The sequence below is a fragment of the Oncorhynchus tshawytscha genome, linkage group LG18, assembly GCF_018296145.1.
Source record: "Oncorhynchus tshawytscha isolate Ot180627B linkage group LG18, Otsh_v2.0, whole genome shotgun sequence".
Classification (NCBI taxonomy): domain Eukaryota; kingdom Metazoa; phylum Chordata; class Actinopteri; order Salmoniformes; family Salmonidae; genus Oncorhynchus; species Oncorhynchus tshawytscha.
The window spans coordinates 18,132,933-18,277,111 of NC_056446.1; the positions used below are offsets into that span (position 1 = coordinate 18,132,933).

General features: G+C 42.7%; 4 protein-coding genes and 3 long non-coding RNA genes across 20 annotated transcripts in view; 5 read left to right on the plus strand and 2 right to left on the minus strand.

The window, feature by feature from the left end:
* Positions 1–19,655: 19,655 nt before the first annotated feature.
* LOC112217628 (androgen-induced gene 1 protein-like) lies at positions 19,656–70,880 on the plus strand. 14 transcript variants are annotated; one of them, XM_042300752.1, is made up of 10 exons: positions 39,568–41,038; positions 41,477–42,241; positions 42,352–42,447; positions 44,356–44,456; positions 46,113–46,238; positions 47,948–48,041; positions 48,658–48,759; positions 65,861–65,976; positions 68,922–69,085; positions 70,108–70,880. In XM_042300752.1, the coding sequence occupies exons 6-10, from the start codon at positions 48,012–48,014 to the stop codon at positions 70,140–70,142; spliced, it is 447 nt and encodes a 148-aa protein (XP_042156686.1). In that variant the 5' UTR covers positions 39,568–41,038; positions 41,477–42,241; positions 42,352–42,447; positions 44,356–44,456; positions 46,113–46,238; positions 47,948–48,011; the 3' UTR covers positions 70,143–70,880. The 14 variants fall into 14 exon arrangements, with proteins under 14 accessions (XP_042156691.1, XP_042156693.1, XP_042156692.1 ...); XM_042300750.1 differs by having other exon boundaries at positions 41,477–42,447; XM_042300751.1 differs by having other exon boundaries at positions 41,477–42,447; positions 46,113–46,177.
* Positions 70,881–80,136: 9,256 nt separating this feature from the next.
* On the minus strand, positions 80,137–81,758 carry LOC112217634. The gene is made up of 4 exons (XR_002948491.2): positions 81,315–81,758; positions 81,118–81,214; positions 80,675–80,731; positions 80,137–80,580 (listed from the first exon to the last, which is right to left on the minus strand). It is a non-coding gene; the product is annotated as an uncharacterized LOC112217634 (long non-coding RNA).
* An 837-nt stretch (positions 81,759–82,595) lies between these two features.
* LOC112217633 lies at positions 82,596–89,191 on the plus strand. Its single transcript, XR_002948490.2, has 4 exons — positions 82,596–82,728; positions 82,831–82,887; positions 86,573–86,704; positions 87,016–89,191. It is a non-coding gene; the product is annotated as an uncharacterized LOC112217633 (long non-coding RNA).
* Positions 89,192–106,281: 17,090 nt separating this feature from the next.
* Positions 106,282–110,198, plus strand: LOC112217632 (cyclic AMP-dependent transcription factor ATF-3). Its single transcript, XM_024378056.2, has 4 exons — positions 106,282–106,429; positions 107,113–107,367; positions 107,645–107,752; positions 108,097–110,198. The coding sequence occupies exons 2-4, from the start codon at positions 107,122–107,124 to the stop codon at positions 108,343–108,345; spliced, it is 603 nt and encodes a 200-aa protein (XP_024233824.1). The 5' UTR covers positions 106,282–106,429; positions 107,113–107,121; the 3' UTR covers positions 108,346–110,198.
* Positions 110,199–116,042: 5,844 nt separating this feature from the next.
* Positions 116,043–117,283, minus strand: LOC112217630 (basic leucine zipper transcriptional factor ATF-like 3). The gene is made up of 3 exons (XM_024378055.2): positions 117,008–117,283; positions 116,679–116,789; positions 116,043–116,486 (listed from the first exon to the last, which is right to left on the minus strand). Exons 1-3 carry the CDS (start codon positions 117,080–117,082, stop codon positions 116,301–116,303), a joined length of 372 nt encoding a protein of 123 aa, XP_024233823.1. The 5' UTR covers positions 117,083–117,283; the 3' UTR covers positions 116,043–116,300.
* Positions 117,284–128,986: 11,703 nt separating this feature from the next.
* LOC112218085 lies at positions 128,987–131,017 on the plus strand. The gene is made up of 2 exons (XR_002948562.1): positions 128,987–130,287; positions 130,601–131,017. It is a non-coding gene; the product is annotated as an uncharacterized LOC112218085 (long non-coding RNA).
* A 7,792-nt stretch (positions 131,018–138,809) lies between these two features.
* Positions 138,810–144,179, plus strand: part of LOC112217635 (feline leukemia virus subgroup C receptor-related protein 1) — an 8,215-nt gene continuing 2,845 nt past the window's right edge. The window contains exons 1-6 of the mRNA XM_024378057.2: positions 138,810–139,701; positions 139,880–140,024; positions 140,415–140,555; positions 141,119–141,186; positions 143,129–143,232; positions 143,978–144,088. Coding sequence (XP_024233825.1) covers positions 139,039–139,701; positions 139,880–140,024; positions 140,415–140,555; positions 141,119–141,186; positions 143,129–143,232; positions 143,978–144,088 — 1,232 coding nt within the window. The 5' untranslated portion in view covers positions 138,810–139,038. The remainder of the gene's footprint in view (positions 139,702–139,879; positions 140,025–140,414; positions 140,556–141,118; positions 141,187–143,128; positions 143,233–143,977; positions 144,089–144,179) is intronic.

Sequence of the window (144,179 nt, forward strand, 5' to 3'; positions counted from 1 at the left end):
TGTAAACGTTCTCTTTATTCTCATGGTTCAATGTGCTATAGACGAAATTGCCAAGGGAATGGCTTACATGTCCACCCCCAATATTAAGAACAAATCGACCCCCCAATAATTCTTTTTTTTTTTAATGGAGATTAGGGCCCCCCTGGAGTTTGGGTGCCCCCCAAATAGCATATGAACACTTCGTAAGCAATGTTAAAATGTGTAGAATTTCAGGAAATTAGCTTTAACAGTCGACTTTGGGCACAAAAAACTGTCCAACTCCTCCTCTTTGTCTTTTCTAACAGAAATGGGGTTTGCCTTTGGTGGGTCATCGATGTGTCACCGACGTAGTTAGTTCGTTAGCTAAGCTACCCACTTGTAGCTAGCCAGTAACTCCTCCAGTATGTGTTGGCGTGTGTGTGCATGCGTCTTGTATGTATATACATGGAGCGTACAAAACATTAAGAACACTCTTTTGCTCTTTCCATGACATAGACTGACCAGGTGAATCCAGGTGAAAGACATGATCCCTTATTGATGTCACTTGTTAAATCCACATCAAATCAGTGTAGATGAAGGGGAGGAGACAGGTTAAAGAAGGATTTTTAGACACCTTGAAACAATTGAGACATGGATTGTGTATGTGTGCCATTGTCATGACTTCCACCGAAGTCGGCTCCTCTCAAATCAAATCAAATCAAATTTTATTTGTCACATACACATGGTTAGCAGATGTTAATGCGAGTGTAGCGAAATGCTTCTGCTTCTAGTTCCGACAATGCAGTAATAACGAGCAAGTAATCTAACTAACAATTCCAAAAAAAACTACTGTCATACACAGTGTAAGGGGATAAAGAATATGTACATAAGGATATATGAATGAGTGATGGTACAGAGCAGCATAGGCAAGATACAGTAGATGATATCGAGTACAGTATATACATATGAGATAAGTATGTAAACCAAGTGGCATAGTTAAAGTGGCTAGTGATACATGTATTACATAAGGATGTAGTCGATGATATAGAGTACAGTATCAACGTATGCATATGAGATGAACAATGTAGGGTAAGTAACATTATATAAGGTAGCATTGTTTAAAGTGGCTAGTGATAAATTTACATCATTTCCCATCAATTCCCATGATTAAAGTGGCTGGAGTAGAGTCAGTGTCATTGACAGTGTGTTGGCAGTAGCCACTCAATGTTAGTGGTGGCTGTTTAACAGTCTGATGGCCTTGAGATAGAAGCTGTTTTTCAGTCTCTCGGTCCCAGCTTTGATGCACCTGTACTGACCTCGCCTTCTGGATGACAGCGGGGTGAACAGGCAGTGGCTCGGGTGGTTGATGTCCTTGATGATCTTTATGGCCTTCCTGTAGCATCGGGTGGTGTAGGTGTCCTGGAGGGCAGGTAGTTTGCCCCGGTGATGCGTTGTGCAGACCTCACTACCCTCTGGAGAGCCTTACGGTTGAGGGCGGTGCAGTTGCCATACCAGGCGGTGATACAGCCCGCCAGGATGCTCTCGATTGTGCATCTGTAGAAGTTTGTGAGTGCTTTTGGTGACAAGCCGAATTTCTTCAGCCTCCTGAGGTTGAAGAGGCGCTGCTGCGCCTTCCTCACGATGCTGTCTGTGTGAGTGGACCAATTCAGTTTGTCTGTGATGTGTATGCCGAGGAACTTAAAACTTGCTACCCTCTGCACTACTGTTCCATCGATGTGGATGGGGGGGTGTTCCCTCTGCTGTTTCCTGAAGTCCACAATCATCTCCTTAGTTTTGTTGACGTTGAGTGTGAGGTTATTTTCCTGACACCACACTCCGAGGGCCCTCACCTCCTCCCTGTAGGCCGTCTCGTCGTTGTTGGTAATCAAGCCTACCACTGTTGTGTCGTCCGCAAACTTGATGATTGAGTTGGGCGTGCATGGCCACGCAGTCGTGGGTGAACAGGGAGTACAGGAGAGGGCTCAGAACGCACCCTTGTGGGGCCCCAGTGTTGAGGATCAGCGGGGAGGAGATGTTGTTGCCTACCCTCACCACCTGGGGGCGGCCCGTCAGGAAGTCCAGTACCCAGTTGCACAGGGCGGGGTCGAGACCCAGGGTCTCGAGCTTGATGACGAGCTTGGAGGGTACTATGGTGTTGAATGCCGAGCTGTAGTCGATGAACAGCATTCTCACATAGGTATTCCTCTTGTCCAGATGGGTTAGGGCAGTGTGCAGTGTGGTTGAGATTGCATCGTCTGTGGACCTATTTGGGCGGTAAGCAAATTGGAGTGGGTCAAGGGTGTCAGGTAGGGTGGAGGTGATATGGTCCTTGACTAGTCTCTCAAAGCACTTCATGATGACGGATGTGAGTGCTACGGGGCGGTAGTCGTTTAGCTCAGTTACCTTAGCTTTCTTGGGAACAGGAACAATGGTGGCCCTCTTGAAGCATGTGGGAACAGCAGACTGGTATAGGGATTGATTGAATATGTCCGTAAACACACCGGCCAGCTGGTCTGCGCATGCTCTGAGGGCGCGGCTGGGGATGCCGTCTGGGCCTGCAGCCTTGCGAGGGTTAACACGTTTAAATGTCTTACTCACTTCGGCTGCAGTGAAGGAGAGACCGCATGTTTCCGTTGCAGGCCGTGTCAGTGGCACTGTATTGTCCTCAAAGCAGGCAAAAAAGTTATTTAGTCTGCCTGGGAGCAAGACATCCTGGTCCGTGACTGGGCTGGGTTTCTTCCTGTAGTCCGTGATTGACTGTAGACCCTGCCACATACCTCTTGTGTCTGAGCCGTTGAATTGAGATTCTACTTTGTCTCTGTACTGGCGCTTAGCTTGTTTGATAGCCTTGCGGAGGGAATAGCTGCACTGTTTGTATTCAGTCATGTTACCAGACACCTTGCCCTGATTAAAAGCAGTGGTTCGTGCCTTCAGTTTCACACGAATGCTGCCATCAATCCACGGTTTCTGGTTAGGGAATGTTTTAATCGTTGCTATGGGAACGACATCTTCAACGCACGTTCTAATGAACTCGCACACCGTATCAGCGTATTCGTCAATGTTGTTGTCTGACGCAATACGAAACATCTCCCAGTCCACGTGATGGAAGCAGTCTTGGAGTGTGGAGTCAGCTTGGTCGGACCAGCGTTGGACAGACCTCAGCGTGGGAGCTTCTTGTTTTAGTTTCTGTCTGTAGACAGGGATCCTTGTTTGGGCGGCGTATGGCGGTTGACGTCACCGGCTTTCTAGCCATCGCCACTCCATTTTTCATGTATCCATTTGTTTTGTCTTGTTCCCTGCACACCTGGTTTTCATTCCCCAATCAATCCATATGTATGTATTCCTCTGTTCCCCATCACGTCTTTGTGTAAGATTGTTTGTGTTATGTGTATTTTGGAATTGTGGATATTGTTACGCGCATTACTTTTTGTCTATGTTCCGTGTTTGGGCACATTTTATGTTACTTTGTGCAGTCATTTTGGACTGGAATAAATAGTGCGCCTGTTCACTACACTCTGCTCTCCTGCACCTGACTTCACCTCCAATACACACTCCTAACAGCCATTCAGAGGGTGAATGGGCAATACAAATGATTTAAGTGCCTTTGATACACACAGGAAACTGTTTAGCATGAAAAACACTGCAGCATTGCGGATCTTGACACACTCAAACTGGTGCGCCTGTTTTGTGTACTCAGTGTAGTAGGTGCCAGGCACACCGGTTTGAGTGTGTCAAGAACTGCAAAGCTGCAGTGTTTTTCAAGCTCAACAGTTTCCTGTGTGTATGAAGAATGGTCCTCCACCCAAAGGACATCCAGTCAACTTGACAACTGTGGGAAGCATTTAGGTCAACATGAGCCAGCATCCCTGTGGAACGCTTTTGACACCTTGTAGAGTCCATACCCTGACGAATTGAGACTGTTCTGAGGGCAAAAGGTGGTGCAACTCAATATTAGGAAGGTGTTTTGTACACTCAGTGTAGAGTTAAGTGGATTAGCAGCTAAAACATGAGTGGCTTACTGTCTCTGGTAGCTGATGGTCACATCAGATCAGCTATGACCTGGGAGTCCCCATGGAAACACCATGGATACATCCTCTCTCTAATCTCTAAGAAAGCCATTCACAAGGGAGATCAGCTCCCATGGCCCTAAACTAACTGATGTCTTTAAATCATGGCTGGACTTCTTGGGAGTTATATTGTCATACTTCCGCAAGGGCTCCCTGGTAAGAGATACCTATACTTGAATGGGACACATGCATAAATAAAGGATACATAAAAAAAGCTAAACGTTATCCAACATAACATTTTAAAGATATCCAACATTGCTACTAAACCACCTTAACCTACACAACCTGACCAAAAGTATGTGGACACCTGCTCATCAAACATCTCATTCCAAAATCATGGGCATTGCTGCTATAACAGCCTCCACTCTTCTGGGAAGTCTTTCCACTAGATCTTGGAAGATTGCGACAGGAACTTGCTTCCATTCAGCCACAAGAGTAATAGTGAAGTCGGGCACTGATGTTGGACGATTAGTCCTGGCTCGCAGTTGGCATTCCAATTCATCCCAAAGATGTTCGATGGGGTTGAGGTCAGGGCTCTGTGCAGACCAGTTAAGTTCTTCACACCGATCCCAACAAACCATTTCTGTTTGGACCTCGCTTTGTGCACAGGGTATTGTCATGCTGAAACAGGAAAGTGCCTTCCCCAAACTGTTGCCACAAAGTTGGAAGCATGAAATCGTCTAGAATGTCAACATATGCTGTAATGTTCGTGCCTAGCCTGAACCATGAAAAACAGCCCAAGACCATTATTCCTCCTCCACCAAACTTTACAGTTGGCACTATGCATTGGGGCACGTAGCGTTCTCCTGGCATCTGCCAAATCCAGATTTGTCTGTCGGACTGCCAGATGGTGAATTGTGATTCATCAATCCAGAGAACATGTTTCCACTGCTCCAGAGTCCAATGGCAGCAAGCTTTTGAGTTCCAAAATGGTGTAGCAGTCGGATCGTCTATTTTGTCTTGTCCCGTCCTATGTATATATATTTTTCTTCGTATATATTTCCTATCTCAATTTCCATCTACGGACTGAACATACTCTCCTGTAACCCGCCTCACCCAATGTGGTACGGATCTGCTAATTTTTTTAATACTTTAGAACCGGAACCCCCATCAGCAGCTAGCCAGCTAACTAGTGACTAGCTAGTAGTCTGTTAGCCACTGTTATCCACTGCTAGCGGTCGTCACCATTAACTCGGACATCAGCCAGCCTCCTCCGCCCGGTCAATTCCTGCCAGTCTGCACAGCGTGATATCAACCCAGAGCATATCGGACTGCTATTTCTCTATCACATATCCGGATTCCTACCGCAAGCTCTAAACCTTAACACCGGATTATCGCAGCTAGCTAGCGGCTATCCCAGTGGCCACGCCTGGCTAATGTCTCTGTCCTGAAGCAAGCACCAGTTAGCCTGGAGATAGCCCCGAGCTAGTCCCATCTCCCGGCTACCCTGAAGAGATCCATCAGCCAATTCCTGGGATACAATACCTCTTTTGCCAATTAGCCTGGACCCTTTACTGCCGACACAGAGCCCCGCTGATCCATCATGACTGGTCTGCCGATGTAACCATCCGAGTGGGTTTCAACAGGCTCTTCCGTTGCAAGCCTGCTTGCCCCGGCACACTTGCCTGATAGCTGTCTGAATCGCTGTGTCTCCAGCTCACCTAGCTACTCACTGGACCCTATGATCACTTGGCTACACATGCCTCTCCCTAATGTTAATATACCTTGTCTATTGCTGTTTTGGTTAGTGATTGTCTTATTTCACTGTAGAGCCCCCAGCCTTGCTCAATATGCCTTAGCTAGCCCTTTTGTTCCACCCCCCCACACCTCACCTGGCTTAAATAGTGCCTCTAGAGACAAAACCTCTCTCATCGTCACTCAATGCCTAGGTTTACCTCCACTGTACTCACATCCTACCATACCCTTGTCTGTACATTATGCCTTGAATCTATTCTTCCGCGCCCAGAAATCTGCTCCTTTTACTCTGTTCCGAACGCACTAGACGACCAGTTCTTATAACCTTTAGTCGTACTCTTATACTACTCCTCCTCTGTTCCTCTGGTGATGTAGAAGTTAATCCAGGCCCTGCAGACCCTAGCTCCACTCCCATTCCCCAGACACTCTCATTTGTTGACTTCTGCAACGGTAAAAGCCTTGGTTTCATGCATGTTAACATTAGAAGCCTCCTCCCTAAGTTTGTTTTATTCACTGCTTTAGCACACTCCGCCAACCCGGATGTCCTAGCCATGTCTGAATCCTGGCTTAGGAAGGCCACCAAAAATCCTGAATTTTCCATCCCTAACTATAACATTTTCCAACAAGATAGAACTGCCAAAGGGGACGGAGTGGCAATCTACTGCAGATAGCCTGCAGAGTTCTGTCATACTATCCAGGTCTGTGTACAAACAATTTGAGCTTCTACTTTTAAAAATCCACCTTTCCAGAAACAAGTCTCTCACCGTTGCCGCTTGATATAGACCCCCAGCTGTGCCCTGGACACCATATGTGAATTGATCGTCCCCCATCTATCTTCAGAATTCGTACTGTTAGGTGACCTAAACTGGGACATGCTTAACACCCCGGCTGTCCTACAATCTAAGCTAGATGCGCTAAATCTCACACAAATTATTACGGAACCTACCAGGTACAACCCTAAATCGTAACCATGGGCACACTATTAGATATCATCCTGACCAACCTGCCCTCTAAATACACCTCTGCTGTCTTCAACCAGGATCTCAGCGATCACTGCCTCATTGCCTGCATACATAATGGGTCAACAACCACTCCTCATCACTGTCAAACTCTCCCTAAAACACTTCAGCGAGAAGGCCTTTCTAATCGACCTAGCCCGGTTATCCTGGAAGGATATTAACCTCATCCCATCAGTAGAGGAAGAGCCTGGTAGCTTTTGAAGAGCCTGGTTGCTCTTCAAAAGTGCTTTCCTCACCATCTTAAATAAGCATGTCCCATTAAAAAAATGTAGAACTAAGAACAGATATAGCCCTTGGTTCACCCCAGACTTGACTGCCCTTGACCAGCACAAAAACATCCTGTGGCGTTCTGCATGAGCATCGAATAGCCCTCGCGATATGCAACTTTTCAGGGAAGTCAGGAAGCAATATACTCAGTCAGTTAGGAAGCTAAGGCTAGCTTTTTCAAACAGAAATTTGCATCCTGTAGCACTAATTCCAAAAGGTTCTGGGACAGTCCATGGAGAATAAGAGCACCTACTCCCAGCTGCTCACTGCACTGACGCTAGGAAACACTATCACAACCGATAAATCTACGATAATCGATAATTTCAAGAAAAAAAAATTATACGGCTGGCCATGCTTTCCACCTGGCTACCCCTACCCAGGGCAACATTTCAGCACCCCCTGCAGCAACTTGCCCAAGTCCCCCCCCCCCCACTTCTCCTTCACCCAAATCCAGACAACTGATGTTCTAAAAGAGCTACAAAATCTGGATCCCTACAAATCAGCTGAGCTAGACAATCTGGAGCCTCTTTTTCTAAAATTATCTGCCGAACTTGTTGCAGCCCCCATTACTAGCCTATTCAACCTCTTTCATATCATCTGAGATCCCCAAAGATTGGAAAGCTGCCGCAGTCATCCCCCTCTTCAAAGGGGGAGCCACTCTAGACCCAAACTGTTGTAGACCTATATCCATCCTGCCCTGCCTTGCTAAAATATTTAAATGCCAAGATAACAAACAGATCACCGACCATATCGAATCCGACCGTACCTTCTCCACTCTGCAATCTGGTTTCCAAGCTGGTCATGGATGCACCTCAGCCATGCTGAAGGTCCTAAACAATATCATAACCGCCATCAATAAAAGACAGTACTGTGCAGCCATCTTCAGCGACCTGGTCAAGGATTTTGACTCTGTCAATCACCGCATACGTATCGGCAGACACAATAGCCATGGCTTCTCAAATGACTGCCTTGCCTGGTTCATCAACTATGTCTCAGATAGAGTTCAGTTCAAATCGGAGCATCTGTTGTCCGGACCTCTTGCAGTCTCTATGGGGGGGCCACAGGGATCAATTCTCAGGGCGACTCTTTTCTCTGTATATATCAATGATGTTGCTCTTGCTGCTGGTGATTCTCTGATCCACCTCTACGCAGACAACACCCTTCTGTATACATCTGGCCCTTCTTTAGACACTGTGCTAACAAACCTACAAAAGAGCTTCAACGTCATACAACACTCCTTCCGTGGCCTCCAACTGCTCTTAAATGCTAGTAAAACTAAGTGCATGCTCTTCAACCATTTGCTGCCCGTACCCTCCCGCCTGACTAGCATCACTACTCTGGAAGGTTCTGACTTAGAATATGTGGACAACTACAAATACCTAGGTGTTTGTTTAGACTGTAAACTCTCCTTCCAGACTCACATTAAGCATCTCCAATCCAAAATTAAATCTAGAATCGGCTTCCTATTTCGCAACAAAGCCTCCTTCACTCATGCTGCCAAACATACCCTCGTAAAACTGACTATCCTACCGATCCTGGACTTCGGCAATGTCATTTACAAAATAGCCTCCAACACTCTACTCAGCAAACTGGATGTAGTATATCATATTGCCATCCGATTTGTCATCAAAGCCCCATATACAACCCACCTCTGCGACCTGTATGCTCTCGTTGGCTGACCCTCACTACATATTTGTCGCCAAACCCACTGGCTCCAAGTCTTTGCTAAGTAAAGCCCCGCCTTATCTCAGCTCACTGGTCACCATAGCAACACCCACCAGTAGCACGCGCTCCAGCAGGTATATTTCGCTGGTCATCCCCAAAGCCAACACTTCCTTTGGCTTCCTTTCCTTCCAGTTCTCTGCTGCCAATGACTGGAACAAAAAGCAAAAATCACTGAAGCTGGAGACTTATTTCTCCCACTAACTTTAAGCATCAGCTGTCAGAGCAGCTTACTGTACCTGTACACAGCCAATCTGTAAATAGCACACCCAACTATCTCATCCCCATATTATTACTTACCCTCTTGCTCTTTTGCACCCCAGTATCTCTACTTGCACATTATCATCTGCACATCTATCACTCCAGTGTTAATGCTAAATTGTCATTATAATTATTTTTGCCTCTATGGCCTATTTATTGCCTTACCTTCCCACTCTTCTACATTTGCACACACTGTACATATATTTTTATATTGTGTTATTGACTACGTTTGTTTATGTGTAACTCTGTGTTGTTGTTGTCGCACTGCTTTGCTTTATCTTGGCCAGGTCGCAGTTGTAAATGAGAACTTGTTCTTAACTGGCCTACCTGGTTAAAAAATTCATAAATACACCACTCCTGCCGATGCTTGGCATTGCGCATGGGGATCTTAGGCTTGTGTGCGGTTGCTCGGCCATGGAAGCCCATTTCATGAAGCTCCCAATGAACAGTTATTGTGCTGACGTTGCTTCAAGAGGCCGTTTGGAACTTGGTAGTGAGTGTTGCAACCGAGGACAGACAATTTTTAAGTGCCAAGCGCTTCAGCACTCGGTGGTCCTGTTCTGTGAGCTTGTGTGGCCTACCACTTTGCGGCTGAGCCATTGTTGCTCCTAGATGTTTCCATTTCACAACAACAGCACTTACATTTGACCGGGGCAGCTCTAGCAGGGCGGAAATTTGACGAACTGACTTGTTGGAAAGATGGCAGCCTATATGACGGTTTCACGTTGAAAGTCACTGAGCTCTTCAGTAAAGCCATTCTACTGCCAATGTTTGTCTATGGAGATTGCATGGCTGTGTGCTCGATATTATACAACTGTCAGTAACGGGTTTGGCTGAAATAGCCGAATCCACTCATTTGAAGGGGTTTCCACATTGTTACGAATCCCTTTTGGCCCGACAGTCTAGGGGGGATGGTAATGAGACCCGTAACATAACTCATGCAAATTATAATTGTGACAAAGTAAAAGTGTGAACGAAATAACCACGACAACTGAAATTATACCGTCAAACTCAGGGTTTATTGTAAAACACACGGTAATGGGGGGAGCAGGAAAAGGGGCTGAGCTGGACCCAAGGAAAGAAACAATAAGCATCCAAAACACCCCTAAGCTAGACTAGCCTACTTTAACAACAGCTAACTAACCAAAAATACAGTGGGTGGTCCGCCCAGTTCTAACTAGTGTTTTTAACAAAGTCTACCTATGTGTAGTGTATGCCCATGGGCGACTTGTCTTGGTTTCCCCTTTTCCCACCAGCAATCAAACACAACCACCATAACCAAAAACAATATTCACAGGAGATGACAAAGTGATTTGGAGGTGCTCAAACAAAAGAGAGGTTAAGACACAAAGAGAGAGTGAAACACAGAGATCTACATACATGGCATTTACAGAGAGATTGAGCTCTAGAGCAAAACAACTGATGGGGTTTTTAAACCAAGGGAAAGGAACTGTGATAGGGTAGGAAACAGGAGGAGGTGTGTCTTCTGATTGATGATTGATTGTTGACTGATTGGGGAGTGATGATGTTCACCTGTGAGGGGAGAAGGAGAGAAAAGAAACACACACAGGATACACACACAGGATACTTGTATCTGTAACACCTTACACCTGTAGACCTTACAGTGAAATGCTTACTTACAAGCCCTTAACACTTGTTTTTTTAAAAACTGCATCGTTGCTGCATCGTTGGTAGCAAATAATTAAAGAGCAGCAGTAAAATAACAATAGCGAGGCCATATACAGGGGGTACCGGTTAGTCAAGGTAATATGTACATGTAGCTATAGTTAAAGTGACTACACATAGAAAATAAACAGAGAGCTGCCTTTCCTAGAATGGGGGGGAGGAGGCAAATAGTCTGGGTAACCATTTGATTAGCTGTTCAGGGGTATTTTGGCTTGGGGGTAGAAGCTGTTAAGAAGCCTTTTGGACCTAGACTTGGTGCTCCAGTACTGCTTGCCGTGCGGTAGCAGAGAGAACAGGCTATGATTAGGGTGACTGGTGTCTTTGACACTTTTAGGGCCTTCCTCTGATACCGCCTGGTATAGAGGTCCTGGATGGCAGGAAGCTTGGCCCCGATGATGTACTAGACTGTACGCACTACCCTCTGTAGTGCCTTGCGGTCGGAGGCCGAGCAGTTGCCATACCAGGCGGTGATACAACCAGTCAGGATGCTCGCGATGGTGCAGCTGTAGAACTTTTTGAGGATCTGAGGACCCATGCCAAATCTTTTCAGTCTCTCCTAGCATGCATGACTGTGTTTGTAATCATGTTTATAACACAATCATATGCAGTTATTCAAAAAAAGATCATGGTTGGCTACTGCATCCACTTACAGAAGCTATTTTTCCTCTTGAGAAACAAGAGAGAGAACCTGTGCTCTTGACCTCAAACGGCATGTTAGAACAGCATCTCTCTGCTGGGTTATCTTGCATCATTGGCACAGTGTTCCTGGATGGTGAAATCAGGGCTGCTGGTACGAGTATCTGCATGAGTCTAACATTTTGACTTATTAATCCAAGGACACCTGAGGGTATTCCCACAGATCAAGTTTTTTGTACTCTGACTTAGTCACTGAAACATAATGGGCCATGAGCCAAGCAGGTGCTACTAGTTGTTTCACATTGTAAATCAAACTATGTTGCTGCAACAGGGTGACTGATCCTATTATGAATGTTTAATATTATGTTCAGTTGTAAATACATGTTTATGATCCATTACCACATCAAATGATGATACTATTTTACTATAACATGCAGCAGGGGTTCTCAAAGTGGGGTCAGGGGAGGGATATTTTGATTTATTTTTACATGTAATTTTTATAATGAATATTACTAACCCGATTAAACAACTTTTGTCCAATTGATCTCTGGAATAAGTTTAAAGTGTGTAATACAATGTCATATTTATCCATCTACAGGCTCACAGGGATATTGGTATCACACAGTACTCCACCACCAATTATACATTTTATTATTCCCCTATTTCTATTTTTCTATTTACATTTTAGTCATTTAGCAACAGGAGTAATTAGGGTTAGGTTCCTTGCTCAAGGGCACATCGGATGATTTTTCACAGAGTTGTCTTGGGGATTCGAACCAGCAACGTTTCAGTTATTGGCCCAATGCTCTTAACTGCTAGGCTAACAGCCACTTCTTATTTAACATAAATGCAATGTCATTTTAGCTTTAAAACGACTAAGTTTGTCTCTTTGCCACAAGGCAAAATGTGTAGAATTGCAGGAAATTGGCTTCAAAACTGCAAAATGTTCTCTCAGATGGTGGGCCTTTGAACTGTTCTTTCCCCGGGTCCGAGACTCCAGCCATGTACTGTAGACGTCATAGTGAAAATCCCTGTAGGCTATTTTCATCGCACATGACTTGTGTTCTAATTATGAGGGGGTCCCGGATGAAGGGGTCCCCGGACTTAAAAGGTTTGAGAATCCCTGACATGCAGTACTTTGAGCTCCTACACATAATGCTTATTGTCAACTGATCCCTTCTCAGATAGACCCTGAGACAAGCCCCTTGAAAGGCTTTGTCATTGTCTAATGGCCGAGACAGAACACAGCCAAGTCACAGCTTGTCCATTGAAGGCCTGTCCAAACACAGCATTTTGTACACAGTCATCAGACAGTCCACTTCCTGAAGCACACAGTCTCTGGAGCACATATCCTGCCTGTTGTCCTTCCCCACCATCATCGAAAGCATGATAGAGTTCCTGAGTAATACACACACACACGTGCACGCACACACACACTCTCTCTCCCCCTCAGGCACGTCCCATGGCTGTAACCAGTGCCTCTGGGAGACAATGAGGCCTTGACAGCTGATGGATTGCCGGTGCTTACCCACTTGGCATAGCCGCTCCCCTGTCAGGCTCCACACCTATTTGTACCCAGCACTAATCTTCTGCTATTGTGCAGCCTTCAGCTCCTCTGATTAACCCTAACACTCAGCACTGCGCCACTCACTGGAAACCCAGCGTCAGCGCCTCTCTCTCTTGCTGCCAGGAAATTACATAAGGAAATGTATGTGTTACACATGACAAAGGTCCGTTTGTGTGAGTGATGAGGCAGGGAGCTAACGCAGCATGACAGGCATCCACCGGTGAATCCTCAACGAAGAGCTGCTTTCATCTCCCACGTCAAGGCTGTAAAACAGCCAGTAAAAACTGCGCCAAGCGGACGGGTGACTATGATCAAACAACCCAGGCTTCATCAGACATACCTGAGAGAGGCACGTAGGCACATAATTTCTCACTGATAGGACAGAAACATACAGATATGAGAAATAATTCATTCCCATCACACTCAGTTTCCCTTACCACAGTTGTTGTATTCGAATGGGGTAATACTGTACCTATGTTACCAAGAGTCTGACACATTTGTTTATTCAACCCTATTGGTTGTATGGCAGGTGCCTCATTGTGTTAAGTCATGTAATGACACTTAAGAGAGTGCTCTACATTTCTATGTAGTTTGATATAAGGCCTGTTGAAAGCTTCTCAGCTGAGGAGCTGTATTCTCTTCCCTATGGTACCAGACGGAGCTAAACAAAGACCCCTGGTGGTCAACTAGAATACTGACTCTGACAGAGTTCCAGTAGACTTCAGTTCAAAAGAGGTACAGAGTATGTGTTACTAGAGCAATCCCAAACAGTGTAAGTATGCCTGACCTGATTTCTACTGACGCGACTTAAAACGCCGGAAATAAAACAATAAATTGACCTCAGAATTTGCTGGAGGTTGATAGCTGTACACTTCTGGTCCGAAAGTTCTAGCGCTCCAAGAATCAACGGACCTATTAATCAAACTCTATGCTTTTGGCGATACTGGTTGTTTGTTTGAGTGGGGGAAGATTTGACGTACCCATCAAGGTTCTGAGGTCAGAGGCACCCGCTTCTGTTCTGGGAGCCAGTGTACCCCCTATTCCTCGGAAATTAGGTACATCTCGCTTTTCACGACCTCAGGACACTGGGGCTCTTGTGCCGACGCAAAGTTTTCCACAGTAGAACATTTGCGGGAGATAAAAAGCTGGGCTATTGCAAGCACCTCTTAAACCCCTGGGACTATGTTTGTGTGTTTGAAGTTGGAAACTGACAGAAAGTGGTAAGAAATTGCAGCCTGGCAGAGGGATGCTTTCCACCCAGGACTTGGCACACAGTTGACAGCTTGTTCTGCTTTCCTGGGCTCAGCGGGGTCAAAATATCCTCCCAATTACAGGCCTCTGTACACAGCCACTGATCCTGCTATTATTTCCCTTTCCTGTCAAATAGTTCCTGGTCAGAGTTTCCCCCCTTCTATTTAGGATTGTTTAACCTTAATTTGCAACACACTGAGTTTATTATAATATATAGTCTGTCACTACATGGTGTTAAACACCCTTCAGCTCTATAGGAACAGTGTGAATATTAGATATTCTCATATCTGGTCTTAACCAGCTGTTTTTTTCACATATGGTTTATGAGCTTCAGTCAATCAGAGTGGCTGCTATGAAACCAGAACAGTCTAGGCAATAGGACCCACTTAGGTCATTTCTGTGATTTATACAAAACAAAATAATTGAACATGGCACCCGCCGTTGCGATCCTCTCAGTGAGCATGTAAAGCATGATACCGCAAGGTTTTGATCTCTGCGTAGTAAAGTTGTGTGCACTGCCGTCGACCCTTCCGGGGGGCAGCGATGACTTAACCAGTAACAGTGACCAGCGTACATTTAGCTCCACGAGATCTCTTCCTTTATTATCCAGGTGGATTTTGTAAACGTGCTATCATGTCATATCGTGGTTGTAGAGTGCATTTTGACAGACAAAATGCACCCTGTCGCTGTGAATAATATTTCCCTCAAAGTGATCTCTCTTTCCATTTGAGCAATTCCCCGGTTTTATTAGGAACTTTGCCGTGCTAAAATTAGGATGTTGCGGCTATTAGGCCATACAACCCAGCCGAGTAATTGAACAGATAAAGACCCAGCCCAGTCCAGCACCGCTCGGTAATCAGATACGCTTCTGTCGTCATACAGACACACGCGCTAGAAGGTTTGATGTCACAGGCAGGTTATGAGAATGCTATTTCCATTCAACCCTCACCTGTCAGTGTGTCTTTGTGGCACATTATACGTGCCACCTTTGTTTGCTTGTCTCTGAAGCTTTCACAGCATGGTGTTTGTACAAGCAACACTTTCTTTTTGTGGTGCTCTTGTGTTCTCAGCCATTGTCGTGCGCAAACACACGCGTTTACCTTCCTAACGGCAGCCTATGGCCTCTTCACACATCACCATCAAAAGCCTGGCCTATAGACACGGTCCTCTGTCGTTGCCTCTCTCCATTCTCCACAACAGGTACATGGCTGAGCCCCCTTTCCTCTGGGGTCATTGACAGTCTTCTGTAAAGAAACAAATAAACATGGAAATTGTGGCAAAACTATGGGTCCAGGAATATGATACAGTGAGCTTTCTTTAGAAGCCACATCCTTTAAACACAGTCATCAGAACAATGCTGAAAGTAGACAGAAGTATGTACAACATGCAACACTCCCATCCAGGCTAGTCAGAGGCTTTGGGACAATTAGCGGTTCTGCTCTGCCGGTCGTCTCATGTCATCTTTATCTAATCAAATGATCCATTCTAATCAGAACACGAGGCAGGCAGGGAGACCCTTGGCAGTGCTCTTCAACACTAATCCTACCGCCACAAGGTTAGTGATACTAATATCACTAAAGGTTGCAAAATACAAACAGGCAGAGATGAAAGCCATGATCAAAGTCAATAGATAAAACCATTAAAAAAACATAATCCCTCTCAAAATCAAAAAGCACTTACCAACCTACAGGATTGTAATGCCGTAATAAACCAACAAACAGTGTAGCAAGTCCACATGGAAGACGCTTCCCGTTGGGCTGGACTATAGCCACTCCACTTAGATGACTAGCTTATCACCCATGTTTCCTCAGCTAACTGCCAGATGTGTTATTATGTAAGCCACCAATGTTTAAATCTGGAAGCATTTTCCCCCGGCTAAATAGATAGATAAATAAATATTTGTCATTACTAATCTGGATTAAAGCAGTGGTTTTAGCATGGGGACATCTAATTGCAGAAATGAGGACAATGGTAAGAGAGAGGCGAGAGACAACAGATGCGTGTCCTCATTCTCCTCATTAGATTGATTGGCCAGACTTTGATGTTTGCAAACAGATACAAACACCCAGGCCCATGGATGCCAGCGTTTGTATATGGGCATTATACCGAGGCAAACAAATTTAGGGCCTTAATGAGGCTTGGTGGCCTATTTCTAGGCCCTCGCCATGACGTGCCAGCTAGCCAGCCTGCCAGCTCACAGAGAGAGCTCAGTCACTCGCATGTTATAAGTGTGTGTTGAAATCTGTGTGAAATAGTGGGAGAACAGAGGAGGGTTAATGTGCTGTAGCGTCAGTCAAGATGCAGCCTTACCCTGGCTGCCAGACGATTAACCTGACCTTACATATGCAGCTAAACTAGTGGGGGATAAGTGTCCATCTTCTGAAAGAGGACTCGGGTGAGAGGGACACCCTATCATGTGTTTGAGGAGATTTATCGGTGGCAAGGGGGAGTCATTAAAGACGGATGCTTGGACGAGGACAGACGTTGAGTGGATTAAGGACTGAAACTCCCAGTTAACCCGACGGGAATTTGTGACAGCCACATTTAGGCTGCACAACACCTATGGCGTAATCCCAGTCTGTTTCATGTTGCGTGTGGGTTGGGTATCTACAGTCAACATAGAATGAAAAACATATTCAAGGAGAAATAACTGGATGATAGAAAGGCCACAGTATGTGGATGTGATGGACAGTTTGGAGTCTTGACTGGTCTGTGCTAAACCCACTGGCCTTTATAGGCCCAACATAAAACACTCCTCAGAAGTGTTCCACTTCTTTAAATGCCAATGGTTACACTAGATCCTATCCAAGCCTGAGAGGGAGGGAGCCCATGCTGTGTTCACCCAGCACAGGCTACAGAAGCCTCTCACTAGCCAATACGTCACAGTGAAGAGCAGGCTGATTTTCTACTGTAGCCACTGAGTGTACTGAGAGTGCACAGCAAGCTGGATGAGTGTGAAATAGCTTGCTGTGAATCAGCTCTCCCACTTTAGGCAGACAGTGACACTGGAAACTCTCAAGCAAACACCCAACAGCTAACCACAAACCGTCAAGAGCCTGCACTCCAGCAGACCCCTGCAACTCTGCAGCAGGCCAAGAACACTTGCAGAGCAATTCAGAAAATGTTCTACACTCTACATGAAGTGAATGTACCTGACAGAATGTGTGTGAGTAACTCAGTGTACTGGAACAAAAATGTAGAAATTGTGCATTTATGGTAGTTGGGAGCTTTTGCGTTGCTGAATGAGGCAGGACTCAAATGCATACCCACAAAGCCTCTCACTAGGGTTATACTAGGGTTATACCAGGATAGCCCATCCATACCATCTCTGCCTGCCCAAGTCCTTCCGTCAGCCTTCAAATCTTGTGCTGACTTTGGGAGGGACCGAGGCCAGAACCTGTAATCCCCAGCTTTCTATCCTCTTAATAGCTGGGATTGGAAACCATTTGTCTGCCTCCAGTCAGGGATTTTTACAGAATAAACCTCTTTGGCTGCCTTATCGCAACATAAAACTGATTTTAACAGGGGGGAGAGTTAGTCTGCCGCCGCCTGACATCGCTCAAAAAGCTTAGAGACTGGAGCTGGCAATTATAGATTACAGTAATACTGTATGACGCAATGAACGTGTCAGTGAGAAATAACCTGGGTGTGTTTCTGTTCCAGAATGGTGTCTAATCTGATGCACTTGATTCACTCCTGATAGTTCCCAGGCCTATTCTCTTAGCTTTACAGATCCATGCAGCACTTTGATGTTCCTCCTCAGGTGATTCCATCACTCCCAAAATGGTGTTTTGCTTTGGTTAAAGTACTGTAGTTTTACAGCATCAATTAAAGATAAGAACCCGCTGACGGTATGTATAACACAAATATCAAACTTATAAAGAGCCTTGGGATCCTGAAGACTGCCAGTAAAGTTGTAAACAGATATAATCTGAACATCATTTGTATTTTTTAATTTCACCTTTATTTAACAAGGGAGGCTAGTTGAGAACAAGTTCTCATTTACAACTGCGACCTGGCCAAGATAAAGCAAAGCAGTGCAACACAAACAATAACACAGAGTTACACATGGAATAAACAAACATACAGTCAATAATACAACAGAAAAAGTCTATATACAGTGGGTGCAAATAAGGTAGGATAAGGGGGTGAGGCAATAAATAAGCCATAGTGGCAAAATAATTACAACATAGCAATTAAACACGAGTGATATATGTGCAGAAGATGAGTGTGCAAGTAGAGACACTGGGGTGCAAAGAAGCAAAATAAATAAAATAAATAACAGTATGGGGATGAGGTAGTTGGATGGGCTATTTACAGATGGGCTATGTTCAGGTGCAGTGATCTGTGAGCTGCTCTGACAGCTGGTGCTTAAAGTTAGTGAGGGAGATATGAGTCTCCAGCCTCAGGGATTTTTGCAGTTCGTTCCAATCATTGACAGCAGAGAACTGGAAGGAAAGGCAGCCAAAAGACGAATTGGCTTTGGGGGTGACCAGTGAAATATACCTGCTGGAGCGCGTGCTACGGGTGGGTGCTGCTATGGTGACCAGTGAGCTGAGATAAGGCGGGGCTTTACTTAGCAAAGACTTATAGATGACCTGGAGCCAGTGGGTTTGGCGACGAATATGTAGCGAGGGCCAGCCAATGAGAGCAGTATATGGGGCTTTGGTGACAAAACGGATAGCACTGTGATAGACTGCATCCAATTTGCTGAGTAGAGTGTTGGAGGCTATTTTGTAAATGATTGCCGAAGTCAAGGATCGGTAGGATAGTCAGTTTTACAAGGGTGTGTTTGGCGGCATGAGTGAAGGATGCTTTGTTGCATAATAGGAAGCCGATTCTAGATGTAATTTTGGATTGGAGATGCTTAATGTGTGTCTGGAAGGAGAGTTTACAGTCTAACCAGACACCTAGGTATTTATAGTTGTCCACGTATTCTAAGTCAGAACCGTCCAGAGTAGTGATGCTGGACGGGCGGGCAGGTGCGGGCAGCGATCGGTTGAAGAGCATGCATTTAGTTTTACTTGCATTTAAGAGCAGTTGAAGGCCCTGGAAGGAGAGTTGCGTTGTGTCCTAGAGACCACAGTAAAGTTGTAAAACTCTTCTAGTGATAGTAAACTCTCTGCCAAAGTATAATGTATTAGAATGTCTCCGCTGGAACTACACACATAAACCTGTAACTGTCTCTGTTCTGAAACTAAATTTATGTCAGAAGAAATATATCGTTTCTTATTCAAGAAGTCTGGTGTCAGGTCATAAATGGTGATTTTGTGTTGCCACATTCTGGTAGGCCTTCTATTGCTTAAAACTAACCCCCAAAATAAAAAAGACATTTCTGGTTAAAATATTATTGTACACATCTTAGCTAGCCTACACCATTCACTAGGCTATGAAGACATCATTGAAGGAGCCTCTTTATGCATGCAGAGCATCTCGCGGTGGTCTGGCCTCTCCTCATCTATGAGAGGCTGAGGTCTCTGTTTCTATGGCAACACCCCTCCTCCCCCCTCCCTTCCCTCACGCTCTGCGCGCACAACTCGTACGCACCCTCCTCTCTGTCTGCATCCCTTCTCCGAGGCAACGACCCCCATGCTCTGTGCGAGACCCATAGCAGCGTCGCTCTGGCAGGAGGATAAAGCAGGAGACGAGACAAGGAAACAGGGGAAAAAAACATGGCGCTCATCCCATCTCAGGTGCTAAGGGTAGCCATCCTCCTGTCCTATTTCTCCATCCTCTGCAATTATAAAGCCATTGACATGCCCGCGCATCAAACATACGGCGGTAGCTGGAAGTTTTTAACATTCATAGACCTGGTAAGTGTAATATTGTTCTATAGAACGGCTCCTGGTCAGAAATGGTAGCACGTCATAGTATGGTATGCTACAGACGGTCAGTGACCTACCTCCAGTTGTTGATACCGCCCACCCTCGGTTGCGAAACGGGCCCAATATGTCTTATTATGATGTCCGCTACAATATGTTTTGTTTTTTCCAGCGTTAATACGGATTCCTCACATTTTTGGGCACGTGTTAGACATAAAAATCTCACACCCACTAAAAAGTGCCCCTCTCTTCTCGGCTGCTGCTGATGCGCGCAAGCGGTTTGCCTTCTGTTGCAACATTGTAATCATATCATGAATCACAATTAAGCAGCCAGCCGTGCCCCGTGGGTAACCGAGATGATGTTATTAAGATAACAAGGTCCCGAGCTCAAATTATTCCCCTGTTACATTATCACACAGCCGTCATTTTAACAGAATGTGGTTTGGGTAGTAAAACATGTTGTATGGAAACACCCAGGATGTTTTCTTTATCTCTCTTTCTGTCTTGCTTGTCTTTTTTTCTAGGAGCGGTTGTACTTTTGTTTTCTGAAATTAATTGTAATTTTCAGCTTTACTACTACTGCAGACCCACACACACACACACACACACACACACACACACACACACACACACACACACACACACACACACACACACACACACACACACACACACACACACACACACACACACACACACACACACACACACACACACACACACACACACACACACACACACACACACACACACACACACACACACACACACACACACACACACACACACACACACACACACACACACACACATAAACACAAAGCACACACTTTTATTGGGCCAGTCCATTTTTTTTACCAATGACTCATGTTTTCCACATTAGAAGCCCACTGCTGAACTATTTTACAACTATTTTTATGGCAATAGTGTTACATGCAATAACAGCAATAAAATGTTTTGTTATTGTGCATTACAACAGCTATTGATTTTGCCTGTCATAAATCCTGACACAACAAAGTATGTGCGTGCGTGTGTGAGAGAGTATGTGTTTGTGAGAGAGAGAGTGTGTGTGTGAGAGCAAGAGAGAGCATGTGTGTGTGTGTGTGTGTGAGAGCAAGAGAGAGCATGTGTGTGTGTGTGTGTGTGTGTGTGTGTGTGTGTGTGTGTGTGTGTGTGTGTGTGTGTGAGAGAGAGAGAGAGAGAGAGAGACTGTCGTGCGTTCAATATTCCATCTTTAATCGTGATCCAACAGTAATAAGAAAAATGACAATATGAAGTCAATATGCAAATTCCAGGAATAGTCCTTCAATTGCCTCCTCTATTTTGCTTCCTATTTACTGTAATTAAATTGTACAATGTCTCTTCCCATTATAATGGATCCTCTCATTCTGGCATCAATATGTTTTTTTCTTCTTCTCCGGAATACTTGTTTTAGCTCATACAAAATTGCCATGACGAAAATAATCTAACATGAAGTGACTCAGAGGTGGAACTATATTGACTTTGACATGAAACAGCTACAGTATGTACAGGCCTTTTGAATAACTGGTTTGGTTATTGGTAAGGATTACAATTGCTTTAAGCATTTCTTATTCTAAATGTTCTCAATTCTAAATTGAGTCATCTTACCTGTTAGAGTGGTTGCTATATGGAGAAGTTATTGGAACAGACAACAAAAAACATGTCATCACAGCACAATCTCTATCCACAATAAGACATTCCACTCGCTCGCAGGCTGTTGTGCAACGAACCAGACCTTTCCAAGGGGGAATGGGAAACTCTAGAAACAAGCTGTAGGCCTGTCATCCATGGATCTGTCAACACTAATTCTGTAACACTTCACTTACCTTGCTGTGATTTTAACCTGTAGATAGATTTTCATTGGGACTCAGTCATCCATTATTGAGTGTTTGGGTCAGATTTAGGTTCCCATCAGGGGGATACATTAGGAGGAGAACACAGGGCTGTCACGTGGGGTTATACCACCAGTGACAGCTGGCCTTTGTCCACATCAATCAATAGACAGAATGAAACCTCTAACCCCTGTGTTTGGAGGAATCAAATGATCTGAAAAGTCTCGCTGCGGTTTAACATAGTGCCTCCGTCGGAAAAAAGTGAGGCGCCTAGCAGACAGATTGTGAAACTGAACGTCTGTTTGGGTCATACCTTTGGTTTAAATTGTTCTCTCACTTCCAAGTTGTTCGTTAAACTTATCAGTTTTAAGCCAAGTAAGTAACCGTATAGAGCAAGTGTCATCTACTCTATGTTATGTGTCACATGCACACACATAAGTAGTATCACGCACATAAGTAGCATCCGATAACTGCGGTGACAGTGCAGAACCCCCCCTGCCTTGCCCCACAGAGTCAGAGTGTCAGGTGATGCTTAGAGTGGGGCAGGTGTGGACAGAGAGATATTCTGTCTGGCTCTTTAGTACATATGAAGTGTGTCCCCGTCCCTGGAGCATCCAGTCCAGTTCTCCCTCTCTGCCTCTGGCCAGCACGATACACAGCACGTGTAAAGAGGGATAGGGGGAGTGTAGGACAGTACCTAATGTCTACGTTAACTAAGGAATGATGCACTACTGTACTCTCCTGTCACCCTCTGCTAACTGTGGAGGTAATTAGGTTCCTATATACATTACATTACTTCCCATTGTTCTATAAATGGCTAACTGATGTTTCCTTAATGCTCTTCTCTAATGTAATATAGTTAATACACACTGGATATGTTCAGGCTTGTAATTATTGTATTGTACGTGCGTCATAACTCCTATAGCTGTTGTAAAGATAAACTGGCTCGCTCTTGTTCATGCAGCGTCCATTTTCTCCTTCCCAGATTCCCTCTGGCCCAGCTGTATACATTTGAGTTGTGTGGAGCAACACTTTATGACTTGCGCTCCAGTCCAGGAATTACTGTGGTTGCACCTAAGTGCCTGCGATACAGGGTAGGGAAAAGAGCCCGTAGAGCTAGTAAAGGGTTTTATACTTAGCAATTGGCATTCATTCCCTGTGAGAGCTCTGTTTTTCAAACCTGTTGCATTTGATCTTAGTGAAAGAGACCTGGAAGGCATTCGTTTTTAGCATAGCCTCAGGCTAACATGCTGTTACGGAGGCAAAAAACAAAGTAGAAGATATAAAGACAACTAAGAACTTCTGAGAAATGAAATACCTGTCTTGCGTGTTAGCTAGGTGTCATACTATTGCCGTTGCTGGGCACTACCCTGTCCTCTTTGCGAGGCAATTTTCTGACCAAAAAGATGTGGGTTCCTGGAATCCTAAATTAAACAGTGAATTAATGAGAATTAAAGTCACACTTTCCAGTCTGTTGGATTTTTGCTGTGGAGATAAAGACACCCTGTTATGTTCTCTTGCTCTTAATTTAATGCATTAATAATCTCCACCACTGCCACAGACTGCTCTTAGACTCACACAAAATGACATATGCTAGCTTAAGGGGATAGACATTGACAGGATGGGGTTTATGCAATTGTTCAGTTGTTATATAATGCTTATTTAAATACAAAATACCCTCTATGAATGTATCTATCTCCATTTTTTGTATTTATCTCTATACTTAACATGAATATTCATCGTATTTGAGAGAACACCTCAATTGAACTCCTTTGTGATATACATTCTGTACATTGAGCTCCAAAAGTTTTGGGACAGTGACACATTTGTTGTTGTTTTGGCTCTATACTTCAGCACTTTGGATATGAAATGATACAATGACTATGAGGTTAAAGTGCAGACTGTCAGCTTTCCTTTGAGGGTATTTTCATCCATATCGGGTGAACCGTTAGGAAATTCACCTTTTGTGTATAGGCCTGTCACGGCTGGCTAGGTGTGTAGCGAGGAATCAGGCGCAGAGAGCAGAGAGGTCCAGGGGAAAAGTGCACTTTAATACGGCACCAAAATTAAATGCCCGACACGCAGGGCGCAAATACTGACTAACCCAAAACAAGTCCCAGAGCACTAACAACACCAACACCAACCATATTCATAGCACACAATGACTACAGATGCACAAGTATCATACCCCCTCCCAAAACTGCTAACCTGCCCTGTTATTGTAATGGTGAGGGGTTAGCATGTCTTGGGGTATGATATTTGTGCATCTGTAACTTTCTCGCCCATCATTATTCACAGTTCATTCACGATTATCTATAATCATTGTCGCATCCACATGAATGTAGAAGTGTTTAGAAACATATTCTATTCTTATTTACAATAAAAGTAACCCCAAAATTATACAATACATTATTTACCATTCACAACATAATCTGAAACACAACTAAAACAAACAGCAAATGCATCCAACAAGTTTGTAGAGTCACAAGTTTTATGTAGTCATTGCATGCTATGAATATGTGACCAAATACTTAATTTTCTACTACTTTAATACACATATAAGTTCATTTGTCCCAATACTTTTGTTCCTCTAAAATGTGGGGACTATGTGCAAAATGTGCTGTAATTTATGTACAGTTTTTTTTTAACCTTTATTTTACTAGGCAAGTCAGTTAAGAACAAATTCTTATTGTCAATGACGACCTAGGAACAGTGGGTTAACTGCCTTGTTCAGGGGCAGAACGACAGATTTGTACCTTGTCAGCTTGGGGATTCAAACTTGCAACCTTTCAGTTACTAGTCCAACGCTCTAACCACTAGGCTACCCTGCCACCCCGAGTTCACCCGATATGAGTGAAAATACACTCAAATTAAAGCTGACCGTCTGCACTTTAACCTCATAGTCATTGTATAATTTCAAATTCGAAGTGCTGGAGTACAGAGGCAAAACAAATTATCACTCTCCCAACTCTTTTGGAGCTCACTGTATTAATGTATTGTAGATATCTTTTTAAGGATTACTATGTTTTTCATGAATATAATGTGATGTAAATATTTGAAGCTACTGTGCTCTTGAGAGATGAGGAACTACTGATTTTGTGACCCAAAATTATCAACCATTTCCTGGTTGCTAAAATTCGAATAGTTTGCCTAATTTCAGTTTGTGACAAAACAAGCAATGGATCGTGTAGAGAATCATTGTACCATCTAAACTGCTGTGAAATATATTTTCATTACACCAAAAATATAGTATTTTCTTTCAGCTGTTTGAAGCTGGTGTACAAAACTGAAATTAAAGACTCAAAAACAAAACTTAAGAACGGGAAGCATAGAAATAGAGCACATTGAACAGATCTACCACTTCTTAGACTTGCTTTCAATGAGAATTACAAATCTATAACTCAGATTTCTATGTGAATTTGGTCAGGTCGCCCAAAAAGTTATATATTGCAGCTTTAAAGACATGCTTTGGTACTTTGGCGACTTGTAAGCATTTTTTAAACTTCACGCTTTGGACGGGATGTGTCAATGTGTATTTCATACATGCATAATTTATGAGCAGAATTACCGTTTTACCTCAATTAGTGTCACGGATCCCTCCGGAACTTTAATTGCGCACATCTGACCCCTATTCCCACTGATTGTATTTGTATATATATGCCTTTTGTTCACCATGGTGCTGTCGATTATTGCTATTATGGCCGTTGGTTGTGTGAGTACCTGTGCTGTGTGGTTTGGCTTTCGTGCCATTGTGGATTGCGCAGATGATTACGGGTCTCGTCCCGTGTGTTAATCTTTGTGCGTTTGTGTTATTTATTCGAGGTACTCCACGCTCTTTTGTTTGGGTTTCAACCCTGTGTTTTGTGTACATGTTTGTTTGGTTTTTGTCCCAGTGTCTTTACACGGCTCACCCTAATTTTGGGTGTAATAATAAACCTTATTACGCATTCCTGCTTCTGTCTCCCGATCCTTCATGCCAACGTGACAGAATAATGGACCTTAAAAGGAGACAGCAGGAATGGCCCCTCCGACGACCCTGAGACTGGTCCGTCCGGCACTTATGGGACTTCGGCAGCTGCAACTGGTTCTTCCGATTGCCACAACTGGCCCGTCTGACGCCACCACAACCGGTCCGTCCGATGCCGTCACAACTTTGGCAGCCGCAACTGGCACATCACAATGACGACGCAACTTCGGCAGCTGCATCTGGTCCTGATTGACCCACACTGCATTCCTGTGATCGTCCTCGAGGCCAGTATCGTTGCGCTGCTGGTGCAGATCCCTCTGGAACTTTCATTATGCACACCTGCCCCCTATTCCCAATGATTAGTACCTGTATAAGTGTGGCCTTTGGTTTCCATTGGGCTGTCCATTATTGTTACAATGTCCGTTGGTGCGTGTGAGTACCTATGCTGTGTGTTTTGGCTTTCGTGCCTTTGTTGATTGCGCAGATTACGGGTCTCGTCCCGTGTGTTAATCATTGTGCGCTAGTGTTATTTATTCGAGGTACTCCTCGCTCTTTTGTTTTTGTTTCTACCCTGTGTTTTATGTGTTTGTTTGCTCTTCGTCCCGTGCCTTTGCACGGCACACCGTAATGTGGGCTTAATTTAAAAAAAAAAAATATTACGCATTCCTGTGTCTGTCTCCCGACTCATTCCTACCTACGTGACAATTATCCACAAAATCCTTAGTTTGAAAGCAACTGTTTCCCCCCACGTGGGCCAGCTTTTAGAAATTATTTCTAGCCAATGAGCTTCAGCCCCTTGCCATTTGAGGTACAGCTAGCTAGATGCACACACAGTAGAGCGAGAGGGAGAGCAATGGCGTGGTGCACATATCTATAATTTTCGAGAACTACTTTTGGCCCGTGGGCGCTACTTTCAGAATTACTGGCTAAAAATTATACTAAAGTACCGGTGAATCCCTTCAAAATGTGCAGAAAATGCTTTTCTGTGACAACTCCTGGAGCAGCTATACTTTAAAAAAAGCACTAACTATTATGTACTCTGTGTGTGGCTGATCTGTCTGGAAGTACACATGATGTGATCTACATGTGTCTTCTCCTCCCCTGTTCTAGGTTATCCAGGCAGTGTTCTTTGGCGTGTGTGTGCTGACAGACCTGTCCAGCCTGCTGACCAAGGGAAGTGAGAGCCAGGAGCAGGAGAGGCAGCTTAGGAAGCTCATTGGCCTGAGGGACTGGATGATGGCCGTGCTGGCCTTCCCTGTTGGAGTGGTAAGTAGTAGTCACAACATAACGCGAGGCCTAGGGCATTGGAGTCTGCTCTCAGATCTGTTTGTGGTATATCGCCAACTCAACGACCATTGGTGTATAGCACACACAGATCTGGGACTAGGATATAGCACAAAATCTGAAAGTTAGTTCAAGGAGAAATTAGCAAAAAACACTCTGAATGTTCTACATTGTAAATAACTGTTTCTTACTCTGACTGTCTAGATGCTTGAAACCACAGATCCACAACAAACAGATGCCCCCATTCTCATTGCCTTTTCAAGCATTATTCATGGGTAAAATTAAGATTTTAAAAAATTAAGATATTTGAACAAACAGATGCACCCGAATTAGCTACGTAACGATTCACCCGATACAATTGTTTAAGATGCATGTCACCAATTCAAACCTTACTAATCACCAGTTCAGTTTTTTTTGCTTCATAATACATTCTTTCTAAAAAATACCTAATCTTTTGTGACAATTTTTTTTATTTCACCTTTATTTAACCAGGTAGGCTAGTTGAGAACAAGTTCTCATTTGCAACTGCGACCTGGCCAAGATAAAGCATAGCAGTGTGAACAGACAACAGTTACACATGGAGTAAACAATTAACAAGTCAATAACACAGTAGAAAAAAAAGGGGAGTCTATATACATTGTGTGCAAAAGGCATGAGGAGGTAGGCAAATAATTACAATTTTGCAGATTAACACTGGAGTGATAAATGATCAGATGGTCATGTACAGGTAGAGATATTGGTGTGCAAAAGAGCAGAAAAGTAAATAAATAAAAACAGTATGGGGATGAGGTAGGTAAAAATGGGTGGGCTATTTACCGATAGACTATGTACAGCTGCAGCGATCGGTTAGCTGCTCAGATAGCAGATGTTTGAAGTTGGTGAGGGAGAAGTCTCCAACTTCAGCGATTTTTGCAATTCGTTCCAGTCACAGGCAGCAGAGAACTGGAACGAAAGGCGGCCAAATGAGGTGTTGGCTTTAGGGATGATCAGTGAGATACACCTGCTGGAGCGCGTGCTACGGATGGGTGTTGCCATCGTGACCAGTGAACTGAGATAAGGCGGAGCTTTACCTAGCATGGACTTGTAGATGACCTGGAGCCAGTGGGTCTGGCGACGAATATGTAGCGAGGGCCAGCCGACTAGAGCATACAAGTCGCAGTGGTGGGTGGTATAAGGTGCTTTAGTGACAAAACGGATGGCACTGTGATAAACTGCATCCAGTTTGCTGAGTAGAGTGTTGGAAGCAATTTTGTAGATGACATCGCCGAAGTCGAGGATCGGTAGGATAGTCAGTTTTACTAGGGTAAGTTTGGCGGCGTGAGTGAATGAGGCTTTGTTGCGAAATAGAAAGCCGACTCTTGATTTGATTTTCGTTTGGAGATGTTTGATATGAGTCTGGAAGGAGAGTTTACAGTCTAGCCAGACACCTAGGTACTTATAGATGTCCACATATTCAAGGTCGGAACCATCCAGGGTGGTGATGCTGGTCAGGCGTGCGGGTGCAGGCAGTGAACGGTTGAAAAGCATGCATTTGGTTTTACTAGCGTTTAAGAGCAGTTGGAGGCCACGGAAGGAGTGTTGTATGGCATTGAAGCTCGTTTGGAGGTTAGATAGCACAGTGTCCAAGGACGGGCCGGAAGTATATAGAATGGTGTCGTATGCGTAGAGGTGGATCAGGGAATTGCCCGCAGCAAGAGCAACATCATTGATATATACAGAGAAAAGAGTCAGCCCGAGGATTAAACCCTGTGACACCCCCATAGAGACTGCCAGAGGACCGGACAGAATGCCCTCCGATTTGACACACTGAACTCTGTCTGCAAAGTAATTGGTGAACCAGGCAAGGCAGTCATCCGAAAAACCGAGGCTACTGAGTCTGCCGATGAGAATATGGTGATTGACAGAGTCGAAAGCCTTGGCAAGGTCGATGAAGACGGCTGCACAGTACTGTCTTTTATCGATGGCGGTTATGATATCGTTTAGTACCTTGAGCGTGGCTGAGGTGCACCCGTGACCGGCTCGGAAACCAGATTGCACAGCGGAGAAGGTACGGTGGGATTCGAGATGGTCAGTGACCTGTTTGTTGACTTGGCTTTCGAAGACCTTAGATAGGCAGGGCAGGATGGATATAGGTCTGTAACAGTTTGGGTCCAGGGTGTCTCCCCCTTTGAAGAGGGAGGGGATGACTGCGTGCCGCACAGATGATGCTTCTTCTGTTTCAGTGTCGAAATGCATGTAACTGTGTTGATCTACAAGTAATTTTGCGTGCCTAACAACCAGACAATATCAGGAGCCTAGTCAAATTTCTCACTGTGCCCAGCTTCACGGGCTGACCAATGCGAGGTAGGCGGCCTGTTCCTGATCTTGCCCATCTGTGCGGCACCTTCAGCATTCAAATGCTAATATGGCTTGTGTGGTATTAGGCTTTATTAGTTGTGTAACAACCTAAGTCATTTGCTAGGTCATTGTTATCTATGAGCCATTGAAAATGGTGTTTTACCAGAATTAAAGTAAACTACCAAAGACAACTCTCATCTGGCAATAGCCTACCTGCTGAACAGGGCTTACAATAGCTGTTATTTTGATTGTCCAGGTTCAGCAATAGTTTTGATAGTTTTGCTTTAAACAATTGTTGTACATGTTCATTTTTAGATATATACGGTAAAGTGAATAATTTCATAACAAGCAATCACTTTTGAACTGTATGGCCGAATTGAAAGAGGAGAACATCTCTGTAAATACTTCTAAACGGTCAAAACCATTGAGATGGGGGGGGATCCAAAGTTGTGCCTGACTATGTCATAGCTCATTTGTAAACAATAATTATTGATATATTACCAGTGGTGTAGTGCTATTTTTTTAGGTGAGGAAGAGCATTTTTCCTCAAAGTTTGTACCGACAGATGTAGCCAATTTAATAGCCTATCATTATAGAAAATGCATATGCTCCTTCGATAGCAAGCTCCGCATGTGCCCACACATATTGTCTCAAGAAAATGTTCTATTTTTAATACCCTCAAACACCAAGTTAGGCATAGGCTACCTAATTTCAAAATAGGCCATCATCACTGTCCATCGTAAATTATAATTCTTCACATTTTACAAGTTTTACTTTTTACTTCCAAACTGCATCTCCATGTTAATAATTTGATTGATCTCAATCAGTTTCATGCATTTAGATCTTCTTGAATTACTGTTTCATGAGCGAATTAGAGCAGATGATGTTAACACACTATTAGCCTTGTATTTTGTTTCAATCAAACCATATGTCCTGTCTAGGTGGCACAGTTTTGGCACATTATATTTTTTTGTCTGACTATTAAGCTTCAGCTAACCATCCTGAAATCTCATTAGAAATTAAGAGGTGTTTTTGGTGGAACAGTAAACGTTACAGGCCTATGCTATGGTATTATATCTGGTTCCGGTATGTAAAATGCGAATTCATCATTATGTGATCTTGTGAGACATTGATTCAGCTTTGATCTAACTTTACTAAACGAGCACCATTGTGAGAAGTGATGATCTTCTGTTATAATAATAATAAAATATTACTATTTTTATTATTAAGAGATGAGAAGGACTATTAGGCGTAGGCAACAGATCTTGATGAGTGTTATTTTAAGCGATTGGAGCGCCCTTCGGGGTGCTGAAAGGACAGCGCCAGGATTGCGTAATGATAAAGAAGTTGAACCAACTTGTGGTGCTGAAGGATAGCGCTGCCATTTGGTGTTGGCATTTTCATTGTATTGTGTACTTTACACACGGCATCATAAATAAACTTTGATTTGATTAGCTTAAACCTAGGGTATATTGTAACCATATTACAGAATAAAACAGAGGTGATCTATCACTTCATAGAATTTATTTGCATAGATTAAACATGCTATCAAATAAATTGACCAAGTAGTGAACATGAACCATTACTACGTAGAATTACAGGAAATTCATTATGAAACAGCCATAAAATCAAAATGTTGGTGTGGCGTATTCATGCATCTCAATAAACTAGAAGCTTAATGCATTGTTACCTCCAACTTGGACCAATTTACAATTCACATTCCTGACTGACATACTAAGCTAGAACAGGCCCTGCATCTCAGCCATTAGTCAATATAGGTTAAAGATCCAAAGCAGGGCTATAGCAACTTCCAGAGAGCGTCCGGCTTTACAGTGGCCACTCTGGTTTGGGTGTCCTCGGCAGAATGGTACCACTGTAACCAAGTGGTCGCATATTGTTCTGGGTTCCACTGTGCAAGAGTGGTCTGCTTTTGTGAACATCAAGGCAGACACACAGTGAATTATTTTTTTTTCAACGTTCTGATTGGCCAAAATGGTCAAGCCGACAGGCCTCCGCAGTGCACACACACAGCCTATAGTTTTTCCTCATTCTCACCACCACCAGAGAGAAGACAGGGGAGAAACCACCATTCACCTCTAGGCTGCTATACATATTTATTTGGTTTGTCATTCTATCGTTTTTCATGGAGTTTTAGTGGTAATTAAATATAATTTATAATTCATTTTCCAGAAATAGTTTTATCAGCTCCGTGTATTCTCAAATTGAAAAAAGTGAGGGCAGCACTACTCCCCTGTACATTACTAGCTCAAACACTTAATCTGCAAAAATGAATAGTTAATTAGTGGGTGATGGTAATTTCAAAACCAAAGTGGGGAGACAAAAAACAGGCTACATTGCCCCCTCTAATCTGGTAGTGGGTGGTACAGTAGATGCCTAGTCTCCTGTATGGCTCAGCTCAGGTACCTACATAGTACATGCACCATAGACAACTGGTCAAACATGTAATTTGGAAATTTTGCACAGAAAATCTTTCCAGGTTTTTCTTAAGAGTTATTGCATTTTATTTTGCGAAAGAAGAGTTGACAGAACTTAATTGAAGCATTCATTCTATCTTTATGACATTTATGACATTGTGGTGAGCAAAGGTTTATATCGTTTCTAGGACAACATATGACAGAAGAGAAGCTGCATGTATCTAATTACAGTATAGACAAGTTGACTAACAAATAGCCATACTAAAATGTCAGAAATTATAAGCAGAAACATATGCTATCTACAGTGCATTTGGAAAGTATTCAGATCCCTTCCCTTTTTCCAAATCTTGTTATGTTACAGCCTTGTAAAAAATAGATTACATTATTATTTTCCCTCATCAATCTACACACAATAACCCACAATGACTAAGCAAAAATAGATTTTTTAAATATTTGCAAATGTATTAAAAATAAAAAACAGATATACCGTATTTACATAAGTATTCAGACCCTTTGCTATGAGACTCGAAATTGAGCTCAGGTGCATCCTGTGTCCATTGATCATCCTTGAGATGTTTCTGGAAGTTGATTGGAGTCCACCTGTGGTAATTTCAATTGATTGGACATAATTTGGAAAAGCACACACCTGTATATATAAAGGTCCCACAGTTGACAGTGCATGTCACAGCAAAAACCAAGCCATGAGGTCGAAGGAGTTATCCGTAGAGCTCCGAGACAGGATTGTGTTGAGGCACAGATCTGGGCCAGGGTACCAAAAAATGTCTGCAGCATTGAAGGTCCCCAAGAACACAATGGTCTCCATCCGTCTTAAATGGAAGAAATTTGAAGACTCTTCCTACAGCTGGCCGTCCGGCCAAACTGAGCAATCGAGGAGGTGACCAAGAACCTGATGGTCACTCTGACAGAGCTCCAGAGTTCCTCGTTGGAGGTGGGAGAACCTTAAAGAAGGACAACCATCTCTGCAGCACTCCACCAATCAGGCCTTTATGGTAGAGTGGCCACTCCTCAGTGAAAGGCACATGACAGCCCGCTTTGAGGTTGCCAAAAGGCACCTAAAAGACTCTCAGACCATGAGAAACAAGATTCTCTGGTGTGATGAAACCAAGATTGAACTATTTGTCCTGAATGCCAAGCGTCAGGGACTGGGAGACTAGTCAGGATCGAGGGAAAGATGAACGGAGCAAAGTGCAGCTAGATCTTTGATGAAAACCTGCTCATGGGCTCAAGACCTCAGACTGGGGCAAAGGTTCACCTTCCAACAGCACAACAACCCTAAGCACACAGCCAAGAGGGGTGTCGGAGGGGTTTCAGGACAAGTCTCTGAATGTCCTTGAGTGGCCCAGCCAGAGCCCGAACTTGAACATCTCTGGAGAGACCTGAAAATAGTTGTGCAGTGAAAAAAAGGAGGAAAAAATAATAAGGCTGTAACATGTAGAAAAAATGTAGAAAAATGCACTGTATATCAAAAACATCCTGCACCCCTTGTCAAAAAATCATTCTGCAGTCTGACTGTAGCCTACAGCGGATTTTCTATATTTTCGGATTAGGGTCGGGTGTACATATAGTTGGGCGGTTGCCGATGGGTTATTCCATATCTCGCATTTTCCGTAATTGATACATATGCTTCGCTTTTCAACTAGCTAAAAGCTAGCTAGTTCGAGTCTGACTGTACAGTATTTCTGTTTGTACTACTGCACGGTAAAACAATGCACGAGTTGAAAATATTGAACGCATGCAGTACACAGAACGCACCGCAGCCTAGTGCGACACCCCCATTCTTCCACGAGAAATTCCATCATTTGGAGCACCTCTCCAAAATCTCACATAAGTGTTCAATTGGGTTGAGATCTGGTGACTGAGACGGCCATGGCATATGGTTTACATCGTTTTCATGCTCATCAAACAATTCATTGACCATTCATGCCCTGTGGATGGGGGAATTGTCATCCTATGTGGGAATAGTATGGTAGCCAAAATAATGGCTTGCCCAGCATTTTTATACATGATCCTAAGCATGATGGGATGTTAATTGCTTAATTAACTCAGGAACCACACCTGTGTTGAAGCACCTGATTTCAATATACTTTGTATCCCTCATTTACTCAAATGTTTCCATTATGTTGGCAGTTACCTGTATATGAGAAATAGAACCCGAAACTCAACAGCTCCAGACCTAATAACCTATAAACAAGTGTCTGTTTTCCTCCTACCTCGCTAGACAAATGCTAGTCTTTAGTCTATATGTAGGTCAGACAAATCTAGGGTTGTCTCACACCTCGCAGGTGAAACAGCAAGGCTGGCGGAAAGGAAAAGTCCCCTAGCTAGCCTTCCGTCTGAGTTAGTGGACACTGTCAGCATTCTTTCCCTGCTGCATACTGCTGCCTGTGGCCTATCCTGGATTGCACTGTCCTCTGGGAGGGCCTTTGCATAAGCCTAGTAGGGACACCGACACACATTGTCTTGGATGCAGCACGGCCAATTTGCTTTGCAAATGCCAAGTCATCTATCTGGCTGGATGTCATGCCGTGGCCTTGGAGGCAACGGGCAGCGAGTAGCGGGACCAGAAAGCTGAGCCCTGGGAGAAAAAGGAAACACTGCATGTTTGTCTTACTTTTATATGCCCTTGTGTCCGTGATGGCCATCTGATAATTACTCGGAAAATATTTAAATTGGTTCTTTGCTGCTGCTCTTTTCCTGTTAGTAGGGAGAGGTGATGTTTTATATAGTGAGGTGGTGGTGGTGAGGGGCCAGGATGCCCAGGCAGCAGGTGCTGAGGGGTTCATACAGGGATGTGAATTTATAAAGTACTGGGTAAATATTTGAATTATAGTGGAAAGGTACTGGTTGCTAGTATACAGTTTTTCTTCCAGGCCTCAAGCCAAAAGAGAGGGAAATAAATTAATTTGTACTAACTTTGGCTTAGTAACTGTGTAATAAGGAAGAACATTGCATGTCGTGTCATCATCATGATATCTATTTTTTACCATGACCTACAATGCCTTCGGAAAGTATTCAGACCTCTTGCCTATTTCCACATTTTGTTACGTTACAGCCTTATTCTAAAATGGATTCAATTGTTTCCCCCCCTCATCAATCTACACACACTACCCCATAACGACAAAGCAAAAAACAGGTTTAGACATTTTTGCTGAAATATAAATAAGAAAAAATTTTAATATAAAATGGACATAAGTATTCAGACCCTTTACTCAGTACTTTGTTGAAGCCTTGAGTCTTCTTGGGTATGACGCTACAAGCTTGGCACACCTGTATTTGAGGATTTTCTTCCATTGTTCTCTGCAGATCTTCTCAAGCTCTGTCAGGTTGGATGTGGAGCGTTGCTGCCAAGCTATTTTCAGGTCTCTCCAGAGATGTTCGATAGGGTTCAAATCCGGGCTCTGGCTGGGCCACTCAAGGACATTCAGAGACTTGTCCCGAAGCCACTCCTGCGTTGCCTTGGCTGTGTGCTTAGGGTTGTTGTCCTGTTGGAAGGTGAGCCTTCACCTCAGTCTGAGGACCTGAGTGCTCTGAAGCAGATTTTCATCAAGGATCTCTCTGTACTTTGCTCTGTTCATCTTTGATTTCATCAGATCAGAGAATCTTGTTTCTCATGGTCTGAGAGTCTTTAGGTGCCTTTTGGCAAACTCCAAGCGGGTAGTCATGTGCTTTAAATGAGGAGTGGCTTCTGTCTGGCCACACTACAATAAAGGCCTGATTGGTGGAGTGCTGCAGAGATGGTTGTCCTTCTGGAAGGTTCACCCATCTCCACAGGAGAACTCTAGAGCTCAGATTTACCATTGGGTTCTTGGTCACCTCCCTGATAAAGGCTCTTCTCTCCCGATTGCTCAGTTTGGCCAGGCGGCCAGCTCTAGGGAAAGTCTTGGTGGTTCCAAACTTCTTCTTTAAGAATGAGGAACATTTGTAATTGATTTTAGAATAAGGCTGTAACGTGACAAAATGTGGAGAAAGTCAAGGGGTCTGAATACTTTCCGAAGGCATTGTACTGAAGTAGGGACATGCATGTTATATACATCACAGGCCCTGCTTACCAGAGATCATGTGATGTGTGCTGTGACCTGTGTTCTTCTGCGTAGGTAGGCTGTAAGACATGAGTCATCAGAGCAGCAGAGCGGAGAGAGCGAGACGACGCGCTGCTCCTTAGATATCCTCCTAGAAACTAGGGACCAGTTGCTACACTCTTAGAAAAAACACGTACCTCTGTGTAAAGGGTTATACCTGGAACCAAAAAGGGTCCTTCATAGGGTTCACCTATGGGGACAGCTGAAGAACTCTTTTATTGTCACCGTCACAGAGCAGTGCAGTGTATGATGAGCCACTTGGCACCAGTCCCTGTCTGAGAGTTCGCCACACAGTTCAGTTTACACACCACACAATGGATGTCATGTGCACCGTAGCTAATGCCGGGAAATGAGCGCTCATTAGCGTTGATGCTGGATAATGGTAATATGCGTGTATCTGTAGTCTGCATGCTGCTCTGGTTTGTGTGTGTGTGTGTGTATTCTCCCTGCATTGGTCAGGTGTGAATGTATCCCTGTCAGGGTCGAGCGCACCCCTCCATTTTTCCCACCTCTCCACATGATGATGAAAGAGGAGTGTGTGCCATCAGGGCACAATAGCGGGGACATTTCACATGCATCCATCTGAGGCGCAGATGGCAGACCAGGTAATTCCATCCCCCTCGGCTGGGCTCTGGATGGTTTGGCTCCTGGACAGGCCTAGAGGCCCCTTACGGGGCCAGGTGTGGTTTCCCTACGGACCCGACGACATGGAGCCCATGCAGCTAAAAAGGCTGAGGGTGTGGAAATGTGAAATGTCTAAATAAACTACCTGTGTCAGACGGAATCCATTTACTCACACTCTGCACCTCGGAGAGGAAATAAGAAATTCTGTTTCTCACTTTCGAGGGTCTGTAATAAGCTGCTCCCTCAGAGTCAATGCTCTCCATTCAGCAGGCCTGCCTGCTTGCTGTGGCCTTGTAGTGCAGCCTGTTTATTTGGCCACAGTGGCAAGAGACTTACGGGAAATCATAGATCCAGCTAAATAATGTGAGTACAAAGCAAAACAGAATTCTGTCAAATCCCTAATCGAGGTCGATTAATGCAAATAGGTTGGGTAGTTTGGTAGGGTCGGGAGCAGTTACAACTGTCTGGATCAGAAGGATTACAGGCAGAACTGGAATTCTTTCATCGAGGAAGCTGCTCCACTCCACAGAGCTGGAACTTCAAATACCCCTTTTCAAAGCCTGTACACTCGACAGTAACATGCTTGTTTTTGCTGTGCATTTGATCTCCTCACAAGCTTACCGCTGTCCTTCTTACAGGAGGCATACAGGGCTGGTGGAGAAGCGTCGGGATAAGAGACAAGGAGCGGCGAAGAAGTCACCTCTTAGGGATTAATTATGGTATGCTGATATTAAAACATTAGCCCCAGAACTGTCGCTTCGCTTCGCCTCACCCGGCATGGCAGGCTTTATTGCTAGCTCGCCTCGGTGTTAGTCGGAGAGTGCCAGGCAACCTGGATGAAGGAGATAGCTAGTGCTCAGGTCAGAGGCTGACATCTTTATGCTCCAGCACTGGTCCTTAGAGGGGCAGACTGTGGGGGTAGCAGGGTCAAGCTCAACCCAGGCCAAGCAGGAAACCTCAGGGAGAGACAAGAGAAGAGCCAGGCCACAGAACTAGTGGATTTCCTGGGTATATGATGACCTGAGGTGAATGGTGTGTCCAGAGGCCATACAACAAGGGCGGAAAATGGTCTGGAAAACCCCAATAGACCATTACATTGCCTGTCAAATTATGAACATACTGTATTTGACTGAAAATATAATGTACTTAGATTTGTATTTTTATTACATTCATAGCTATAATGCATATCTCTTTTGTGGATAGCTTGACCTATATTATCTTGGGATAACATGGGCAGCATGTAAACATTCATGGTTATTTGACCCCCTGGGCCAAAAGCTTCTCCGGCTCTCTGTGATATACATCAAAGTGGGCATACGACCTGATAAAGACATATTTTTCTGGTTGAAATCTGGTCGGGACGTCTATAACTCGATCACAACCAGATTAAGACCTCTTTTCCATGATGTCTTTTTGACGTCATGAACAATAAATCTTATTTTGGTTTAAATGTTTTTTTCATTGAAATCTGATTGAACAACTGATCAGTTATCTCAATGCTACTCAATTAATAGACACCAATCTATATAAATATGCACAGTGCATTCGGAAAGTATTCAGACCCCTTGACTTTTTCTGCATTTTGTTACGTTATAGCCTTATTCTAAAATGGATTAAATTGATGTTTTCCCTCACCAATCTACACATAATGGAAAAGCTAAAACTGTTTTTTAGAAATTTTTGCAAAATGTATAACCCCCCCCAGAAATATCAAATTTACATAAGTATTCAGACCCTTTACTCAGTACTTTGTTGAAATACCTTTGGCAGCGATTACAACCTCGAGTCTTCTTGGGTATGATGCTTGGCACACCTGTATTTGGGGAGTTTCTCCCATTTCTTCTCTGCAGATCCTCTCAAGCTCTGTCAGGTTGGATGGGTAGCATTGCTGCACAGCCATTTCTCTCCAGATTCATTTCTCTCCAGATGTTCGACCGGGTTCAAGTCCGGGCTCTGGCTGGGCCACTCAAGGACATTAAGGGACTTGTCCTAAAGCCACTCCTGCATTGCCTTGGGTGTGAGCAAGGGGTTGCTGTCCTGCTGGAAGGTGAACCTTAGCCCCAGTCTGAGGACCTGAGTGCTCTGGAGCAGGTTTTCATCAAGGATCTCTCTGTACTTTGCTCCGTTCATCTTTCCCTTAATCCTGACTAGTCTCCCTGCTGCTGCAAAACATCCCCACAGCATGACGCTACCACCACCATGCTTCAACGAAGGGATTGTGCCAGGTTTCTTCCAGACGTGATGCTTGGTATTCAGGCCAAAGTATTCAACCTTGGTTTCATCAGACAGAGTCCTTAGGTGCCTTTTGGCAAACTCCAAGCGGGCAGTCATGTGCCTTTAACTGAGGAGTGGCTTCTGTCCTTCCACACTACAATAAAGGCCTGATTGGTGGAGTACTGCAGAGATGGTTGTCCTTCTGGAAGGTTCATCTCCACGGAAGAACTCTGGAACTCTGTCAGATTCACCATCAGGTTCTTGGTCACCTCCCGGTGAAAGACCTAGGCCCTTCTCCCCGATTACTCAGTTTGGCCGGGTGGCCAGCTCTAGGAAGAGTCTTGGTGGTTCCAAACGTATTCTATTTAAGAATGATGGAGGCCACTGTGTTCTTGGGGACCTTCAATGCAGCAAACATTTTTTGGTACCCTTCCCCAGTTCTGTGCCTCGACACAATCATGTCTCGGGCTCTATGGACAATTCCTTCGACCTCATGGCTTGGTTTTTGCTCTGACATGCACTGTCAACTGTGGAACCTTATATAGACAAGTTTGTGCCTTTCCAAATCATGTCCAATCAATTGGATTTACCACAGGTGGACTCCATGTAAGTTGTAGAAACATCTCAAGGATAATCAATGGAAACAGGATGTACCTGAGCTCAATTGAGTCTAGTAGCAAATAGTCTGAATACTTTTATATCTGTTTTTTATTTTTAAATATTTTAGCAAAAATGTTTTAAACTTTTGTCATTTATGGGGTGTTTAATTTAATCAATTTTAGAATAAGGCTTTAATGTAACAAAATATGAAAAGTCAAGGGGTCTGAATACTTTCTTAATGCACTGTACATACTGTAGTGTTTGGGATCATTCACCCATTGGATATAAGACACTAGAACCATTAAAATGATTGAAATTGGAGTAAATGTTCTTTTTCAGCGGGGTTTGCATGATTCAGCTTAAAACATTTGGCAAACGACAGCTGGCAGAGCGCACCAAAGCGGGTTAAGGTCTCATGGCATACTGGACCCAGTCAACACGTTGGGCTCGTGCCTATTCCATTTTAGACTTGAAGGACTCGGCATGGACTTGGGGGGCTTCGTACGGATGAGCTTTTCCCGCGTCCGGCCGAATCATATTACTCTGGGCTCCGGCTAATGGTACTCGAGCCGAGGCCATTTCAGTTTATCCGGCCCGATTAACTTTTTCAGGAGTAGGGCCATTTAAGGTTTTTATTCGGCAAGGAATGAAATACCAATATTAAAAAAATATTAAAAAATATATATATTTCACCTCTTAAGTCATTGAATTTTCTAGGTCATAAAATTTGTGTCAGTCTCTGCGGTCCTATAGCTATCAGAGATGGTCCCTAATTTAGAGAATATCCAATCCTATAAATGCTTTTGCTTTTACTAAAGGCTATGGCAGCTTTTGTTTTACAGTCCACCCAATTAAAAAGTGCTCATTCCTTCCCATAACATTGTTTCTAGGTTACCAGCATATAAGATATACATGCACAATAATAACTTTACAAAAATTATCTGCTAACTTGCTGTGTGTGTTGGCTTCTATGGTCATCTTTTGTCTGTGTTAGCTAATTGCACTGTTTATTGTGCTGCACATGTTCTTCTGTTCCACTGTATGCCATTTTGATGTTCTATTATGACTAACAAAAAAAGATCTGAATTTAACAAATAACACACAGGCCTATTTTTTTCAATATCCTACTACAATTTACCAGGATTGACAATTCTATTTTTATCGCATTTATTTTAATCACTAATTAGTCAAACATGATTGCACCTGAATTTGATCCTGAAAATATGACTATAATATTTCCCCTTAAAGCTTTTAAGCAATTAACATAATGCAGGCAGTAATTGTATTTTAATTTCAGTGGCTAAATAAGGAGGTAGGCATATCAGTTCCAGCTGAAACTTGGATTGGAATCTGTGCTCCATGTGCAGCAATAGATCTATCCGCGCAGCAGGCAGCCTGCTTGCTTCAGCATCAACATTCCATAAGGCCGTTGGGACAGAGCACCGGGCAGGCTACACAACAACACAGCTGGAAAAGAATGACAGTTTCTCAATGTACACCAAAAATATATATATTTGACTGCTAAGTGGTAGTCCCTGTTCTCCGGCATTCTTGTTTTACTGCTGTAAGTAAAGCGGTGGTTTGTTGGGGAAAAGAACGTCAAGGAAAGGTTCGCTAGCTAGCTAACTTTAGCTAACTAACGTTATCTCTCTGGCTAACCCTCCGTTGACATGGTAAGTTTTCATTTTGATAAATGTTTAGTCAATGACAGTAAATGTGCGTGTATGTGTGTTCTCTGTGAGAGAGTGTGTTTGAGTGAGAGAGATGATGATGATGATCACAATAACTTATAGAAAATATAGTTGTCATGTCAACATTGTGACATGCGAGCTGTGTGTGTGAGAGAGAGAGAGAGAGAGAGAGATGGTTGATGAGTACACATAAGAAACATTGATTGTGTGTGAGAGACACTGCAAGCTAGTCTAATTCTTGAAATGTGTACCCCCCCATATGGATTAAAAAATTCTTGATTCATCAGAGATCCTTGTATTTTTGTGTATTTTGTATTTGACAATACGATACATTTTGCTATACCTGCTCCCCCTCAACACTCATTCACATGTTGCACCTGTCAACTGCCTTTTTCAATTTTTGATTCTCTTTTTTTGCAGGAATCTTCCCACTGGGCGCACACTAGTTGAATCAATGTTGTTTCCACATCTTTGAAATGAAATTACGTTGAACCAGCGTGAAATAGACATTGGATTAACGTCTGCTCCCAGTGGGGTCCAGCTTGGATGGAAGGGTAGAGGTGGTAACAAAGGAAAGAAGTACAGAAGTTACCCAGCTTGCTGACAAAGACATTTAAATAGCCTATCTCTCGCGCTCCATCTGTCTGCCTGACTGCCAGATTGCTGAGGGGCAACATAGTCAATGTACTTGCTAGGCTAACTTAGTGAAGACCTTAGGCAATGGTTAATCATGATTTGTCTCGGTCTTTAAAGTTCCTGAAACATGTCAATGACGTGATGCACGGCTTCTACACCAGTGCTTGGCCACACACTCAGTTACCAGTGACCTATTCTACTACATCCCAGGGATAGGAGAGAGCAGACCAACCCGTCTTTAAATCCATAGTCATTGACAGTTTTGTGTGGAAAATGTTGTTTTTGTCTATTTGATACTCTGATATTCAATGTGAATTGATTCCTACTAATCAGCTTTGTAAGAGCTAGGTTTGTACTAGCTATGCTGTTGATCGTTAACATTTTTTCATTAAATCACTGACTGTATTCCCCAAGAGACATGCTATTCAGCTGCCCATGATTGCCTGAGTAAGTAGATCCAAATTGCTGTCAGTTGATCAAATTGGAATAGCACCACTTCTAATAGGTGCAAAACCGTTGTTCTGATTCAAGAGATACCTACCTCCCTTGGTGAGTCATGTAAAGTTTCTACCATTTCTCTCTTGCTCATTCTTAAAACATTTAGAGATATTATCCAACTACTGTTACATTTGTCAATCCTTTTTCTTAAAATGTTTCAGATTGATGACCAATGAGTTAATGTTCCACTTCAATATAAGGGCCAGAGGAGCAAGCATGCCTTTGCTACCACTAGTGTGTGCTCTTCATTGTAGTTGGTAAGTAAATATGAGCAGTTGAGACATTTGACATAAACAACAGCTAGATTTACATCAGATTTTCATGTGAATATTTGCAAATACACATAAAAACAATATGCACATTTTCCAAACAGAGTTGAGTTTCCATCAAATTGACTTTTTGGTGATGAATGGCTGAGCGTGATGTAGTAAACATAACTTTTGCGGTTAAATTCCCTTGTACCGAATAAGAAATACAAGTTAAATGGGTTTCCGTTGCATTTTCAACTCTACTGATGGTTTTGTCACAACAAATGTTGCGTTATATCGTGAATGTGCCCACTTTAGTCTTGGCATGTGCACTCAAGCCAACAGCTGGCAGATACAATGTGGGCAGGCTACCTACAGTGCCTTCAGAAAGTATTCACACCCCTTGACTTTTTCCACATTTTGTTGTGTTACAGCCTGAATTTAAAATGGTTTAAATGTAGATGTAGTTTTTGCACTGGCCTACAAACACTACACCCCATAATGTCAAAGTAGAATTTTGTTTTTCAAAAGTTTTACAAATGAAAAGCTGAAATGTCTTAAGTCAATAAGTATTTAACCCCTTTTGATATATCAAGTCTAAATGAGTTCAGGAGTAAAAATGTGCTTATCAAGAATAATATGTTGCATGGATTCACTGTGTGCAAAAATAGTGCTTAAAATTATTTTTGAATGACTACCTCACCTCTGTACCTCACACACAGAATTATCTGTAAGGTCCCTCAATCGAGCAGTGAATTTCAAATACAGATTTAACCAGAGACCAGGGAAGTTCTCCAATGCCTTGCAAATAATTGCACCTATTGGTAGATGGGTAAAAAAAAAAAGAATATCCCTTTGAGCATGGGGAAGTTATTAATTACACTTTGGATGGTGTATAAATACACCCAGGCACTACAAAGATACAGGCATCCTTCCTAACTCAAGTTGTCGGAGAGGAAGGAAACCACTCAGGGATTTCACCATGACAGTTAGAGTTTAATGGCTGTGATAGGAGAAAACTGAGGATGGAACAACATTGTAGTTACTCCACAATACTAACCTAAATGACAGAGTGAAAAGAAGGAAGCCTGTACAGAATAAAAAATATTCCAAAACATGCACCCTGATTGCAACAAGGCACTAAAGTAATACTGCAAAAAAATGTGGCAAAGCAATTAACTTTTTGTCCTGAATACAAGAGTTATGTTTGACATTACTGATTACCATTCTCCATATTTTCAAGCATAGTGGTGACTGCTTCATGTTTTGGGTATGCTTGTAATCGTTAAGGACTGGAGTTTTTCAGGATAAAAAAATAAACGGAATGGAGCTAAGCACAGGAAAATTCCTAGAGGAAAACCTGGTTCAGTCTGCTTTCCACCAGACACTGGGAGATGAATGAATTCGCCTTTCAGCAGAACAATAACCTAAAACACAAGGCCAAATCTACAATGGAGTTGCTTACCAAGAAGACAGTGAATGTTACTGAGTGTCCGAGTTACAATTTTCAGTTAAATCTACTTGAAAATCTGTGGCAAGACCTTAAAATGGTTGTATAGCAAGGATCAACAACCATTTTGAAAAGAATAATGGGCAAATGTTTCACAATCCAGGTGTGGAAATCTCTTACAGACATACCCAGAAAGACTCACATCTGTAACCGCTACAAAAGGTGCTTCTACAAAGTATTGACTCAGGGGTGTGAATACTTACAGCATGTAAATGACACAGTATTTTTTTCCAACTTGTACATTACTTGCATAAAGTGGTTGGAAGGAAACCAATGTTATTGAAACATTTTTTTGTACATTCTGACTGTTAAAGATCGTTTTACTGTGTATTACTGTTCTGTCATATCCTGCATGCTCACATTATGCCAAATCGTTAATTTATTGTCTTATATTTTTATGCTTTCAGTAAGTGTCAAGAAAAGTCAGAACACTCAGGAGGTTGTGTTACGGGCCCTCTGGAAAGTCCTAAAATGTGCCCCTGACTGTCGTGGTGGAGGAGGACACAAAGTATGTACAATGAGTATACAAAATATTAGGAACACCTTCCCATATATTGAGTTGCACCCCCTGAGGGGCCCCGGTTAGTTGAGGTAATATGTACATGTAGGTAGAGTTATTAAAGTGACTATGCATAGATGATAACAGAGAGTAGCAGCAATGCAAATAGTCTGGGTAGCCATTTGATTAGGTGTTCAGGAGTCTTATGGCTTGGGAGTAGAAGCTGTTTAGAAGCCTCTTGGAACCTAGACTTGGCGCTCCGGTACCGCTTGCCGTGCGGTAGCAGAGAGAACAGTCTATGACTAGGGTGGCTGGAGTCTTTGACTATTTTTAGGACCTTCCTCTGATACCGCCTGATATAGAGGTCCTGGATGGCAGGAAGCTTGGCCCCAGTGATGTACTGGGCCGTTCGCACTACCCTCTGTAGTGCCTTGCGGTCAGAGGCCAAGCAGTTTCCATACCAGGCAGTGATGCAACTAGTCAGGACGCTCTCTCTGGTGCAGCTGTAGAACCTTTTGAGGATTTGAGGACCCATGCCAAATCATCAGGAAATCCAGGATCCAGTTGCAGAGGGAGGTGTTTAGTCCCAGGGTCCTTAGTTTAATGATGAGCTTTGAGGGAACTATGGTATTGAATGCTGAGCTGTAGTCAATGAATAGCATTCTCACATAGGTGTTCCTTTTGTCCAGGTGGGAAAGGGCACTGTGGAGTGCAATAGAGATGGCATCATCTGTGGATCTGTTGGCGCGGTATGCAAATTGAGTGGGTCTAGGGTTTCTGGTATAATGGTGTTGATGTGAGCCATGACCAGCCTTTCAAAGCACTTCATGCTACAGTCGTAAGAGCTACGGGTCAGTAGTCATTTAGGCAGGTTACCTTAGTGTTCTTGGGCACAGGCACTATTGTGGTCTGCTTAAAACATGTTGGTATTACAGACTAGGACAGGGAGAGGTTGAAAATGTCAGTGAAGACACTTGCCAGTTGGTCAGCGCATGCTCGGAGTACACGTCCTGGTAATCCGTCTGGCCCTGCGGCCTTGTGAATGTTGACCTGTTTAAAGGTATTACTCACATCGGCTGTGGAGAGCGTGATCACAGTCTTCTGGAACAGCTGGTGCTATCATGCATGTTTTAGTGTTATTTGCCTCGAAGCGAGCATAGAAGTAGTTTAGCCCGTCTGGTAGGCTTGTGTCACCGGGCAGCTCTCGGCTGTGCTTCCCTTTGTAGTCAGTGCATCACAACTTTACATCACATTACATCGCACTTCAATCTTTTGTCTTGCACATTCACCTTCGGAATAGCACACATGCACAATCCATTTCTCAATTGTCTTAAGGCTTAAACATCCTCCTTTAATCTGTCTCCTCCCCTTCATCTACACTGATTGAAGTGGATTTAACAGGTGTTATCAATAAGGGATCATTGCTTTCAGATGGATTCATCTGGTCAGGCTATGTCATTGAAAGAGCAGATGTTCCTAATGTTTTGTACAAGTTGCTCTTTTTTGAAGACAACTCTAATCTATAACTGCCACAAACGTCTTCAACTCGTACCATGGAAATACATTTAGTCAGCTGAGTCAAGTTTCTTCAGGAATGTTATTTTCTAGTTTTCTTTAAAATCTCAAATTGATAAAGTTGTGATGCACTGATTCTGTTCATTTCAGATCTGACACATCACACGACTCTTCAAGGCGGCCACTACGCTCCAGATAGTCTTCTGTGCTCAGAGGTCCATGAGGATCTACCCCATCACACCACTCTAATCATGAATAAAACAATGAGCCTTTATAGTCTGTGTCCCAGTCTTTCTATGCATGTAATGTCTGTGGGTGAATTATGAAACAATTACTGTATGCAGATGTGCAAAATGTTTTGATGTATATTTGTTTTAGCCATTGCTTGATATATTTTAAATGTAAAAGAATATGTTGCATATTGAAACATGAATTGGTGCCTATAGAAACCCATAGAAATGTAATGAACCATGTATTCAATATCAAACTTCATCCTCTGCAATACGTGTTACAGTAGGTAATAAGCTGTAATCAGGTGGTCATTCAGGTTATGATGTCTTAACTATGACCCGTATATACAGTGCCTTCAGAAAGTATTCATACCTCTTGACTTTTCCACATTTTGTTCAAATCCTCACTTATCTACGCACAATACCCTGTTAATGACAAAGTGAAAACATGTTGATAGAAATGTTTGCAAATTGATTGAAAATTAAATACAAAAATACCTCATTTACATAAGTATTCACACCCCTGGGTAAGTCTAAGAGCTTTGCACATCTGGATTGTAAAATGTTTGCACATTATTTTCTTCAAGCTCTGTCAAGTTGCCATAGATTTTCAAAACGATTTATGTCAAAACTGCAACTAGGCCACTCAGGAACATTCAATGTCATCTTGGTAAGCAACTCCAGTGTATATTTGGCTTCGTGTTTTAGGTTATTGTCCTGCTGAAAGGTGAATTTGTCTCTCCGTGTCTTTTGGAAAGCAGACTGAACCAGGTTTTCCTCTAGGATTTTGCCTGTACTATTCTGTCTCGTCTTTGCCGATGACAAGCATACCCATAACATGATGCAGCCACCACCAGGCTTGAAAATATGAAGAGTGGTACTCAGTGATGTGATTCGCCACAAATGTAACGCTTTGTATTCAGGACATAAAATGTATTTCTTTGCCACATTTTTTGCAGCTTTACTTCAGTGCCTTATTACAAACATAATGAATGTTCATTCTGTACAGGCTTCCTTCTGTTCACTCTGTCATTTAGGTTAGTATTGTGGAGTAACTTACAATGTTGTTGATTCATACTCAGAGTTTAATGGCTGTGATAGTAGAAAACTGGCCTCATGGTGAAATCCCTGAGCAGTTTCCTTCCTCTGAGTTAGGAAGGACGCCGTATCTTTGTAGTGACTGGGTGTATTGATACACCATCCAAAGTGTAATTAATAACCACCATGCTTTTTTTTTTATCCATCTACCAATAGGTGCCCTTCTTTGCTAAGCATTGGAAAACCTCCCTGGTCTTTGTGGTAGAATCTGTGTTTGAAATTCACTGCTCGGCTGAATTTATAGATAATTGTATGTGTGGGCTACAGAGATGAGGTATTATGTGACTTGTTAAGAAGCTGTGTACTCCTGAACTTATTAAGGCTTGCCATAACAAAGGGGTTGAATAATTATTGACTCAATACATTTCAGCTTTCCTTTTTAAAATTTTGATTTACCATAATTCCACTTTGACATTATGGGGTATTGTGTGTAAGTCATTGACACAACATAAAAATTCAGGCTGTAATACAACTAAAAAAGTCAAGGGGTGTGAATACTTCCTGAAGGCACTGTAATATAGCCCATCATATAGTGGTCACAATTATGATCCACTTGTCATATGGTGTTCAGTAAAAATTACATTTTTTTTTTTCAACCAGTTTGCGACCAGAATAAGTTTTCTTAAAATATAATAATTTTGACATCTTTTCAACCAGGTTTTGCCCACTGGGATATAGGGTGATATACTGTATGACAGTGCCTAGCTGGATGGTGTGAGCCATGATATGGCTCATGGTGCTGTACATTTGGGTGTGTAATGGTATGTGTGTCACATATTTATAGACTCGCCATGCATTGTTTCAATATTCAATCGTAGTATTTCCACGTCAACCAATATGCTTATGTGAAGTGCAGTGAAATCTAACTTTTAATTAATCCTAAACATGACTTTTTGATGAATGGGTTTTCTGAGAAATGTAAGCTCTATTGCTGTCTTACATAAACATTTTATCTTCTCTATGTGGATTATCTGTTTGATTGTTTATCTTTGTGATTCATGATTGTTTGATAGTTAATCTTCTTTTCATGTAACTGATGTCATCACTGTCTCTACTCTCTTTGTCCTCACTATGTCACTCTTTGTCCTTACTACGTCTCTCTATGTCCTTACTATGTCTCTCTATGTCCTCACTATGTCTCCTACGTCCTCACTATATAGCCTATAACCTCACAGTCTCTTATATCCTCACTATTAATCCTATATCCTCACTATGAATCCTATATCCTCACTATGTCCTCGCTATGTCTCCTATGTCCTCACTAGGTCTCCTATGTCCTCACTATGTCTCCTATGTCCTCGCTATGTCTTCTACTGTATGTCCTCACTATGTCCTCACCATGTCTCTGTGTCCTTGTCTCTCTGCAGTTTGTGGTGACCATGTTCTGGGCCCTATACTTGTATGACAGAGACCTGGTGTACCCCAGACTTCTGGACAACTTCATACCCCAGTGGCTCAACCATGGCATGGTGAGTACTGTCTGTTTACTATACTGTTCCGAGACCTGTCATAGCGTTACAGTGTTGATTATTTAGCGTGGTTAGTACAGGGTGTTTAGGTAGCTAGAATACGATAAAAAAAATCTTTCATTTTTGCTCAACATTTGGGTCCAAAAGACAAATGTTATTTAGTCCCAAAGATAAATGTTATTTCACCCATCACACTTCTCTGTGGTAATATTTGTTATTTATCATTATAATTTACAAACATGTTATCAAGAAGAGGTATGTATTATAGAGCATTTTTCCATTTTCCCCACTCTATTTAAGAGCCCACTCAGTAAATAAATAGACATTTGAAAGCATATCTGGAGCCCCAAACACATCAGTCACAGTGGACAATGGGCAGCTAATGGTGCCTAAACGCTTCCCATAATAGCAGACACAGTAGTGAGGCACATCTTGTTCCCCCCAATAATCTTCTCTATGGTCATGTTGACGTCAGCAGTCAAAACAATGGGAAGAGGTTGTGTAACTAGTGATATCTATCTGGTGGAACCGAAGCCCTCCGGCTGCCACAATTAGATGAAAGGCTTGTTATTCTAGCTGGTTACACTGGTGATTGATGGATGTGTTCGTTCGGTGTGTGTGTGTGTGTGTGTGCATTCGTGCATCCCTGCGCCCGTGCTGCATGTCTTTTGGCTCCACAATCACATCCCAATCCTGCATCAAGAGTCGAGCCTCCAGCTGTGTCCATAGACAGTGTATAAAGAAGCCTCAATGGATATCTTGACGGATGCAACATACTGTAGTAGTCTGTCACTGCTAGCAACCAATAATAGTACACAGACTGGTTGCTACATAACAATAACTGTTCACAAAGACTGTGGGAAATTCTGTGTAAGCAATTTGGGTGTATGTAAATGTCCAAGGCATTATGTATGATGATATTAATTGGTGTTTAATGGGCCATACTACAGAATATCAGCATAGATTTGGCAGTCAAACCGTGGAATAAAGCCTTGTTTTGATTGTAACTATGGATATGCGATCTTTCCATTCACGTGAGAGATAAATCCGATCATTTTCCAGCGGCGCTATGCAAAAATGCCGGTCTAATTTCCTCAAGCGTATTACCCCGACCCATATCCACTTCAGCGCGTGCCGGGAGTGTTGTTTGTTGTGTGTGTTGGAGTCTGTGTTGCTACGGTCAATTCAAGTCCCAAATGCTCCGATTAAATACAGACCAAGAGTCTTTAAGTCAGGACGAGATGTTACCCCGCGCCTCAACAATCAGGTGGACCAACATGAGTTTAACCCAGAACAGACACTCACAGAAGGTGATCTGGCCTCCAGTCCTGCTAACTATTTTACTAAAGGCTGACCCCAGGGAAAACCCACAACGGGTCCAACAGCTGAAAACAATTCATGATATGCAAAGCCTCCAGATACAGTATGTGAGTGCTGAGCACCGGACGGGTGACGACTGCAGCAGCAGAGTTATTACTCCACAGTAACTATTTTCCTGCATTTCATGGTACCGCATTTGTTTGTTTACCCCCGCTGCCACGGCAACTGTCTCCAGCTCCCCTCGGTATGAGGAGAGAGTGACCGAACCCTGTTACTGTTTGGCAGCCTGGCCTGTGAGTGCTATTACAGTTCACTACAGAGCAAGAGAGTGTGGCCTGGTTCAGCCCTGTATATACACTGTGTGTGTGTGTATGTGTATATATATATATCTTCACTCCACACCATCTTCACACCAGTCTCAACGTCAACAGTGAAGAGGCGACTCCGGGATGCTGGCCTTCTAGGCAGAGTTCCTCTGTCCAGTTGTCTGTGTTCTTTTGCCCATCTTAATCTTTTATTTTTATTGGTCAGTCTGAGATATGGCTTTTTCTTTGCAACTCTGCCTAGAAGGCCAGAATCCCGGAGTCACCTCTTCACTGTTGACGTTGAGACTGGCGTTTTGCGGGTGCTATTTAATGAAGCTGACAGTTGAGGACTTGTAAGGCATCTGTTTCTCAAACTAGATACTAATGTACTTGTCCTCTTGCTCAGTTGTGCACCGGGGCCTCCCACTCCTCTTTTTATTGTGGTTAGAGCCAGTTTGCGCTGTTCTGTGAAGGGAGTAGTACACAGCGTTGTACGAGATCTTCAGTTTCTTGGCAATTTCTCGCATGGAATAGCCTTCATTTCTCAGAACAAGAATAGACTGACGAGTTTCAGAAGAATGTACTTTGTTTCCGGCCATTTTGAGCCTGTAATCGAACCCACAAATGCTGATGCTCCAGATACTCAACTAGTCTAAAGAAGGCCAGTTTTATTGTTTCTTTAATCAGAACAACAGTTTTCAGCTGTGCTAACATACTTCCAAAAGGTTTTTCTAATGATCAATTAGCCTTTTAAAATGATAAACTTGGATTAGCTAACACAACGTGCCATTGGAACACAGGAGGGACATAGTCGGAACATAGTCGTTTACAACATTAACAATATCTACACTGTATTTCTGATGAATTTGATGTTATTTTAAATGGACAAAAAAAAAGTGCTTTTCTTTCAAAAACAAGGACATTTCTAAGTGACCCCCAACTTTTGGACTGTATATGTATATATATATCTCCTCCTCACACTGCTTATCACGTGGCGGCTGTTTTGAAGATTCAAATACACCGGCAGGCGGTGGGATCTAACATAGCAAAGGAAGGCGGTCGGGAGGTATTTTGCACCCTGTCTACCACACAATGAAGCCTTGGTGCACACAGGGAGCGAGGTGTTGATAGAAACCCGGTCTCACCTTTCTCTCTGGGTGGGAGATACGACAGACCATCCGGACACAGTCCCTGACACAGTGCACTGCTGCACACAGCCCTAGAGATAACGTTTATTCAGGGAATGCACAAAGAGAACAGAGAAATGTTTTATAGACTCGGTAAGGAGTGGTCTGATTACGATGCTGTTGGTACAGCGTGTAGTACTGTCAAAATTATATCCCACTGAATAACCTAGTAACGTTCTGTTCATTTATACAGAATATCCCTCCCTGAATATTCATTTCAAGTTCACAAAGTAAAGCGAGACGTGACTTGAAAAGTGTGCCATGGAAAGTGCAGATCTGCCGTCAAGAGATTTGCCTTCAAGAATTTACACAAAGGCAGAGAAAATAAACCAGTGTGAATTCCGGAGCATTTGCAACCAAAGTGGGAATAGACGGGACAGTTTTCCTCAGCACACGTTTTGATGTTGTCAAACCCGGTGCTGCATGTTTGACAAGCTTAACAGGACTCCCTTAATGTGGCTCTGACAATTAGGGCAGAGTCATTTCATCGCCACTTGAAGAGTTCGGTGTCGCGCGTTCACTGCGAGAGTTCCACCCAACCATCAGGAGGCAGTTTACCTGCATCAAACTCACTTTGACAATAATCCACATCTCCACTATGTAATTAGTGGGCTGCCGAAAGAGGGCTGTCACAGAGGGCCTCTCTCTGTCTCTACTGTAATGTTAATGCCAGCCATCTCCCACAGTCCAGGTTCAAAGCAGCTCAACGCGCGTCAACGCGGAAGTAAACATCTCACATTTCCCCAGAGGGATACGTGTAGGGATGGAACTCGATACCAATGTCCCGGTTCTCAAAAACAACAATGAGAGAGACAGAAACTGACTAAACAATAGATAAGATTGAGAGAGAAACCGACAAGTTGCAAGTTTGAAGGTATTCTTGTTCGGCCCCTGTGGAATTAGAAGGAAGCCTTTATCCATCTCTCGCTCTGTCTGGGCCACCTTATATTTAATTCAGCACGTCGCTTCAGGGGACATTTAAATGACACTGTGCCTTGAGATGGACCTCATTGTGCACTGGGGCCTTTATGAATGATTATCCCTGGTAAACACCCCCTATGTTGGGCAGGCCTTTAGTTGCGCTGCCAAGTGTAAAGCCGGAGAGACAATGTGATACACCACAGCACCCTTTTCATAAGAGCAGCTCTCTGATTTGCCCAACATCAACTATTCATGTCCCTCCTCTTTAACTCTGCGTGTGTTCCCTCTCTATGTTCCTTTGTCATGTGCCAGTGGAAATGCATTTGGATTATTTGAAAGAGTTCGTCACACATGGTTGTACCAACAATGTAGTTATACGTGCATTTTCAATATCCCCTCCTCATTCCCGTCTGTTTATCTATCTAATGCGATTTTTCTCCCTGACTGTCTCTCATTAGTTTCGAAGTTAGTACAGTGATTGGACTGAAGAGGCTGTAAACTCTGTAGACTGCCTCTTAAACTGTCTCTGAACTATTTGCTGCGTTTCAGTCCAATTCCTTGTGCTGGATTTGCAGGCAGTCGTTAAGAGTGGAAAATAGCAGTGCCCACAGACAAATGTGGAATAGGCCTTTCGCAGAGGAGAAGATTGTCTCGAACTGTAAGCCCCTGCTGTGACTTTGGAATTTAAGACTGGGACAGAGGAGATATCCATTTAAAGTAAGACTTAACAGTCCCTACTGTAACTCTTGTGAAAGTAGAGGTCTCTCTTAGTAGGGCTACGACCGATCAACATCCCTTCCAATATACTGCTAGGATGATTCAGGCTTCCAATGCACTCTAATGGTGTCCACATGGTTGGTAATGACATGTTTGGTTTACCAACACCTAAGGAGTTACATACAGTTCCAGACAGCTTTCAAGTTCTTTTCTTTTTAGTTGTATTTATTTGTTATTGTTTTTCCACGGCACCCCACAAACAACACAACACACAAACAAAATGGCCACTATACAACACATTCCCCAAGGTGATCAACATACGGTTTCCACATTTTGTCAATTACCTCTGGTTTTTGTTTCACTTCATAACTGACAAAACCCAGTGGCATCACTAGATAGTTCAGTCCTCCACTTTGTTATTTTTGCAGCAATTAGACTTAGATCACAAAACTTACTCTGATATTGTTCACCAATATTTACATTTCCCAACTGACATAATTGTGGAGATGGATGGATATAAATTCCTAGACACAATGAAATGACAGCACATACAGCACATACTGCACATAATCCCAGAACGGTGTCAGTTTATCACAGGACCACAACATCCTTTGTGCTTTTTGCATCTCTCACAGAGATGTGACATTTCTGGGTGCGTTACATGGATTTGGGCAGGAGTGTAGGAAGTCCTATGAATGATCTTTAAACTGCAGTAGTTTATGTAGTGTAACTTCAACCAATGCTATTACCCGGACCAAAGAGAAGACACTTTTACTACGAGAAACAGAAGTGTTTGTGTTAAGTCGACTGTTTTTCAGAACTCTTGTAGACCTCACATTACGTACCGTAGGCACACTTGGATCCCAAGCCGCTTTAGGTGCAACCTCAAGAACGCAAACACAGATGAGGCGAACACCCCATTCATAATGAGAAAGACGTAGCTAGGCGTAGCCCACTGTTAACCAGACTTCCCCCATTGTTACAGCACTGCACCTCCCACCTAAATCATTCAGTCATGTTCGGAACTCTGTGGTGCTTCCTATGTCTTGGACTGATAAAACACCTCACTGTTACAGTCCAGGTAAGACAGAGGCAGCTGAAATAAGATTGCCCTCTGGTGGGCATTGTCCATAGCTGCCTGGCACATGGGCACATGAATCAAAGTTTATTAGCTGACATGACACATTTTTTTATTGCAGGTATAAAGGCAATTGTGGGTCCTCCTACATTTGTACCTTGACATATATCATTTCGACCTGTTATAGGGCCTAGTGTTCCTTGCGTTATCTGATGACTAGGCCCATCACTCAGGGCAGTCCCACAGAATTCTCCATGTAGTGTCATAATGTAGATAACTCTTTTGTGGGGCGTTGTAATATAAGATGTTAGGTGTGACGAGATAGCAGCACAGCGGTGTATGTCTCTGGATTGCAGTCTAGTAGTAGGATCCGTAGAGCTATTAAAGGTAGTTGGGTATCATCATTGCGCTTCATTAGACATACCAGGGTACTTGAGAGTGCATAACACTGTCCCATAACCTGACTGAGCATGTATGTAACAATCAAACCCAAAACCACACTATACCTTGCTTCATTTTCTACTGCTTGTTCATGTTTTCTCTGTCTGCCATTATATAGTCATGTAAGTGTTCGTTTTTACACGCTTACTACCTGCAGCCTTTTAGAAAATCTGGAAAGTGACAGATGGGATCTGTATGTTATTACTGGCAGGTGTTCAATATCTCACGAAGGACAAAGTGTAACCCAGTCTTATGTAAGACATGCTCAGTTGGGGCTGGGATGGCAGAGGGAGGAGAAGACGAGTGAAGAATAAGAGAAAGGCAGGCATACGTTATTTTAGGACTCAGCTCCCCCAGGTTCTTCCAGAGAGCAGAATGGGCCAGTTTCATTGTGATTAACGCCCAGTAAAGACAAGTCGGTCACAACAAATCATTGAGAATGGTAAGAGGCATCGTTGACAACACAAGGCCAGAGGTGCTATCTAGCCTGTGATCGATAACTCTACTATTCTAGAGGGTGGCCTTCCTTCACCCCTTTTCCCTTCCTATTTAATCCCTCCATCCCAGTGCAGGCCTCTCCCAACTGGCCTGTCCTGTCCTCAGGGTTAGGTCAAAGGTCATGGCCCAAGCTGGCATCAAGAGTTAGGCACATCATCACTACACAGCGTGCCCACTCTAGCCCAGGGAAGCCCTAACACTGGTGCCAGGCATTTTCATCCAGGACAGCCTGTCATAACATGAGATAATCACATCAAGACTGCCAGCAGAGCCCAAGATATATCATTGCATTGTTTCCAATGGGAACAAATGAAGCATATTGGGCATGACAAGCAAGCAGGTGGGCAGAGCCAAGCACCAGCTAGCGAGATTCTATTGGGGCATTCTAGTATGTATTTGCATATTTCCGTTAGGGAATGCCTACTCTAAATGCCACGTGTGCAATAACTCAAAACGCCCTTGCACTCCTAAACAATACAATTTTTAAAACTTGTACAAAGGGTCAAGTGAAGTCTAAAAAACTGTGCTCTGTTCGTAACATATTTTAGGTTTTGGGAACAGAAAACTGTATTGAGATGTAATATTTAATCGATGAGAGAATAAGCAGAGAGTCAGCCAAGTTTCATCTAGCTCCATCTCCTCCCACTTCCCGCCACTGGACTTCCTCTCATCACCATATTTGGTGGTGAGAAGATGTTCTAAACGGATGCTTCAGATTTATACATCCTGTGAGACATCTGGCTCCTATCTGTCGTACAATGCAATCATCCTCTTCTCTCCTTCCTAATGGGAGACATTACACAGCAATCCAATCCCCAGTGGGAGAACCAAACGGCCCTAGCTTTCATTTCTCCACACTGATTATGCTTCAATGTAATTAGATGTTGAGGGGAAGTCAAATGCCATCATTTTCAGTGGATAAGGAAGGAGATATTGTTGCTTGTTTCATTTGTATGACACAGGACATCTTTAACCTCTGCTCTGTGGTAAGTCATCATATCAAAAGTCTCTGCGTACTGTTTCTCATGCCTCGGACAATATCCGTCAAGATTCTCCCAAGAGGTGCATTTTTGTACCTCTGTGTCATGAAAACGCCAGCTAATGCTTCCTGCCTATCTCCTCCCTCCACCCCTAAACTCCCACCCCTTTTCACACAGACACACACCCCGCCTGAAATGTACATTAGGTTAAGCCCGACTTCTCAAGCTTCTCAAACAATGCCTCTCGAGAAAATCTTCCTGTTTAGAGCTTCGTCCTGGGAAGACCCGTAAAACCAAGAGGAGCGTATTAAAACATGGTGTAACATTTTTCACGGAAACCTTGTGGGCCTGCCATGAACTGTTCTTTATATCACACACAGACGTTGGAGGGAAAACAGAGGGAGGGGATGGTGGGAGTGTTGTGGAGGAGTGCAGAAGAACAAAATAACCTGGCATCATTAGCTACTCAGCAGTGAGCCTCTCCCCGTCAACTTAGACTTGCTTATTTGGTTTAGGAGATGTTGGCCGTCTCTCAAAGGTTTTCACATCTGCTGAAATTTGTTCGGTTCAGGATTCCAGAAACGGGTTTCTGAGCGCAGATGAGCGAACCAGGAAGCGGCCAAATTCACCGGGCGTCAGGCGGTTTTGAGAGCGTTCTCTGTCTGCTATAGTTACGCTAAAAGAGTTGCGCATCACAACAGACTCGTAAAAATAGCAGGTGAACAGCAAATCCGCACAGCACGTGTCAGGATGGTAGTCAGTCACACAGACGAGCATGTGTTGTTGTTCGATGCATGGAGCAGATTTTTAATATAGCCCATCAGACAACAGTGTGATGTCACAATTAGAGGTCCATCTGATACTACAATCATTCAAATGTAGCTAATAAGCTGATTTGAAAGTATGACAGTCATTCCATATGTAATGTGATAGGACAACAACCTCTCCCTCATCGTCAGTAAGACAAATGAGCTGATCGTGGACTACAGGAGAAAGAGGGGAGAGCACGCCCCCATCCACATCGACGGGGCTGCTGTGGAGTGGGTCGAGAGCTTCTAATTCCTTGGCGTCCACATCAAGGAAATTACAAGATCCACACACACCCGCACAGTCGTGAAGAGTGCACAGCAGTGCCTCTTCCCCTTCAGGAGGCGGAATATTTGTATTGCATGGGCCCTCGGATCCTCAGAAAGTTCTACAGCTGCACCATCGAGAGCATCTTGACTGGCTGCGTCACTGCTTGGTATGGCAAATGTACCACCCTTGACCGCAAAGCGCTACAGAGGGTGGTGCAGACATCCCAGTACATCACTGGGGCCGACTCCCTGCCCTCCAGGACCTCTATATCAGGTGATGTCAGAGGATGGCCCGAAAAATTGCCAAAGACTCCAGCCACCCTAGTCATAGATTGTTCACTCTGCTATCATCCGGCAAATGGTACCAGAGCATCGGGCTTTCGGACCAAGAGGCTCCGAGACAGCTTCTACCCCCAAGCCATAAGACTGCTAAAAAGTCAATTAATGTTACCCGAACTACCTGCACTGACATTTCCCTAGGATATATATACAAACCATATACACACACTCACTCACACACACTACATTGACACTCCCACACAAAACCCACACACATTCCCTACATACAGTTGAAGTCAGAAGTTTACATACACCTTAGCCAAATACATTTAAACTCAGTTTTTCACAATTCCTGACATTTAATCCTAGTAAAAAAATTCCCTGTCTTAGGTCAGTTAGGATCACCACTTTATTTTAAGAATGTGAAATGTCAGAATAATAGTAGAGAGAATTATTTATTTCAGCTTTTATTTCTTTCATCACATTCCCAGTGGGTCAGAAGTTTACATACACTCAATTAGTATTGGGTAGCATTGCCTTTAAATTGTTTAACTTGGGTCAAACATTTCAGGTAGCTTCCACAAGCTTCCCACAATAAGTTGGGTGAATTTTGGCCCATTTCTCCTGACAGAGCTGGTGTAACTGAGTCAGGTTTGTAGGCCTCCTTGCTCGCACATACTTTTTCAGTTCTGCCCACAAATTTTCTATAGGATTGAGGTCAGGGATTTGTGATGGCCACTCCAATACCTTGACTTTGTTGTCCTTAAGCTATTTTGCCACCACTTTGGAAGTATGTTTGGGGTCATTGTCCATTTGGAAGACCCATTTGTGACCAAGCTTTAACTTCCTGACTGATCTCTTGAGATGTTGCTTCAATATATCCACATAATTTTCCTTCCTCATGGGTACCATCTATTTTGTGAAGTGCACCAGTCCCTCCTGCAGCAAAGCACCCCCACAACATGTTGCCACCTCCGTGCTTCAAGGTTGGGATGGTGTTCTATGGCTTGCAAGCATCCCCCCCTTTCCTCCAAACATAACGATGATCATTACGGCCAAACAGTTCTATTTTTGTTTCATCAGACCAGAGGACATTTCTCCAAAAAAGTATGATCTTTGTCCCCATGTGCAGTTGCAAACCATAGTCTTGTCTTTTTTTATGGCGGTTTTGGAGCAGTGGCCTCTTCCTTGCTGAGCGGCCTTTCAGATTGTGTCGATATAGGACTCGTTTTACTGTGGATATAGATACTTTTGTACCTGTTTCCTCCAGCATCTTCACAAGGTCCTTTGCTGGTGTTCTGGGATTGATTTGCACTTTTCGCACCAAATTACGTTCATCTCTAGGAGACAGAACGCGTCTCCTTCCTGAGTGGTATGATGGCTGCGTGGTCCCATGGTGTTTATACTTGCGTACTATTGTTTGTACAGATGAAGGTACCTTCAGGCATTTGGAAATTGCTCCCAAGGATGAACCAGACGTGTGGAGGTCCACAATTTTTTTTCTGAGGTCTTGGCTGATTTCTTTTGATTTTCCCATGATGTCAAGTAAAGAGGCACTTTGCAAAGAGGCAGTTTGAAGGTTGGCCTTGAAATACATCCACATGTACACATTCAAATGATGTCAATTAGTCTATCAGATGCTTTTAAAAGCATCATTTTCTGGAATTTTCCAAGCTGTTTAATGGCACAGTCAACTTAGTGTATGTAAACTTCTGACCCACTGGAATTGTGATACAGTGCATTATAAGTTAAATAATTGATCTGTAAACAATTGTTGGAAAAATTACTTGTGTCATGCACAAAGTAGATGACTTGCCAAAACTATAGTTTGTTAACAAGACATTTGTGGAGTGGTTGAAAAACCTAAGTGTATGCAAACTTCCGGCTTCAACTGTATGCACACACACACACACACACACACACACACACAGACCTACACAACAGAAACACACATGCACACACGCACTTTTACACTCATCATATGCTGCTGCTACCCTGTTCTTTATTTTACTCTTATTATTTAGTCAATTTGCCTTGCCTTCATGTACATATCTACCTCAAATACCTCGTACCCCTGCACATTTATCTGGTAATAGTACTCCCTGAATATAGCTCCATTCTGGTGTATATAATTGCTCTTGTGTTACTATTATATTTGTATCTTTATCTTCTGCATTGTTGGGAAGGGCTCGTAAGCAAGCATTTCACGGTAAAGTTGCATTTATTTCACACCAGTTGTATTCTGCCCATGTGACATAACATTTGATATCACAGAGGGGCCATTATAATGAGCGAGGTCCACTCTTAGCATTCTCATACACAAGATAAGATAACATGGGGTTTGTGTTTAGCTGTGCTGGGTATTTTTGGAAGAGGCCCTGTGAATGCCAGCACTATCCCAGGCTGCATGTTAGAGGGCTGAGGCAGGGAGGTGGCAGGTATCCATGGTCGACAGGTGTCCAGCTGACAGCTCCTCTCCGGGAGGGCCGTGGGCCCGCTCTAAACCCAGCTCTCATCACCCGTTGGCCTGGCTACTGCCTCTGGAGCCACAGACACATACACACAGTGGTGGTGAGCTGAAGGGGCCTGTAGGGGCATGAAGCTGCTCCCCGTCATCAGAGACACCTCTTCCAGTGTCAGAGGGTTAAAGAACAGCACTGCAGAAAAGATCATTGATATGAGTCTGCGTTTGATGTTTATTTTTTGTTTTTTTACTTTCTAACAAGGTGATGAGGGCTATGGACATCTGCAGACTCAGCAGAAATGAAGGCCTTTCTTAAAGCCGCAGCTCTGACTCGCTCCTGACTGACCTTATTTAAGTGAAAACAGAGAGGCAACTCATTGTTAAACATTTTAATGTAGTGCTCTCAGAGCCCTCCCTGCCGTGCAGATGCTTACCGTGGGGGATCATTTTGACGGGAGATTTAGCTGAAAAGAATCTGATTCTACCTTGCTGCCTGGGCCAGTTGTGTGTGAAGTGGGAGAACAGATGTGCACGGTGTCTGAGAGAGACAGATTCAGTTAGCCCGGAGAGAACAAACCCAGCTTCTCCAACAAGCGAGGGAGTGAGTGAGTGAGTGAGTGAGTGAGTGAGTGAGTGAGTGAGTGAGTGAGTGAGTGAGTGAGTGAGTGAGTGAGTGAGTGAGTGAAAGAAAGAAAAACAGAAAGAAAGAGTGAGAGAGAGAAAAAAAACAAGTGTTCAATGGTATTGATTCTCTGCCAGGAAAACAATCCTTTCCCGTTTGAAGTGTTCTCTGCTCTGCTATTTCCTTCTGGTTTGCAGACTGCTGGGGGATTACTTAAAAAATATCGATAATTGCAGGTCCATTTTTCTGGACGCTAATATTTCAGGGCAGTCGGAGGCGCAGGGGTGTACTATATCATGATTGAGTCGCCGGCCACATTGAGCCTGGAAAAGTTACTAGGTTAAGTTCCCCCGTCCAAACCCTGTCATTAAAACGGGTGCATAGCTGGCTCACTAGCTCATCCTTGACAACTGGGAAATATTTACTCATCTCGACCCAGTGAACGATGGCCGTTTCACAGCTTGCTTTTTTTGCCCATTGTTCCCAAAGCCGGTGTAAAGCTTACTGCGTGAGTAAGTTGGTTAGAAAAACACAATTTGTTATTTTGTTCAAATTACAAACTCCTTGAGTGTGTCTCTGCTTTTGCAGTAAATTTCCAAACATCTGTGATCATGTGGCAGCAGGTGAGGTGTGATACCGAACGCTGGCTCCTCAACGCATAATGAGATAAAACATTCATTTCTCATCTACTACTTGCCATTTTCGGAGCAATGTGAACCCGCTCCTCTCTGCTCTTTCTATTTGTTTGTTTTTTGACATGGCCTATCCTGTTTTAGCCCTGGACCGCTTGAGTGAATTGCGCTTGTTTTGTAAGAGGGGATTTTCCACAGACAGTGCTGGCATCCAGTCTTAACCACAAGTATCTGAGAGCTCCTCAATCTGGGGGTCAGAGAGAGAGAGAGAGACTGCCACGTTAGATTAATGTGGGGGGGGGCGAAAAAACAAGTCTAAAATAAAACATGATGGGGGGGGTTGCTTGCTGACAGGGAAATAGGGGCTATGGGGACATGTGAGCCCTCTGTTGACTGGGAGCTGCTCAGAGTGTGGCGTGGAGCTGGAGGCCAGGCCAGAAGGGCAGGGGAGGGATGGGATGGGGGTGTAGGGAACAGGGAGGGAGCAGTGTGGGGGGTGATGGGAGGAAAACTCTTGACCCGACCTTGGGAGGGAGTACTCTTTCTGTCACCCTATACCCTCTGGGAGCCCTCCACCAGTCCAGCAGGCATCCCATCCTGCCACAGCAAAATAACTGTCGTAAACAATCCCACAATGCCCTGATGGCAGCACACACACACATGTGGCCTGGCCTGGGAGGGAGGGGACAAGGGGGATAGCTCATGACATTATGTGCACAGGGAGAAATGACTTAAGCATGTCCGGCGTCTTTATTGGCCCTGATTAGAAAGGGAACTGAGAGCCCAGCCAATAATTTATGCTCCATATGTGACAGAGGAGGTGGAGGAGAGGGTCGCTCTCACCTCACAATGTTAGTAACCTACTGCAGGGTAACTCAACATTGGGGGGGTTAAGAAAAGCCACCGAATCCCCAGTGATTGTGCATACGTATGTACGCCTACGTATGTCCCCTTTGTCACTTAAAGTCATTGCCACAAAGACCACTGGAACCAGTTCATTTGTGCATGGACAGTCTGTTATGTAACTGAATCAGTCTGACACAAATGGAAAGGCTAGAGACGTTGTGGGTTTAGAAATGCTCTCTCTTATTGTCTATTTATTTGTTCTCTGGCTGTCCATTGTGTGTGGTTATGGTAATTACGATGCTTTGCATAACATACACTCAGAGGTCTTCAAAATACTCTCCCAGCGCTTGGATAGCAGTAGCAGACAACAATGAAAATAGAAGCACCAGTAGCTGAGGTCTCGCACTCCTGACCGCAGGGTGTCGAGTTCAAATCCCAACCAGGCTACAGCTGTGAATTTGACCCTAATTGCTCTGTGGGGAAACGGAGAGCTTGAGTAGCTTCCAGGGTATCTTCACTGTGGACCAGGGCATCTGCCAAGCAACATGTTCAATGGAAATCATAGACCTCTCCATTGCATGAATGAAGAAGCATTGTCAGGGAGCATGAGAGCAAAGCTCATCATGGACAAGGTTTTCATGTGGCAAGTCAAAGGAGATTACGTGTGAGCACTGGCGGGGAGGGTTGTTCTTGGATCTTGTGTCAAAACCCGGTTCCTTCACTGGCCTGAGTCTGTTGTGGGAGAACTCTTCTCAGCAGTGCTAACCAAACTCTTTCCCCTGGATCACTCCACCTAATCCTGATTGGCCCGTAGGTGATAGCCATTAGTGCTCGAGTAAACCCATACTGTAAATCTAGAGGTTATTCTTGCCTCAACTTTTTTTTTTGTCTGAAAAAGAGTGTCAATGTCTACGTTTTTTTTCCATTAGAGAAAGAGGAGATTGAGAGATTGAAAACAAGTGAGGGAAAGACAGATATATAAAACAGCGGGCAAGAGCACTTTCAGATCCAGGAGAGTAGAGTAGAGCAGTGGACGAGCTCTTCTCTGTCTCCTGACAGGGAGGACGTAATGTCTCTGAGGAGATGAGGGACTTCTTACCATCATTATTTGCACCTGCAGCAGCTGCATAGATCTGCTGAGTGTCATGGCTCACTCCCAGGCTTTAACAGCGACACGTTAGCTTTAGGTGGGCTAACGAGCTGCCTTCAACTCTCAATCTCTAGTTTCTTCCTAACAGTCAACGGTTGGCGGTTTAGGTCACTGGAACGTTGCTTGCCTAACACTCTTCCCAGAAATGTGGCTGGTTGAAAGATTTAAGGCGTATGAAATTCTATTGTTCATCTCCAAGATCAACAGTCAGTTTGTCTTAATCTTGTTATCGTACCAACAACAAATTACAAACAGATTGTAGTTTATGTAAATGAATACAGATATCCCCAGTTGTCTCACTAAGAAAATGGAGGTAATCTAGAAAGGTAAGTGTAACATAGATTAACTTTGAAATGTGACAAATACAACATGTGTCTGATGGTCTGACACGGGTATATAGTTAGATAGATTATGTCATTATGGTCAAAGAGTGAAGGGGAGTGAGACAGAGAGGCAGAGAGAGGCAGACAGACAGAGAGAGGCAGACAGACAGAGACAGAGAGAGGCAGACAGAGACAGAGAGAGGCAGACAGAGACAGAGAGAGGCAGACGGAGTGAGAGAGAGACAAGACAGAGACAGAGAGAGGCAGACAGAGACAGAGAGAGGCCAGCTGTGAGGAAATACTCGTCATTGTGACTGAGGTCGTAATAAGGAACACACGGTTACAGCATTACAACCATTATGGCATGGGGATACTCACTGTGACTGTGTGTGTGTGTGTCGTGAGAGCAATTCAATAGAGTGATTAGAAAGCTTCATTTGTGTGACCATGACATGGTAGAATAGGTTCTGTTCTGCTGTAGTGTGGTGAGAGGCCAGTAAGATGTGTAATAAATACCACTGAATAACACTTACTAGCGGAGTTGAGGGTAAAAAAAAACACTTTTTCTGGGCAGAGATGTGTCAAGCCAACATGTCAGGTATTTAAATAACAGGTTAGATTGGAACATGGCTCATTTATAGCTACTGATGTGATGTGGTGTACATTGGGTCAACTGAGGCTAGACAGGTGTGGGAGGAGACTTTTCGGTTGGTCTGAATGTAAGAAGGCTGCCATCTAGTGACGGGTGTAAGTAATACATACATCGAGAGGCCAGACAGGGTCCTCCAATGACCTTTTTATGAGATAAGCACCATTGGAGCACTGTAAGCTTTGTTTTAACGTCCCAGCATAAAGGCTGCCCACATGCCGCTGACCAAAACACACTGAATGACATTCTCACCACATGGTTATATGGGCCGAGTCATTACCATTCACATTAACATGAAACTATTTCATTTTTGGATGAACCACATGGTAATACTGTATTATGAACCCAGGCCACTTCTAGCCCACTCAGTGGAAGTGTATGTTCAGGGAGCTGATTCATATTTCAATTAGCGCAAGAGGGAGGTCTCCGCACTGTGACCCTCCACATCTCCACCAGATGGTTACCACAGCTCTAGAGAGACTGTCATTAGCTGCCATTTGCAATTAGTCACATAGAACATTTCCTTCATGGCCACCCAACCTGTGCCTTTGTTAATGCCAGTGTGGTTTTCAGTCTGTTTCTGCTTGATACCAACTTATTTGGTACGACAATGATTGAATAATTGGCTGAAGCAGAAACAGACTAGAAACAAGGTTAACTTTAGTATACTGCCCTGTAGATATTAGCCTGTTACCGAGCATGACCCTGTTACGATGTGCTTTCAAACCCAGCACTCCTATTTCTACTCAGCTGTGCGCAGACACCTAGACACGGACACACACAGGGGTGTAAGGTAACGGTTCTATTCCTGACAGAGCGCAGGTGGTCTATAAGAACAGCAGGTGAGTCGTGAGCACGTTGATTAATTTGAGCCGTTCGTCAGGGAGCTGTCGCGTTCCGCTGCTCTGTGTGTGGTAGGCGGGACAGGGTGGGTTCTACCGGGCCCAAGTGGTCTGCCGGTTCAGCTAGGTGAAATAACATGGTGAGAAATAGCAGCACGACCCGCACAGTAAATATTAAAGGGTGTTAATAGTTCATGTTGTCTGCTGTAGGCCCCGGGGCCCCCACTCCTCTGCAAACACATCTGTGCCACGCTGGAGACGCAGGCAGACTCTAAAAAAAGATTGGATCCTTTCAGCACGTTGGAAAACAGGTGCCACATCGCGAGCCAAAGCAAGCAAGATTACTGAACTCTTGAAAAAAGTGAGGTGTGTCAGCGAGAGAACACAAGAGGGGAGCAGCGGGGATTTTAATCATAAGACACTCACTCTGGAGAGCAGAGCACGTCATCTGTTTAATGTCTCCCACACATGGCTCTAGAAAAAAACTTCATTACCCTCTTATGACCCTGCACTCTGTGTCCCAGACTGACAGAGCTTCTAGACTCCCACTGTTTACATGAGCCCATCTACAGTATGTCTGCCTGAGTACCTCATCATAACATCACTCTCTCTCTCTCTCTCTCTCTCAAAGCCATTCTGTGTGTTACTAATGTGTCATGTCTCTATCGTTGTCACTGAGCCTGAGGTGAGACAGGCGGCGTGTCGCTTATAGTAGCTAGCTGTCTGTACGTGGCTAACGAGAGTTCTTTCTCTCTGTGTTCTCTGCTCCAGCACACCACCGTCCTCCCCTTCATCATCATTGAGATGAGGACCACGCACCACCAGTATCCCAGCAGGCCTTGTGGACTGATAGCTGTGTGCAGCTTCGCTGTGGGATATGTTCTATGGTAAGAGCCCCCTTTTCTTCCCACAATGGTAGGCTGGACTCTTTTTTTTGTTGTTGTTGCTAATTGATAAGAGACCATAAGATGTTATTGTCCGTTTCCACTTAACTTTGGTTTTTAAATACAAGAACATACTGTACAGAACAGAGAAACATCACTTTATAAACACTGCATAGTGAAGACCAGCAGGCCCGCCCCTCCCCAGTGAGCATGTTATCAGGCTAGCTGGCTACCTCTCCTCTCCAGGCCCATGGCTCTGGCAGCTAGCTCCACTTCAACACCTGTTTCTCATGGCTCTGTCCCTCCACACCCTCATGATGGATGGCCCTCTCCCAGCATGATGACACACAGTCTCTCGCAAATCTCCTGCAGATAAAACAGCCTCTAACCTTCCTCTATCAGTCAGGAAAGAGAGAAAGCGAGAGAGAGAGAGATCTGTCTCTGGTCTGGGAGAGAGGCCTGCCTTGTGACAAAACATTCTACTGAACCAGGGAACCAGACCCTAATCCTGACACGGCACGGCAGATGTAATGCTCACGGAAGAGGGAAAAACAGGAGAGGCTGGGAGCTGGAGGAGCCCTCTACTGCAGCTAACCAGGGCCGACAGCATGGAGAAAGGGTTTCCAGAATCACCTGAAATGTAGGAGTCCCACTAGAAGTGTCAAGGCCCCCACCTCTCTCTGTATTAATCCCTGGCTAAAATGAAGAGGATTATATCCCCACACGTCTCACAGGGTCAGAGAATCTGTCTCGCTTCCCTCAGCAGGAGAGGGAAAGTGCTGGAGCTGGGTAAATCCCTAGTCTGCCTTACATGGGGATTACCCAGCCATGGAGTTACAGAGAGAGAGAGTGGGAGGGAGAGAGAGAGACGAGGAGGGAGTGAAAGAGGGATAGAGAAAGATGTCAAGCCTAAAGTAGGACGAGTTATGCTTTGATCTGATCTGTGTACAGTTTTGTTAGTCTGTCAGACACCATCAATAATACAGACACAGGTAGGCTCAATAATTAGGATTTTCTAAAATCAGGAAACTGAGGAAATGCTATGTTACTAAAAGGAACATTGGGATTTTCCCCTGAATCCATGGAGTCAGTCGGATAAAATATATATTGTGGCTTACGAAAGAAGCATACAGTACATCATAAATGAGGGGAGAGGTCAACGGATGTAACTGTTAGATGAACAACCTTGTTTGTACCCACATGTGCAAACGGAAGACCTAATATTCCCATTCAATTAATTGCCCAATTGTTGAATTCAGCTAATTGAAGCATTTACATAATTTACCATATTACTCACAGCTTCTCCATGTGGTCTAAAGTAATCTAATCACTTGATATTAGTGAGATCACCTGTATTGTGGAGCAGCCTAGGGCCAGGGTAAGGGCCAGTCCAGTCTCACCCTGAGTGATAGCTTGGGAATCAGTGAGCTAAGGAGAGGCTGTGAGTGGACCAGCTGACACACTACTGTCACCTGTCACTAATGTGCCCTTGTCCAGTACTGTATGCTCTCTCTGAGACCTCCCCTGGCAGTCTCTCTCTCTCTCTCTCTCTCTCTCTCTCTTTAAGTAGCTTTATTGCTGAAATAGATAAAACAAAAGTGAAATGAACAAAAATATACAGTAAACTCTCTTTCGCTCTCCCTGAGACCTCCCATGGCAGTGACTCTCTCTCCCTGAGATCTCCCCTGAAGTCTCTCTCTCCCTGAGATCTCCCTGGAAGTCAGTCAGTCAGACTCTTCCTCCCTCCCTGAGATCTCCCCTGGCAGTCTCTCTCTCTCTCTCCCCGAGATCTCCCTGGCAGTCTCTCTCTCCCCTGAGATCTCTACTGGAAGTCTCTCTCTCTCTCTGAGACCTCCCATGGCAATGTCTCTCGCTCTCTCAATTAAATGTCAATTTAAGTGGCTTTATTCAAAGTGAAATAGATAATAAACAAAAGTGAAAAACAAAAAATGTACAGTAAATATTACACTCTCTCCCTGAGACATCCCCTGGCTGGCAGTCTCTCTCTCTCTCCACAGATGGTACTTCCAATGTCCTCTGCTACTGTTATGTATCAGAAGCACTTTATGTTCAAAAGTGTACAATGAGTATACCAAACATTAGGAACACCTTCCTAATATTGAGTTGCACCATGACCACCTGGATTCACCTGGTCAGTCTGTCATGGAAAGAGCAGATGTCCTTAATGTTTTGTATACTCAGTGTATGTTACATTCATTTCATTTAAAAAAAAATTAGTCTCTGGATTCCTACAGTAAGACAGCTGTCTGTCTCACACTCAAATGACCAGACTCCTAACTTTATGAAAAGGAAGTGGCTGGATACTATAGTAGGCAGACAGACAGACAAAGGGACATGGAGAGTGGGTGTACTACAGCTACAAAGGATCTCCACTTTGGCCATCTTTGAGCCTCTATTGCATACACACAATAACATACACACTATACACATGGATTTAGTACTGTAGATATGTGGTAGTGGTGGAGTAGGGGCGTGTGTTGTGAAAATTGTGAATGTAATGTAATATTTTTTAAATTGTATAACTGCCTTCATTTTGCTGGACCCCAGGAAGACAGCAGCTAATGGGGATCCATAGTAAATACAAATACAGACAAGTGGGTATAATTGAGCAATAAGGTGAGGGCTGTTCTTATGCACAACGCAACACGGAGTGCCTGGATACAGCCATTAGCCGTGGTATATTAGCCATATCCCACAAACCCCCGAGGTGCCTTATTGCTATTATAAACTGGTTACCAACATAATTGGAACACTAAACAAGCAATTTTTGGTCATACCCGTGGTATACTGTCTGATATACCACAGCTTTCAACACAACCAGCATTCAAGGCTCAAACCACCCGGTTTATAATAAAACAAACTCTACTCTCTTTCCTTATATATCTCTGTCCTCTATCATCTCACCCCTACCTCCCTCCCTCTGTCAGGATGTGCTGGGTGCATCATGTGACCGGCGTGTGGGTCTACCCCCTGTTGGAGCAGATCAGTCCCCTGGCGAAGGTGGCCTTCTTCTCCTGCCTCACTGTCCTGATTAACATCTACTACGTCCTGGGAGAGGTCCTCAACAGCTACATCTGGGACGGCTCCAAATGTAAGCCCTCAGCACGTCTGGCAGCTGCTCCCTGTGTGTGTGTGTGTGTGTGTGTGTGTGTGTGTGTGTTCCACAGTGTGGAGCGGGATAGCACGCTAAGAACCTCTACTAGCATGAATCCTTGTGGTTTCAGAGCCTCTAGTGGTGCTCTCAATCACACACCAGCACTCACCCACGAGTGCAAACGAGTTCAAAAATGTGTACACACACACACACACGCAAACACAAGTACACCGTTGAGCTTACACACACACACACACACACACATACACATTCCTGTACCTATTTGCATTTAAAGTGCGGGCTGGGAGGTCCGTGGGAGGAGAGCTATCTGCAGCGCTACAGATGGGATAGGAGAGAAGAGTCGAAAAGCAGACTGACTGCAGCTAGCAGACAAATCCCTCCATCCCTCCTCCTCCCACCTGTTTAACACTGACCCACAAATCAACACTACCCTTCTGTTTCCTCTCACACTCTTCCACGTCCTACAATCTGCTCACTCCTCCCACATCTCTCTTTCCTGTCTAATTCATCTTCACCCCTCCCGTTTCCTCTCCTCCTTTCGTTCCTTCTCCGCCGGTTCTCTCCTCTCTCCCTTTTGTTTGTTAGTCCCTTCTTCCTCTCCTCTTTCTCCCTCCTTTCTTTCCAATCCCCTCCCTCCTCTCCCTGGTCTAGTCCTGCTGTGATTTAATTCATTTCTCTCTCCCACAGCTCCTTCCCTCAGAGCTCATATTCCCATCTCACCACTCCAACATAACCTCAATATACCCAAATGGGACATTTAATGATAGCTACAGTATATGAGGCCAATTGGTCTGCTATGAATGTTCAATTTGGCATTTCATTTTGGATGGAGTGACTACAGAGTATTAGAAATGGTGGTCTCTGAAAACGTACAAACTCTTTAGTATTCCTGTTCTTTGTCTTACACAACTTCATATTCCCCCTCAACACCACTGATTGAAGTTATGCATGATTAAACAAGAGAAAACCTTGCATTGATATTCATCTCTGTCTTCCAGGTGTTCTAGACACAGACAAGGCTAAAGCTGACTGAAGGCCATTGCGGAGTAGGAACACTGCATTGTGGGTCGCTGCAAAGACAGGCCCAATCCCAACCCGGACAGCATAATAACAACTATGTAAATAAATTATTTTAAAAAATATGTGGGAATATGATCAGATTTTTTTCTCTTTTGAAAATAACCTTTTGGGCTTTAAGTGCTGAGTCCTCCTCTTGAAGTTGTTGGACTGTAGCTAAGACCTGAGATGCCTGTTTCCCGTCAATGACAAGGTGGGATATGAATTCACCACTTTGCTATGGACTAGGAGGTATTACGATGACATTACATTTACTCACGTATTAGTATTTACTATTTAATCATCCTGTTTATCCATCTCTACGACTCAAGTATTATCTGAACACCGAGTATACTGCATTAAATGGAATGAACTTATTGCTATGGGTGTGATATTAATCTTAAGATGCTTAGGCACTCCGGCAGAGTTAGCAAAAGCCATGTATCAGGATTAGCTTTCTCTTATTTTTCTCCCTTTTCACTGGAGAGCTTTCTAGCGAGGGCATCTCGCCTACAGAGTGGCATGAATGACAGCCTTTTCCTGGTTGTGTAGTGTCTAACAGCTGTACCATAGAATGTTATTTTCTAGGACAGCCAGACTTGTGAGCTCCACTGTTCAAAATTACCCTTTCTTGTTTTTATGTTTTTGTAAAAAGGGATGACAGCGTTTGACTCTTGAAGTGTGTATGGTCTTTCAATAAAAAGGTGTTAAGTTATTTCGAGCGAGTCAGATGTGTCGTGTGTGTGTGTGTGTGTGTGTGTGTGTCAGTCAGAGTCTCACTACAGCTCTTCTCTTCAATTAAAAATAAAAATCACCACACTTGTGATTTAATGTTTGGCCTATATTTTCTCTGGCATTTCTGTCTGTCTTCTTTAGACACAGACTCTGCCCTAACATAACAATTCCTTTGTGCAGTGCTGGACAAGCTCTTAACGAGAAACACACATTCCAGCCCATAAGAAAACGGGTTAGCTCGACAGACTAAATAACCAGAAGCTCAATACAAAAGAAATGTACCCATAATATGCATTTTCATTCACATCACAGCTATTCCAAGGCGCTAGTAACTCTGGGAGACAGACCTCAGAAGGTCTCATGAAATAATATGTTAGCCTATAAATGAAAGTATACCACAGTAGCATAATAGATAAATGGGATAAATTCTTTATGAGTGGCTGTAAGTTTGTTTTGACAGTGATATGATCTCAGCTGCTATTTATCATTTTTAAACAGGCTGTCATTGTATTACAACCCTATAAAATGTTTTAAACGTAGAGCCAAAACTGCAAAACACAACCGTGTACTATCCTGCATCTCCTCTCTAGCTATCCCCACTTCTTAGAAAACAAAACCTCTAAAAGTTTGCAACCAGCCAGCTCCCGTAATAGTAGCCGTCAGCTCAATTATATGGAAAAATTAAACCCTTCTCATCCATTCCTCTGCAAACACAGTCGTTTGTAGTGAAACAGAAATAGGTGCTCTTGACAACTGTGGTTTTTCATCCTGATAGATAATGACATCTTTGCCGGGTAAGTTGTTTGTATACATTTTTGTCATGGTGGAGTGTGTGCACCGTCGCAGGCTCTCTGTCAGCTTGATAACGAGAGAACGACACTTCATAGTCTTCTCATTAACACTGCCGGTCCCCCATGTGGAGGTGACAAATTGAATGCATTTTGAAGGATTTTTTTGCTGGCATACATTAGCATAGTAATTGGGAAGTAAACGGTGTTTGGTAAGCAGGAGAAGCTTGAGCAACATTGCAAGGCTTAGTCACAGCCAATCAAAAGTATGATAACTACAAACTTGCAGGCGGAAATGCCAGAGTCTGAGCACAAATAACATCACCGCTCAACGCGTACTGACATTAGTGGAAGTAAAAGCAGTTTAAATGCAGCCTTTCTGTTCTCCAGGCCCCAGTGGGTGGAAAATCATAGAGTGACACCAAGCAGCTCATTCAGCGGGTACAAGATGGAGGCCCAAATATAGCCCTGCATAGTGGCTCCAAGTACTCACTGTGGTGGCACTCAACCCCTGCACCCTCCAAGCACAGAAAATACGGCGTACAGATCCTTTGGCGTGTTTGGTGTGTGTGTGTTTCTCTGCCGGATGTGTGGGGGCAGGCGGCTGAGCATGTGTACTGTGCCAGTCTTAGGCAGGGATCCTGAGTGGTTCTTTGGCCGTAGCAGCAGAGCTCTACATGAGTGACCTTCAGGGGGGGTTGTATGGTCAGAATGTAGCGAAGGGCATGACATCTCTCATCTAACACGCCACTACTGCAAGCATCAAACATTTAAAACCTTTATGTAGGAATGAACCATAACACACAAAACCAGAGGGAACTGGAGAGAGGTTATTATTACACGATTAAGATCAATAACATGACAGCATGTAAGGGCCTAATCACTGTTTGTAGAAAAAACTCTCAAAGACAAATTATCTAAAAACCTGAGGGATGGAGCTGGAGAAAAGCACTCTCAAATTCATACACAGTGACTCGGTCAATAAAAAAAGTGGTCATATGAAGCAGATGCTAAGCTACTGCGACTGTTTTGCTAGTACAGACTGGAATATTTTCCAGGATTCATCCAAAAGCATTGAGGAGTACACCACATCAGTCACTGGCTTCATCAATAAGTGCATTGATGACATCGTCTCCACAGTGACTGTACGTGCATACCCAAACCAGAAGCCATGGATTACAGGCAACATCCACACTGAGCTAAAGGGTAGAGCTTCTGCTTACAAGGAGCGGGACTCTAACCCGGAAGCGTATAAGAAATCCCGCTATGCCCTCCGACAAACCATCAAACAGGCAAAGCGTCAATACAGGACTAAGATCGAATCGTACTACACTGGCTCCGAAGCTCGTTGGATGTGGCAGGGCTTGCAAACTAGTAGACTGCAAAGGGAAGCACAGCCGAGAACTGCCCAGTGACACGAGCCTACCAGACGAGCTAAATTACTTCTATGCTCGCTTCGAGGCAAGTAACACTGAAACATGCATGAGAGCATCAGCTGTTCCGGACGACTGTGTGATTACGCTCTCCACAGCCGATGTGAGTAATACCTTTAAACAGGTGAACATTCACAAGACCGCAGGGCCAGACGGATTACCAGGACGTGTACTCCGAGCATGCGCTGACCAACTGGCAAGTGTCTTCATTTACATTTTCAACCTCTCCCTGTCTGAGTGTAATACCAACATGTTTCAAACAGACCACCATAGTCCCTGTGCCCAAGGACACTAAGGTAACCTGCCTAAATGACTACCAACCCGTAGCACTCATGTCTGTAGCCATGAAGTGCTTCGAAAGGCTGATAATGGCTCACATCAACACCATTATCCCAGAAACCCTAGACCCACTCCAATGTGCATACTGCCAAAACAGATCCACAGACGATGCACTCTCTATTGCACTCCACACCTGGACAAAAGGAACACCTATGTGAGAATTCCTTGACTACAGCTCAGCATTCAACACCATAGTGCCCTCAAAGCTCATCACTAAGCGGCGTGGCTGGGGGCTTCCGGTGACGCAACTTAAGAAATGGCTGCCGAGTTTTTCGTACTGCACATCAGTTGGGTATTTCCCCACCCCCCTAAATTCAAGTATTTACTCTGAGCATTATAATAACTTACGCAAAATGGAAAAATAGGAAAAGGTAGCGGAGCTACCCATAACAAGACAGCAGAAGATATAATCGGCGATGAACCCGAGATGGCTAACACTAGCGCAAATAAGATAGCAGCAGCAAAATAACCCTAGTTTCGTGAGGTGATGAAGGAGGAATTGGGCGAGGCGCTCACAGGCTTACGAGAGGAACTTCGAGAAGATGTAAGAAAATAACTAAATGAGTTCAAGAAGGACATTAACCAGAAACTTGAATAAAACAAATTAGAACTTCACAGCATATCTACAAGAATGGGGGACGCAGAACAGCGCATTGGGGAAATGGACATATGGAACATTGCAGTCATAAAAAAAGTTGAACAGTCACTGAAAAGCCAACACGTACTACAGGCAAAAGTGACAGAACTCAAAGGTTTCTCACGTCGAAACAACATTAGACTTTATAAAGTAGTAAAGGGCGCAGAAAAAGTCTACGCCCAAATTCGTGGAGGGTCTATTCAAGGACATACTTGAGGACGACCCTGACCTGGGATTCGAGAGAGCACACCGAGCTCTGGCCTCAAAACCCCCCAGCGGCGCCCCACCAAGATCCATAGTAGTACGGTTCCTAAAATGCTCAGTCAAAGAGAAAGTCTTATACATGCAACCTGGAAAAAGCCTGTTAACTTCCAAGGCCAACGAGTGTTCTTTGATCATGACTACGTGGGAGAGATACTGAAGAGAAGGAAAGAATACACCCCCATTAAGAAAGCACTTAAAGAGAAGGGTATTCGCTTCCAAACACCATTCCCGGCAAAAATGTGGGTATTTCTGGAAAACGGCCCGGTTACATACGAGCCTGCAGACGAGGCGGCTGAGGACCTGAAGTCAAGGGGCTTCCCAGTGGAGTATACCGCCAGGAGAAAGGCAACATCACCAGCGGAAAGACTCGAGCAGGCTCTCCCATGGATCGTTGTCGACCAGCAGGGTCATGGAGAAAGAGGGAAACTATCTCGGCGAGAGGACGTTCACATCCGAGAGAGACTCAGGCATTTCCAACGGGAAGATGGAAGAGACTGAATCAGATTTAACAGAATGAATAGTTACCGCGAGCTGTTAAGACTTTGGGTTGTTTGACTTTGGACATTGCAATAGGTAAAATATCTCCCCTATTTACCCCTAATGCTGAACAAGGGTGAGTAGCCACAAGTATGTGCTCTTTATGAACACACTAAGTAGTGTCACATTAATAACATATATATTAGCTAAGGATTAATGACACATTGACGGGGCGACAGAAGGGCGTATCGAGGGGAGGATTCATGATATGCAAGCATGACCGATATAGTTTCACTTGTAATTAACCGATGTGTACAAGCGACGAAATAGGCGCCCTTATTATTTTCGGTTCCACCAGGTCTTGTTTGTGACTACGTCACGCATTTTCATATCTGAGCGAGGGGCCCATCCTGCGGACAGGCTCATCCCCTCAAACCCAAGAGACAGTCCTCTGACATGGGAGTCCAAAAACCAAAGTATTTCCCCACTTTGGTTTGCTTTATTATCGTTCTTGATTTTTCATTCATTTTTAGGCTCATGATAAGCAGGCAGATATGGTGCACATGTCTTTATTTATATCGATGCATCATGGGTAATTTAAGGTCATAAGTCTCACTGTAAACGGACTGGGGAGTGACATCAAGTGAAGTAAGGTAATAGCAAAGATGAAACGGCAGAGAGTTGACATACCATTCTGTCAGGAAACGCACTTATCCACACCTGAACACGAGAAACTCACTTATCCACACCTGAACACGAGAAACTCACTTATCCACACCTGAACACGAGAAACTCACTTAACCACACCTGAACACGAGAAACTCACTTATCCACACCTGAACACGAGAAACTCACTTATCCACACCTGAACACGAGAAACTCACTTATCCACACCTGAACACGAGAAACTCACTTATCCACACCTGAACACGAGAAACTCACTTATCCACACCTGAACACGAGAAACTCAAGAAAATGGGATAGAGGAACACTTTTTTTTTCTTCTTACAAAATGGGTAGAAGGGGAGTTGCAATCTTGATCCCAAATTCAGTTAAACTCAAAATTATGTCAGAAATTAAAGACAAGGAGGGTAGATTTATACTTGTTAAATATAAACTTCACTTCCCCCGGGGAGTGACATGGTCTTCTATAGGAAGGTGTTTGATTTAATTGCCACAGAAACCTCTGGCACTCTTATCTGTAGAGGGGATTTTAACACAGTTCTAAACTCAAACTTGGACAGCACAAATCAAAATAGGAAAATGAGTCTAGTTGCTAAAAAGATCAATAGGATACTGCAGGATCTAGGACTGCTCGATGTATGGCGTGACACCCACAAGACCGATAAGAAATATACTTTTACTCAGCCCGCCACACTGAATACTCCAGGTTAGACTACTTTTTCATGTACAGTGCAGATAGACACAGGCTTAAGGATTATAGGATCGGGCAGAGCGACTTATCAGATCATAATGGAGTTTACCTTACTCTACACCTTGATAGCAAACCAAGAAATACTATAAGGAGACTTAATACAAGCAGACTGAATGATCCAGCATTCAAGGAATCAATAAAGACAGAATTGAACATTATCTGGAGAATAATGATAACGGGGAAGTATCTCCTGCTACATTGTGGGATGCAGCTAAGGCGGTTATTAGAGGAAAGATCATAGTCACATCTCTCAAGAAAAAGATTAAGGCACAGAAACTGCTGAAATTACAGGAAACCCTAAGAAACATAGAACGATCTCATAATCAATACAAAGTCCCTCCTATATTACGAGAGATTCAAAAGGTAAAACAGGAAATTGACCAGATTTATAGAGAAGAAGTAGAGAAAAGGCTTACGGTTCCAGAAACAACGGTATTATGAAGCAGGCTCAAAGGCAACCAAATTACTAGCATGGAGACTCAGGAAACAACAAGCACAGAATACCATTTTCAAAATGATAGACTAGAAATAACTACTGAAGAAATTAATAAAGCAACATCTCAACAAAAAGTCAACAAGTCTCCAGGCACTGATGGCTTCCCTTCAGAATGGTTCAAGACCTTCAGAGAACAACTAACACCTCTACTTAAGGACTGTTTTAACTGGACTCTGAGGGAGGGGGGTCTCCCACCGTCATGGAGGGAGGCCATCATATCAGTAATCCCAAAAGAGGGTAAAGATAAGAAAGAATGCAGTTCATATAGACCGATCGCAATTCTTAACACAGATTGTAAACTATATGCATCAATAATAGCCAAAAGAACGGAGAACATAATCCCAGAATTTATTGACGGAGATCAAACTGGTTTCATACAAAATAGGCAGACACAGGACAATATAAGGAGAACACTACATGTCATGGACCACATTACTCAGAATAAGACAAGTGCAATACTAATCAGCCTAGATGCAGAACAAGCATTTGATTCAGTGGGATGGGATTACCTATTCCAAGTTATGGAAAGATTTGGTTTCAACAAAGAAGTGATACAGTGCATCAAAACACTGTATTCATGTATGACCGCTAGAATGAAGATAAATGGACATTTGACACGAACGATCAAATTAGAGCGACAGGCAAGACAAGGCTGTAGTCTATCACCTACGCTCTTCTCCTTGTACCTCCAACCATTAGCTCAGGCAATAAGACAGGTCCCAACCTTAGAGGGAATAACAATAAAATTAGAGCGAGGGGCAAGACAAGGCTGTAGTCTATCACCTACGCTCTTCTCCTTATACCTCCAACCATTAGCTCAGGCAATAAGACAGGACCCAACCTTAGAGGGAATAACAATAAGAGGCAGTGAACATAAGATATGCATGTATGCTGATGATGTTCTGTTATTCCTTAAAGACCCAGGCTCAAGTGTACCTAGACTGATGGATGTTTTACAAACATTTGGAACATATTCAGGGTATGTGCTTGACATACACAAGACCCAAAACCTAGTATATAATTATACCCCACAGGAAGAGCAGGTAAAACTTCCACTGGACCTCTTCATCCATTAAATATATTGGAGCATATCTACCAAAGATACACCCAAACTTTATTACATGAATTACAATCACATCAACAAGAAAATATATGATGACCTAGACAGGTGGAATTCACTTCCCTTAGATCTTAGTAGTAGAATTGAAACAATCAAAATAAACATCCTGCCGAGGTTACTGTATTTGTTCCAATCACTGCCCATACAAATCCCACCCAAACAGTTTAGGGAATGGGATAAACAGATATCAAGGTTTATCTGGAACAGTAAGAGACCAAGAATTAGATATACAACATTACAATTACCAAAAAACTGTGGGGGTATGGCCTTACCAAACCTAAAAGATTATTATGTGTCAGCCCAATTGAGACCTCTGGTGTGTTTGTGCAATTCAGAATACGAATCCAAATGGAAAGACATTAAAACTACTTTGACAGAGATTCCCAAAACTGACTGTATGGGTAATAAGGACATGGTAATAGAAATATACAATAGACAAAATCAGTGGATACATTTCTCTCTGAAGACATGATTTAGGGTAGTTAAGCAAAATAATTTAGACAGAGAGATCAAACTGCTGAGTTGGCCCGCATACGACCTCAGCTTCATCCCGGCAACTCAGGACAGCAGGTTTAAACAATGGACGCAGAAAGGCATCACATCATTCAGTACAATTATAAGGAATGGGGACCTAGTTAACTTCCAGGACCTAAGTAAAGAACATGGCTTGGATAAACAAGATTTTTACAGATGCCTACAAGTCCAACACTATTTCTTAAGGGAGATAAAAGTGACTGACCCTCGAGCACCTCAAATGAATCCAAGTATTCACTAACGCATACAACTTGGGGAGTAACAAAAAAACATTTACAAATCTCTACTTGGGTATTCAATCACCAAAGAAACATTCTACAAACTATATTAAAAAGCAATGGGAGGAGGAACTTAACATTGAAATAACTGATGAAACATGGTTGAACATATTAGAGACTCAACAAAGCTCCACCAACTCAAGGTCATGGAGAGAATTATGTTGGAAGAATGTTATATGTTTCTTCATAACACCTAAACAGAAATCAAAACAGACTGGCTCCCTACACCCTTCTTGGAGAGAATGTGGGCTATCAAGGGTGGATCACTCTCATATCTTCTGGTCCTGCTCCGCAATCAAAACTTACTGGGGAGAAATAAGATCGAACATTGGAAAAATAATGGGATTTGACATCGAACAAACATTCATTTCTTTGTACTTGGGTGAAATACCTGATGACTTACACAATAGAGAAAAGTACCTCTTGAAGGTCCTACTGGCAGCCAGTAAAAAGGCTTTCACTAGGAAATGGCTACAAAAAGACCCTCCCACAGTGACACAATGGATAGATATTGTAAAATAAATATACCACATGGAGCGTATGACCTTTGCTTTAAGAACTCAACAGGAGAGAGGTCAATACTGGGGAAAATTGGTTTCGTACTTGAAAAAGGTCTAATTCAAAGATGTCAATGTGACTAATATGATGATGAAGATATGACGTGCAATGTAACTGCCAGATCTTTTTTGTTGTTCTTTTATTTTACATTATTTGTACTTTCTTTGTGTTCCTACAATAAAATCAGTATATATATATATATATATATATATATATATATATTTTTTTTTAAAGCTCAGCACTAAGCAAAGGACCCTGGGACTAAACACCTCCCTCTGCAACTGGATCCTGGACTTCCTGACGGGCCACCCCCAGGTGGTAAGGGTAGGTAACAACACATCCGCCACCCTGATCCTCAACACGGAGGCCCCTCAGAGGTGCGTGCTTAGTCCCCTCCTGTACTCCCTGTTCACTCATGACTGCACGGCCAGGCACAACACCATCATTACCTTTGCCAATGACACAACAGTGGCAGGCCTGATCACCAACAATGATAAGACAGCATATAGGGATGAATCTGGGTTTGGCGAATGCCAGGTGAACACCTCATGCCCCAATGCATAGTGCCAACTATAAAGTTTGGTGGAGGAGGAATAATGGTCTGGGGCTAGGCCCTAGTTCCAGTGAAGGGAAATATTAACGCTACAGCATAGAATGACATTCTAGACGATTCTGTGCTTCCAACTTTGTGGTAACAGTTTGGGGAAGGCCCTGTCCTGTTAACAGCATAACAATGACCCTGTGCACAAAGCGAGGTCCATACACAAATGGTTTGTCGAAATCGGTGTGGAGGAATTTGACTGGCCTGCACAGAGCCCTGACCTCACCACCATTGAACACCTTTGGGATGAATTGGAACGCTGACTGTGAGCCAGGCCTAATCGCCCAAGATCAGTAGGCGAACTCACTAATGCTCTTGTGTCTGAATGGAAGTCCCCACAGAAATGTTCCAACATCTAGCCTTCCCAGAAGAGTAGAGGCTGTTATAGCAGCAAGGCACCTTACAGGCCATGGATAGTGTCCACTGTCCATTCAAACTATGCTCTAAGGGTATAAAACACTGTCAATAATATGAAAATAAAAATGAGTGCTGATGCAAAAGGCTGAGCGAATAAGTGAAAAGATGAAAAAGTAAATATGATTTCTTTGTCAGACAAACAAATCCATAGGACCCATGGTTGTGTTCCAAGTCTGTTTCAGGAGAACCCTTTGTTAGCTACTCCCTTTGACTCATGTTCGTTCTCTGCTCATTACTTAACGAATATTGCCCCCTGCTGGATAGCAACAGTATCTCACTCCTTCCTTGTCTTGGGCTTGGGGGCTGAAAGAGAATGGGAAAAATCCAAGTTGCAGGCCTACTGTAGGTGGAAATACTTAAGATACACATGTTACAAGATAACAGTAGCAGATCTTACCATATGGGTTCTCCTGATTATAAAAAGGTCTTCAGCATTTCCACTGCTTCTTCTGCTCTGAAACATGAGAAACACTGAAAATTAGTATAGTATATATATATGAATAAAGTATATGAATGATCCTATTCAAATCAAGGTTGCTGCATTAATGAGGATGTATTTGAACACGGAATGCATTTCTACCAAAATGCTGTAAACACTATAGACTGTACTTTTAATGATGACCCAGTGTGGGGTAGATCAGCAGAATTATGTCTAGAACAGATCCACAGTCACCAAACCTGCCATTATAACACCCATACACCATCTGTCTCACTGTTAAAGTAAAACAGATAATGACCTATACTCAGACATGTACTATAGAGGAATTCTCAAGGTAATAACCCTCACAATGAACATACACCAATGCTATGGTAAACCGCAATGGGTAAACTCAAGTTTACTGGTTGATGAGGATACTGATCAGGCGAAGAGCTCCTGCACACCTGGCACCTGATGCGTGGCTCCAGTCACATAGAGCAGAGTTTCCCAAACTCGCATCTATGTCAAGACAAAAAAACAATGATTGCAAAGTTAAACCATTATCCAAAGCTTATTTTACCTGTAAATGAGGTTGAGATTATTATTAGCAGACCATTACCAGTAGTTTGTTGTTGTAATAATTTACTGGTGGGACTGTCCTGCCTTTAGTCGTCACGGTTGGGTTCCTTTTGTTTTACTTCTTCATAGTGAAAACGCAAAAGAAAATGTTTTTTTTGTTTGTTTCTCTAAAGTTAACGCTAAATATGAGGAACGAAACAGCTACCACAAACGGGGCAATGTCCTGCCCATATGCCTATGTCAAACTTTGCATGTCAAAGACATCCATCTCTGTAAATCGAAGACACAAGGCTGAAAGTATTTTCTAGAAACGACATACTCTTCCACATTCTCTATCCCCATGTTAGATGTACAGTCTGAGAAACTACTTCAATTAGAAGATGCCACAAACACACACGAACTACCAGAATGCTCAAGCGACAGCCTTATAACACCATCGCTGCCTGGAACAATTTCATGGCGCTTGGGTGCATTGAGGGGGAAGATAATATTGGACGGACCACTCAGTCATTTACAGATGATCGCAGAAACACCGATGAATCGTTGTCGTGTTCTGCTTCACACATGCATGTTTGACAGCTAGCAGCTAGCCAGCCACCTAGCCAGGGAGAGGCTATACCAAAGACAGTGCATTATGAAGATCCCTGGGCACACTAGTAGGCGACGTCGGCTAGCAAAACTCATACGTAGAAACACGTTAACGGGTCGTCTTTCGTCGAACTGCGCATATGCAGGTCGTCAACTCAGAGGCAGTCTTTCTATATAAAGTTGTTTTTGACGAAAATGAAAACGTGTCAGTTTGTGACTCTCACAGGGTTGGAGTCATAACAAGTTCAACTACATAAGACATTGTCTGGAATCTAAATTGTTCCTTTAGATTTCGAGAAAATTAATGAATAAGTAAGATCCTATCTTTGGCTATACGGACACACCTGGTGCCCAAATTGATGACGTATGTAAGTATATCGCGCAGCTGAGAGTCAGGTGTGGAATTTTGCAATTATTTTAGATGCTGCTTGATTATTTTAGATGCTGCTTGATTATTGAGGAACGTGTCAAGACCCGGGCCCTGTTTCAGAAAGCAAGTTTAACAAACTCTTGAGTTTAAACCTGAACTCTGGGTTGACTGACTCTGAGCTGTCAAACTCAAGAGTTTTCCGTTTCAGAGCAGGTGATAACAATTAGTTAAATCAAAGCTTGGTTAATTTAACCCTGAGTTAAACACGTGCATGAGGAGATAAAGAGCCATCATCAATGGAACGCAGATAACATGATTCATCATGGCAACAGGAGAAAAGGTCTCGAAACTCCTACTTCTCCCCAGTGGAGTTTGAAATGTTAACGAACGCGTATGCAGAATATGTGCATATATTTAAGAAAAAATAAATAAATGCCGTAGCAGCAGCAAAAGAACGTGAGTTAGCGTGGCAGAAAATTGCTGACCAAGTCAATGCGTGAGTATTAATTTTAAGAAGTTTTATCTCGTGCTCCATTTATTCAACATTTTATGTGTACGTGCGCGCGCGCTTAATATTATTGCATGTCCAACCCAACAGGCACAAAACCTACTTGGCAGCCACTGAAGATGAAATATACAAATATACTTCAAACAGGTAAAGTATAATTTCATTACAAGAAATTGTGATGTTGTTAAGCCTACCCTACCAAATTAAACAGCATTCAGTGGCTACATTCAACCTATAATATATTTAAGTAGTTAGTGACATTTTCTAAGCAAAAAAATGTATGTTTTTCAGCCATCCCAACACTGCCAGTATTTGAAAGTAACACCTAAATTCCTTTGTAGATACATGTCTCTGAATTTGTGCTTACTGGACATGTTCAAATTTGACCTCAATTATAACCAATAGAAAAAGTCTGAGGGCTGAAAAACGGGTGGGGGTCCACCACCACTCACAGAGGCTGAAGAGATGGCCTTCAGTCAAAACAGTGGGTGACCTATTGATGAAGGTATCTTTGGAGGAAGCTGTAACTGATTTAGTGCTTCATACTAAATACATTAATTATTGCTTAGACTGATACCTGTAATTCTGTGGCATTCTTCTTTGAGTCTTGTGAGTCTGTGACTTGGGAACGCCACAAAAGTGTACAGTAAACGTTTCAGTGCAAGAGTCACATTTCTGACGGCCCAACAGACGGTTGCCTTGGAAATATGCTCAGCGTCACCAATGTTATATAGAAAACTCCCGTTGGCAAAAAAAATAAAGTGCAACAAATTAATTTATTCCGAACTGAGAGCATGTCCACAATGTGTCATATGAACAATATGAGGGCTGAGAATATTGTTCAGATGAATGATTGTTTTTCTGCACAAACATAATCAGGGAATGATAAAACATCCAAGCGGGGCATGATCACCCTCTCCCAACTGAGAGAGGGTGGTAATTTGTGCTTCAATTTCAACTGGCTCTTCAAGAAAAGGACACGCCATGTCTGACACTTTAAGTCTGCAGGCTTCAGCTAAAGAGGAGGAGAAACTCGGGGCTAGTTGAAAACCTGCTCGCTGGCAGGTTAGCTCCATGGAGTATGTTGCCATAGTAACTGACTCAGAGTTAAACTGAACTGGCTTTGTGAAACTGAAAACCCAGACTTTCCTTCAACTCTGAGTCGAATAACTCTTGAGTTTTCACAAAACCCACTTTCTGAAACAGGGCCCTGACCCTCAGAACATACCTACAATTAACCCTGTTGACTCATCAGTAGGAAAGACTTTTGTTTTAGTCCATTCAGCAACAATGGAGCTATACGAGCCGTGTTTCAACAGGAAACTTACTGGAATGGTTTTATTGATAATATCTGTTGGAGAACAAGTTTGGATGTTGCCACATACCTACTTAACACAATTAAGGAAGTTTCTTCTTAAATTATTCATAAATATTATCCTGCCAACCACTATATGAAGTAAAAAAATTAACTTTTGTAATGACCAAGCAGAAGCATTTGCACTTTTTTTGTCATTATATTCATGTAAGGAATTTGTGGCAAGACATCAGTAGATTTATAATTGAACACATTTATGATTATTTTACACTTATAGGGAGATGTGCTGCTTGGATTCTTTTCTTATGATAGAAGTTTACATTTTATTAGATTAATTTCATTATTCTTTTGGCCAAATTTCATATTCACAAATGTAAATGTACAAACAAAACACATTTTCATACCTTGCAAAAATAAATTGAACTATTTTAAGACAATTAAATACTCTACCAACAAAACAGCTGTTAGAACTATGTGTGTATGTCCCATAAGGACCTTGTGTAATGTGATATTGTACCCCCTAGCCCAATTGTCCTTTGTATGTGTGTGTGTGTGTGTGTATATATATATATACGAATCTGTTCAGTTCAGTCAGTCGGCAACAACTTGTAAAATAAAGTGATGTTTATTTTGATGGGCGAGGGAAAAGTAAATTGTAATTGGTCACCACTTACTTGTACATATCTACCTCAGTTACCCAGTACCCCTGCACTTTGCCTCAGTACTGGTACCCCGTGTATATTGCCAAATTATTGTTACTCATTGTGTATTTATTCCTCGTGTTATTATTTATCTTTGTATTGTTGGCAGGGACCAGATTAAGAAACCATAGGCACCCAGCCTTTTAAAAACACATTTAATTCAATTCTACGTAATTTGTATGACAGACATTAGCTGATTTATTTTTTAATGGCACACAAATGACCAAAATGAGTGGCTACTAACAAATGTAGATCAATCTGGTAATGAATTCAAACAAACCATGCCAATGAAGTGACAGATTATACAATATAAGGACAAAATATATAAAGAGTATATTATAGGCTACAGTAGGCTACTAAATACAATTTCCATTGGCACACTGACTCACCAAACGATGAAGCCATAGGCTACTCACGGTGATGGTCGACGCACTAGTCGTGGGAAGGTAAATAAACAGTGCTTCTGTTAGCTACAAATTGGGATTGAGGATTGTTTTTATATACTGGTTCTACAGACCGATTAGTCTTCTCTTTCCAAACAGTGCATTCTTCCAGCGATTGTATTTTGAAATCTGCAAAAGGCAAATCGACAGCGTAACCAACTATATATATATATATATATATATATATATATATATAATCGATATAGTTTATAATCCGATTGTTGCTTTGTGGCCATAGATATAAACTGTACTGCGGCCTTCCCGACTGTAGGCATACCGGTAACTGCCAAAATAAAGGAAACACTTGAGGAAACAAGTGATACAAAGTATATGTTATGGGGTGGGGTGCATTTCGATGGAATTGTTGAAATCCACTTGTAGAATCTATGCCAAGGCGCATTGAATCTGTTCTGGCTGCTCGTGGTGGCGCAACACCCTAAAACACTATGTCGGTGTTTCCTTAATTTTACCAGAGCCTACCTGTATGGGCTTCTGATAACGTAATCCACATTTATTTTTTATAAACTGTTGATCCTCTATGGCTAAATTATGCTCTATGGTGTATTTTGAACATTGAGAGCGGGCTCCTGGGGGTGGATAATTTTTATTTTATCTTATTTTTTTTGCCTTTTGGGCACTGCCCTGACACACAATTGACCAGTCATTTTTATTTATTTATTATTCAGTTTAAAATGTAGGCCTACTACTGCTGCATTCACGTCCATATGTTTTGTACAAAAATAAACGTACAACTGAATGATTCTGAACAATCTCCCAAGTTCCAACTTTGGCAGACAAGTTTCAAATTGTAGTTGAATTTTCTAGGAACAAACACAAATTACGCTAGTTAAAAAAATACATGTAAGTACAGTAGCTATCTGAGAAAGGCTCGTCAAGACCACTAGACTCGCTGAGCGAAACACGTCACCAATTTGGGCACCAGGCATGTCCACATAGACAATACAGTATGCCTCTCCACACCTCCATCAATTTCGTGTCATGTGCGCTGTGGAAAATAACACACTTGGGTGCTTTATTTATTGTATTTTATAAATATGCAATCGTCTCAAGAATGTTTTCGTCTACTTGGAATTTCCTGAAAGCCACAAAATGAAATGTATTTTCGCAGGGACTTTTGTCGGATTTAACATGAAGTTAATTGCTAGCCAGGAATGTTTACCTATCTGGGTTTGATCAGATGTATTTTATGTCAACTATGACTATTATGCATTTATGAAGCTACGTTATCTAAATAGTTATAAAATAAATTGCATGAAATATAATCAGAATAAATCTAACTAGCTGATGGCCGTAACGTTAGCAAATGTTGGTGCAGTCGTTCTAGCCAGCTACATCCTGCCTATCTGTTCCAGGTATGTACTTTCTTGGTAAATATGCCCAAAAGAAAATCTGAGATATACGGGAGTGTGAGGCATCAGAGTATATCGCTCAAGCCTGACGTCAGTTCCACTTCGAGAGTAACCAGAGAACGTGCAACATGACAGGTAGGCTACAGATAGTCATCTCACCTTCACTCTATTAACAGTAACAGGCCCTGAAATCTCCTGCAACAATCATGTCAAATGATAGCAGTATCGCAATGTTGATGATTCATTTGTGCATTTTGAAACCCTGTTGATTTTTTAAAAATGTATAGTGTTGTCAGTGCTCCCTACCTTAATTAAGAGAAGCCATTTTACATAATCTGAACTCAGAACCTCACAGCACTGCTGAAGAGCATGTATGTACGTGGTCATGACTTGATAGCTCAGCAAAATTATTAGTTTATTAATGACATCACCTGTTTCTCTTCTAGACCAGCAAATAAACTTTAAATATGGGAGGACCTGAAGATTATCAGTGTTATTATTCTTCAACATGAATTCATTTGAATCAATAACTAAAGTGATTTAATCTGTCATATGGTAATCACCCCCAGGTTTCACCCGAAGTGTCGTGGCTGTGTACAGGGTGTTGGTATGTTGATTGTTTTACACCATGTTCAGCGGACAATTCTGTCAGCAAGAATTGAATGGTAAACCTTTAAGCTTTAATGTCTTGTACCCTATGTGGCAGCTTCAATTCCTAGTTACATATTAAGCCTACATTCAGCACCTCCCATGAAATGAAGGAGTGGACATTTTACTGGTAGACCTGGACCTCTTGGCCTTCTCTGTATGTCTGCATGACACTGGACATCACAGATGGAGGAAGAAATGCACTTATTCTCTGTACCAAGTCACAAAACTCAAGAGGATCGGGTCCTTGGAAAGTTACTGTTCCCTGTCCTTGGTGGGAGAACTGTGTTCCATTGTGGACTGTAGGGTTCTAAACTGCTGCCTTCTTTACCTGGACACTTCAAGGTCAAAGACCCACTGCATCTTCTGTCGTTCTGCCCTTAACCCACTGTTAACTGCCTTGCTCAGCCGTCATTGTAAATAAGAATTTGTTCTTAACTGACTTGCCTACTTAAATAAAGGTTCAATCTTAAGAACCCGAGTTTTTGTCCTTTACTGATCTGTTCCCCCAAGGCTTAAAAAGTCAGCCAGACAGCCCACCATGAATCAGGTCATTTTCCTGTGTCATTATGAAGAAAGCCTTATCCCACTTTACATAGCTGTTGCTTTGGTACATTAAAGCAGAAATCTGCCAAAGGAGCCACTGACTGCCCCAGGAGCATTTGTTGTTTTGAGGAAATGAGCACCCAGCATTGTGGTGTAAAAAAATCAACGTGCATACTCTGCTGTTCTATCGCTCGTGCAATGATGTCTGAGGGATTTTTGTTGGTGTTTGAAGTCTTTGTTGTAATATGTGTTCCACCAATTAGGTGCCTTTTTGAGTATTGTTACTTTACGAGAAACTTTTAGAGAAAAAAAGCCCCAGTTTTACAGTATTTCACCTAATTTTAACATTCTTCAATAAAGAGCACACATTCTTAATTATTTTACAACATCAACAGATAAAAATAAAAACCATAGCAAGTGCCAAATAAAGTGCCTTCATCTTAAATCAGCCCTAAATCCCCTTGTGGCGGGGTAATGGAAGCTGGTGTGCAGCAGGAAAGGGCAATTGAATTCAAGCGTAAAATATTTCTAGCCTGTATCTATAGCTAACAGGGTTGACATGTTGTGCTTGACCCTTGCTGTTTTCCACCACAAAACACCAGGTTTTATTTTCTTGTATTTTTTATTTTTACAAATAACTTAATTCTATATCAGCATTTTGACATGTCCATCATTGTCTCACGTCAGATCAGTGCAGATGGCTGTTGCACTGACCTGAGACAAAGGGAGATGTTACAATGCTGAATTTTGGCACGCCTATTATTTTTTAAATGCAATATTTATGCACAATTTCTACTTAAAATATCAAAGGGCACTTCTATCCTTTGACCAATATCGCAAATGAACTCGGCATTTTCACTGCTATGGATTGCAGCTTTAAGCATAAAGTGAACCAAGTGTCAGTTTGAGTCTAAACAGATTAGTCTTATAGTTTTTCCATTCTATTACTGTTGTTGAGGAATCAGTGTACAAAACATTAGGAACACCTTGTCTTTCCATAAGACTGCCCAGGTGAAAGCTATGATCCCATATTGATGTCACTAGTTAAATCCACTTCAATCAGTGTAGATGAATTGGACGAGACGGGTTAAAGAAGGATTTTTAAGATATCCAGTGCTGTGCCATCTAGACTGCAATTCCCCATTCAACCTCTAGGTTTACTTTCTGTTCAACAATATTCAGTACTTCACTGCACTATTGACTTCATCTACTTTGTCTCTGTCTTTGAAATGTCAATGTTTTTTCTTATTAAATCATGGAAATTGGAAATGTTCTCATATTTCTGTTAGGGAATGGGGGTGGGCCTTAAAGTTAACCTTGAGGTTTGTTTGTGTACTTGAAGTGAGAATGTAGGCCTGTCTATTTCCTCTTTGTAACATAACATTCTGAATAACAGAAAATGTAAGTACTGTAGCATTGACATTAAAAATGATAAAATATCACGATTTAATATATTCAGTGTCTCTTGATTTGTGTTTCCTAATGTAAATGTAGGTAACTATTTTATGGACCACTTTGCTTCAGGGTCATACTGTCGTCTCTTTAGAAGTTCCTCTGCTCAGCAGCAGAGGGCAGCACATAACAATAAGGACTAACACTATACTGGACTCCCATTACGTCAATACTGCCCCTGCCAATTATATGTATGATGGATCAAGTAGGCTGCATCTCTATCAAATGCTTTTGGGACAAACACATTTGATTAACTTTCTTGGTCTTATTTCTTTACTTTACAAATGTATCTCCCACCATGATTTATAAAGTTAAAGCTCAAAAGTGACATAACATTCAATATTTTGTGTACATGTTTTTGAAACATCACCATTTATTACGAGTTCTAGAAAATACTGATGGTAAACACAACCTTTGTTTCCCAAAATTGTAAAGTGTGATTAGATGTAAAGTATTTGTTGTATTTAGAATATGTTAAGTTGCCACGATATACTAAAAACAATTAAAAGGGATCATAAAAGACTATTTCTTTACTTACTATGTTCATATCAGGTGAAACATGTCACACAAATGACTGATGGCTGAAAGACATTGGTAATAATAAGACTGGGAGCTGTAGTGTAGATTTCAGTGCAGCCGTTGATATTATTGACGGTCATTTGTTATTAGTCATTTGTTATGGCTTTACAACAGCTCTCTATCCAAGATATCTAGAGATATCTATCTATTAGAACACAGAGGGTTTTCTTTAATGGGAGCTTCTCTGACATAAAACATGTCAAGCGTGGTATTCCAAAGGGGAGCTATCTTGGCCCTTTTTAATGTTTCCTCGTTAATGATCTACCACTGGCCTTAAACAAAGCCTGTGTGTCTATGTATGCAGATGTTTCAACACTACAGAGTGCCTTCTGGATGTATTCACACCCCTTTACTTTTTCCACATGTTGTGTTACAAAGTGGGAATAAAATGGATTTAATTGTAATTTTTTGTTAACGATCTACACAAAATACTGTCAAAGTGGAAGAAATTCTAACATGAAACATTTGTGAAAAATATAACACTAATATATCTTGATTAGATAAGTATTCACCCCCCTTGAAAGAATTCATGTTAGAAACACCTTTGGCAGTGATTACAGCTGTGATTCTTTCTGGGTAAGTCTAAGAGCTTTGCACACCTGGCTTGTACAATATTTGCCCATTTTCTTTTTTTTTCTTTTTTCTTTATCTTAAAGCTCTGTCAAGTTGGTTGTTGATCATTGCTGGAATGCATTTTCGGGTATTTCCCTAGATTTTCAAACCGATTTTTAAGTCAACTTTAACTAGGCCACTCAGGAACATTCAATCTCGTCTTGGTAAGAAACTCTAGTGTACTTTTGGCCTTTTAGGATATTGTCCTGCTGAAAGGTGAATTTGTCTCCTCAGTGTTTGTTGGAAAGAACACTGAACCAGGTTTTCCTCTAGGATTTTGCCTGTGCTTAGCTGTATTCCATTTTATTTTAATATCCCCCCTAAAAAACTCCCTAGTCTTTGCCGATAACAAGCATACCCATAACATGATGCAGCCACGACCATGTTTGAAATATGAACAGAGGTACTCAGTGATGTGTTGGATTTGCCACAAACATAACGCTTTGATTTCAGGACAAAAAGTTTATTTCTTCGCCACATTTTTTGCAGTATTACTTAAGTGCGTTGTTGCAAACAGGATGCATGTTTTGGAATATTTTTATTCGGTGTAGGCTTCCTCCTTTTCACTCAGTCAATTAGGTTAGTACTGTGGAGTAGATACAATGTTGTTGATCCATCCTCAGTTTTATCCTTTCACTGTTTTAAAATCACCATTGGCCTCATGGTGAAATCCCTGAGCAGTTTCCTTCCTCTCCGGCAACTGAGTTAGGAAGGACAACTGTATCTTTTTAGTGACTGGATTTATTGATACACCATCTAAAGCCTAATGAATAACTTCATGCTTAAAGGGATATTCAACATCTGCTTTTTTATTTTAACACATCTACCAATCGGTTCCCTTCTTTGCGTGGCATTGAAAAACCTCCCTGGTCTTTGTGGTTGAATCTGTGCTTGAAATTCACTACTTGATTGAAGGACCTTACAATTATCTGTATGTGTGCAGTATAGAGATGGGGTAGTCATTCAAAAATCATGTCAACCACTATTATTGAACACAAAATGAGTCCATGCATCTTATTATGTGATTTGTTAAGCACATTTTTACTCCTGCACTTATTTAGGCTAGCCATAACAAAGGGGTTTAATATTTTTTGACTCGAGACATTTCAGCTTTCTGAAGGCACTGTACGTGTCAGTGTCCCACGCTAGTAAAATCTCTGAAGCCCTAAACAAAACGTTGCAGTCAGTTGTAGAAACTTAATTCTATATCAGCAATGGGTTGCTAGGAATAAACTAGTCCTGGTCATAACTAAAAACCAAAAGCATTGTATTTGGTACAACTTATTCCCTAAGTGCTGGACCTCAGCTGAATATGGTAATGAATAATGTGGCTGTTGAGCAAGTAGAGGAGACTAAACTTCTTGGTGATACCTTAGATTGTAAACTGTCATAGTCAAGGTGTATTGATGATATTGTTGTAAAGATGGGGAGAAGTATGTCTGTGATAGAGGTGCTCTGCATTTTTAACATAACATTTGACCAAACAAGTCCTGCAGCCTCTGCTTTTGTCACATCTTGACTATTGCCTGGTTATATGGCCAGAAGCTGCAAAGAAGGACCCAAGAAAGCCCAGAACAGCATGTCTTTCCCTTCACTGTACACAGAGGGCTAAGGCATGACTCAAAGTAGAGGAGTGATTAACTGCATTATTTCTTGTAAGTAACATCAATGTGTTGAAAATTCCAAATTGTTTGTATAATCAACTTACATACAGCTCTAAAAACCAACACTTACCCCACCAGACTTGCCACCAGGGGACTCTTCAAAGTCCCCAAATCCAGAACGTACTCAAATCAACGCACCGTGTTGTATCAATCGATGGTTGCATGGAACTCAATTCCAACTCGGATCACTCAGGCAAGTAGCAAAGTTATCTTAAAAAAACAAGTGAGGCAAAACCTCCCGGCACAACGCCAATGACCTTGTATGACCTAAAAACTTGTATGTACAGGTAACTGCCAAAATAATGTAAACACTTGAGTGAATGAGGCATACAAAGTATATTGAAAGCAGGTGCTTCTACACAGGTGTGGTTCCTGAGTTGATGAAGCAATTAACATCCCATCATGCTTAGGTTCATGTATAAAAATGCTGGACAGGCCATTATATTGGCTACCATGGCTATGCCCCCATAGGATGACAATGCCACCATCCACAGGGCACGAGTGGTCACTGAATGGTTTGATGAGCATGAAAACCATATGCCATGGCCATCTCAGTCACCAGATCTCAACCCAATTGAACACTTATGGGAGATTCTGGAGCGGCCCAAGACAGCGTTTTCCACCACCATCAACAAAACACCAAATGATAACATTTCTCAAGGTCAAATGATGTGGCCTCCCTGCGACAGAGTTCCAGACACTTGTAGAATCTATGCCGAGGGGCATTGAATCTGTTCATGTTCATGGTGGCCAAATGCCCTATTAAGACACTATGTTGGTGTTTCCTTTATTTTGTCAGTTACCTGCATATGCTGTTTATGAATATGGTGTATGCAGTACTGGACTTTTTTAGTTGTATTCTTCTTATTTTAAATTGTGTGACTGTTCTTGTCTATTAGTATTATGCATTTTGTCATGTTTCATGTTTTGTGTGGACTCCAGGAAGAGTAGCTGCTGCTTCTGCAACAGCTAATGGGGATATAAAATACCAAATATGAACAAAGACTTTTATTTCTGTTGCAATGAAAGAAGGCATGTTCGTCACACACCCACTCATCAGTGCGTCTAGTGATTTGGAAGAGTAGACTGCTACTAGACTGTGGTTTTACATTGTGCTATTTATGTCCTCAACACAGCCGGCGGTTTATGAAACATAGACATGAAAGAAAATGAATTCCTAAAGAACAAAAGAGTGTAAGATTGTGACTGATCTGGTGGTGCCATTATGGCACTTTTCTAATGGCCCTAGTCAAGGTCCCCAGAGTTTCATAACAAAGCTTTCCAGTCAGAGATCTGGAGCAAGGCTAAATAAAGGACAGTGTGTACTCAAGTCCGTGGTTAATATGGGCTAAGTGATGCTAAAAGTGATGGCAATCCTTTGCCAATTGTGTGGCATGGGGAGAAACTGGTTTAGTCATACTGACGGACGCAGTTTTGGTGCCCAAATAGAGGGGTAGTGTAAACGTCCATAATGGATGCTTTGTTACATAAAGCAATTACATGTGCTGAGTAATTGTTAGGGTGTTTTCCACAAAGCACATTCACAAACAGCTCACCTCCAATCACGTGACTTGTGAGTGTGCCCTTTCTTGTGTGCTTGCCAGCTAACAGGAAATTCCCCTATCACATGAGTGTGGTCAAGAAGCTGAAGGCATGAAGGCAGACATCCTGGAACATTATAGGAGATACTTCTGGTAAACATTTCAGAGATGTTGCATCAGGCATTTTCCCTGCTCTTTCCTACTCTGAGAATGACTAAGCAGGTTTATATATTAGAATGTAACAGTACTAGTTTGCATAACTTATTGCAATAGCATGTTGTTACAGAGCATATTCTAGAAAGATTGTGGTTTAACATGGGTTCGCTGGTCAGTCATGTCCCTTTAGTTTTTTTCAGAAAAAAAAATGTATGGCTTTGTTAAGAACTCAAACCTTGTATTCTTTCTCGATTAAACTGACATTGACACACAGTAAGGCTGGACAACAGTAGCTACTAACAGATAACACAAACTAATACATTATGGTATTGTATTGTAGATATCAGTGACGGTCTGTTCCGTTTAAAATTAGGGAGGACAATGTTTTTTCAGGAACGCCTTTTCTATTACAGCATATTGGATGACTGTTAATTTTCCATTCATCCAGCTCAATATAACATCGATAGGTTTAGGCCAACTACTACATGATACCCAAATTTGCCTTATACCGATCATGAGGTTGCTACAACTTAGCCAACAAATGACAGTTTACAACAGGATAACAGATCAAGAGCCAAATTGGAGTAATCAAGGTGACAGACAGGGACTCATTCAATATCGCATTGCACTCGCTTGCCTGCACCTAGCTGATCTGAAATGTAATCATTCGTTTCAGTTTCATTCCGTTTGGTTCAGTTTAAGATACGTTTTGCAATAGAATCGGTGAAATGAATACAACCTTGATCATCCGCACACACAGTTCCCTTTCATAGCAGTCACATACAGCATCATCACTTTGCTAGTTGTATAATTCATTCTCGCATCTACACACTCTCCTCCTATCACATTTTCCCTAAGCTCGTGGACTTCAGTGCACAACACAACTGTGTCCAGGCGCAAAAACCTCTTCAAGCCAAACCTTCACACCATAAACCCTAACAGCTACACAGCCTACATCGTTGTCACCACATTAACGATATAGTCAACAAACTAGAACTAACATGTTAGTAAACCCACAAACCAATCCATTTGTACAATCACACAGTACAATGTACAGCAAGCCGTTTAGCAGTTACACCGGCGGGCCCCGGTGACAATACATTAATTAAAAGGAAAGCTTACCTTGACTTGGAAGAGTTTTAGTGTTGGATAGCCTTAGCCAGCTTGGTAACATAAATAGCATTTCTCTCTGTTTGAGTCAGGTTGTTGAGTAGGAACAATTAGCTGCGTTACCTAAGTAAGTGAAAAGTAAACTAAGAAGAAGAAAAAATACACGACATCTCTTTCTCTCTCTGCTGCTTCTCCTTAATTTTTTCAAATATATATATATATATATATTTTTTTTTTTAATTGTTCAACTATTGTCTTTCTGTCTCTGAGTCAACTACTCACCACACTTTATGCACTGCAGTGTACCTTCATTGCAAAACAGTGTTTTAATCAGTTATTTGGTGACGTGAAAATAATTAGTTTAGTTTTATTTTTTATGAAATTCACTAAGTAGGATGGTCCTCCCCTTTCTCCTCTGAGGAGCCTCCACTGGTAGATACTGATGTGTATGCTGCAATGAAATTAGTGTAGTACATAAGTAAAAATGTGAATGTTTTATGACCCAATTCAGACCAATAATAAAATAGATTGTTTATAACACAATCTCTAGCGTTTTGTCACTAGTGGGTTACATTTGAATATCTGTTCTACTTAACTTAATCCTTCAATCTTAAATGTCTGCTTCTCCAGCAATTAAGGGTGAGTCATCACAACTGGCAATGAATCACCAGAACCTTCCCTGCCAAAAGACTTGGCTCACCTTTCTTCCTATCAAACCCATAACAATAACAACCCTTATCACAGTATCACAAGCCTCTACTGAGGCTGTGGTTTCAAGTGAAATAGGCTATTTATTATCTCTTTATCACATAGGCATACAGCATGTTGGGAGAGAAATGTTTCCCAACTTCAACTGTAGGCTACCGTAGCTTTATAAATAATAATGAGAAGTATTTCAAACTAATCTAAAAGCAATGTAATCTAAACCATGTGCTAGACTTGTTTACCAGCCATGTGTCTTTGGCAGCCCTTATCAGAGGGTTGGCTGTAAGCGTGCTAACGGAGCAGCCTGTTCAAAGCAGAGTCCATTTGCTCAGGCCCTGTGTTTTGTGTGTGTGTGATTGATTTCTTAAACCAGTCCCTGGAGTAATCTCTGACCTAAGTCCTGATTGGTCCCGGGCCAGTGTTCTCATTAACTATTCACAGAGTGCTGTGATGATGCACGCTGCAGTCACACTACAGATTAGAGAGCTGATGTCACCTCACCTGAGGAATCCTTTTGGCTAAAGACCCCATAATGGCAGGCTCGAACAATGAGCATTCATTTGATCCCTACCTCAAAACAGTGAAGTTACAAAAAAAAAATCACATGGTTGTTCGCATATGACGCCGCTTCGGCAAGTTGTAAAGAGTATGAGTTATTGTAACAATTCATTAGAAATTAATGCCAGTAAATCAGTGATACACTCTAGATATATATATCTCTCTGGATATACTGTCCCCGTCCATACAGCCATCAGTATTCTCCGTATACCATGTGGACAGGAAGAAAGAACTCTCCGGAAAATAGAACGACAGAGGTGTATGTTTCATGATTAACTATTCATAATGTGATTGTCGTAAAGAACAGGAAGTACAGTCCTTTTGTTTCCCGATCGGGAATACCTCACTATCAAATGCAGACTCTTTGGTTATTGTCACGGCAGTGTATATTCTCCTACAATGAACTACACTGGTCTTTTTTAAATGTATTTTATAAGGGGGTAGATCAGCTTTAATATTGCAGATAGATTGTAACTTCCATCAATGAAATTGTCAGCACTGGCAGCTTCATTAAATGGTACCCGCAAAACACCAGTCTCAACGTCAACAATGAAGAGGCAACTCCGGGATGCTGGCCTTCTAGGCAGAGTTCCTCTGTCCAGTGTCTGTTCTTTTGCCCATCTTAATCTTTTCTTTTTTTGGGGCTAGTCTGAGATGGCTTTTTCTTTGCAACTCTGCCTAGAAGGCCAGCATGCCGGAGTCGCCTCTTCACTGTTGAAGTTGAAACTGGTGTTTTTCAGGTACTAATTAATGAAGCTGCCAATTGAGGACTTGTGAGCCGTCTGTTTCTCAAACTAGACACTCTAATATACTTGTCCTCATGCTTGTCATTATGTGCACCGGGGCCTCCCACTCCTCTCTATTCTGGTTAGGGCCAGTTTGCCATTTGAGCCTGTAATCGAACCCACAAATGCTGATGCTCCAGATACTCAACTAGTCCAAAGAAGGACAGTTTTATTCCTTCTTCAATCAAAATAACAGTTTTCTGGTTTTCTAATGATTAGCCTCTTAAAATTATAAACTTGGATTAGCTAACACAACATGCCTTTGGAACACAGAAATGATGGTTGCTGATAATGGGCCTCTGTACGCCTATGTGGACATTCCACTTAAAAAAGCATCTGTTTCCAGCTAAAATAGTCATTTACAACATTAGCAATGATTATACTGTATTTCTTATCAATTTAATGTTATTTTAATGGACAAAACATTTTTTTAAAACAAGGACATTTCTAAGTGAGCCCAAACTTTTGAACGGAAGTGTATATATAGATATATATATTCATTAAAACTCTTTTTTTCAACCACTCCACACATTTCTTGTTGACAAACTATAGTTTTTTACAAGTCGATTAGGACATCTACTTGGTTACAGACAGATTACTTCACTAATAATTCACTGTATCACAATGCCAGTGGGTCAGAACTTTACATACACTAACTTGACCTGTGCCTTTAAACAGCTTGGAAAATTCCAGAAAATGATATCATGGCTTTAGAAGCTTCCGATAGGCTAATTGACATCATTTGAGTCAATTGAAGGTGTACCTGTGGATGTATTTCAAGGCCTACCTTCAAACTCAGTGCCTCTTTGCTTGACATCATGGGGAAATCAGCCAAGACCTCAGAAAAACTATTGTAGACCTCCACAACTCTGGTTCTACCTTGGGAGCAATTTCCAAACGCCTGAAGGTACCACGCTCATCTGTACAAACAATAGTACGCAAGTATAAACACCATGGGACCACACAGCCGTCATACCGCTCAGGAAGGAGACACACGTTCTGTCTCCTAGAGATGAACGTACCTTGGCGTGGAAAGTGCAAATCAGTCCCAGAACAACAGCAAAGGACCTTGTAAAGATGCTGGAGGAAACAGGTACAAAAGTATCGATATCCACAGTAAAAATGAGTCCTATATCGATATAACCTGAAAGGTCGCTCAGCAAGGAAGAAGCCACTGCTCAAAAACCACCATAAAAAAGCCAGACTACAGTTTGCAACTGCACATGGGGACAAAGATCGTGCTTTTTGGAGAAATGTCCTCTGTTCTGATGAAACAAAAATAGAACTGTTTAGCCATCGTTATGTTTGGAGGAAAAAGGGGGAAGCTTACAAGTCGAAGAACACCATCCCAACCGTGAAGCATGGGGGTGGCAGCAGCATGTTGTGGGGGTGCTTTGCTGCAGGAGGGACTGGTGCACTTCACAAAATAGATGGCATCATGAGGATGGAAATTTATGTGGATATATTGAAGTAACATCTCAAGACATCAGTCAGGATGTTAAAGCTTGGTCGCAAATGGGTCTTCCAAATGGACAACCATACTTCCAAAGTTGTGGCAAAATTGCTTAAGGACAACAAAGTCAAGGTACTGGAGTGGCCATCACAAAGCCCTGACCTCAATCCCATCGAAACTTAGTGAGCAGAACTGAAAAAGCGTGTGCAAGCAAGGAGGCCTACAAACTTGACTCAGTTACATCAGCTCTGTCATGAGGAATGTCTAAAATTCACACAACTTATTGTGGGAAGCTTGTGGAAGGCTACCCAAAACGTTTGACCCAAGTTAAACAATTTAAAGGCAATGCTACCAAAAACTAATTGAGTGTATGTAAACTTCTGACCCACTGGGAATGTGATGAAAGAAATACAAGCTGAAATAAATCATTCTCTCTACTATTATTCTGACATTTCACATTCTTAAAATAAAGTGGTGATCCTAACTGGCCTAACACAGGGAATTTTTACTAGGATTAAATGTCAGGAATGGTGAAAAACTGAGTTTAAATGTATTTGGCTAAGGTGTATGTAAACTTCCAACTTCAACTGTATATACTGAATTCTAGTCAAGGCTCATCCTATATAACTACTGCTGTACACACCTTTTCTATTCATATTCTGTCTGTCACGAGTCCGACCGAGGGAGGCTTCCCTTCCCGGTCGGGTGGCACTCGGCGGTCGTCGTCACCGGCCTATTAGCTGCCACTGATTGTCTTTCCTCCCCCTCCTTGTATGTTTATTGGTAGCACCTGTTTGTGATGATTAGTTGGGCTTCTTTAGACAGCCTGCCCGCCTGTTTGTTGTGCGGGATTAATCATTGTAACCTTCGGCTCTGTAGTAGAGGAGCGTGTTTGTTCCTGGTTGTGCATTTTTCAGTTGTACAGTTTTCATTCCCCGTGTTTGGGGCCGTTATTATTGTGAGCACCCTGTGGTGCGTTGGGGCATTAAAGAGCACAGCATTGCACTCTCTGTCTCCTGCGTTTGACTCCACACCCACGACACCCGGAGCATTACACTGTCCATAAACCATCATATACATGTACACTACCGTTCAAAATTTTGGGGTCACTTAGAAATGTCCTTGTATTTTTGTAAATTCTTTCAAAAACATTTTTTTTGCCCATTAAAATACCATAAAATTGATCAAAAATACAGTGTAGACATTGTTAATGTTGTAAATAACTATTGTAGCTGGAAACTGCTGATTTTTTAAATGGAATATCTACATAGGCGTACAGAGGCCCATTATCAGCAACCATCACTCCTGTGTTCCAATGGCACGTTGTGTTAGCTAATCCCAAGTTTATCATTTTAAAAGGCTAATTGATCATTAGAAAACCCTTTTGGAAGTATGTTAGCACAGCTGAAAACTGTTGATCTCATTAAAGAAGCAATAAAACTGGCCTTCTTTGGACTAGTTGAGTATCTGGAGCATCAGCATTTGTGGGTTCGATTACAGGCTCAAAATGGCCAGAAACAAAGAACCTCCTTCTGAAATGTGTCAGTCTATTCTTGTTCAGAGAAATAATGGCAATTCCATGCAAGAAATTTCCAAGAAACTGAAGATCTCATACAATGCTGTGTACTACTCCCTTCACAGAACAGCGCAAACTGGCTCTAACCACAATAGAAAGAGGAATGGGAGGCCCGGTGCACAACTGAGCAAGAGGACAAGTACATTAGAGAGCCTAGTTTGAGAAACAGACGCCTCACAAGTCCTCAACTGGCAGTTTCATTAACTTCTTGGCGCACCCATCCCATTAGCGGGATCATTTTCATCAACATCCGCTGAATTGCAGAGCGCCAAATTAAAATTAAATTACTAAAAATATTTAATTTTCATGAAATCACAAGTGCAATTTAGCAAAACACAGCTTAGCTTGTTAATCCACCTGACTTGTCAGATTTCAAAAAAGCTTTTCGGCTTTTCGGCGAAAGCTATCCAAGCGTTTATGTGAGGATAGCTCTCAGTAGACAAAACATTACAAACACCTAGCAGCAAAGTAGATAGTAGTCACGAAAGTCAGAAAAGCAATAAAATTAATCGCTTACCTTTGATCTTCGGATGTTTGCACTCACGAGACTCCCAGTTACACAATAAATGTTGCTTTTGTTCCATAAAGATTATTTTAAAATCCAAAAACCTCCATTTGGTTGGCGAGTTATGTTCAGAAATCCACAGCCTCGAGCGGTCACGATGGGGCAGACAAATTCCAAATAGTATCCGTAAAGTTCATAGAAACATGTCAAATGTTTTTTATAATAAATCCTCAGGTTGTTTTTACAATAAATAATCGCTAATATTTCAACCGGACCGTATCTTTTTCAATAGGAGCGAGAGAGAAAATGTCTGCTCCAAGCTGCTCATGCATGCAAAATTCTGCTGGCACTCAGCCAATGACGCGGTGTGATCTTTCTCGCTCATTTTTCAGAATAAAAGCCTGAAACTGTCTAAAGACTGTTCACACCATGTGGAAGCCATAGGAAAAGGAATCTGGTTGATATCCCTTTAAATGGAGGGAAGGCATGCAATAGAACCGAGAGGTTTCAGGAAAAACAGCACTTCCTGATTAGATTTTCCTCAGGTTTTCGCCTGCAATATCAGTTCTGTTATACTCACAGACAATATTTTGACAGTTTTGGAAACTTTAGAGTGTTTTCTATCCTAGTCTGACAATTATATGCATATTCTAGATTCTGGGCCCGAGAAATAGGCAGTTTCATTTGGGTACGTTTTTCATCCAACCATCAAAATACTGCCCCCTACACTCGAGGTTAAATAGTACCTGCAAAACACCAGTCACAACGTCAACAGTGAAGAGGCGACACCGGCATGCTGGCCTTCTAGGCAAAGTTGCAAAGAACAAGCCATATCTCAGACTGGCCAATAAAAAGAAAATGGGCAAACGAGCACAGACACTGGACAGAGGAATTCTGCCTAGAAAGCCAGCTTCCCGGAGTCGCCTGTTCACTGTTGACGTGGAGACTGATGTTTTGCGGGTATTATTTAATGAAGCTACCAGTTGAGGACTTGTGAGGCGTCTAGCCTTTTAAAATTATAAACTTGGATTAGCTAACACAACGTGCCATTGGAACACAGGAGGGATGGTTGCTGAAAATGGGCTTCTGTACGCCTATGTAGATATTCCATTAAAACAGCCATTTCCAGCGACAATAGTCATTTACAACATTAACAATGTCTACACTGTATTTCTGATCAATTTGATGTTATTTTAATGGACAAAAAAATTGCTTTTCTTTCAAAAACAAGGACATTTCTAAGACACCCCAAATGGTAGTGTACAGCCTTTTTAGCTGACATTAGCTCTCACCCCTGATTCTGCAACTTATCCACTGCTTCCAGGTAAACAAGCTACAGTACTGGCGCTGCGTGTGAAGAAAGTATTGCCAAGTTCATGTTAACCAGTCTACAAATTACACTGAAATAATACAATGCAGGGAGCCTAGCTGCAAAAGGAAATTAGGTCAGGGCCTGTGAAGGGCTTGGGAATCCTAGTCGCTGCTTGCCCTCTGCTGCCTGCCCTGCCTGTCTGCATGCCTAGGATGAAAGTCCATTGAGTGGGAGGGTGTTGCTATGGCTGCAGCCGGGTAAACACAAACACAGGGCTGGGATCTGGGCTGCGTTCAAGGGTGAGCGCACTAGAGGATGTAGTACTGATTTAACTGGGGCTTGCTTTATTAATAACTATGACTTCTGCCGTCCATGCGCGATGCCAATGTACAGTGTTGAGAAAGCTACAAACGATTATTTAAAGGCTACCGTGTCAGTCAACGTCTTGAACGTAGTGAGCTCATCTCGCCAACTTTGGCTTTGTGAAAGTGCATCGTCACCGAGTGTCACTGAGCCTATTTACATCTAGACTAATTTTTGCCCTCACCTTTGCCAGCCATTGCTCACAGGATCCTTTTAGCTGTAATAGTGGTTGCGATGAAGGGCAGTACATGTTAGTTCCTGATTTCAGTGACCTTTGTAACAGAGGGAAGTTACTGCTAACCATCCTTTAATATTTATATTAAAGACCATCCTAAATTAGGGTCTCGTAATACTGAGGCCTTGAACAATGTCTCTGAATATCCGCTAGGGTTTCCCTAAATCTCATACTGTATGTATCAAATTATCTGGGGAATTCTCTGACACTCACTGTTCACTATACTCATTAAGACACCTCATGGGTTATGGCCTCAGCAACACTAGATAACTATCAACTAACCAGCCATGATGGACCAAGAGGCATGTCAACACATTCTATAAAGGAGAAAAACGAAATGAAGACACTTCTGAAGGCCCTCTTAATAAATATGGTGGCATTAGCCCTACAACAATGCTATGGTTTAATATTGTTGACTAATAACATTAATAATAATTAATATAATATTCAATGGTTGTTTAAATATTATTATGTAATACATGTATTATTGTTATTTATATTAGTACTACTACTATTGCTCCTAATTCATTCATTTATCTTTATATTGTTGATTATGTTTGCCTATTTCTTCAGCAAATGTTCACAAAACAGGTTCCAAACAATCATGGCTGACTGCATCAGTGAATTCTGGCTACTAATGATGGTGGGGGATGTCTATAAACTACACATCCACGAAAAACGAGACCCTACAATTTGTGTTAAATGTTTGTATTTCGACGTTAATGCTGAATAGTAATATTACATACTTTTTTAGATTGGAGCATTTCTCGGTGCAGGTGGATTGCAGTTCATGACTAATGTTCTGCACCTTACGGGAATGTGGTGGTGATTCACTCAGATCGAAAGTGCTTCTTGTATAGCCTGACTGCCTACCCCTCGAACCTAGTTAAAATGATTTCTACCTTTTCTCTGATTCGTTTTTCCACATTCCAGCTGGTTGCCTATAATGCTAAAGGCAGGGTGAGTCGGCCACTTCACTTCCCGGAAACGATTACGTATTCTGCTCCTTGTCAGAATCAACAAGTATCGACGTTTTTTCAAGTAGGGAGAACCATGTTATGTTATGTAGGGTATATCACTATGGAGTATAAACATTGGAACGTCTATTGTAGCTGTCACATGACGAAATACAAGTTAAAGTGATGCCACAACAAAATAAATAGTGAAAGTATCCTATAATGAAACAAAATTAAGGGCAAAACATGTAAATGTATAGCCAAAATACTCTACATATTACCCCTATTGAATAAACAAACAGAATAGAATATAAATGTATAATAAAATACATGAAAATTCATCAAAATCATGACAGGCTGTATGGAATTGATTTGTTATCTTGCAAAACAACTTATCAACTTACTCAACCTAAACTTTCCAAACTCTCCTGTAAAATGTGGCTTGACACAACAGCATAATGATTGGTATCCCAATGTATCTGCCCAAGGCTCCCTAGTGGCACAGCAGTCTAAGGCACTGCACCTCAGTGCTAGAGGCATCACTACAGACCCTGGTTTGATTCCAGGCTGTATCACAACTGGCCATGATTGGGAGTCCCGTAGGACTGCGCACAATTGGCCCAGCTTTGTCCGGGTTAGGGTTTGGCCGGGGTAGGCCATCATTTTAAATAATAATTTGTTCTTAACTGACTTAACTAGTTAAATTAAATAAGTAACAAACATCAACGTTTTGTGGAAGTAAACCAGCAAGCCATAAACTTGTACGGACACAAGTTTAGTAAATCAATTTGCTTTGTCATGATGGATGGACATTTATAGTTGCACAACATGAGTTAATGTTTAGCCTCTCTCCATCATTTGCTAAAGAGATTTAGGGAATCAGAAACAGGAGAGATGCCTGTGTGTTTCACGCTGAATGAAACTTTGTGACCAACTAGTCCTGCTTGCTTTTCACACGGTCCACAAACTGTGGTCACAGCTCATAACAAGAGGAGGCTAAAGTGTGGCAAAATGACAAAACATCCTGCCTTTTCCAGAAACTTCTAAATTGATGAATAAGAGGACATAACTTAAGGAAGTAAAATGTCTTCATAAACCATGAGGAACAAAACAGTAATTCAACATTTTCTATTGTCATATTCAATTGAGAGTCATTAAATGATATAGCAAGCCAGATTTTATCATACAGTATAAATAGCAAGTGGGGTTAGTATGTGATGTATCACAGACCCAACATCTTTTTGAGGGTCGGGCATGACCCTAGACCTTTGAAACACCTGTCTGCATACGTATGGTGAGACGTAAAATACTATGACGTGATTATATCTTGGGAGTCCAGGCTGTCTAGATGCATTGGGTGATGTTGTATGTTTGGAAAACTGCTCATGGTCTTTGGCTCAGCGTAACTGTTTATATGCCTTGAACTTTCTGAGAGGGTATAAAACATATATCAACAACACTCAAAAAACCATGACACATAAAGGTCCCAATGATCTCATCACCAGATAAAGTAAAGTAAATCAAATCAATACATTTTGTTATGAAGAATCACTCTTCAAATGTACTTTGAGGTGTTGGTTAAACCTAAACATGCTGCCTTTCCAGGGAGAGACTGGCTGACCTGACTATCATCAGAAAGCCGCACTTCACATCAACTCGCTTACGCCACACTCCCAACCACCATTCTCCCAGAGGCCAGCACAGCTTGAACAGAGGCAAAACTATAGTGAAACACTTTCAAGTGAGCCACCAGTACCTATGAACAATTATCAAGATTTCAAAAGCTATTTCATATTTTAAAATATAATTTAGAAAATCTCTTCATCCATCCTCACTTTATGTTTATGACATACAAAACACAATAAAACTAAAACTTACCTTGCCCCCCTCGCAAAAATATTGAAACCTCTTGAAATGCAATTATGACTTAGAAGTTTATATCTTATATATAAATATATAAAGTAAAACGTTTAACTAGCCCGAGAAACTAAAACTGATCTATGTGTTCCCACAACTGAAAGATTTTCCAACTAAGAAATTAAAGCAGTGAACCCTATATTACTTCAGTCTCACTAGCATGGTTTGCCACAGTTTCCTATCAGTTTAATCTTGTTTTGGAATCAAACAAAGATACCATGGAATGAATAGTGGGGATTTTATGACTGTTATCAAGTCCTCCAAATATCCGTTTTTCCATGAGACCTAAATTAACTGTCCTCTGTAAGATTGAGACCATAGCTCATGCATGATATATATATATACAGTCCTGACACCTGGCCACCCATAGCATTCAAGATTTGTAATTCACTTAAATGAATAACTATGTAATAAATGTGTAATTAACATCAGATATGACCTCTACAATTATAATATTTCAATCATCTAAGTAATTTAGGTATAAGTAATACATAACATGCAAAAGCAACACACAGCACACACACATATTAAAAAAATTACAGTACCTTGAAAGGCAAATCCTTATTTTGAAAATATTACTGTAGTTCAATGTACATTTACTTCATTCAGAAGCTAAATTCAGAAGCAATATGCTACTTCATGGAAGCTCCCTGATAAACTAGGTTTTATTATTATTATTACTGTTATTATTATTTTTGCGAGTAGCCGAGACATACCCTTGCACTGAATGCTAGAGATTATATGACTGATGTGTTAACAGGGAGATGGGCAAGCCCCTCGCTGAAGGTATGTATACCTTTAACAACATTTTTTTTTTACATAGACTTGACAAAAAAAACACCTCTGATCATTCAACTATTACGTCTGTATTTGCTCATTAGTATGAAATGTTACGACTTAAATTCCTTGTGAGTAAAGGGGGTTGAGCCTGCCCTTTTATGGTGCGCTACAAAGGGTTGCTGGATTGCATCATCGCAACTAAGCTTCCACAGTGCTATAAATAGGATGACGTCACCACGACCGGCCCACCAACTAGTAAATGCCGAAGAGTCCACTATAAAAAGGGGTGATGCAACGCTCAGTCGACAACTGTAACTTTCTTACCAGAACAGAAGAGTCTCACACCCAGGAGCCGAATAAATGCCTTTCAACGTCTAACACAATTTATTCACTGAAAACATAATCAGGTAGGTCTATTTTCTTAATAAGAAGTTTCTTCCGGTGTTGGATCGAAGTGTCAGAAGATCCGCCTAAGGTGCCCACAACAGCCGAAATGTTGCATAGTTTAAGACGGACCGATGTCCATTCATAAAGAAAACGGGTTTAAATGCACAATTCTTAGGCTACTCGTAACTTTTGTTTTTGTGAATTAAACTAGAGTTTATTTATATTTGTCTTATTAGTTATTTTGAAACTTGAATTATAAATGAACTGTATTTACCCGACGACTGGGTAGATGTTACATTTACTGTCCTTAAAAGTGACACGCATTGTAACATTGTTTAACAGGGATGTATTTGCCGGTATTGTTACATTGTTGGCATGTTGGGCTACAATGTAGAAAACTTTAACTGCTGTGTCTGGTGGAATTGTAGCGACGTAGCCTCTAAGGTATCACACCCATAACAGAGAACACGCTAGCGTTCTTTTGTAGGCCTATAAAATATTCCAATGGTATACATTAGCAAGAAACTATATTTTTTGACGTGAATACACCTTTTCTATAAGCTTTTATTAATCGTCTTGCTCACTTGTCAAGATGTTGCTGCTTATCTGACGTTCTATTCAGTCCAGTGTCCAAGGGTTGTTGTCTTGCTTTTGTTTCGATTTTAGTACGCGTTATGTGACAGAGCACCACTTTTTGTTTCAGTTGTTCATAATGATGCTTCAGCATCAGGGATTCAGCCTGTCCGAGATCAGCGCGTCAGCCTTTGTGCCCTGCCTGTCCCCACCTGGAACACTCACGCTCGAGGACTTCACCAACTTCACTCCCCTGGTAAAGGAGGAGTTGCGCTACGCTATCCACCACAGGCGGCTGTCCAACGGACTGAGTACCGATATCATGAGCGACTGTGCAAGCTCAAGTTCAGACAGACCGTCAGAAGCCACAAGTGTCAAGAGACTGGTAAGGATGTCGACATTAGCCGCGTACTGTAATATCTACTCCTTTTCAGTTATTTTTTGGCCCGCACAAAGCCAATAGTAATTCTTACATAGTAATAAATCTTATAGGGGCTTTTTTTTGTACAGGCCTATGTTTTCACCGAATTGTGTGAGACGGTGGTAAATTAATTCGTAGCTATACAGAACACTGTAATTACATGTTTACCGACACATTTTAGCACACACTAGTTTGGTGCTGTTATTCGAGGTTGTTCATTTTCCCAATGTGTGTTTATCAGGCGACCCCGGAGGAAAGCGAGAGGAGGAAAAGAAGACGAGAAAGAAACAAAGTAGCTGCTGCCAAATGTAGGAATAAGAAGAAGGAAAAAACGGATTGTCTGCTAAAGGTAAATTCAATATGTATTTTAAAGGGCAGTACAGCCTTATTGGGATGGAGAGAGATTATACATTTTACCCAGAGGCTGCCAGACAGTGTTATATTATGCAATATCTTTATTTATTCAAAAGGTTTTTCAAATAAAGTTAGAGCATCATGAATGTGCCTCAGTGATACTTTCTATTTAATCTCCCATAATTTTTTTATGATTTAAGTGAAGGGTAGAGGTTCCCCTTTTTTATGTAAGGGCTCAATGTAATTATTTGCATACAAACTCAATTACACTAAACATAATTGAGTATTCAAAAGATGTACCAACATGGTTAACAGCATCTGACCAAACTACTATTCCAGGAGTCTGAGAAACTAGAGTTGGTGAACAGTGAGTTGAAGGCCCAGATTGAGGAGCTGAAGAACCAGAAGCAGCAGTTAGTCTACATGCTGAACCTCCACCGGCCCACCTGCATCGTACGGGCCCAGAACGGCCAGACCCCTGAGGACGAGAGAAACCTATTCATCCAGCAGATCAAGGATGGAACCCTGCAGATGGGTCAACTTGATCACCACCACACCTCAGTGTCAACCGCTTGTGGCCATCTCTGATCCACCCACTCTGGGGTAGTAGGATACTACTTACACACTCAAGCACTCACCTTCCCCTGGCTACTGCACTCTGTACCTGCATCAAGTGAAGGCTCTTTTAGGCCATCAAAGCAAAGGAGCTTTACACGTTCCGCTCCTCAACATTTTGACTGCAGCTGGGTTGGTGATAAGAGGAAGGACTGGACAGCACAAGGACGGACACCCCGTGTTCCACCTAGGGTGGCTTGGGCTGTTCCGGCACATAGGGCGAATGTCAAAGCACTAAAACATAGAAATACATCTAATGTATTTATTGTTTCCTTAAATCTTTTACAATTTTATTTGAGGTAAATTACTGATTCTCTATTTTTGTACTAAAGCATGATGTCAAAGTGGTAAAGGCACATGATTTCACTGGTCAGTTGAGATATATGCTTGTTGAGGAAAAATACTACTTGTATAAGCTATCTTTATGGCACACAATACACGTGGAGCGATATTAATGGCTGTGTACTGTGTGCGACATTGATAGCTGTGTTATTACTGTCATATTGAAAGTTTTTCGCATACGTAGGTATGAAGTGTTTGCTGTTATTGAATATATTCTGTATTAGCTCTGGCTATAGCTCACTTTCTTCCCCCTTGACTAGCCTAACAAAAACCTCTGAAGCTGCTACTACTACCACTAACTCAGACGATACAGGTGTAGTTCATATCACAGGAACCCTCTAATAAGAGGACAATATAGGGAGTGCATGTAATGTTGATTCACTTAGATAGCATTTCATTTAACTTACTGACAGACAATGGCACTGTTAGACCCGGAACTCTTTTCTTGAAAATCAGTCAATACATTTCTGTAAGCTGGTGTATTCTGACTAGACCCTGATTTCGTAGTGATCTGTCGTATTTTCTCTGAAATGTTGAAGTTATGCTTGTGTGTTTCCTATTACATTTTGTTCACGTGTATACAAGTGTGTATTTACTGTATAACATATATGTAAACCAACTTACACCTCCCTATTGTCTTCAAAAAGGTGTTTGTTTGTGTTATTGAAGCTGGATTTATCAAATAGAACCACTAGGTATAAGTAGCTTGATATCTAAGTGGAATTATTTAGCACTCTGCTTGTCTGAGGTTCTCACTTTGAAGTCTTGGAAGATGACATGAATTGCCTCAGTGTTTGGCTGCAATTACCAAGTCACTGCCAAACAACCCCCTTCCCTCTCCCCTCAGTCCATTGGTTATGCTGCCACTTCCTCTTGTTAGGCTCATTGCGCAAACAACACATTTTTATGATCAATAGTAGCTTTTGTCTCTATATTCATGTGTGGTTTATGGTAAGGTACTGTTTATCTGTGTGTGTTTGTGAGTAAACGGTTGAGAGGAAGACGGTGAGAGACGCAGGCGTCCATGTGTTTTATTTGTTTTTGTGTAGTTCAGTGTTTCGTGTTCAAACAGGCATGCTAGTCATGGCTGGGGGCTTACTACTGAAATACTTAATTTGAAGGATGACACGCCTGTTTTATGTTCTTCAATACCTGTCTTGTTTTTCTGTTTCACCTTCCATTTTCTTCTCTCACTTAAACATTGTTCACTAAAGGAATTTGTGTAATGAGAAATATCACATTGTATCAAGTCCGGTAAAACCACAAGATGAAACCAATTAAGTACTCAATTCTGTCTTTTGATTTTTCTGTTTTTGATACTTTGTTAATAAATATATATATACTTCAAATGCTTTTGTTTTCTATTGTTTCTGGGGAAGGATTCACAACATTTAAAACATTTTTTTTTCAATGGCATGGTATTCAATGGCATTGGTATATTGACATTGCATAGTTGTGATGCAAAATAAATATTCATGAACATGTTTAGCATCTTAGCACATTATTTGTGTTGGCGTTCATCTGACGACAAGCCAGGACATGTCTCCCTCCAGAAGACTCATAATATTGAGGGCGGGCCAGGCAGGGGAGAGACTGGAAGAGTGTGTTCTCCTGTGCCTGGCCTGCTCAGTATAGTTCAGTGGCTGTTATCTGATGAGATAGGCTGTGACATAATGTTTCACTCAGAACAGAAGTATCCCTCACTCCACCCCATCGTTTTGTGGTCCATATTCCATAAAAAGTAATATCCCATTTTTCTGATGGTGGTTTTTGATAACTACACATGAGTAACTCAATACTCATAACAGCCAGAATGCAGCCAGAGTGTGGGACATCTTTATTCTTGTCACAGACTGCTACGGTAGATCAAATTACTGACCGTCCAGCGGTTATCCTGTAGTGTTTCTACAGAATCTTCTTCAGTGTTTCTCTAGAACATGATTGTGAAACATGGATAATACTTAGATAACTGATTACTCTGACACATTTCCCTAAACACAGGAAGTTTAACAGACTCTGAGATGAAAATCTCCATAATCTGAACAGTGGATCATGATCTAAACAAATGATTAACCATTTTAAAGGCACTGGATCATTATTTGGCACCAGAGTTCGAATTTGGGGTAAGTTGGGAGGTGAAAAGGTCTGTGTGCTGTAATGTTCTCATATGTGTAGCACCACACAGGATGTTTTCATTCTCTCTTGCAGAGGCCGAGGTATGTTATTATCCTGTATAGTGCCTTCAGAAAAAAAGTGTGTTATAAAGTGGAATTTAATTGTCATTTTTGTCAACGATCTACACAAAATGCTCTGTAATTGTAATTTGTTAAAAGACTATATGAAAAATAAAACACTAATATATATTTTACATAAGTATTCAAACCCCTGAGTCAATACATGTTAGAATCACCTGTGGCGGTGAGGACAGTTGTGAGTTTTTCTGGGTAAGTGTCACGCCCACCCTGACCTTTTCTTTATATTTTGGTTAGGTCAGGGTGTGACTAGGGTGGGTACGCTAGTTTTGTAATGTCGAGGGTTTTTGTATTGTCTAGGGTTTTTGTATGTCTAGGGTTTTGTAATTCTATGTTAGCCTGATATGGTTCCCAATCAGAGACAGCTGTTGATTGTTGTCTCTGATTGGGGATCAGATTTAGGTAGCCACTTCCCTTTGGTGTTTGTGGGATCTTGTCTATGTGTAGTTGCCTGTCAGCACTCGTTTGTATAGCTTCACGTTTTGTTATTTTGTTAGTTTGTTCAGTGTTCATCCTTTAAATAAATAAGAATGTACGCATACCACGCTGCGCCTTGGTCTGATCCTTATAACGAACGTGACAGTAAGTCTCTAAAAGCTTTCCACACCTGCATTGTGAAACATTTTCCCAGTATTCATTTCAAAATTCTTCAAGCTCTGTCAAAATGTTTGTTGATCATTGAATATACCTACTGGTTCAGGTCTTCCCATAGACTTTCAAGTAGATTTAAGTCAAAACTGTAACTTGGCCAAACATTCACTGTCTTGGTAAACAACTCCAGTGTAGATTTGGCCTTTAGGTTATTGTCCTGCTGAAAGGTGAATTAATCTCCCAGGGGCTGGTGGAAAGCAGACTGAATCAGGTTTTCCTCTAGGATTGTGCCTGTGCTTAGCTCCATTCCATTTATTTTTTATCCTGAAAAACTCCCCAATCCTTAATGATTACAACCATACCCATAACATGATGCAGCCACCACTATGCTTGAAAATTGCTGCAAACAGAATGCATGTTTTGGAATATTTTTATTCTGTACAGGCTTCCTTCTTTTTACTCAGTCAATTAGGTTAGTATTGTGGAGTAACTACAACGTTGTTGATCCATCCTCAGTTTTCTTCCTATCACAGCCATTAAACTCTGTAATTGTTTTAAAGTCACAATCGGCCTTCCTTACAGATAATTGTATGTGTGGGGTACAGAGATGAGGTAAAAACATGTTCTAAAAACATTTCTAATATTACACAGAGTGAGTCCAATCAACTTACTATGTGTACTTCTGAACTTATTTAGGGCTTGCCATAACAAAAGGTTTGAATATTTATTGATTCAAGACATTTCAGCTTTTCATTTTTAATTCATTTGTAAATATTTCTACAAACAATAATTCCACTTTGACATTATGTGGTATTGTGTGTAGCCCAGTGACAAAAAAAATCTAAAAATGATGGCTGTAATACAACAAAATGTGGAAAAGTCAAGGGGTGTGAATACCTTCTGAAGGCACTGTATCCCATCATGATATCTGTTCCTTCAGCCTTGCAGAACTCAACTCATTCTCATGCCACAGATAATAAAACATGATCAAACATTTACATCAAGTACCATTTGCAATGCCTCTCAGAGTTGCTCTACAAAATATAGAACAGGAATGATGCAACCCTTAGAGAAATGTGAATTGTCTCAACATTGCAATTCATGCAATGATAGGGAGCCCTACTTGACATCCTGACCTGCTTCCAAGATTATGAAATGGGCGTGACATTTGAATTAATCTCCAAAGTTTTCTGGGATTCCTTATGTAGTACAGGACAACCACAAGCATCCACACATGAACTGATTGATGCTGTAAATCAATATCTATATCATAAATCCCCATCCAGATATCCATTCTCCTCTGAGCTGTGTCAGTTTGTTGATAAACTGACCTCTCTCTGTCAGGGTCAGATGAGAGTCATCATAGTGGGGTTGACACTGTGTCATGAAGCTCTGGGTGATGCAAGACAAGAAACCATGCTGTGCCCTTACAGGAAATGTACTATGAGGAAAGCTTCTCAGACATACAGTATCATGATGTTCAGTTCATGTGGAAAATTGATGCAATAAATTCATATGAGAACAGCATGCACTCAACAGCAATTGTAGGTCCCTTGTGAAATGTTAGTTCCACTCCTGCAGAGTTGTCATTGTGTTTTAATTCCAGCTTAATGCCTACCACCAGGGTCAGCCCCAGGCATACGTGGTCGCTCCCATTTAGTTTTAGGAATCAGTCAGTGTCTCAATTTACTGTTGAACGTTAGAATAGTAGAATACACAAGGTGCAATTTAAAAATGTGCTTCAGCAGTTATGTCAGTAACTAACTAAGGTTTCCATTCCACCTTTTTATGCCTGTAAAGTGCATGTCGGATGTAAAATATCTTGACCGGCCTGATGGAAACAGCAAATTTTTAAGTAAACTTTCCAAACGTAGACAAAACAAAAATACGCTGAACAAGGTGGGATCTTTTTTTTGTCAGTAAAAATAATTATGTGAGAAATGTTGGTGGAAAAGCTTTTATGCACATATTGATATAATAGCCATCATATCGAACTAAACTTGGAGTCACGAGATGACATGTTGTATGGTACCCCCACTATGACTTGGAGTCACGAGATGACATGTTGTATGGTACCCCCACTATGACTTGGAGTCACGAGATGACATGTTGTATGGTACCCCCACTATGACTTGGAGTCACGAGATGACATGTTGTATGGTACCCCCACTATGACTTGGAGTCACGAGATGACATGTTGTATGGTACCCCCACTATGACTTGGAGTCACGAGATGACATGTTGTATGGTACCCCCACTATGACTTGGAGTCACGAGATGACATGTTGTATGGTACCCCCACTATGACTTGGAGTCACGAGATGACATGTTGTATGGTACCCCCACTATGACTTGGAGTCACGAGATGACATGTTGTATGGTACCCCCACTATGACTTGGAGTCACGAGATGACATGTTGTATGGTACCCCCACTATGACTTGGAGTCACGAGATGACATGTTGTATGGTACCCCCACTATGACTTGTCGGGAAAGCATGCAGTTTATTAGGCTGCAGATTAAATCAATTGTGAACTTCACAAGATGGTGAAAGTTCAAGGTTGATGAGCTTGACACTCCTTTCCAATAAATATTGAGGGTCTTATTCTGGTGACATGATTTTCAATGCTTGGCTAGAGCACTCGTGCCAATACCAAAATGGGAAAACTCGCTATATAACAGAAACAACTCAGTAGAGTTGAAAATGCGATGGAAACTCATTTAACTTATTCGGTACATGGGAATTTGACCGCAAATTGTTTTTTAATGTGCACTATTGTCATCACGCACAGCCTTATACCTGAAACAAGTCAATTTGATGGAAACATCTCTGGTGGGAAAATGTGTATAGTGTTTTTATACAGATGTTTGAATATTTGCATTAAAATCTGTCGCCAATTGAATGGAAACCTAGCTACTGACGGTCACTCAATTAGCCCATGCCAGCTTCATATTGGTAAATTAGTCTAGTCAGCTATCTAAACTTGTAATCATGGCCGAATTATTGACCAGGCATGAAGGGTACTTCCAAGGGGCCCCATTGATTTTGTTAGTCACTTCTCACTCAGATAACATATTAGTATGGAATAAGTCATGGCAAAATGTGTAGACCCCAAAAACAATTCTCTCCACCCTATGGCAAAATGTGTAGAATTGCATGAAATTAGCTGTAAAAATTATCATTTTTATCTCCGCCCCATGGCAAAACGAATAGAAATCCATTAAATTAGTAATAAAATTGCAAAACCCCCATGGCCAAACATGTAGAATTGCAACAAATTTGCTATAAATGTGCAACATTTTCTCTGCACCCCATGGCAGAATTAAACTATTTTTCTCTCCATCATCAAGAGGGGGGGCCACTCAAATGTTTTTCCCCTGAGGTGGATGTGCTCCCCAATACAATTTTGCTTCAGGCCCCCAAAAATCTAGGCCTGCCAACCACTGTTGGTGCTTTTGACAATGTCATGCTTGGTTTTGAATGGATGTTCAGCTTCAGCAAAGTCTGGATATGTACCTATGTCCTTTTAGAAGCAACAAGGTGTAGAAATTAATGGGTGAGGCACTGCATCGCAGTGCTTGAGGTGTCACTACAGACCCGGGTTCGATCCCACGCTGTGTCGCAGCCGGCCGGGACCGGGAGACCCATTTGCCCAGTGTCATCCGGGTTAGGGGATGGTTTGGCTGGCCAGGATATCCTTGTCCCATCGCGCTCTAGCAACTCCTGTGGCCTGCTGGGCGTATGCACGCTGACTTGGTCACCAGTTGTACAGTGTTTCCTCCAACATATTGGTGAGGCTAGCTTCCGGGTTAAGCGAGCAGTGTGTCAGTCAAGAAGCAATGCGGCTTGGCAGGGGCGCATGGCTCTCGACCTTCATCTCTCCCGAGTCTGTACTCTCCTGAGTTGCAGCGATGGGGCAAAGATTGAGGATATGTCACACTGGGCATTCCATATGCCAGAGCTACGCATCTAGAATATTCATTGGCAAACAAAATGTCTTCCTCCACTACAACTTCTCAACTTGACACAGTATATTCCACAAAAACATGTTTCAGTTCCTCTGAAAGTTCATGCCCCATACATTTACACAAGAACAACAAGGGACAGGGAATGCATCATAATCTAAATGTGAAATATTTGTCTCTCATGGTTCAGTCACTAGAGTGCAGTAAAATGACTAGTTTACCAAATCTGACAGCCATGGGGCACACACAGACAATGACGATCATTTCTTTGAAAAAGTATGCTGTTTTTATGCTGTTAACGTTCATATTTTTTCATTTGAATGTAGGGTATCTATTGTATACCTGCCAATGGGGAGGCAGGGTAGCCTAGTGGTTAGAGCGTTGGACTAATAACTAATATTGTTTCTGGTAAAGGAGAAGTTCCCACATGGCCAAACCCAGATACCGGAACACCAGTTCAAAAACACAAGTGATTAAAGGTGCGGTAACCACATTTATCAGACTGAAAGGGAGATGGTCTCATGGGAGAGGGATATGCAATGTATTTGCAATTTATTACACAACACATTTTAAACAGGACAAGCAATTTGAACATCTGAAACAAAGCTCATTACTTCAACCTATAATTATTTGATTACAACTTGATTCAAGCTATACAAATCTAATTGACACAGAGAGTACAAAGGACAGAGGAGGACATGCGTGATCTGACCTGTTAACTCTGTTTACAAGTCTCCCATGTTGGTTTGTCTCTGTGACCTTTGCATGGTATGGTGGCTATCTGGGCAGACTGGAGAGGACCCCTACATCCCTGGGCCCTGACCCCAGGGTGGGAACACAGTGCCTGATTAGACAGAGAGGCTCATGGGCCTTGAGGGCCTCAGTCAGACGCATTTGCTCCTCAGACAGAAACTGTACCTCCTTCTTCAGCAGCCTGTTCTTCTGATCCAGACACTCATATGCCTGTACGGGACAACTGGGCTCAGTTACTTTATAATCTTACTAGTAGAGTAGAATACAAGTTGAATCCACTTGATTCAGAGAATACGTGTGACATTGATAGCTGTGTTATTCCTGTCATATAAGAGAAAAGGTTAGACTATGCCAAGATAGTTGTGTGACGATAAGGAGTCTGTTACGCACGTACAGACCCACCTTATGCAGCTCATCTGCTCTCCGTGTCTGTCTGTTTCGGCTCTTTTGTGCTGCCACCCTGTTATTTTCCCTTCTTTTAAGTCTCCAGTCATCATCTTCATCACCAGAGCTCTGCAGCAGAGGTACAGAATGCCACATTGCATGTCAGTCAGAATATCATACAACGCTGCTACTCCCTCCCTGATTAAGCTTTGTGTGGTCATCCAACACAATGACGCGGATTACTATTCCATTTGTCAACAGTGATAGAGTGACAAAACAATCAACAAAGGAATAATTGTATAAAGCATTCAACTTTAGCCTACTATTTTTGTGTATTTGACACTTACCTCGCATCTTTGAAGCATAAAACTGCTTTGATCATTGATTTGCAAAAAGCTGCGAGAAATATCGCAGTCAGACATCCCAGACGCAATAATAAGTTTAGCCTATATCGATTATTTAAAATATGAAATATATTTTAAAAAACAAGTCGCCTTTGAACGTTTTATTTCAGGTAGCTAGTTCCAAGATATAGAGTCTACAAAAGTGATACGGATTTGCATGCAAGAGACAAAGAGTTTCACTTGTTCAAAGTGCACTTGCAGCTTCATTGAAGACGCCAATATTTATTTTAAATCACGTGCTAAATAGTGTGTGACGCCCTTTGAGCGTTGGGACAAGAGCAAAGCAGCACATACTTTATTTGTTTTTAAAAGTGCTTGTTAAAATGTTTAAAATAGATTTAGTTTTTTTTATTCAAATCAACATGCTTTGTACATTTTCTTTACATTTTAGGACCAGATGCTCGTTCCCACAATGTTTCAGAAAGTTTAACATTTTTAAATGTTATGTTCAATCCGGCTGTATTCTTATATTCTCATAAGCCTACAACTGAGGATGACCTCAACGCCGTGACAAATGTTGTATAAAAAATAATACCCTAGCAAAAAAGGGGACTGTTTTAAAAAGTGATTCTATAGAGGTGTATACATTGTACATACAGTATGCAGTTCCCGTTATCCACCACGTGAGGGCGATATTGTATCACAGACTTCTGCGAACATAAACCCCATCACCGTTGATAAATACTACAGTATTGCATCCTTCCAATCACAATAGGAACATAGTTGTTCCTGCACAAATAGGAGCATAGTTGTTCCTGAGCTCTGCCTGCTCTATGGCTCTCTTGATGGGTGGTCTGGTCCTCCTAGCTGTCTTGTCCTCTCTGTTGGGCCTGCTGCTGAACACCTCCCCAAACACCTCCAGGGACTTGGTTGTGGGACGCATGTTCAGCACCTGTCTCAGGCCCTTAGCCCTCTGATGCACCACCTGGAGAGACTTTACAGCAGACACATCTGTCACCAGTCACTCTCAACCGTGGTCATATATGAAACATACACTTATGTTGGATAGAAGAGGGTGTAACGGGAGCATAGCTGCGGCCTCCGACCTCAAGGCACTACAGAGGGTAGTGCGTACAGCCCAGTACATCTCCGGGGCCAAGCTTCCTGCCATCCAGGACCTCTATACCAGGCGGTGTCAGAGGATGGCCCTAAAAATTGTCAAAGACTCCAGCCACCCTAGTCACAGACTGTTCTCTCTGCTACCGCATGACAAGTGGTACCGGAGCGCCAAGTCTAGGTCCAAGAGGCTCCTAAATAGCTTCTACCCCAAGCCATAAGACTCCTGAACAGCTAATCAAATGGGTACCCAGACTATTTGCATTGCCCCTCGCCCTGTTGCCAGTTTGTCTTGTTTGTCAAGTCAACCAGCGTTTTTGTCTCAGCTCCAGCTTTTCTGATCTGCCACGCCCATTGTCTGAAGTTGGTGCAACCTGCCCCGAGACGTCTCCCTGGGGGCTTGGATGTTGCTCCTCACCTATCCGCCATTCCCGCAGAGTACCAGGACCTCTGGGAGGTGTTCAACAAGTCCCGGGCCACTTCCCTTCCACCGCACCACCCCTATGACTGCAGAATTGACCTCCCTAGCTCCATGCCGCCCTGGGGATGTCTGCACTCTCTGTCGGGACCAGAGACCAAGGCTATGGAGATCTACATTGGGGAATCCCTAGCTACAGGATTTATCTGTCCCTCTTCCTCTCCTGCTGGCGCAGGGTTCTTCTTCATGGAAAAAAGGACAAGACCCTGCGCACGTGCATTGACTACCGAGGACTTAATGACATTACTGTGAAGAACCGTTATCCACTACCACTCATTTCCTCAGCCTTCGACCCGCTCCAGGGGGCCACTGTTTTCTCCAAGCTGGATCTACAAAACACCTACCACCTGGGGTGGATGCGAGTAGAAGACCGCCTTCAACACTGCCAGCGGCCACTACGAACAGCTGGTCATGCCCTTTGGCCTCACCAACACCCCTGCCGTGTCCAGGCTCTGGTGAATGACATGTGAACCGGTTCGTCTTCATTTACATTGATGACATCCTCATCTTCTCCCGCTCTCCCCAAGAACACCTGCTCAACTGACCGGGCTGACCGGGCGTTTCGAGCCCTTAACCACCGCTTCAACACTGCTCCTATCCTGGTTCATCCTGATCCTTCCCGTCAGTTCATGGTGGAGGCCAATGCTTCGGATGTCGGAGTGGGGGCTGTCCGGTCCCAACGTTCTGCCCTGGACCTTAAGCTGCAACCCTGCGCCTTCTTCTCCCACTGCCTCAATGCCATGGAGAGGAACAACGATGTGGGGAATCGGGAGCTTCTCGCGGTGAAGATGGTGTTGGAGGAATGGAGGCACTGGCAAGAAGGGGCAGAACATCCGTTCATTTTGTGGACGACTACAAAAACCTGGAGTATCTCCACCCACCAAGCGCCTCAACTCCAGGCAAGTGAGATGGGCCATACTTTTTACCCAGTTCAACTCTTCCCTCTCCTACCGGCCGGGGTCCAAGAACGTCAAGCCGGATGCTCTTTCTCGCCGCTATAACCCCACGGCTACCAACCCAAAGCCCGAGACCATCTTTCCCACCTCGTGCCTGGCGATGGCACTCAGCTGGGGTATAGGGAAACAGGTCCGGGAGGCGCACCAGTCTCCTGGTGGACATGGTCTCTGACCGGGGTCCGCAATTCTCGTCCCGGTTCTGGAAGGTGTTCTGCATGCTCATTTGGTCGTTGGCCAGCCTGTCCTCCGGATTCTACCCCCAGTCCAACGGCCAGTCGGAACAAGGCCAGTCGGAACAAGCCAACCAGGACTTCACTGCCTAGTCGCCGCCATCCCTACTACCTGGAGTCAGCAACTGGTATGGGTTGAGTACTCCTGCAACACCCTTCCTTGCTCTGCCACTGGTTTCTCGCCCTTCGGGTGTTCCTTGGGATATCAGCCTCCGCTCTTCCCCAAACAAGAGGAGGAAGTCAGCAATCCCTCTGCCCAGATGTTCATCCGCCGCTGTCGCCGTACCTGGAAGAGAGCCCGGGCCGCTCTGTTGAAGACCACTTCCAGGTATAGGCAACAAGCGGATTGCCACCGGAGCCCTGCTCCATGCTATCGGCTCGGGCAGAGAGTATGGCTCTCCACCCGGGACCTGCCCCTCTGGGTGGAGTCCCATATACTTTCCCCCCATTTCATCGGCCCGTCCCCCATCTCTAGAGTCATTAGCCTCACTGCTGTTCGTCTTTTGTTACCCCATACCCTCCGTATTCACCCTACTTTCTATGTCTCTAGGATTAAGCCTGTGTCTCCCCCTTCTTCTGTTTCCAGCCCCCCTCCCCGTGTCATTGATGGCCATTTTCCAAGCTGTTTTCTTAAGGTATAGGGGGCAGCGTTTTCACTTTTGGATAAATAGCGTGCCCAATTTCAACTTCCTGCTACTCATGCCAAGAATATAAGATATGCATATTAATAGTAGCTTTGGATAGAAAACACTCTGAACTTTCTAAAACTGTTTGAATCATGTCTGTGAGTATAACAGAACTTATGTAGCAGGCAAACCCCGAGAACTAACCGTTCAGAATTTAAAAAATGGAAGTCTCTGTTCAGTGAGTTCTCATTGGGAAACGGTATTTCTTAGGAACTTGTTTTCAGTTCCTGCCGCTTCCAATGGCTGTCACCAGTCTTTGGAATTTGGTTGTGGTTATTCATTTGTGCAATGAAGAAGTACGGCCATCTAGGAACTGCGTAACACTGTTGAGACTTGCGCAAGACTTGAAAAGTAGATTGGTTTGTTGTCTTCCTCTATTGCACACGGATAGACCTGTCTTCAATTTGATTGATTATTAACGTTTGATTATTAACGTTTAAAATACCTAAAGTTGTATTACAAAAGTAGTTTGAAATGTTTTGGCAAAGTTTACAGGCAACCTTTGAAATATTTTGTAGTGACGTTGCGCAATTTGGAAGATGTTTTTTTCTGGATCAAACACGCCAAATAAATGGACATTTTGTATATATATGGACGGAATTAATCGAACAAAAGGACCAATTGTGATGTTTATGGGACATATTGGAGTGCCAACAAAAGAAGCTCGTCAAAGGTAAGGCACGTTTTATATTTTATTTCTGCGTTTTGTGTAGCGCCTGCAGGGTTGAAATATGCTACCCTCTTTGTTTACTGTTGTGCTATCATCAGATAATATCTTATTATGCTTTCGCCGAAAAGCCTTTTTAAAATCTGACATGTTGGCTGGATTCACAACAAGTGTAGCTTTAATTTAGTATCTTACATGTGTGATTTAATGAAAGTTAGATTTTTATAGCATTTATTTGAATTTGCAGCGCTGCATTTTCCCAGGCTTTTGGCAGAGTGGGACGCAAGAGTCCCCTATACCATAAGAAGTTAAAGGGACAGTCAAGTTAGTGTATGTAAACTTCTGACCCATTGGAATTGTGATACAGTGAATTTTAAGTGAAATAATCTGTCTGTAAACAATTGTTGGAAAAATTACTTGCACAAAGTAGATGTCTGCACTGACTTGCCAAAACTATAGTTTGTGAACAAGAAATTTGTGGAGTGGTTGAAAATTAGTTTTAATGACTCCAACCTGAGTGTATGTACACTTCTGACTTCAACTATAGCTGTTGACTTCATCACAGACCTTCCTGAATCCTCTGGTAAGGTAACACCACCATTCTTGTCATAGTAGACCGTTTTTCAAAAATGTGTTCCTCTTCCTCATTTGCCATGGAATTGGCAGTGTATGTTCCAGCAGATGTTCTGTCTGTATGGCATTCCAGAGGACATCATCTCTGACCGCGGGCCCCAGTTTGTCTCCCGGGTGTGACAAGCCTTCTGTGACCGACTGGAGGTCGCCTTCAGCCTCTCCTCCGGGTATCACATCCAGACCAATGGGCAGACGGAACACCTGAACCAATAAATAGGGAAGTACCTTCGCCAACAATGTTCTGCCTCGCTACACGACTGGAGCCGGTATATGGCCTGGGCCGAATACGCTCATAAATCAACCATGCACTCATCCCTCCACCTTACTCCGTTTCAGTGTGTCCTTGGTTACCAACCCCCCATATTTCCCTGGTAGGTGGAGCCTGGTACTGTCCCAGCTGTCGACGACTGGTTTCGGCATAGTGAGTGTGTATGGGAGACCGCTCACCGGCATCTGCAGGAAGCCTCTAATTGACAGAACTGCTTTGCCAACATATGCCGCCGACTTACGCCACTCTTTCACCCTGGACAGCGTGTGTGGCTGTCTACCAGAGACATCCGTCTCTGCCTCCCCTGCATAAAGTTCTGTCCTCGCTTCATTGGTCCCTTCAAGATAACCCATTTCATCAACCCTGTCACGTATCGCCTCCAGTTACCCTGTCAGTATAAAATCTCCTCGTCCTTCCATGTGTCTCTTTTAAAACCGGTCACCTACAGTCCTCTTCATCCTCCAGTCTCTACCTGCAGTGTGCCCCCACCGTTGGACGTTGGAGGGGAAGCTGCCTACACCATACAGGCCATCCCTGATTCCAAATGCCTAAGAGGTCGCATCCACTACCTAGTGGACTGGGAAGGATATGGGCCTGAAGGCCGGTCCTGGGCCCCGACCAGGACATCCTCGACCCAGAGATGATTCAGGCATTTCACCATAACCGTATGGATCGTCCCGCTCCCTGACCTCGGGGTTGACCCCCGAACAGACCCACTGGACGTCAGCCTCGACGCAGAATGCCGGGTCAGTCCACGACCTCATCGAACCAGCCTGCCAGACCTAGGTGTCCGCCTCTGCTCCCCCACCCGTCCACTTCAGGCCAAAGAGTTAAGTCTTGCTTTCATCAGACCAGAGAATCTTGTTTCTCATGGTCTGAGAGTCCTTTAGGTGCCTTTTGGCAAACTCCAAGCGGGCTGCCATGTGTCTTTTACTGAGGAGTGTCTTCCATCTGGCCACTCTACAATGGTGGAGTGATGTAGAGATGGTTGTCCTTCTGGAAGGTTCGCCCATCACCACAGAGGAACTCTGGAGCTCTGTCAGATTGACCCTCAGGTTCTTGGTCACCTCCCTGACTAAGGCTCTTCTCCACCGATTGCTCAGTTTGGCCTGGCGGCCAGCTCTAGGAAGAGTCTTGGTGGTTCCAAACTTCTTCCATTTAAGAATGGAGGTCACTTTGTTCTTTGGGACCTTCAATGCTGCAGAAATGTTTTGGTACCCTTCCCCAGATCTTTGCCTCGATACGATCCCGTCTCGGAGCTCTACAAACAATTTCTTCGACCTCATGGCTTGTTTTTTTCTCTGACATGCACTGTGGGACCTTACATAGACAGGTGTGTGCCTTTCCAAATCATTTCCAATCAATTGAATTTACCACAGGTGGACTCCAAGTTGTAGAAACATCTCAAGGATGATCAATGGAAACAGGATGCAGCTGAGCTCAATTTTGGGTCTCCAAACAAAGGGTCTGAATACTTATTTGCATAAGCTATTTCTGTTTTGATCTATAATACATTTGCAAAAATGTCTAAACCTGTTTTCACTTTGCATTATGGGGTATTGTGTGTAGATTGAGGATTTTTTATTTATTTAATCCATTTTAGAATAAGGCTGTAAGCTAACAAAATGTGGAAAAAGTCAATGGGTCTGAATACTTTCCGAATATACTGTACTGTAGGCCTACTATTTCTGGTCACAACTTGCAGGCTTGTTTTCGAGTTGCTGTGCGTTTTGTTGCCAACCTGTTTTGCTACCTGACAACTTTACGGTTTTCACTTTTTAATTACCGTTCATATATTTATTTATTTTTTCCTCAACTTTTTCACTCCGGACGCTTTATCTGGACACGATTCATCAGGACCTCCAACAGCCGAAGCTAAGTAGTAACATTAACATGATGCCTTCTAATTGCAGCCGCTGTACTCGCCTTATGGCGAGGATAGCTGTGCTGCAAGCCCAGCTTCAGACGCAATCGTTAGGCAAGGGTAATTTCAGTGTAGGAAAGAATGAAACAGCGTCTGTGCCACCAGTAAGTACAGATAGTAGTATAAATCCCCTGGCACAGTCCCCGCAGCCGGACAACTTTCTCACGGTTTCTGGAAGGAAATGCTGTAGGAACGCTCAACCGGTGTCGCTCATTCAGCCGACAGAAACTTTCAACCGGTTTTCCCCATTAAGCAGCGGGTCGGAGTCAGAGGCCGATTCTTCTCTGGTCTCTACTCCTCCCGTTACGGGGTCTGAGACGCCGAAGCTTCCCACCATTAGCTCTGACAAATTGAAAACTCTAGTCATTGGCGACTCCATTACCCGCAGTATTAGACTTAAAGCGAATCATCCAGCGATCATACACTGTTTACCAGGGGGCAGGGCTACCGACGTTAAGGCTAATCTGAAGATGGTGCTGGCTAAAGCTAAAACTGGCGAGTGTAGAGAGTATAGAGATATTGTTATCCACGTCGGCACCAACGATGTTAGGATGAAACAGTCAGAGATCACCAAGCGCAACATAGCTTCTGCGTGCATATCAGCTAGAAAGATGTGTCGGCATCGAGTAATTGTCTCTGGCCCCCTCCCAGTTAGGGGAGTGATGAGCTCTACAGCAGAGTCTCACAACTCAATCGCTGGTTGAAAACTGTTTTCTGCCCCTCCCAAAAGATAGAATTTGTAGATAATTGGCCCTCTTTCTGGGACTCACCCACAAACAGGACCAAGCCTGACCTGCTGAGGAGTGACGGACTCCATCCTAGCTGGAGGGGTGCTCTCATCTTATCTACCAACATAGACAGGGCTCTAACTCCTCTAGCTCCACAATGAAATAGGGTGCAGGCCAGGCAGCAGGCTGTTAGCCAGCCTGCCAGCATAGTGGAGTCTGCCACTAGCACAGTCAGTGTAGTCAGCTCAGCTATCACCATTGAGACCGTGTCTGTGCCTCGACCTAGGTTGGGCAAAACTAAACATGGCGGTGTTCACCTTAGCAATCTCACTAGGATAAAGACCACCTCCATTCCTGTCATTACTGAAAGAGATCATGATACCTCACATCTCAAAATAGGGCTACTTAATGTTAGATCCCTTACTTCAAAGGCAATTATAGTCAATGAACTAATCACTGATCATAATCTTGATGTGATTGGCCTGACTGAAACATGGCTTAAGCCTGATGAATTTACTGTTTTAAATGAGGCCTCACCTGCTGGCTACACTAGTGACCATATCCCCCGTGTATCCCGCAAAGGCGGAGGGGTTGCTAACATTTACAATAGCAAATTTCAATTTACAAAAAAAAAAAATGAAGTTTTCGTCTTTTGAGCTTCTAGTCATGAAATCTATGCAGCCTACTCAATCACTTTTTATAGCTACTGTTTACAGGCCTCCTGGGCCATATACAGCGTTTCTCACTGAGTTCCCTGAATCCTATCGGACCTTGTAGTCATAGCAGATAATATTCTAATCTTTGGTGACTTTAATATTCACATGGAAAAGTCCACAGACCCACTCCAAAAGGCTTTCGGAGCCATCATCGACTTAGTGGGTTTTGTCCAACATGTCTCTGGACCCACTCACTGTCACAGTCATACGCTGGACCTAGTTTTGTCCCATGGAATAAATGTGGTGGATCTTAATGTTTTTCCTCATAATCCTGAACTATCGGACCACCATTTTATTACGTTTGCAATTGCAACAAATAATCTGCTCAGACCCCAACCAAGGAACATCAAAAGTCGTGCTATAAATTCACAGACAACACAAAGATTCCTTGATGCCCTTCCAGACTCCCTCTGCCTACCCAAGGATGCCAGAGGACAAAAATCAGTTAACCACCTAACTGAGGATCTCAATTTAACCTTGCGCAATACCCTAGATGCAGTTGCACCCCTAAAAACTAAAAAAATTCTCATAAGAAACTAGCTCCCTGGTACACAGAAAATACCCGAGCTCTGAAGCAAGCTTCCAGAAAATTGGAACGGAAATGGCGCCACACCAAACTGGAAGTCTTCCGACTAGCTTGGAAGGACGGTACCGTGCAGTACCGAAGAGCCCTTACTGCTGCTCGATCATCCTATTTTTCTAACTTAATTGAGGAAAATAAGAACAATCCGAAATTCCTTTTTGATACTGTCGCAAAGCTAACTAAAAAGCAGCATTCCCCAAGAGAGGATGACTTTCACTTTAGCAGTGATAAATTCATGAACTTCTTTGAGGAAAAGATTATGATTATTAGAAAGCAAATTACGGACTCCTCTTTAAACCTGCGTATTCCTCCAAACCTCAGTTGTCCTGAGTCTGCACAACTCTGCCAGGACCTAGGATCAAGAGAGATGCTCAAGTGTTTTAGTACTATATCTCTTGACACAATGATGAAAATAATCATGGCCTCTAAACCTTCAAGCTGCATACTGGACCCTATTCCAACTAAACTACTGAAAGAGCTGCTTCCTGTGCTTGGCCCTCCTATGTTGAACATAATAAACGGCTCTCTATCCACTGGATGTGTACCAAACTCACTAAAAGTGGCAGTAATAAAGCCTCTCTTGAAAAAGCCAAACCTTGACCCAGAAAATATAAAAAACTATCGGCCTATATCGAATCTTCCATTCCTCTCAAAAATTTTAGAGAAGGCTGTTGCTCAGCAACTCACTGCCTTCCTGAAGACAAACAATGTATACGAAATGCTTCAGTCTGGTTTTAGACCCCATCATAGCACTGAGACGGCACTTGTGAAGGTGGTAAATGACATTTTAATGGCATCGGACCGAGGCTCTGCATCTGTCCTCGTGCTCCTAGACCTTAGTGCTGCTTTTGATACCATCGATCACCACATTCTTTTGGAGAGATTGGAAACCCAAATTGGTCTACACGGACATGTTCTGGCCTGGTTTAGATCTTATCTGTCGGAAAGATATCAGTTTGTCTCTGTGAATGGTTTGTCCTCTGACAAATCAACTGTAAATTTCGGTGTTCCTCAAGGTTCCGTTTTAGGACCACTATTGTTTTCACTATATATTTTACCTCTTGGGGATGTTATTCGAAAACATAATGTAAACTTTCACTGCTATGCGGATGACACACAGCTGTACATTTCAATGAAACATGGTGAAGCCCCAAAATTGCTCTCGCTAGAAGCATGTGTTTCAGACATAAGGAAGTGGATGGCTGCAAACTTTCTACTATTAAACTCGGACAAAACAAAGATGCTTGTTCTAGGTCCCAAGAAACAAAGAGATCTTCTGTTGAATCTGACAATTAATCTTAATGGTTGTACAGTCATCTCAAATAAAACTGTGAAGGACCTCGGCGTTACTCTGGACCCTGATCTCTCTTTTGAAGAACATATCAAGACCATTTCGAGGACAGCTTTTTTCCATCTACGTAACATTGCAAAAATCACAAACTTTCTGTCCAAAAATGATGCAGAAAAATTAATCCATGCTTTTGTCACTTCTAGGTTAGACTACTGCAATGCTCTATTTTCCGGCTACCCGGATAAAGCACTAAATAAACTTCAGTTAGTGCTAAATACGGCTGCTAGAATCCTGACTAGAACCAAAAAATTTGATCATATTACTCCAGTGCTAGCCTCTCTACACTGGCTTCCTGTCAAAGCAAGGGCTGATTTCAAGGTTTTACTGCTAACCTACAAAGCATTACATGGGCTTGCTCCTACCTATCTCTCTGATTTGGTCCTGCCATACATACCTACACGTACGCTACGGTCACAAGACGCAGGCCTCCTAATTGTCCCTAGAATTTCTAAGCAAACAGCTGGAGGCAGGGCTTTCTCCTATAGAGCTCCATTTTTATGGAACGGTCTGCCTACCCATGTCAGAGACGCAAACTCGGTCTCAACCTTTAAGTCTTTACTGAAGACTCATCTCTTCAGTGGGTCATATGATTGAGTGTAGTCTGGCCCAGGAGTGGGAAGGTGAACGGAAAGGCTCTGGAGCAACCTGTCTGTGCCTCTTTCCACTGGGATTCTCTGCCTCTAACCCTATTACAGGGGCTGAGTCACTGGCTTACTGGGGCTCTCTCATGTCCCTGGAGGGGGTGCGTCACCTGAGTGGGTTGATTCACTGTTGTGGTCATCCTGTCTGGGTTGGCGCCCCCCTTGGGTTGTGCCGTGGCGGAGATCTTTGTGGGCTATACTCAGACTTGTCTCAGGATGGTAAGTTGGTGGTTGAAGATATCCCTCTAGTGGTGTGGGGGCTGTGCTTTGGCAAAGTGGGTGGGGTTATATCCTTCCTGTTTGGCCCTGTCCGGGGTGTCCTCGGATGGGGCCACAGTGTCTCCTGACCCCTCCTGTCTCAGCCTCCAGTATTTATGCTGCAGTAGTTTATGTGTCGGGGGCTGGGGTCAGTTTGTTATATCTGGAGTACTTCTCCTGTTCCTATTCGGTGTCCTGTGTGAATCTAAGTGTGCGTTCTCTAATTCTCTCCTTCTCTCTTTCTTTCTCTCTCTCGGAGGACCTGAGCCCTAGGACCATGCCCCAGGACTACCTGACATGATGACTCCTTGCTGTCCCCAGTCCACCTGGCCATGCTGCTGTTCCAGTTTCAACTGACCTGAGCCCTAGGACCATGCCCCAGGACTACCTGACATGATGACTCCTTGCTGTCCCCAGTCCACCTGGCCATGCTGCTGCTCCAGTTTCAACTTCCACCTGACTGTGCTGCTGCTCCAGTTTCAACTGTTCTGCCTTATTATTATTCGACCATGCTGGTCATTTATGAACATTTGAACATCTTGGCCATGTTCTGTTATAATCTCCACCCGGCACAGCCAGAAGAGGACTGGCCACCCCACATAGCCTGGTTCCTCTCTAGGTTTCTTCCTAGGTTTTGGCCTTTCTATGGAGTTTTTCCTAGCCACCGTGCTTCTACACCTGCATTGCTTGCGGTTTGGGGTTTTAGGCTGGGTTTCTGTACAGCACTTTGAGATATCAGCTGATTTACGAAGGGCTATATAAATAAATTTGATTTGATTTGATTTGATTTACTCATAGAATTTCATTGAAAAGCCACTTATCAGATCACCAGTCCTATGCAGCAGGTCTGTCTGGCCCTGCACCATGCTTAAACGTACATGTCATATTCTGGTGTAAAAATTGTAAGATGATGTGACTTCTGTAAAGCAAACCAATTAGACTTATTAAGCCTGAGCTCCCGCTTGCTAAACTGTATGTGAACAGAACAACTTCTTAAATCACTAACAATTCACCCTGCCTGCTGATACCCTAAATGATCTATATCCTATGCATGAGCTTTGGAAGGAATGCATGTCTGTCTAAACCATTTTTCACAATGTTAATTTGGTGGAGCCCAGAGAGGCAAGTATTAAGACAAAGTCAACTATGTCTCAATAACAGCGCAGAGTAAGCTGGTGGGGACAGGGCGCTCTAGCTGAACATTCCCAGCATGTGTTTTTGTGTGGGACTGACTGACTTTTGGCACGGGCTGGGAAACCTTTGGCTAACCACCCACTGTTCAACTGGTTTACAATAAGCAGGGTCCTTCCTACTTTGCACTGCCCAGTGCCCATTTCAGATGTGTGCTGAGGTTATGTTTTTGCCAATAGACTGAATCATTGACAGTTCAGATATTTTTCTGTTGACCCTCGTTTGTTAAATTGTCTCTTTTTATTATTTTGATTACAGATTGGTCTTGACTTCACACCTTGGTATGCCCTCACTTTTCAGGATAGATAAGAGCAGTTGACTGTTTTCAACAAGCAAATACAAATGTACAAGGAGCTTTGCCAGTATGAGTTCATCGTGGATAGTGCCTTGATCCATATTGCTATGTGTACTAGACACGCCATTACATGAATGTTATCAGATTGTGGGCAAGTGCAATGAGCAGTGTCCTTGGCAGGGATAAGAACAGGCTTTGCATGGAATGTCTCACTGTAACTGGATATTACGGAGCGTTAATATTTGTAACCAGTATATTTCTCCTGACCGTTTCTTGTTGTGTAACCAAAGTTGAGGGCATTTCCTCTGTGACGCAGGAACATCCATTCCCAATCAGCTGCAAAGGTCACCATAGATACTCTGAAAGAACAGTGTGGGTGTATTAAAATCAGGATTGCATAAGAGGACTGCCTGACTGCTGAAGTGATGAATGTGTTTTTAGAAGGCCTTCTAAAAAACACTCGTGCTTCAATGCACAACTTTGCAGGGAAACCATCATTGGCCGTGGAAGAAGTGCAGGCAGGGTACTTCTCCTCTCCAGCTGTCTCTGCAGGAATGAACAGGTGAGCGATAGTTGTTCATTAACCTGCAGTAATCCAGTAATCTCTCAGTACTGTATGTCCTCATTGTTATAGAAATCCCTTACCTTTTCTAACCCCTTGATCTTTGAATATGCAAACACAGCTCTTGTTTCAAGTTTTAAAAAATGGTTAAAGGCTGCTTTCACTTTGCCAAATACTGTGTGCATTTTCTGCCAAACATAAAACTCCCAAACGGCCATATGGTGTGATAAAACCAGACATGATTTTTGATAGTTCCCGTTGAGTCCCCTCATAATGACTGTGTTGTTACTGTGTTGTTACTGTGTTGTAACAGAGAGCCAAACCTGATTCCATTGGAACACCTGTGTCTGGAGACAGACTCTCTTGTCTTGGAAGCAGAAAAACATGTGGGTTATCATCATTTGGAGTGCAACATTATGGAAAGCAGCAACCTGGTTGTTTTGAATCGTTAAATGTATTCTATATCTCCCCTCTCCAGTACAGGAATGAACCTAAGAACACACTTCTTGTCTGTGAGTGCATTGCTCAAGTCAATGTAATCACACCTCAAATGGTTATTCATGCCAGCACAGAGAATGCCCTCTGATTGTTCCTTGGGTCACACACATCACACTAAATGTATAGCTCTAATTCTTGGCTTTTTGTAAATGAATTCATATTGTGTTCTCTCATGCTGTATCTCTGAAAATGAAATAGTGAAATAAAATGGAGACTGGTGTTTGTGCATGTTGATGGACCCTTGTATGTGTAATTGAAGTGCCATTTAATTCAGGTTCATACCAGATGGGCCTTTTGTTCCTCTGGTTCATAGGTTTATTTTTATTTAACCTTTATTTAACTAGGCAAGTCAGTGAAGAACACATTGTAAATAATAATGACAGCCTACCCCGGCCAAACCCTAATGACGCTGGGCCAATTCAAATCAAATTTTATTGGTCACATACACATGATTAGCAGATGTTATTGCGGGTGTAGCGAACTGCTTATGCTTCTAGCTCTGACAGTGCAGTAATATCTAACAAATTACACAACATATACCCAATACACACAAATCTAAGTAGGAATGAATTAGGACTGTATAGATGTATGGACGAGCGACGTCAGAGCGGAACTGATTAAGATACAGTAGAATAGTATAGAATAAAGTATATACATATGAGATGAGTAATGCAAGGTATGTAAACATTATTAAGTGACTAATATACCGTAGAAGTATAGAAAACAGTATATACATTTGAAATGAGTAATGCCAGATATGTAAACATTATTAAAGTAACTAGTGTTCCATTCCTTAAAGTGGCCAGTGATTTCTAGTCTATGCCTATAGACAGCAGCCTCTAATGGGCTAGTGATGATTGTTTAATTTGTATTTATTCTTATTTTATTTAACTAGGCAAGTCAGTTAGGAACAAATTCTTATTGACAATGACAGCCTACCCCGGCCAAACCCGGACAATGCTGGGCCAATTGTGAGCCCAATCACGGCCGGATGGGATGCAGCCTGGATTCGAAACAGGGACTGCAGTGACGCCTCTTGCACTGAGATGCCGTGCCTTAGACTGCTGCGCCACTCGGGAGCCCAGTCTGATGTCCTTGAGATAGAAGCTGTTTTTCAGTCTCTCGGTCCCAGCTTTGATGCACCTGTACTGACCTCGCCTTCTGGATGACAGCGGGGGGAACAGGCAGTGGCTCGGGTGGTTGATGTCCTTGATGATCTTTTTGGCCTTCCTGTGACATTGGGTGCTGGAGGGTGGGTAGTTTGCCCCCGGTAAATGCATTGGGCAGACCGCACCACCCTCTGGAGAGCCTTGCGGTTGCGTTCAGTGCAGTTGCTGTACCAGGTGGTGATACAGCCAGACAGGATGCTTTCAATTGTGCATCTGTAAAAGTTTGTGAGGGTTGATGAGGCTCTGTTGCACCTTCTTCACCACACTGTCTGTGTGGTCCATTTCAGTTTGTCAGTAATGTGTATGCCAAGGAACTTGAAGCTTTCCACCTTCTCCACTGCGGCCCCGTCAATGTAGATAGGGGGGTGCACCCTCTGCTGTTTCCTGAAGTCCATGATCATCTCCTTTGTTTTGTTGACGTTGAGTGAGAGGTTATATTCCTGGCACCACACTCCCAGAGCCCTCACCTCCTCCCTGTAGGCTGTCTCGTCATCGTTGGTAATTAAGCATCCTACTGTTGTGTCTTCTGCAAACTTGATGATTGAGTTGGAGGCGGGGAGTACAGGAGGGGGCTGAGCATGCATCCTTGTGGGGCCCCAGTGTTGAGGATCAGCGGATTGGAGGTGATGTTTCCTACCGTCACCACCTGGAGGCGGCCCATCAGGAAGTCCAGGATCTAGTTGCACAGGGCGGGGTTCAGACCCAGGGCCATGAGCTTGATGATGTGCTTGGAGGGTACTATGGTGTTGAATGCTGAGCTATAGTCACTAAACAGCATTGTTACATATGGAATCCTCTTGTCCAGATGGGATCGGGCAGTGTGCAGAGTGATGGCGATTGCATCGTCTGTGGATCTATTGGGGCGGTAAGCAAATTGAAGTGGGTCTAGGGTGACAGGTAAGGTAGAGGTGATATAATTCTTGGCCTATCTCTCAAAGCACTTCATGATGACAGAGGTGAGTGCTACAGGGCGATTGTCATTAAGTTCTGTCACCTTTGCCTTCTTGGGTACAGGAACAATGGTGGCCATCTTGAAGCATGTGGGGACAGCAGACTGGGATAGGGAGAGATTGAATATTCCCGTAAACACACCAGTCAGCTGTGCACCGCCCTATGGGACTCCCAATTACGGCCTAATGTGATTCAGCCTGGATTCTATTCAGGGACTGTAGTGACGCCGCTTGCACTGAGACGCAGTGCCTTAGACCGCTGCGCCACTCGGGCCAAGGTGGGTCTTTTGTTCCTCTGGTCATACCAGGTGGCCCTTGAAAAATATAAAAATGTCACTATCCATGAGTTTTTATTATTAGCCATCACATGGTTTCAATTTGAGCAGAATTTTAAAGACCACGTTCATGGTGGGAAAAACATGTCATATAATCCAGAAATCCTGACAGTCAGCAGACACTAACATCAATGTCTATGGTCACACATAAAATCAGCAATCAATGGCTATGACGATGGCAATGCTTACGTCTTTGCGCCTGGTATTTGGTGACATGTCCTGCTGTCCAAAACGGACCGTTGCTCCGGAGTCTCTGCCCTGGAGTGACTTGAAGTCGCAGACGATTTGCAAATGACAGTCAAAATGTATCTTCTCTGTTCATTCCCATAACCAAGCTTTCTAACACCACTGTAGCAGTGGTAATTTCAGCATGTAAATATTGGTGGGGCAAACGCAACATTTTTTTAGATGCATGCCAGCAAAGCCACTACACAACAAAACACACAAAAAAATGAATTGCTGTAACGGTGAAAAACGGTGCCCAAAAACTGTTAAGGCCTACAGTACAAAATGCTCTCCCGACAGTGGAGCTTTCCTTCAGCACCATGGAGTGACTCCTTAGTATGGCTACACCTGGCCACCAGCAGAGCCTCGTCTGGCAGCGAAACAGTTCATTCAGCCTCATTTACTGCTTTAAAAAAATCATAGCTGATATGCCTGACTTGCAGAAACAAATGTGGTTTCTACTGACTACTTGTGGATAAGTCGATAAGAATCACATTCTCCTTCAATAATAATGAACGCCAACATAGAGTTTTGATTTTTGCACCATACACAAACATTAGTACATTTATGTTGAGTAAATTCATAAAGTTTGTTCTTGTACCATTAACACTTAGCTCCAAGTATAAGCAAGTGCATGCAAACATGCTGCGACAAGGTAGGCTATTCGTTCTGCACTTTCAAAATGGACACAGAAATTCTGATAGATGTTGGTACAGAAGATTCAGCAAGATGTTGAGGCCTTAACTTTACTCTTCTTTAAGTCAGCACAGAGGAAGAGAGAGACGCAGATAGCTGACCATTTGAAATATTTTATCAGGCCTATGTGGTTTAAAAGGGACAGAAAATATGATCCATACCGACCCACAAACAAAACAACCCTCGCTATATCAACTGGAATTACATGGGTCATATTACTGAACATTTTGTTGAAAACATATATTTGAATGTGAAGAGACTGTCACATGGTAACAGACCCAACAACATTATATAGTATCCCCTCCTCATGAAGAAAATCACATGAGCTAATTATAACACAAAGCAAGCAAAACAATTAAATCCTTCCAACACTGCCTAAATCTATCAATACAACACAGTACTAATGAGATAGACCTATATAAGCAATAGGCCTATAACAATTGAGATGTACAAACTATGCCATGAGGGAACAATGAGCGGATTAGAGGCAAGCCGTAATTTCGAGGAGCAAGTTAAGACGGACGTAGTCAATATAACTATTTGTTCAGGACTTTTGAAATGTACAGCGACAGAATTCAGAACATGGGTCGCTCTTACAGTTTTATCCCTGTACACCAAGTCAGAACAATATATAATGGGAGCAAATGAGCAGACAATGAAAGCTTTTACAATATTAGATGACATTTCTCTAAAATAGGCTATAGGCTACATGTGCACCACTTATTCAGAACAGTAGGCAAAGTTCTGAGGGGGAGAGGGACAAAATTATTAGGGTGAGACACATGGGCTACTAATAGTTTACTACACAACATACACTTAGTATTAATTTCTTAGCTACAGTATGCATATCTCTCTGGTATATTAAATCATGTATGTAGCAGCATACAATACATCTTTTGGATTGTGCTATGCTCACTTGAACAGGAAGGTGGCACGGCGGTCCTTCTTGTGGGCAAATTTTGTCATCAAAGTCTAGCATTCTGTCACGTTCGTCATAACGAGGAGACCAAGGCGCAGCGTGATAAGAATACACACTTTAAAAAAAAAAGAATAAACACTGAACAAACTATACAAAACAACAAAACGACCGTGAAGCTATGTGACACGAGAACTGACATGCAATTACACATAGACAATAACCCACAAAACCAACATGGAAAATGGCAACCTAAATAGGATCCCCAATCAGAGACAACGACAAACAGCTGCCTCTGATTGGGAACCAATTCAGGCCACCATAGACCTATATATACCTAGACAAACCAAAACCTCATAGATGTACAAAAAAACCCTAGACAAGAAAAACACCTAGAAAATACAAAAAACACCTAGACAATACAAAAACTAAACCAACCACCCTTGTCACACCCTGACCTAACCAAAATAATAAAGAAAACAAAGATAACTAAGGTCAGGGCGTGGCACATTCTCTGGATTCATGGTGCTTTCATGACATCTGGGAAATATGGAAAAAAAATCATGATGTCGGTGATCTTCAGGTTGGAGCTCTAGAAAGAGGCCTGATTTCCTGACTTGGAATTCTGAGTTGGATGACCATTCAAAACCTATTTTCTCAGTCGGAGCTCATTTTTTTCTGAGTTCCCAGTTGTTTTGAACTCACTGAAGTCTGAGATTTCCCAATTCCGAGTTTCCAGTTGTTTTGAAAGCGGTAGAAGTCATGCTGGATTGACAGAATTCTCTGGCCCATGGTGTTGTGTGTGAATGTTTATCCTCTTAAGCGATAGATGTTTTAAATCCTTAAATCCAGACTTGGACCACACACCCTCTCCACCAAATAGCAGGCAGAGGACGCAAAATAGTGATTACTTTGCAACGCTTGCAGTTAGCCACTGATTCCTTCCAAACCACTCATTGTTGAAGTTGCGATTTCTGACTTCTTGTGTACCGTAATGTTTATGTCCAATGGCCTATGAGCACCGATACGTTTTATCTATAATTTCTCTTCATATAAAAAAGTTTATAAATTATTTTCCAGTAGATTGTTGACATAATTCATGATGATGACTGCTTGTCAAGCTCGCTAGCTAAGATTTTGAAAGTATGATGTTGACATGATCAGTCCAATCAACGCTATGGTAGATATAACGTGATTTCACATAATTTTATCTGTTGGTCAATGATCTTTATCTGTTGGACAATGAGCCTTCTTGGATGGGGACTTTGAATGTAAATCTATGGCAGCACCTAAGGGGGCTTGAATTGCTTAGCTCGCGCTGTAGATTCTGTAGTGATGTAGTGTCCCCATGAGTGATAGAACACTCAACCAATCACTGTGCAATTAGAGAAGATTACAAACACATATGCGTTGTATTTTCTGATGGCTGCCCCTCAACCACAAAAAGCACTGAGCTAGGCTGAAACACCTGCATTTTGGACCTGCCTTATTCAAGAAAGCAAAAAAGAGACCACGTTTGTATGCAGCTTTATTAACTCAATATACAGTGCATTCCGAAAGTATTCATACCCCTTGTCTTTTTTCAAATGTTGTTACATTACAGCCTTATTCTGAAATGGATTACATTTTTTTTCATGGTTAATCAATCTACAATTCCCGAAGGAATTGTCCGTAGAGCTCCGAGACGGGAATGTGTCGACGCAAAGATCTGGGGAATGGTACCAAATCATTTCTGCAGCACTGAAGGTTCCAAAGAACACAGAGGCCTCCATCCTTCTTAAATTGAAGAAGTTTGGAACCACCAAGACTTGTCCTAGAGCTACCCGCCAGGCCAAACTGAGCAATCAGGGGACATAGGCCTTGGTCAGGGAGATGACCAAGAACCTGATGTTCAGTCTGACAGAGCTTCAGAGTTCCTCAGTAGAGATGGGAGAACCTTCCAGAAGGACAACCATCTCTGCAGCACTCCACCAATCAGGCCTTTATATTAGAGTGGCAGACGGAAGCCACTCCTCAGTAAAAGGCACATGGCAGCCCGCTTGGAGTTTGCCAAAAGGCACCTAAAGACTCTCAGACAATGAGAAACAAGATTCTGTGGTCTGACGAAACCAAGATGGAACTCTTTGGCCTGAATGCCAAGCGTCACGTCTGGAGGAAACCTGGCACCATCCCTATGGTGAAGCATAGTGGTGGCATCATCATGCTGTGGGGATGTTTTTAAGCGCAGGGACTCGGAGACTGGTCAGGATCGAAGGAAAGATGAATGTAGCAAAGTACAGAGAGATCCTTGATGAAAACCTGCTCCAGAGCACCAGGACCTCAGACTGGGGCCAAGGTTCACCTTCCAACATGACAACAACCCTAAGCACACAGCCAAGACAGAGCAGGAGTGGCTTCGGGACAAGCCTCTGAATGTCCTTGAGTGGCCCAGCCAGAGCCCGGGCTTGAACCTGATCGAACATCACTGGAGAGACTTGAAAATAGTTGTGCCCCATTCAACCTGACAGAGCTTGAGAGGATCTGCTGAAAATAATGGGAGAAACTCCCCAAATACAGGTGTGCCAAACTTGTAACGTCATACCCAAGAAGATTTGAGGCTGTAATCACTGTTTCAACAAAGTACTGCTTTGAATAATTATGAATAATTATGTGAATGTGATATTTCATTTTTAATACATTTCCTCAAATTACTTTGTCATTATGGGGTATTGTGTGCAGATTGATGAGAAAAAAACTATTGAAACCATTATAGAATAAGGCTGTAAAGTAACAAAATGTGGAAAGAGTCAAGGAGTCTGAATACTTTCAGAATGCACTGCATTTTGTTTTTGACATTGTTAGCAAACTGATATGTGACACAGATGAATGCCAAAATAACATGCAAAACAGGCCAATATATATATAGGTGGGGCTAAAACAGCTGGGGTTCTGCTCCACCTGCCTGAATGATGGGTCGCCACTGCGCCAAATTATGTGGTGTATAATGAGGTGTTGTAATGGGCGCTTTTTTGTTGTGCCTTCTACCCCGCTGCGGCCTCCGTGGATTTAGAAACGGGAGAATTTCGCGCAACAAAGCTAACTGTGACATCGTACAGATCCAATTCAATTACTAAATGATTATAATTCCTAATGATAGGGTGGAAGTGAGTTACGTGTGCCAGTGGCTCTTGAAAAGTAACCTTTTGAAAATGGGTAAATCTGAGGATGAGTTGAAGACCTATGTTTGGAAGACCCCTGGCCTAATACAAGTGTAACATCCCATCTATACATCTGTTGTAGCTATTAAGGCCTACAATTAACTGAGCAAACATTTTTTTTTGGCCTATGTCATTGAGGTGGATGGTTTCATTACACATTGTCTAAACGTTAGTTTTCTAGTGCGAGTGTCCAATAGGCTAGGAAGGCCGACTGGATTTAACTAAGATTAGGATTAGGGAGAGATAATTGAGGAGACCATGTGTCACTAACGAACGATACCACCTTTGAACAACCTCAATGCTATTTAGGAAATTATGCAGTTTATTTGAATAAACAGCTAATTATTATCACAATATTTTTTCTTCATCTACCATGCATAGAGACCGGTGCGAATATAACCGTACTGTAGAGTTAGGTCTACTATAACACCTTCCCTCCGGAGAGCCCTCCAAATCCTGCATTTTGATTGGTCAGAGTCATCATCGGAAGGCCTCCATGTGTGAGTTGTGTGATGTAAATGCACCCTGCCCCCATCCCCTGCGCATCCACTAAAGCGCCACCGACATAGGCTACCATGCGAAAGAAGGCGCTTTATATGAGAGCCAATAATACAGATAGCCAACAACATTTTTAAAGGTATTTTTCTAAACGGTATGAATAGTTGTTGTATTACCTACTAACTGAATGTTGGCTCTGCCCTATTTTGTGTAAACGTACTTCCTGACTATAAGGTATAGAGAGATAGGCAACGTCGGCCCAGCATCATGGTGGCTGGCGAGTTAGTACAGGAGCATTTGCGGCTTGACAACGCATCTGAAATCGACATCAAGACCCCGGTGCATAACGGAGTAGTCCCAACCCGGGATCAGTACTCCGACCTAACGAATGGAGCGGCACATCTGGCAGAACTGGACTCGAAGGCGTTGGAACAGGAGATACCTCCAGATGAGAAACAGGCTATGCTTCCTGGAGATGAAAAATGTATCGAAACTAAGCTCTTTTGGAGAAGATTCGCCGTTTTAGCTGTGTTCAGCCTCTACTCCCTCGTCAACGCATTTCAATGGATCCAGTACAGCATCATCACCAACATTTTCGCCCACTTCTACAATGTATCCAGCGACAAGATCGATTGGCTATCAATTGTATACATGGTGGCGTATGTGCCTTTGATCTTCCCCGCAACATGGTTACTGGATAAAAAAGGACTGAAATTGACAGCCCTTATGGGCGCGGGTTTGAACTGCGTCGGTGCGTGGGTGAAATGCGCCAGCGTCCGGCCCGATCTGTTCGGTGTGACAATGACCGGACAGATAATATGTTCCGTAGCCCAAGTCTTCATCCTCGGGCTGCCCTCTAGGATTGCATCAGTGTGGTTTGGCCCGAAGGAGGTGTCTACCGCATGTGCAACAGCCGTGCTAGGTAACCAGGTGTGTAGGCCTATTGAGTCACGTGAGGAGGGTCTCCTAATGAATCCTTTAGCCTAATCACAATTGTAAACGTTACAGGCTAATGCTGTGTACATGTTTTACTGCTGTATAAAAAGGACATTTCTGTATTTTGATGGAGTATGTGTGACATTGATGAATTTGTCTGATCCCTCTTTAGCTGGGCGTTGCTATTGGCTTCCTGCTTCCCCCTGTCCTGGTCCCCAACACCGTGGAAGACATAAAGCTGATGGGACACAACATCAGCGTTATGTTTTATGGGACGGCTGTTGTCTCCACTGCTCTGTTTATCTTGACTGTAATTGGTAATTCAGTTGAGACGAGCCTTGTCAGGCCATCTGGAATGGTACTCTGCAGAAATGCACCCGGTGGACAGCACATCTTAGTCACTGTAGCAACAAACTCCATAGGTCCAGACTACTGCACTTATATTTTCCACAGGCTACGGATACCATACAAACATACCAACCATTCAAACATACCACTGTAAACCAGGATTGCATAGGAGTCATTGCAGTCATATGCTACTGAGTGCTTTTGAAGCAAGAAACAGAGAAACACTTGTCCATTATGTTGTAAAACTGTAAATACAGTGTTAGTGTTGACTATGCCACTTCTCTCCTAGGCATAAAATACAGACCCCCACTACTTTCCAGACAAATGTGTTGATGTTGTCTGTGTCTCTTTGCTCCTAGTCATGGAAGACAGACCCCCACTACCTCCCAGCCAAGCTCAGGCTGTCCTACTTGACTGTGCTCCTGAAGACTACTCCTACCGACAGTCCATCATCAACCTGTTCAAGAACAAACCTTTCATCCTACTGCTCATCAGTTATGGTGAGACACCTGACTTATAATCTTCCCTTATCTTACACCTTATCTTGTAACTACACTATAACTATGGTATTACTTCTGTATTACAAGCAGTAACCTAAAGCTTCTGAAAAGTTATGGTGAGACACCTGACTACTTGCCAGTAGCCTGGACTCAGGTCTGTGCTTTAGCTAACTCATCTGTTGTGTTTGTTGTCGTCACAAAGTTTATGACATGACAATGAAAGTTTGAGGTGTTGACCAAAGCACACACAGATCTGGGGCTAGGCCAATTATCCTCTGTGCTGTCCTTCAAAGTCTCTTGTTGTAGCATTCTGTCCATTCCACTGATTGTTTCCTGGGTATAGTTGTTCATTATGAGATCATTCTGTCTTTAACCCCATACACTCCAAGGCAGACTGACTGCTCAGTCAGTGCTCAGTCCGGTTATTAGCTAATCCTTTCTTGAATTTGAGTTTCTTTTGTTGGTGTTCAGTTAAACTTCATGGTTTTGTGTGAACTATACAGATTATTGAAGTTTATCACTATGTCGGGATAAAACAGTCAAATAAATACATTTTCTTTTAGGTGTCATGACTGGTTCTTTCTACTCTGTGTCAACACTTCTCAATCAGATGATTATGGCTTGTTACGAGGTAAGTGGAGTACAAAATGTGTGTTCCAATTACAGAAAATCAGGATTATTTGATGGGTTGATTTACTACATGCATAGCTAGATCAAACACAAGCTCTCGAACGGCACAAAAGTAACACACTTAATGGAAAAGGCTTTCTCTGGAAACAGATGTAGTTGAATGAGAGCTCAAACCACGACAGGGCACGAATCCATTGTCTCCTGTTTGTAGTTCATAACCACTTTTCACGCATGCCTGCTACCCTTGGAGGAGAGAGACAGTCAGGGTTGGTTGAAAGACTGAAAGACAAGCAACATTCCGTGAACTCTAGTAGCAGCCTCCTCTCACTGTAAAATGTCAAAGGATGTAAACATCACTTTCCCACCAGACTTTCCATAAATCCCTGAACTGTACCCTCTAAACCGACAGACCCTGTGCCCAGCTTTATGGTTATACTGTACGTGCATCCAGCTTGGCTGTCGAAACGTTGGTTATTAAAGTATTGCATCTGAGCTCCTAGAGCGTGCGGCTGTCCTTTCTAAAGTATGCATGCATACAGGCCATTTTTTGTCTGGTGTCCTCTTGAGCCTCAAGTTTTAGCTTATGGCCTAAACCCACCAAAGGCGAGTATGCAAGGGGTGTATGTGATCTATGTTTTAATGCATTGTTTTGAATTATAATGACCCACCTGAAGCCGGGCGGGTGGGTTGTCTGCTTTGACGCCTCGCTCAGTGAGAAAGTGTCTCTATTTTTGCGTTTTATCGCAGGCGCTGCAGTCACACATGAAAAAACAATACAAATGTCCTTATTAACGTTTTTTTTAGAGCTCACTTGAACTGGAAGAGGTAGCAATGGGTTGAGGCTTTACCATACATGCTAAATTAGACCAATTCATCCATGTATGGAAACCAAACATCCCTATCAGCAAAGATGATTGGAGTTATGGACTATCCTGCTAGCATGTAGTCACTGTTCTGCCTGTCCTGTCCTTTCCTTTCGCCTATCTCTGCTTGCTCTGCCTGCCCGCCTCTGGTGAGTTTTTCAGCCTTAGCCATGTTAGTCCAAGAGCCACCCATCAAACATATAGATAATGTTATGAACAGGAACACTGTCTCATTCAGAACGTGTAAAACTGCAATCTTTAATCAAAGTTACTATATTTAGCATCGAAATCACAGGGTAATTTCCCTAGCAACGTTCTGACGTTGCCATTTTTCACCTTGGTTACTTTTGTTGCACACTGGCACACAGAACAGAGAACTATTTGTCCGTTCAGTGTTCGCCCTTGCATAAGGTTAAGCAACACTTTACCCGTCCTTCACTGATCCAGATGAACCCTGAAATAAGGAAATATATTTCAACCATGTGCATTGGTTTTCTCAGTTAATTGAAGTCGCTTTGGCAGATATATTTAGCCTACAAGGCCATCATTGCTTTGTTTTTCCTGCTAGCCAAACTAAAGACAGCACAGCGTTCGCTAGCTAATACAGCTCACAAAACATTCAAGGTGCCGACAGCTACAAAAAGCGCTGGTTTGGCGTCTGAGAAAAATTAATTTAGCACGTTTAAACAACTTCTAATCTTTTATTATTTTGGGATTCCTCTGTTCCGATAAATATGTTGCTTTCTGTAAGCATGAACAGCGTCACATGTGTGACATGTCAACCTCATAATGTTGCTGGGAGAAATGACCCAAAATGCGCTATGATTTCGAAATTGTACCTCTGATGCATAATATGGAATTAATGTTAAACTTTTACAAGTCTTGAACCTCATATTCAAAAAGCTATCTATGTAATGATGTTGAAACTTTCCAGTTTTGTTTCCTGGGTCACGGAATGGCTTTTCTGATGAGTGGTGGCCCTTTTTTGGTGGGTGGCCCTTCATGCGAATATGATAGTGGGACGCATGTCCCAGGAAAAGCCTGCTGTACCCTCCACTAACATCAACCTCCTCACCCCAGAACCAGGAGCTGAATGCAGGCAGGATTGGCCTGACCCTGGTGGTGGCTGGAATGGTGGGCTCCATCATCTGTGGACTGTGGCTGGACCACACCAAAACCTACAAGTAGGTACCGTCCCCAAGCCCAACTGCCAGTGACATAAATCACTGCATTCTTCGGTGACACAGTTACTAAACTATGTTGCACATGATGCAATTGTGAGTTGCAGAAGGCAGTTACAGTATGTCTATCTAAAACCTTACGGTTATTTCTGGAGGCTTTGTGCACTGCGTTGGCTTTTTTGTGGACATACAGTACTCTGCGGTTACTAGAAAGGGAAGTGTTGTAAAGACAAACTGAAGTGTATGAGTTCCAACTCATCCTTTAGATAAGCAGCCTGCTGCACGTTCCAAAAATGATGTCCTGCCAGTTCAGATCCAATTAACACAGGTTTGTAGTAACATACTCTTAATGCAACTCAGTTTGAGTAATCAGATTTAGGGAGATTTCTCACATGACTAAGCATTCTCATTTGCTCTGAAAGTCGCCCTATGCTTAACTTATTATCCTCTGGAGAACTGTGATGTGTTCTGAAATGCTATTCATATAGGTGCTGGGTTGGGTATGAAACCAAATGGTTAGAATCAGTGACATTTTCAGCAAGCTATGAAGTCATTCATAACAAAGTCAACTTATATGGGCAATGTACAGTAAGTCCCTGAGACATAGAGAGGATGATGAACGTGAGAGTGACGTTGAAACATTTTCCCTGCCCATGATTACCGGCCTTTTCCCTCTTCAATTGTGAGCCTCTGTGTAGAACATCCACTTTTATTCCCAACGATGTTCTGTCCTGTGCTTGTTCCACAGAATGACCACTCTGATAGTGTACATCCTGTCTTTCATTGGTATGGTGCTGTTCAGCTTCACTCTGAACCTCAACCGTATTTACCTGGTGTTCTTCACTGCTGGGGTGCTGGGGTAAGATAACCCTTCTTTGTATTTTTTTATTGTTTCACCTTTATTTATACAGGTAAGTCAATTAAGAACACGTTATTGTCGACCATGACGA

Bases quoted from the DNA above. Each gene is read 5' to 3' on its own strand.
- LOC112217630 (XM_024378055.2), bottom strand. From the start codon at position 117,082: ATGTCTGACTGCGATATTTCTCGCAGCTTTTTGCAAATCAATGATCAA. The intron at 116,790-117,007 runs GTAAGTGTCAAA...CCTCTGCTGCAG, and splicing joins TTATGCTTCAAAGATGCGAG to AGCTCTGGTGATGAAGATGA. The intron at 116,487-116,678 runs GTGGGTCTGTAC...TGTCCCGTACAG, and splicing joins GAGCAGATGAGCTGCATAAG to GCATATGAGTGTCTGGATCA.
- LOC112217628 (XM_042300746.1), top strand. From the start codon at position 19,802: ATGGCGCTCATCCCATCTCAGGTGCTAAGGGTAGCCATCCTCCTGTCC. The intron at 48,760-65,860 runs GTGAGTACTGTC...TCTCTGCTCCAG, and splicing joins AGTGGCTCAACCATGGCATG to CACACCACCGTCCTCCCCTT. The intron at 69,086-70,107 runs GTAAGCCCTCAG...TCTGTCTTCCAG, and splicing joins CATCTGGGACGGCTCCAAAT to GTGTTCTAGACACAGACAAG.
- LOC112217632 (XM_024378056.2), top strand. From the start codon at position 107,122: ATGATGCTTCAGCATCAGGGATTCAGCCTGTCCGAGATCAGCGCGTCA. The intron at 107,368-107,644 runs GTAAGGATGTCG...TGTGTTTATCAG, and splicing joins CCACAAGTGTCAAGAGACTG to GCGACCCCGGAGGAAAGCGA. The intron at 107,753-108,096 runs GTAAATTCAATA...CTACTATTCCAG, and splicing joins AAACGGATTGTCTGCTAAAG to GAGTCTGAGAAACTAGAGTT.